The sequence below is a fragment of the Ceratosolen solmsi genome, unplaced genomic scaffold, assembly GCF_000503995.2.
Source record: "Ceratosolen solmsi marchali unplaced genomic scaffold, CerSol_1.0 scaffold47, whole genome shotgun sequence".
Taxonomy (NCBI): domain Eukaryota; kingdom Metazoa; phylum Arthropoda; class Insecta; order Hymenoptera; family Agaonidae; genus Ceratosolen; species Ceratosolen solmsi.
The window spans coordinates 6,993,855-7,127,652 of NW_011948419.1; the positions used below are offsets into that span (position 1 = coordinate 6,993,855).

The following is a 133,798-nucleotide window of genomic DNA, read 5'->3' on the forward strand; positions in this document are numbered from 1 at the left end:
ATACTATATGGTTTCATGTACATCTATAAAGAATTTGAAAATTTCCAGCAATTGCTAATATCGATGTACCTAACATAATGATTTCTCATAATATACAAATACTACTTCAAAATAAATTTATTATATTCTGTTTTATATCTGACCCAAATAAAAATATTAAAATGATATTTATCTTTTCATTCATAATTTAAAGATTCTAAATTACTACAAAATTATAAATTGAACTAATAATGGGTAAAAAATATGTACATAAATATTAAAAATATAAGAATAAATTAAACTTATAGTTTGAATTTAAATAATAATTAAACAAGTAAAAATAAATATTTGAAGACAACATAAAAAATCTAGTTTATAAGTACAAAATATTCGATATATATTTTATTATTAAACTGTGAGTTTATTTAAGAAATAAAATTGAATGAATGTAAATAAAAATAAATATAACGTGCATTGTAAAATACATTTCATTTACTTAGGTATATATTAAATTACATACTTTACAAGTAAATTATATATAAAATATAATAGGAAAAACTATAAATTTACTTAATCGCCCATTTTGTAAAATTTTAAAAATAACTGCATCTATTACTAATTTTAAAAATTTTATAAAATTGAGTAATAATTATATATAGTAATTTATGCCTTATTAAAATAAAAATAATTTAAATAAAGTATAATGGAAATATCTTAAATTATAAAATATTTTTTAAGAACATTGTTAACTCTATTAAGTCATTAGGTAATTTTAAATATTTGGATATATAATTTAAATCAATTATTTCTAAAAAAAGAAAAGATTAAACATTTAGTTTTAAATATAATTAGAAATATAATTTGATCATACACTATGACAGACATTTTATAATAAGGGATAGCAAAATAGTGTTAATAAGAAAAATAGAGTGAAAATTCTGAGTTAAAAAACTGCCCAAATTATTAACACTTTTCAAGCATACATATACATTAATTTCAATAAATATTCAAAATACATATAAATATCAACATGATAACAAATTAAATTTATTTTTAACACCATCATAATTTAATAAACGTTTTTAGTATTGAAAAACAGTAGAGTGTTAACACGATTGCTTTCGTTAAGACAATAAATAAAATCTTTATACAACTCGGTAAAATAGATAGTTCGTTATTCCTCATGGGCCTTAGAAGGCCTTGAATGTCATTAAATTATCTACATAGGATAAGCATTAACGTAGTGTCAAAATAGATGTCGATAACATTCTATATACGTGATTCTATCAGAACAGTAAACTCATGATTGAATAAGTTAAAAGAGGATAAATAAATACCAAGAGAAACAAAAAAATAAATAAATTGAGTATAATAAAAATATATAATGTTTAACGTCAATTTTCGAGCAAATTTGATAATTTTTATATATTTAACTAAAATAAAAGTAACAGTATATAAAAATATTTAAAATTTTTAAAGAAACTTTTAAATAAACATTTCTCTTATGGTATATTTAAGATTATAATTCAGTACTGTTTTAATTAATTACAAAAAAATCTATTTATTGTAAATAAGTTGAAATTTATAAAAAAAATAAATTAAATATCATCTTGGTTTTAATTTATAATAACATATATTTTTAAATAAAAAGTACTGCTATATGTATAAATAAAATTATAATATGTAAATTATAATTTAAATAATAACAGTGTAGAAAATAGTTTAAAGTAAAAATTTTAATATAAAGTAATAATAATATAACAAATGACTTTCGTAAGATTTGAAAAATTTAAAAATACTTTAAAGTTTTCTCTCGAAAAAATAGTCATTAAATTATTTGTATCTTTAAAATATGAAATTGCTAGATTATTTTCATATTCACATTATTTTTAAATAATAACTTTAACATTATATAACACTGCAAATAATATCTAAAATAAGATTCAAGATGAAAATAAATTTTATATTAACTCAGTAAATAATAGATAAAAAAAGTTTCATTATAAAATTGAAAATTATAGATCTCAATTTAGAAATGTACAATAAGGTTCTAAAAATATCTCATTATAGCATTGCTATAATTTAAATATTCAAATTTGCGTGAGTAATTTTTAAATTTGCACATTTTGTAAATTATGTAAAGAAAATGTTTTATTAACTTATGCAAACAGCCATATGGACATAAAATAAAATGAGAAGGTATGTTGACAAAAAATTTCTGTGAATCGAAATATAATTTACTAATTAAAATTGACAAACATTTTACTTGATAGCTTAATGTACGTTTCTACATTAGAAGTTGGCATAACCTGCGTACTTCTAATGTAAAAAATATATAGATATTTGATATATATACGACTATTATTTAAAATAAAAATTAATAGTCAGCAATTAAGCAAATCAATAATATTTATTATTTTATTCTAACTTTAAATAATACTATTTTAATACTATAAAAAAAATTTAATGTAAATATGTATAAATATCCAGATAAACACGTAAATTAACCTATTTATATATGTAAATGTATTTTAGACTTGTTTATATTATAATTGTATTAATCTATATATATGTAGTATACAAAAATAGATGAATGCATACAATTTCATTACTTGTAGCTAAAATTTTACATCCTTTAAATAAAGTTGATATTTCCGAATATTTTATTCGTCCGGGCAGGATTCAGATATATGTAGATACATTCAGATACGATGTAAAAATCTCTATTTACTTCATTTTTAACTAACATCATTTTTAAGCACTTGATTTGTAAGTACTCAGAATATTTCGAGTATTCAGAAATGAATAGTTCCGAGAAGAATACATGAAGCCGCACATCACTTGAGGGCAAATACATAACACTCTAAATGTTAGGGGTCAAGGAATTCCAATCTCTGATAATATAGTTGGTAGTGTTTGAACGATTTACGGTATCCGCCGTGTGGTGAGAGATGAGCCAGTAATTAACTATTTTAAATTTTCCAGCTGCCTTCTGCATATAGGGATAAAATCAATAAATCGTCTAATCGTAAAATTAAATAATTTTGTTGCTCTATGAAATTGTATATTAACTTAAAAGATTTAACTGTACTTTTTTTTAATTGTCGTTATAGTTTTCAAAATATATTACTTAAAAAAATCTTAATTAAATTATTTTATTATAAACAATTAATCAACAAAATTGTTTTACGAAAATATTATTTTCTAAATTATTTATTTTTCACGGCTAACATCGGAAATTGTTTTACTTATCATTTCAACTATTCGTACATAAATGACAAAGATTCTTACATAAAAGACAAATCTTGAAGAAAAAAACTGATTTGATGATGACAGACTTACTGAATTGATGACAGAATTGAATACGGAATCTACAATAAAATTTTTTACTCTTTTAGCCTTACTTTTAGATAAAAAAGAAATATACAAGAAATCTTTTCATTTTGATAAAAAATGAAAGGTAATTCATTTATACTTACTTATTTTGTGATAATGTTGCTGTTGTCTAATAAATGTATATAATTATTACATAATCTTTTCTATGTGTAATATAAATCGAAAATAATTAATCGACTTTATTCATTATAAATAAGTAAATAAAAAAGTAAACTTAATGTTAGTAATTCAAATTATAAATAATTTTTGTATAATATTTTCTGATTTTAATCACATTTTATATAGAATGTAAAAATAGAAACCACTTAATAAAAATACCAAATTCAAATCTCTTTAGTTGATAAACTTTCGCTACAACAGTTCTAGAATGACATAAAAGTCATCTATTGTTCAAATTTTAATATCTATAGGTATTATGATTGAAAATAAAAAAGCACAAATATGCGTTCGCGAAATTCACGTATAACTTCCTGCTATCCTTTATCGAAAACAAATAAACAATTCTAACGATGAAACATAATTTGAAATAATTTACCATATAAAGATCTTATACACTCAAATATATAAATTATTTTGTATAACTATCTATAATAATACATTGCGAATAATTCATTTTACTTAAATTTTTCTTTTAATACTAATTAAGCTATCAATAAATTGAATTTGATCTCTTAGGAATGCAATGAAATTTATTTCAAAATTTAGGCGATGCTTACCGGGTAATTCCATAATTCAAAATTGCCGTTTTTAGTACGGATATTTTGTGAAAATGACGAAAAATTTTTTTAATAATAACAGTTGATAATATGATATAATTTCATAGTATTTCTCATTATAATAAAAAAATTAGTTTGGAGCAACATGATAGAAAAGTAAAACCCAAGACACACGGCTCACACCCCGATCGAACACACAGGCATAAACCTCGATAAAATGAAACTGCAAGGGCGGACTTTTAAAATTAAAAAGAAAAGGAGCAGCTGGCTCACATTCAGAGAGAAAAAGCAAGAAAGAAGTTGGACAAGGGAGTGGAAAACTAGTTTTGGATTAATAACGGTAACATGTTGCCCATATATAATACATATATTCACAGCCGCGCTATAAGAAATAGAAAAAAATAAAGGAAGACAAAGAGCTAGTAAGCCTCATTAGAGACTCGTTATTCATGCGTTATAATAATTATTATTTATTTTACTTATATAAATTTATGTACCTTTTTAATATATTGTTAAATAATAAATCCTTCTCGCAAACCATTTTATTTGCTGCAAAATTTGTTTCAATTGTCGCCGAAACGGAAGCATTTGTACTCACTTTGACTTCAAATTATGAAATTAACAAATGTAATATTTTTAAATGATATACCACTTGAGTTAAAAACACTTGACTATTCCTCAACAAAATCAACAACAAATAAAAAATTAATGAAAAGCTATAAGAAGTTACATAGTGTTAAAGAAAAACTGACTTTCTGCGCAATATATCTGATATTGGCTTCGCATCAATAAAATATTATTATAAATCACAAGAAATCCTTTCGTCCCACGTATAATGAGTTATATTTTAAATATACTTTTATTATTTCCATGATTAATAAAAAAAGAAATAATCACCGTGTAAATATTGTAAATGAAATGAAATATATATTAAAAATATTTTAAACTGGATTCATTTTTTGTAGATTAAATCATTGTTATAATATAAAATATTACAAATAAAATATAAAAAATATAACGGACTTTTAAATTTGATAATAGAGCAGTACTATACTTTTGTAATCAAATGTTCAGAACATCATTTGTTATAGTATTTACCATAGATAATGAATTTATAATTGTTACAATTATTTTTTATATGGGTATACATACGTAAATGATTTTTTACAAAAATAAAAACTGAAAAATTGAATATTTGATAATAAATTGCAAATTTCTTTTTATATGTATTTTTATATATTTTATGGAATTTGTTTCATATGAATTTTATATAATTAATATTTGATACATTAATATAATATATATATATATATATATAATTAATTAGATACTTAATAAAATTATTGAAAAATTATATTTTTCATATATAATATGTAATATACTTTTATGATTAAATGATTAACTTTTATATAAATTTATATCACAATATAAATCTCATTTTACTGATACTTTTATAAAAGCTTTATTAATTTTAAACAGTATAATAGTGGATTAATCTTCTGTTTTTATAATCATATATTTCAAAGCTACGCTAACATTAGTTGTGTAATTAGGCTTTTGCTTTTCATTTCACGTACATAATTATATTTTGTAGAATTAATATGTATTTGAAAAGCAATTATACGTTTAAAAGCTATTGTAGTTCTATTACATTTTCCATGAAAACATCAAATTTACTAACAGATAATTTGAGAAAATGTTGAGAAACTCATATAGGTAGCATTTAATATCGATGACAATATATAAATTCAATCCTTACAATTAACGTAAACTAAAATTAATGAGTGAGTAATTACGTTATGTATCAACTATCATTCGTGTTTTAAATTAAATTTTTCAAACTTTAATTCAAGAAGGATAGTAATACTTCTACGAATTTCGATAATATTATTGTCAAATGAAAACTTAGATCAAAGAAACTCGAATGCAATATCCTACACAAATTAATTACGAAAGAAAAATGTTGTTTCATCAATACTTTTGATATTGCATGTAAAAAATTCTTTTGATGTTTCATGATGAAATTTATTGAACTTTATTTTCAATTCGATTCAATATTTTTAAGTTTATTTTCTATTGTTTATTGCAGTGAGAGGTTCTTCAGTAAATTTGGAAATGTATTTATGTACTATGTAAATTTTAAGTAAATTTATACTACCTATAATTATTTGTAAAATACAAAATATTTTCAAATAAAAAATTTTCTACAAAATATCGAAAATACAAAGTTCTGAATTATGTTCACATTAATATTAAATTAATAACATAAATATTAAATATATATTAACATCATAAATTACCCTTGAATAAGCAGCATTAAAAATTCTAACTTTAACGTTATATTGCGGTTTTAATAATGTACAATGATGTTAAAATGTAATATTATTAATTCTCTTGCGCTTCAAATTTCAGAGAAATATAGATAATTATTTTTACTTAAATTATTAATATATAAATATATAATAATATATAATGTATTATTATATAAACTACTAGTTTTCAAAAAAATGTATGTAAAAAATTTATTATTAAAAATTGTTTTAATAAAATGTTTAAAATATTTACAAATTACAAAAGCACGAGTGTATGTACTAATATTAGACAAATTGTATTTAACCCACTTTTTTATTTAATAATAAAAAAAAAGTACTAAAACTAATGAAAGTTAATAATAAAAGACTGTTTAATACAAACTTTCTTATAAAAGTTGAGCTAGATGAAAAGACTTTTTTAATATTTTATTTAATATTTATTTTTTCCTTTGTTACTATCTTATTTTTATAAATCACTAGTACATGTTTTCTATTTATATATTTTACTTAATAATTTACTTTCATTTTTATTAAAAAATGAATTATATGCTCTTAAACTATCGTTATATTTGCATATCCTATAATAATTAATCAAGAAAATATTAGTTAAACTATGTTATTATGTAAGTAAATTTATGTTTATATATTTTCTCTGGAAATATAAGTTTCCTTTATACAATTTATATAAAAAGTCTTATGTATAATACGTTTTATAAATAAATATATTGTAATTACTTTAAAATAGATTTAAAAAAAAAAATAAAAATAATGATGTTATAATTTATTTGTTTTATTCAATGAAATACACTATGAGGAAATTGTTTAACGTTTCAAGGATTTTTATTAAATTAAATAAATCAATACTCAATGTCTAAAAATAATATGTTATCGTGGTGCAAAGATTTTAATAGTACGTGATTTAATATTACAATTGATATCCAAGGATGTATACATTTTCATAAATAGATTATACATAAATACATTGATACATAGTACAATAGACTTCATAAAAAATTTGATTTGCATTGTATACTAAACGGAAACATGTTTTAAGAAATCATGTAACATGATATATATATATATAAAATATATATATACCAGCTATTATATCTTATAAAAGTCAATACCTACATAAATTTTATAATGTACTATAATATTTTAACAAATTGAAATAAATCTACCACATTTTATGTTTAAAATTAAATTCATTACTTTATGTTTATATAACTACTATTAGATGAATATTAAATTAATAAAAGAATTATTTATTTTTAAATATAGTTTAAGGGATATTAAATATATTTATAAATATATATATATATATATATATATATTTATTATTCTTCTAATTATAAATACAAGTATAAGTCGAATTAAATATGTTTCGCTTACATATTTTCTTAAAAAAATTAATTACCGTTAAATTTCTCTAGGAAAGTAACTATGTCGAATTGAGCTAAATACTCAAAAAGAATAAAACTAATAACGTCATAAGTTATTTGTGTATTTATGTAATTAATATTTATAAAATTTTAAATTTTCTTTTAATTCGAAAATAAATACAGTGCTTATAATATTAAAATAATTTATAATATATAAATTAAATATTTTAATTAATATATAAAAGTATAGTATGTATACTATTAAGGTAATTTATAATATATTAATATTGAAAGAACTTGATGAAATATTTTAACTATTATAGAATAAAGTTTACATTTAACAAATTTTATACTTATTAGTGAAAAAATTCAATAAAATTTTATTATATTCTTCGATAGCTAAACACGTTATAAACTCAAACTCTACAAATATAAAATATTCCAAGATATATTTGATAAGATTAAATACTATATAACATGTAAACATTAAATTATATTTCGTTTTATAAACAAAAGTAATACTCTATTCTCACACCTCACATATAAAATATTTGTTTATACTTTCTCTGTTTTTTATCGTATTCATAAAGGCAGCTTAAACATCCTTTGCGGAAGTAAATCTTTTCTACCACTGCCTATTACATATTCCCTTATGCCCACATATCTTATCACTTTTCAATAAGCAATGGAACGAAACTGAAAGGGGACGGATAAAAGAAAATCAAAAGCGGGTAAATGATATTCATTGAAAATCTTGTGAAGGGAGCAATGGGGCCATGAATGCTAGTAGTACATTGATTCTGGAAGACATCCAAGGAATAAGAACAGGCAAGCCTTTGTGTAATGACGACAATCAGGAAAAAAGAACGTGTTTCTCTACATTTGTTTACTTTGTAATATATTGTTTATTTTTTTTAAATTATATATCAGAGACTCATTAAAATAAATTATTCAAGTTGTAACTTGAATTAATTGAAAAAGTATAAAAGTAATAAGTTCTCAAAGTATAAACTTAAGTAAATATTGATTAAAAATATTAAGTTATTAATTGAATTTAGAATTCTAAAAGATTTATTTTCAAAAGACATATGTAATAAACAAATTACAATTCAAAATCAAGCTGAGATTTACCTTATCTATCAAAAGTAGATAATTCATTATTCACTATGGAATGAAAGTTTGTGAGATGTTACTAGTTTTATATTGATGTATATGACATTATACAGGCATCATTATTTACAATGTGATTACAATGTGAGAACGAAGGAAAAGCGAATGAATAAAGTTTCCAATTTAATTCATCAAAAAAGTGAAAGATATTTAGTATAACTTTCATTCGAGTAAAGTCCATGCCATTTTCCAAGGTTGTGGGTTTCCACGGAAATGAATATTCCATTCCAATTTTTTCATCATTTGCTTTTAAAATACAGTTTCTTATATAAATTAATTTTTTTTATATTTGTTTCTAATTAATTTATGAAAATTAATTTTTTATATATTTATATATTTTATATATTTTATATATTTATATATTTATTAAGTATAGCAAAACTACTTTGGAAATAAATTTTATAGAAAAATAAATAATTTTATAATATTATTAATAAATTAATGAAGCTAGTAATTTACTGAACTTTATTATGCATCTCATAATTAAAGAAATATATCATACCGAATCGAGAAGTATCATTAAATTTTATTGGAATTCCATTCATTCTGAGTGAAGTAACGCCTCTATAACAAAAAATTCCTTCTGTTAGATTTCACATATCAATATTGACCTGTCTTAATAATTTTAAAGAATTCCAAGCATTGACCACAGCTAAGATAATTATTTCATTTATAGCTACAGTTATAACAACTAAACTTATATCTAAGGCAACTACCATTTCACATTAACATTAGAAAATTATTTAGAGAATATCTAGAAATTGAAATTTAATTTCATATCATACACTATAATGTATAACAGCAAATAAAATTCAAATAATTCATCTTCATAATAAACGTATGCGTATAGAATGAAATTCTTGTTATATACTGTTTCAGCTGTAAGAAATGTTTGATAATGATATTTCGAAGATATTTTGAATATTAAATTTCATTGAATATAATTAGTCCTTATGAGCGTGCTTTTATTATAATGAAGGTGATCTTTATTAATGTACCTATAAAATGATACTTTATTCGCTTAACTACAATAGTTCATATTATATTTTCATTATAATTTTAATATATACTGCATGTTCAGATAGAATATTTCAGTGGTTATTCAAGTGGTAAATTTCATTTAGAATACTATTAAATAAAAAATATCCATAACATAAACAATAATTCATTGTGAAATATGAGGATTTGTAAAGAAATTTCATTTTTAAGAATTTAGTTATAATAACTTTGTAAATACGTAGTTTAATTATAATCAATAACTTTTAATATTTATGTAAAATTATTTGTGTATTTATTATATAAGAATTAAAATTTTATTATATTGCAGTTGACTTTTTATAGATTTTATTATTGAATAGTCTAATGAGCAATACAATTTAATGTATGATCACATACGCCTGTGCATTTGTATACTTTATATATAAATATATAATATATTGTATAATAAAATTATTAATTTGATTTTTTGTCGATTTGTCTGGAACTATAAACATAAAATTGACAGTAAAAATAAGAGAACAACCAAGAAACTGGAAAAATAAATAATTAGGATGAATTAATGATTATGAAAAAATTTTGATGATGAAAAAATTAATGATGATGAAAAAATTTTCTTAAATGATTAAGAAAATATTATTAAAATCTATTACTTTATATATTATGCATAAATTATTTATTAAAATAACCGCTTTAATTTTTGTGCTCACTTGAATAAGATTTAGAATTTTCTACAATTTAGAAAAATATTTGCAGATTGTATGTAAGTATAAATTTAAAGATAGTAAGTGTAATCGTTGTATAAACATAATTTGTATTTGCTTATGAAATTAATAATTTATATACAAGTTTACAAGGAGTGTAGTTTAATTATAAAGTCAATACTAAAATAGGATAAACAAGAAAGTCTTATTCCCTATAACACTTAAAATGAAGATGAAAACCCGAAATTACCAAAATTACAAACTGTAATATATGTGATGTTTTTGGTTAACATAAATAACGAACTAAAAACACGTCGACAGCAACATTGATAACTAATTTGAAAATAATAACTTTACTTATTAAACTTTTTAATGTCCTGTTATGGCATGTAAATGTAATCTTGTCTAATGATTTTTTTAAAGATATTGGTTTTGTCATGTCCTAAACGTATAATGCAGATGTACCAGCGTAATATAGTACTTCTAAATGCTGATAAATTCATAATAAACAATTTATACATTTAAGATCATAGCTACCTAGAAGCGTACTTATTTTATTTTTAAATGTAATATTTTCTTTATCTTTTTAATTGATACATTATACGTCTTATCTCCTTAATTAAATTATTAATTTTTTAAAACTATTTAGATGATTCATAGTTGTTTTATAAGTTTTATTTGTAGAGTGATTAAACATAGCAATATAATTTAATCATTAACAAATATTATTATTAAATCTTCATATAAAAAATAAATTTATAAAATAATGAAAATTTTGTCTATTAAGTTCAAGCATTATTTTAATAGGGACTTTTAAAAATTTGAAAATTAAAATGAATTTTAATGATTTACTAATTATCATATGAGTATTCACTTAAAAAAATTTATTTATAAAAAAAATATATAACAATTATCACATACGTGAATTCAGAATTTTATTAATAATATTATACATAATTGTCACATTTAATTTTAAATAAAAAATTTTTTTTAAATTATTGATTTTTAATGTTTAACAACACTATTAACTTTAAGCAAAGTCTCTATAAATGAATCAGTTTTTCAATTATAATCTAATCTATAACTATATTGCAAAGATAGTAATTTTACATTTAAATGAGAAAGCACGGTGATCAATATTTCAAAGATACCACGAAAGTAATTATTAATTAAATGAGTAATATTCAAAGCTATTGAAACCTTAATGAATTAATTAAGATGTAAATTATCTTTAGATGTGAAATACTTAAAAACTAAGTCAATTAATTTTAATTATATAATTTTAAATAAACTAATTTGACTAAAGCAATATTATTATAATTTAAATTAATATTATTAATATATTTAATAATTATTAATATAATTCAAATTAAAAAATATTATTTAAATTACAATTTAAATAAACTAATTTGACTAAAGCAATATAATTATAATTCAAATCCATACATCAGTGTATCCATATATCATTGTATCCATATATCATTGTATCCATATATCAGTGTATTTTTTCTTGCTATTTTCATTATTTAATATTTTGTTATTGAAATATACATCAAACAAAATCAATATGATATTTGATTTTACAAACTCATTTCATAGTTAAAATTTCTAATTTAATCTCATTATATTTGATTTTACAAAATTTACTTTTTTTTTGTATTAAAATTTTATACTGTTGATAAAGTAACTTATTTATTATTTCTTAGCTTAAAACGTTTAAACATAGAAAATAAGCAAATTTATCATCTTTTAAAGTTTCATTCTTAAAAAATAAAAGTCTGAAAATTGATTTCAATGCAAGTATTATTTTACTTATATTAATGTTTATAAAAAAAACTTCTTATTTATAACGTAGGAAAAAGTGATATGTTTCATTTCATTATGAAATATGAAAATTATTAAATAATAGAGATCATTGATTTTATACACATATAGAATTAATTAATTAATTAATTCTGTAGACTGCTTTTTTTATTTTTAACAAAACAATTTTAGCTGATAAACATGTTTCCGTTTAATTATTAAGATTATTTTATTTAATTACTGAAATAATTTGTTACATTAAAATGTAAAACGAGTGCAATAAAAATTTATTCAATAATCAAGTATGCAATATTTTTAATATTATAGGACGAATTGAAAAAAATGTAGAGCCATAGAAAATGCGGCTCGTCTTACCTTTTCACAAACACTGTTTTCTACGAATTGACTAAATTTTTTCTTTATTTTTTGTATTCAATAGTCATCAGTTCAATGGACTAGTCTCGTTACAACGAAGAATTCACGAGCGCAATAATGGTGAACGTCTTAAAGTTACTAAAGACTCCTACTTTGTCAATATCAAAAACCTTCTATTAGACTTTCTCAATGTGCTCTCTCTCTCTCTCTCTCTCTCTCTCTTTCTATCTATCTATCTATCTATCTATCTATTTATCTGCCTAGCTCTCTCTGTCTTTTACTATATTTATCTAAACCTCTTCTCCGTATCTAAGTGCCTCTATACGGCTATTTATACATTTTTCCATTTGCTGTTCATCATTTAATATTTCCATGATTATATTTTCACGTCATTAGCAGAATATCTGTCAGTGCTTATCAAGTATACTTATGTTTTTACTTCTCAGCTTATTATCAAAAAGTATTTTCTAATATGTGATTATTTAAACAAAATTGAAAAAAATGTAATACGATATTTTATAATAAAAAAAAATTGTTTAATCTTAAGAAATATTAATATATTATTGTTGATTTTTTATGCTTTTTACAATTCAAAAATTTGTTTCCTATAGGGATTCTTGATAATTCAAAATTAAAATCTGATATTTTGCATAAATATCGAAATCAAATTAAAAGATTAGCTTTATTAAATCAGCAATCGATTTGTTATTATAATCCAAATAAAATAAAAAATATTCTTATTGAACACTTATTTTATTACTATTATTTTTTTTTTATTTTCAAGCTTATAATATTACTTTTTTATTTTCATCTATAATTATATTTTTACTTTATTTTGTTCGACAAACCATTTTATAAACTATTTTATACATACTTTACTTTTCAATAATACGTAGGATTCGTAGAAAATGAACTTGATAAGCTATACCCAATGGCACTTTTAGTCTAACAATATTTATAGATAACAATGAAAATCAATATAAATTTAAAGCATATAATTTTTAATATTCGAAAAATTTCATATATAAAGGTTTCATTTTAAATAGTCGAATTATTAATTTATATTATTATTATTAATACTTTATACAATTAATTTCTATCCAAACTATTAACAAATTAACATTGTATATTATCTAAATATATTATTCATTTAGATAAACTCTCTGTATTTGCACGCGTGTGTGCAATTGAGATATAACGAGAGATGTAATGAATAATTTGATATTATGATATACAAAATTAGCAAACATTATCAGCGTGTTATTTAAATCATTCTAAAATTTATTTTTTATTTTTTATATGTATACTTTCTAATCGATATTTGCATTATATATATATAAATATACTTATATAAACATATATAAATATATATTTTTCTTCATAACTAAGGAAAAATATATAAGTTCAACATTATTGATTGTAGAATATATCTAAAAATTGTATCCTAAATATAATTAATATTTGAATCAAATATAATTCAAATATAATTCCATATATTTTCAATTCATAAGAATGAATATTATAAAAAATATAATTCTTTGTTAAATACCTTGATTTCAGCTGAAAATTAAAAATGAATTATATCTAATAAAATTCTTGTAATCTCTATTAAAATATTTCGTCATATGAATATTATCAAAAACAAAATATGTGATTATACAATAAAAAATACTATATAGGATTAGAAAATTCGATTATTTTCAGTACAAATTTTTAATCATAAAAAATATCATTGTTGAAACATAATTAATAAATTATATTATGTAGTTTAGCAGCCTTGCTATCGAAAATTTAAATCTTACATAAAAAAAGAAAATAGTAAAAGAGGTAATGAAATAGAAAAAACAAGAATCTTTTGAAATATATCAAAATTCGCAGAAAAAAAGGAAAAGCAGAGATATCAAGATTTTTATGAAAAATCGATTTAGAAGGTCTCCTACGTGAATGTGAACAATTGACGCGCTGATAACTTTTCCCATAAATTTTTGTATTCGCAATTTGAATCGCAAAAACTTTTGATATTTTATAAGTACAAATCGGAAATAGCATGCACATTATTACATTATTTATCCTAAAATTAAAAAATAACGTTGAACCAAATCACATTGACATGTATTATTGCCATTTTAGGACAGAATTATAAAGTATAGGAAAATAAAATAAGCAAGTTTTCTACTTTCTTTAAGATATAAATTTTAATTAATTTCAAGATTTTATTATAAATTTCCTAAAAATTACAGTAATATTTTTATTTTTAACACTATTATAAATTTATCAAATTATCCATTTCACCATAAAAATAATAAGTACGTTTCTTAATCGATTCGATTTTCAACGTATTAATAGTACAGATATATTTGTAGTGTATAGAGAAGGTGAAATTATTTAGTTGTTTGATGAATAAAAAAGATATTGGTGTCCTGATTACACATTTATTTTCTATGCTATATATTGTTAATATTGGATAGCGTACATTCTATGGAATTTGTTCTGCATTCATGTCACCATGTCTCTTCAATCTTCCTATTTCTAATTCTCTAAATAAGTCTTTATTCACTATTCTATTTTCATTCTTTCTCGTATCAATAAAAACTGTATATTTGATAAAAAAATCTTAGAACATTATTAATGTAATTAAGTAATAAAATTATATTCAAAATGAAAATAAATTAGTTAAATATAATTATTAAATTAAATATAAATAAACCTTTATTCACTGTAATTAGACCTTTTTTAAATCATTTAAGTATACATTAGTGCTTATAGACAAATCTATGGATAAAATTTTATTATTTAATGAGAATTCATTTACAATTACCGAGGGAGTTATTTTTTTTAACGCATTCGAGATATTAGTAGAAATAGGTTATCTTGGAATTTTATATACACTTTACAATAGTTTTAAGACTTTGATTTGGAGAAAGCTATATTTCTAACAATAATTAAATTTTAATAATTTAATACAGTACTCAAAAGAAAATAAGTTTAAAAATTTGATTTCTAATTGAACAGAATGTAAAATCATAATAGAAATTTTACTAATAAATATTTTGCATTTATATCTTTATTGTTATTAAATTCTTTCGTTATGCTTTAATAATTATAAAAATATTGTGATAAACGAATATATAATAAAGTATAAGAAATAAAATAATTATAGAATATAATATGAATTATCTTCATTTGAGCATTAATACTTACACGCGTGCATATATATAATATATATATATTTGTTGAATAATGATAATAATAATAAGTTCTATTATCAATATGATTGCATGCAGAAAACGATAGTGAGGAACTAAAATAAAAGCTAATAAAAGAACTGAACGAGAAAAGAAAACAAAAGTGTAGAAAATAAAACACAAAAGCTTAAAGTATTAAATTGTAAAGAAAAAAGTATTATAAAAACAGTTTAATAATGAGAGAATGTATATAATAGAATTTATTTGCTGTTTTTAAATTTTTATTAGAATAGTGATAAAAACAACAAAAAAAACATCATAATTCAATTTTTCCTTATAAATAATCAACCATTAATAAAAGTCTTTATTAATCGTCAATGCAATAAATGTTACTGCATCATATTAAGTATTTTTGAAATACACTAAAAAATATTTTTCAAGCTTTTTGTACTTTTAAATATGTAACTATAATCAGTTGTTGATTAATCAAGTAATCTTAGAATAGTACTTTCTGCGATGTGATTGCAGTAATTATTTAAAAGCGTAACAACTTTTTATTTGTACTCTTAAATAAATAACGAGAAAAAAAATATATAACACTATGAGAAATAATTTTTTGAAATTATTTATTCCAGAAATCCATTTAAAATACTAATCATATAGTATTGAGAAACATCTTTTCAGTAATATCTATTAATATATTCTCAAAGAAATTATTCGATTGTTAATTTTGTTATGCGAACAATCTCTCTCTCTCTCTCTCTCTCTTTCTGGCTCTCTCTTTCTCTCCCCTCGCTCTTTCTACATATATAATTACATTCATATTTTATGTTTTACACAAGATAAACAATTTTTATGATTTATAAAAAATCGAACTTTTCATAAATAATGTCAAAAGTATTTGTTTTGCATATCTGTTAGATACTTGCTTCAAGTGTCAAGTATTAAAATGGCGCCCATAAAAAAATTGATCATATATGTGGTATGTTCACATATGTGGTATGTTCATACATGTGGTGCAATAGTAGTTAGGTATACTCAACTTTCCGGCACAGATGTACTTCAGTCACTCGTGCAGTTTTTTCGAAACTAATTCGCACGAAAGGCGCATTTGACCTATTTCACGCAATGTGTTACTTTTTCTCTGTTTTGTAAGGAAAGCTTGAAGAACAGACGCCATCATTTTTATGTTTTATATTTTTTATTTGCTTGTGGTATATTTTTATTTAGCTATGCTTGGCAGCATAAGTAATTGTCAATTTTACAATTAAAATGTAAACTATAATGTTGTGCTTTTTTTAAGACTTTTATAATTTAACGCGAAATGTATTCAAACATTTAACTATGTAAAATTTTCCTTATATCGTATAAAATAAAGAACATTTCATTTTTTTTCAGTTTATGCACAGTAATTAATAACTAAAAATTTGTATAAGTTCTTTAATATATTTGTTTTCATTATATTCATATTTAAAACTTTCAATTTTTTCATTTAGTCTAGATCGATCTATTCTGTATAAAATTTGTATTTTCAAAAGAAAAACTAAACTTACTGTTCGGCATATTATAAAAGAAAATTCTGTCTACGGTGATTAATTAAATTAAATTCCGTTACTTTCTTAATTAGCTTAGTTTAAGAAGATATTTCTTGAAATATTAATAAGTTTCTTTCTGATTATTATTAAGAGTACATTTATAAAAATATTCAAAGCACTCACCATTATTTAAAATAATAAAAATATGTTATAATAGTATTATTGATTGAAATATTTTCTGTTAAATAAATAAGTAATATTTTTTATAAATGAAATAAAAATATATTGTAAACTATACAGATAAATAGAAAGGTATTTATAGTCTTAAAACTCAAATTTATTGAAAGATTCAAAATAAATTTCAAAAAATGAAAAATATTATTTTGCATTTTCGTCATTGGAATGTATTAAAAACTTTATAAAATCATTAATAAATTAAAATGAACTAATAAGAAAAAAAATTAGTTATGTCGTATTTATCTATTATTTCATTGTTAGACTAATACAAGTTCTCAAGCAATAATATTTAATTGAAAGCTATCGCCGTTTTCCACAATGAAGTAGGTTACCATCAAGAGAATTTCTCGTTATCTACTTCATTAAATCTTTTCAAAAATTTTTATATTGAGAAGCTTTTTTAAAATTTTCAGATTCAATTAGAAATTTGTCAGGAAACTATTTTATATTAAAATACCTATTCCTTAACGTAATAAACGTTATAAATATAAAAAACATAGTTATATATTTACATTTGCACTTATTTATCAATCAGTTATACAACAAAAATAATAATTAATGGAAATTTTGAACATTTGACTTTTAGCTTCGCATAAGCATATCTGATTAAACTACTTTCTTATTTTATGGTGCAGTGTCAAATTGAAATAAACGAGCTAGAAGAAGAAAGCTTAAATAGAAGGGGGTATAAGCGAGGAGGGAATAACTGGATAAAGAGAAGGTTTACAGGAGATATATGAAAATTTATAGAGGTTGGTTGAGTCACACTCAGTACGGAAATATTCCAGACTAACACGTCCATCTAAATACTAAGATAAAAATGGATCGAGCGAGCAAAAGAAAGGATTGTATGTATGAAATACTTAGTTTAGTGAGCTCAGGATTGTCTTTTCCCTACCGACGAATTCCGTGCATAGATAGATCAGCGATGCGCACATGCACATACAACTCCTATAAGCGTATACGTAAAGTCGACATCGTGTAATTCCGTCTAAGTTGCATGAATTTGAATAACGTGTATGCATAGGTAAGAAGGAAGTATGTTGTACGTGTTTAGCTTGGCGAAATTATACGTATATATATGTGTATGGAAGAATGTGGATATACGTGGTATATAGATAACATGCATTGAAAGTTAAAATAAAAAAAAAATATTTATTATGAATCATTACACATGCATTTTTCTAGAGTATATCAATGGTTTTTCGTAGAAAAAAACTCGGATGCGCTTTTATATGTACTTAAATTCTTGTGCATTTATTACTGATAGCTTAAGTCTCCAGAATTGAAATGATTAATTTTAATTGCTGTATTTTAAAAATATTTTTTTATTTACACGTATATTTAATTGTCGAAGCTAATTAGTTTTTAGAATTTTTATACTACTCCATTCTGATAGTAAATCATGAGTATTCCTTTTTATGTAATATTTCAAAATCTTTTCCCACATTTTGCGTATGCCCGTACGTATGAAAATATATAGCATTAGATATTCACAATAAATTTACAACTATGAAGATACTATAAGTAATATTTCACTGCTAAGAATAGTTTGATTCTTCTACCAAAATAAGTGTGAGTATTGCAGGCATAAAGTAACGTAACAATCATCGTACTTTAAATTAAATATCAATTATAATCACTGATATCTTATAAACTGTTTATTCAGAATACATATATATATAATATAATAAAATGTAATGTTATACTTAAGCTAAAAATTTTATATAACTATTTTGGTTTTATTTTTATTGTTAATTCTTAATATAATTCCAATAATATAAAATAATAATATAAAATTACATTAAAATTATATTAAAATTTTTGAAATGAAGCAAAATTTCGAGATTGAAGTTCAAATTTTCAATAACTTTTTATTTCACGTAATAACAAGAATTAAATCTAATAAGAAAATATACTTATAAAAATAATATAATTCATAATATAAAATAATAATATAGCAGAATATTTATTATTATAATATTTGTTAGAACATTGATTATTTTTCCAATTTATTATTATCTATAATAAAAATAGGCAAGGCAATACAACTAAAAATAATAAGCACAATATATTCCAAGTATTCTTAATTATAATTTTTAAAGTAAATATACCTCGGTATATATAAAATCTAACATTATAATATTTTTACAAAAAGGGATTAAAAAATGTAACCCAAAGCAAAGAAAAATAATTGGAATCATCAAGTCCTTTAATAAACCACGGATTGTGGACAATACCAAAAAGATAATTAGATAAAAGTCACGATTTAACTATGTCGACTTAAGCGTAAATTTAATTTTAACGTTTCACTTTATATAGAAAAAAAGTTATCGTCCATTATTATTATCTTATACTACACAATTTAATTGAAATTAAAATTCATAAATAAAACAAATAAAATTATAATATTATTTGTTTATATATTTGTCATATACGTATGGTAATTCTTTAAGTGCATATTCACGTTTACGCACGTTGTTCTCTCCCATGGATGTAGCCTTGTCTCCGCTAGCGCTAATACATAAATATATATATATATATATATATATATATATATACATGCATATATGTAAATGAATCAATATTCATCATTTAAAAAATATTTAAAAAACTAATTTATTTAGTTGAATATTTTAAATAATTGCGTATGGTATAAGAAATAATTTTAATAATAATTGTGGGAAAAAGAATATTATGAAAATTCAAAATAACAAATACAAATACTATGTTTTAAACATTATAAGATTGATATAAAATTTATTTTCGTTTGTAATATACTTTTTGTTCATAGTCGTTCTTAAAAGTATAGAAATTTAATATACTTTTAAATATAGATTTATAAAAAATCATACATAAATAGTTTAATACTTAATGTGTGATATTAATATAGTGAATAAATCTATTATAAATATTTTTAAAAATATTTACAAAAGAAAAACATAGGATATATTTAGTTTACATGGATTGAAAAAATGAAAAAATATCAAATAGAAGATAAAATATTTTTGTTCTGTACATAATTACGTTAATTAAAATTATCTAATTATAATTATAAATGAAAATAAAAAAGGAATATACAAAAATTACCAGCGAAAGCATGTAACGAAAAATTTTTGTAAGTGACAAAAACTCAAGATAAAAGCTCCACCTAAAGTAATAGTTGACAGAAATAGATTATTACTTTACATATTTAATGAGTTCCATGAAAAACATCGATATCTTCCATTAACGAGGAAATAAGCGATAAAAATCTTTATACCACTTATAAAATGAAAAATATTTAGAATGAGGGCTATAATTATTCGAGGAATTTTTAAGAAAATTCCATAAGAATACAATGATCTATAATCATTTCAACTTATTGAAATACAATAAAAGTGTGTTTTACCCGTTTCAATCTATTATCTATATTATTGTAGCGTAATCAGTACCTTATTGCAATATATATATATATATATACATATATATACGAAAATTCCGGCAATCTTGTCTGTCTTTGAGCCTATCAAAAATTATATAAATAATAACTTAGCTCTTAATTTAATTTAATTAATCAGCCGTTACGTCAATTTTTAAGCCAGATTGATTATATATATATATATATGTATATCTTGGGATATGGTTATCAATTCAACCATTTTCTTAGTCTCCACCTACCAAAAGCCGCTATTTATGTGTATATGAACTGCCTCTTCCTGGGCTAGTAGGTCAATGGGTATGACCTTCATTGCCAATTCCTACACATGTGGTAGAAACACGCGATACGAAGAGCTGCTCTTTGCTTAATTGCGGTTGCGCATTTCCGATATTTCTCATACCGTAGCACATAAAATCATATAATCTATTTGTAGAGTATGATAAATATCATCCGACAATATTCGTCACCATCGAAGCAAGAAAATCTACTGGCCACCTCATCTTATTCTACTTATCATCCAAAATTTATCGTTATGATTAGAATATATAAAAGTAAAATTTTTAATATATTACCACGGCTAAAAATGTTTGTCACTAAACAGTAAAACTTATCTATTAAAAATTTCTTTTGTATTAAATAATTTAGCAAATTTTAATTATTTTTTTTTTGTTTACTTTTTATTATGTAAATGTTGCACGTATTATTTTCTTATATATTTCATCCAAAATATTATGTCATGCTCGTGAAAATATTATCATTTATTTTGAATGTTTCTAGATTGACCCACAGAAAACTCAAAGATTTGCAATAATGAAGAGTCAAGCATTAAGTGATAGTTTTCACTTAACATCTTTTACAGTATGTTATACAAATTATCATACTGTGTTATAAAATGACTATAAAGTGTTATTTGTTTAATATTATTTGTAAATTTATAAAAAACCATATTTTATACACTAACAATAACATTAAATAATATAATAATTACATAATTTTTTTTTAAAGACTTATTAAACATTATTATATTTTTTCATTAGAAATATAAATTTATAATAAAAATATTAATCATTAATTTGATTTAAAATGCTAATTAAAAAAAAATCAATATTTTATATAATACCTAATTATTTTACAAAAAATTACAGCATGATTTGAAAATAGTTTATTTTCATACGGAAAAATTTTTTATTATAATTTAAGTAACCTTGTGCATAAACAATGTATTTAAAAATCTAAAATCTAAACGAAAATGATATTTTCGTTTTTAATAAAGTTTTAATTTATTAATTTCTGAAATTTTTACTTTGAAATCAGCATTGCATTAAACATTTGTACGAGCTTTCTCATTTAAATGATAATTAATATGTATTAAATATTATTACTGAAATACGATACCCGTATTGTAAATTAAATTCCTAAAATTATAGAGAACTTTGTTAAGCAAATATGTATTGTATTGAAAATTTCTTGAAATACAACGTGTAAAATGCATAAATATATTCAGAAAAATAGAGTGCTTTAAAATAGTATTATATATTTATATCTTCTCAGGTCTCATTATTATAAATAAAAGATATAATGCATAAATACAATGGAGTATACTGGCGTATGGAATATATAGGCGTATCCTAATTATAGGATATACCAGTCTAGACATAAAAGTTCCACAAATAGAGATTATATAAATATCGTCACACATTTAAGTACATATAATGTAAAAGCACTAGAACGATAGTGAATTAAAATCGTCCATAAATGCATAATAATCACAAACTTAAGCTGGAACATTGGAATTTTCCAAATAGACTGAAGGTACTTAAAAATCAATAGAGAAGTTACAATAAGAAATAAGTAGAAGATGAGCAAACATTAAAACGAAAAACGGTTCTTTTTTCTTTTTCGATTTGGCCTTGATATTTTACTTGATCTTTTTCGGCACGATATATTTTACCAATTCCGTAAAAAACGACTAACTATTACAAATACGAGTAGAAATATGTTTGATATGGATTGAGATATTTGGCCACTTGACCTTCGGTGCCCGAGTTGAAGTGACCGTATTGCTATTTATCCATTCGCCTAGCAAATAAGACATATCGATAAATAAAATTATGAACATATTTACTATATTTCCATATATACAACTTTATCATTCTCTCCCCTCGCCTCTTTGTCTATGCTTTTCCCTATATCTTCTCTTCCTATTTTCTCTTTCAAGTATTTTTTAATAGCAATATGAGTAATAGTAATATAATGTAAATAGTAAGGATAATATAAATAGTCAAGTAATCGAGTTTGAATTTTCTAAGCAATTTAATGATTATTCAAAGTCTCGCGATAAATCAGTATCGCCAGTAATATAAAATTTCCTTGAAATGCACAGAGGGACGGCGTAATAGTGGATATTTACAAAAATATTAATAACCTAAATTTAAATAATGTTTTAAAATCTATTAAATAAAAAAACATACTTGATCATCTAAATTGATGCAAATTCTTAGATATACAATATAACGCGAAATATAAATTAATTCGATAGATTACAGAATATTATAATTAGCGACAATTTTTAATGAAGAATTGAGTAGACACTATTATAAATAAGAAATTATTTTTCCCAATTTTAATAACAGATTAAGTCAACAAATATTTTTTATGTTTTTGATTGAATAATTTTGTAATTCTTTTAAATACATATGATACGATTAATCACCGCCAACGGAATCGATGAGGCTGTATTACTGCAATCCAACGCAAACTCGTTAAGAACAAATGCAAAACTAAGCATTCAAAATTAAAGCTGCGCTCCCCCAGTGTAATTAGAACTTTTTTATTAAAATAATACTAAATAAACGAAGAAAAATAAATGTTGTTTCTGTGTATATTACAAATTACATATTGATGTAATTTTAAATCAATTTTAGAACACTCATTTTTATCAAAATAAATTTATTAAATTATTTTATTAAAATTTCTTGATTTATAAAATTTATTTATTCCTACATTATTAAATTTCTTATGTATTATTCATGGTGATTTTCACTATTTTTTAAACATTCATAAGGAATATATTAAATTAAATATACAAATATATAAAATTTGAATATAATTACTAAAAAAATATTCTGTTATTGTTAAAAAAATTATATCTGTTATTTTTACTTATAAATTATGTTTATTGTACCTTTTGTCACATTCGCACAAAATTTAACTATTTAATTTACTTATCGGTTGCAAGAATAATTTACTTTTAAAATATTTAGATAGATTTTTTAGAACTATTTACAATTTCTGTTTAAAATAATAGAATTATCGTATCAATAAAAAATAACTTTTTTATGTTGATTTTTGAACAAATGAATTTTTTTATATTGATTTTTGAACAAATGAATTTTTTTATATTGATTATTGAATAAATGAAGTATAATTTGAAAGCATTATTGAATTACGAATACCAAAATAACCTATATTTTCTTCACCTTGTACTAACAAGGGCCGATATTGATGAGTTGAACTCGTATAACTAGACTATTTTTGTTAGTTTTCCAAGGAAGAAGAGTACAAACTTAGATAGATGGAAATTCATTATATTTTTTATGGCATGTGTCACTCTCCATTTGAAATTTCATTCATTTATTAAAATTGTAATTATTACTAAAAAAATGTAAGCGATAATAAAAGAAATATTAGATGTTTAAAATTTTCAATATTAATCATTAAATAACTCTTATTCTTTATTCAGTACTTTGTAATTCAATAATAATTATATGGATTTTATTGACTATCTTACTACTAGTAAAAATAATAATATTATGATTAAAGTGCTTTCAAACAGAATATCAATTAGATGTATTAGTTTGTAAATTCAATTCTTGAATTTAAAGAATTATAATTTAATTAATCTAATTTTAAAAAATCCTAAAATTCTATAAAAATCAATTTTATGATTACTATTATTGGAATTATAGAATGTCAAATCGGATCTTTTAATTAAATTCTGTAAACTTTGAGTAAATTAAAATTTATTCAAAGACGTGAAAATATGAAAAACTAAATAACAATCTATTACTAAATCAATACAAATAAACTAAATTGTACCAAGCATTTTGTAAACTAATAATAAGGGGGGGAGGGGCGAAAATAATAAGAAAACAATTGTTTTATTTATGAATCAGCAACAGAATTCTAGTTTTATCGATTCAACGCTCATGCAAATACACGGTGGCAAGAAATTTGTACTTACATTGCTCTATTTTTTATAACATTTATACTCATGAATATTTTAATGATAACTCGCAAAATGATGACTCCCTTTTGTTGACATTTATTCCTTGCAAGCAGTATGTAGAGTCATAAATATTGATAATTGCATGTATCCACGTATATCCAGTACTCAATATATCGTAAAAGCATTGCTCCTTTTCAGCAATTAAACCGAGCTTTGTCACCACAAACTGTTTGCATTTTTATCCCTGTAAGTACAAAGCTTTACATATATGTCCATTGTTACTTTATACTTGATAGGTTTCTATTACAAGAGTGTAATAATTGATAATTGACGCGTCACTTAAATGCCTATTTTATTTGACAATTTTAATGAAACGTGGTGATGTTCAAGTTGGCATACGCTTTTATTCTCAAGTACTGACTAGATATCGGTGATAACTTATTAAAGTTAGTGTATGAATTCAATGGCTTTTGCATCTAATACTTATTCTACTATAGTAAAAATCTTTGAAATGTTAAAAAGACAAAAACTTTAAATTACTATAAATAAATTTTGGATATATATATATTGGCCGTATAATTCAGAATCATAAAATACTGATCGTACTGATAAGATTTTATGATTATTGCCGTGACTAAAATTTAGTAAAACTCTTATAATATTTATACTTTTATAATAAAATATAATAAAGTAAATATTATAATATTAATTTACAATACTTTCTAATTAATATTTACCGTTACTTATAAATTATTTTGACATAAGTTACAGAATGTCTTTTATATATATACGCAATATATATACATATACATATATATATATACAGAATATATATACATATACATATATATATATACAGAATATATATACATATACATATATATATATATACAGAATATATATATATATATTATATACAGAAACTTATATATATACACAGAAATCATACGTCGCATAATATATGTAATTATTTTGTTACGGAAAAGTAATGTAAACAATTTAAATATTTATCCTTAATGTTAATTAATATTAAAGATTTATATAAATACGAGACGACGATTCTATAGCAATGTTCTTTTATTTGACGTTTATATTTCTGTAAAGACATACAGAATAGCTTTGTTAAAAAGTATAAGAATTTATAACAAAGAATTAATAATCTTTGGTCTCAGTATCTATCAACATTGAGTACTTTAGTAGCTGTATTATAATCATTTCAACTTATGTTGTAGAACTTTGTAATACTGCAAATTGAATGATAAAATTATTTTATTTTTAGATAAAAATAATTTTTTATTAATTTTTATAAATTGTGATCTTCCTCTTTTTAAATATTTGATTTTAATATTATTTATTCTATTTAATTTTTAAAATTATTATATTATATTTTGTGTTTGTTGGATTAACATCACAATTTTTATGGATAAAAAATACTATTATGCTTTCAATTAAATGAATTAAAAAAAATAAATAAATTTAAAAATAAAATTATTTATTTCAATTATCAATTATTAAGTATTCATTTTCTCTTCACTTATTAGTAGTTACATTATTGGTAGTAGATCCATTACTAACAAATTACATAAAAATGTATTTATTCGTCATGTATATATTATATAAATACATAAAATATATAATAATTTGCATTTACATTGTTATACTACTACATTATAAAAAGATCGGTTATATAAACATATATAAACATTGTATACCTGTATGTATAGTATGGACTTAATTCTAATTTTCATATTAATGTGTAATTCTTGACATTGATTTATATTTAAATCTATATTTTATAAATATATTATAAGATTTTTTCATCATTTTCTTTCTTATCTTGTTTCAGTGAGATTTCAAAACAAATAATGAATTTATTTATTGCTTTTAACTATTTTACTGATAATTACTTTGATTCACCATTAATTGAGTTAATAATTTTTATTTAAAAATCTTTTATAATAATCAGCTTATTATATATATATATATATATATATATATATTTGTCTTTTCTTTTCTTTATTTATTTTTATGAAAAAAATAACCGAAAATATAATTTCACCAAATTTCTACTTAACAACTTTTTTCACATAAAACAATTACCTTGAACTTACACTTTAAATAAATGTGAATATATATTATGCATATAATCTAATATTTGCAGATAATATAATGTGATTGTCGATATCGTTTAAAGTCAATAAACATAATATCAAAACTAGTTGTCAATATGTATTCGTCACTTTTAAATAAACATTTGTATAAGAAAGTATTAATAAGGTATAAAATAATATTAATATTAAATAAAAATAATTTTGAATTAATACAACATTTATTAATTATATGAAAAGGACTTCATTTAAATTTATAATATTTTAAATATTTTATAATTATCTTCGGAAATTAAAGGAATATTTAAAAAGTAAACAGTTTAATTATTATGGTAAAATTATTTGTAATCGAAATGCATATTTAATATTTTATTAATAATTTATTTAAATAGGAATTAAAATTAATTCGTAATTTTTTTACTAAAATATTTACACTATTTTGGTATATTAATAATAATAGTTTTCTTTATTACGAGGCAACAAATTTCTTGAGCCAGACAGTAATAATAAACTTTTTACAGAGATCCTATATACTTTATTTAAGATAATAGAATTATAATCCACTATTTTTAAATTCTAAATTAATAAGACAAAAATATTCTTAAATTATTACATTTCATTAATATATATATTTATATTTGTTTGATTTATAATTATAGTAATTAATAGCAATTTTTCATACATTTAATTTTAAAATCGTTAATGATACAATTGTACTATGATTAATAGTATAAAGTGATTGAATATGATGATTTAATATTCTTCATTATATTGTTAATCAAAATTGATGATATGAAAATTGTTGATTTACATCTGTATATTTTATAAAAAAATAATTGTTTATTGTAAATTATTTAATAAAATTCAAATATTTTTTGTTTAATTTGTAATCATATTTTGGATCAAATTATATTTAAGAAACTAATCAAAAGAATTTATTCATAATTCATGAACCTTAATTAATTATAATAGAAATCAAGTTTTTTATAATATTTTTAAATAATGAAAGTGAAATTTATATTTATATAAAAAAATCTTATCTGTTAAGATATATACTGCGTATAAAAAAGTAATGCGCAAGAATTTTTTATTCTTAGAAATAGTTCAAGTATTAAATAGTGTGCAAATTTATTAGATATCTATTTATATTTCATAAAAATTATTATTTTTTCTTTTCATACTGTTCAGGATTGAACTACCTATCAAAAAAAATTTATTGTCTGTTATAATACGATTCTGATACATTATATTTAGATTAAAGCGCAATATTTAAATTATACGTTACGAAAAATTCACTAGAAATTTAAGCCGCATACTTTGTCCGCATAGCGACAAAAGAATCTCCTCGAACGTACTAAAGCTTGCTTCCAGAGAATTCTCCAGAGCCCCCAAGAATTTACAACACTAAATGTACGCAATCGTATATACGAAGCAACGAATGGAGAAGGAAATCAGTCTTGTTGAATAAATCAAGTGAAATTAGTGTCAGTCATATCAGTGAAAGTTGAACTCATGTGAGGGAATCCGTGCAATGTATATTCATTTGTTTATATTGATTATTCTATTATTGCTGGCCAGCTACCGGTGCGTCCTCCGCAACGTGATGATAGTCAGACTGCATTGAGGACGACAACATAGACTGGCATTTCCAGCAAATTTATAGTATACATGTAGTATATATACTACATGTACTTTTCGCGGCCCACGTCTACACTATCGGTTAGGCCCTTGCAACTTGATTCTTATCAGACCGCTAAATAGGGCGCCGATACTGACTAGTGGTCCCCACAAAATCATTACTGTGGCACTGCGATTATTTTATCGGTCACGCCGCAACGAGTTGGTTCTGATCAAACCACAAAGGACGGCGTCGACAATCCGTAATAGTCCCCACTACCTTCACGAGTCGAATCTTGCTCAGTAAAATCTATCGCCGATTCAAATGCCTAAGCAGTCGCGAGCCGGACAATGCTCAGTACAATTCTAGCGCCGATTCAAGCGACTAGGCATTCACGAGCCGAACAACGAGCCTCTAATTTTATCACCGAATCGAACGTCAAGTATTCGCGAGCCGAACAACGCGCCGTAAAACTGATTACCATCAAGGAAGTCGCAAGCCCAACGGGGCTGTCCGAAAAGTCATGGTCGAATCTAATGTTTAATGATTCTCGAACTGGAGAGACTCCTTTAATTTAGGGACTAAAGCACGTGCCCAGTACTCCCAATTTACCTTTTTAGACTTGCACTCCCAGATGACGTTCCAACTTAATGGCTAACTGCCTAATTACTGCAAACTCAACAATTCTCACTACAATCAGTAACACCAACATCACTGTAACAACTGCTTAAATAAAGATCACGAAAAGCAATTGTGTTTACTTTGAATTAATGCATTAATCTTTCACTCATACCCCCCCCCCCATCACCATTAAACCGATGGTACGGTCTAATCCATCCACTGTGATCTGTGATCAGACTAGTGGCTGGAATTTCAAACACATATATTAAAAAATATATTTTTATACATTTAGTTAAATTATATAGCATTATTGTGCTTAAAGGTAACTTCATTTAACTCTGTAGGGACCTTCTTTAAACATATATTAATCGAAAATTCTAAATATAACTTTTGTCCACAATAATTTTTTTTAAATACTACAAAATTACTAAATTTTGAATTGTGTATTACAATCATTTACGTCTACGCTGAACTAAGTATTATAACGTTAAGCCTTTCGACTCCAAGAATTTCATCCGATACAGCAAAATTGTTTTTTGAGTTGCTTATACAAAATAACATATTTTATTTAAAAAATCTTTTCAAAAAATGTGAAAACAAACTGAATTTGTAGCCAAAAATCAAATAAGGTATCGTGTAAACAATCCGAAGTTAATATATATATCCGTTAATATATCCAATAATATTAACCTGTATTGATAAATATATACATTTGCGCATGTACATATGTAATTATGAAACAGAACATTAAATGATACTCTAATGAAAGTAAACCGTGATTGTATTGTTACTATGGCCATCGATATTGAATAAATTGCGATAACCGTACATATCTTTTCATTATTAAATTTAACTTCAAGGTATATTAAGAATCAACATTATCCTCTATTCACCTTTCGAATCGTATTTTTCATTGTCCAAGACCATTTGCGAGGTCAAATAAAACTGCTATTTCGAGAGTTTTATCCCCGTTCCAGTCCTCTACTGTAACTTTTACGGCTCAATTCACGACTACGATCTCCTGCACATCTCGCCTAGTTATATATCTACACTGGTGAAAAAGCGCGAAAAATCTCACAACTGACATATACAGCAAGTATAAAAACTTGAACCGGCCATCGTTAAAGATATAATCAGTCCACTTCCGATATATATTTTAACTATGTTTACGTAACGCTTCCCAACCTGCACGTAGACGATCAATATTTGTGTGTTTGTGTGTATGCGTGCGTATGTGTGTATTTGCTACTATCACAATAATACTATTTATTTTTTAATAATGGTTAATCATAATAGTAAATCAATAATTTTTAATATTTTTACTCTAACGAGTAATGAAAATATACAAATTGTATTTTAGATATAGTCAAAATTTTATTACAAATCTGTGGAAAAAGAATTCATCGATATAGTTTGAAAAATATCCAAGGAAAACAAAATAAAGCTCTGAGGAAGGATAAAGGACAAAATCCAGCACAGTTATTTGAATAAAAAGTTGGCATGATTGAAAAGATTTATTAAGATAATGACCAATTTTAAAGATTCAATTAGATAAATGTTTCTAATTTGAATATATCGGATACATAATTTTTTATTGCAAGCAAAAACTTATACTTTTGAGAATTTATTTTATAAGAAAAGTTTTAATAGTACATTTCAACTGATATTTGATAAATTATGCTTCTAATTTTAATACATAGTACATAATAATTATTATTTTCTATTGATTGTAGATACATAATGTTTTTCAATATTCTAATATTAATAATTAACTTACTTCACAATAGAAAATACAGTTTGTTAAAGTTATAATTATAAAATCTTAAATGAGATATAGAAATATGAGTTCATTATTATGTTAAAAGACATGCTTTATTAATTCAACATTTATATTTTAAAAGCTTTATGTTAATTAATTTAAAATTTCTTAGAAATAAATATGAAACATAATTCTAATATGAAATTAAAATAAAATTTTTTAATATATTTAACAATATAGATAGATATTTTTATATTACCCTTCGAATTAACTGTATATTTCTTAATACATTTGAATTCATTCACAGTCATTGGTAATGAAAAAAAAGGCATCGAATAGAGTTTAAAAAATTTATTTTCTCATAATCTCATAATCTCTATAATTTCTCATGATTTTATCGGCATCATTTATCCAAAATTTTCTGCTGTTTAAGGTCGTGATTTTTTTATTTTCCGCATTTTTGAATACAGATTCTTTTCATTCTACTTTCATATTTCTTATCATTAAAAAAAATTATAATTATATGCAGAAAACTTTTTCAACTATTTGAATTTTCTTTAAATCAATACATAAATAGATTATAAATAAGTGGAATAAACAAATAATTTAATTAATTATATTAATTTTTTCATCTTTTAAGTATTCAAAAATATTTTTTATCTTTAATAAAGAAATTAGTATATACATTTTTTTTATTATTTTATATATTTTCGTATTTACAAAATTTTTTCTCTTGTAAATAAACACTTAGTAATTTATACGTAAGAATTTTCAAAGAGGTGCAATGAAAAGTGAAAATAAGGATGTTGGGTTCTTTTATATATATCTTATTATTGTAATAAAAACACTGCAATTAATAAAAATAGTAAAATATATCTTTATCATAAAAATGTATCTTACGTGCTTTCTTCGATTTTCTATCTTCGGGATATTATGAAGTTCTATTATACAAAAACAGTTGAACCGAGTCCGAAACAATATTCAATAGCAAGATTTGAAATTTTCATTATCGAAGTTTTCATTATTTTAAAATATTTCATTTTCTTATTTCTAATACACTAAATTAAAACATATTAAATAGTGATATAATAATTATAATATTATAATATAATAATTTTATTATTATGTGATTATTAAGTATCTTACATTATTTAGTACATTGTACAACTTATCAAAATCAATTCTTAAACCTTGGGAAAAAAATCATCACCATAATAATTATTTCACAAAACTAACCTTAAATAATATGTAAATATAAAATAGAAAATTAATTTTTCTAAATTATTATATTTGAATGTTGCATTCGAAAAGTAATTAAACTAGAAAATATATAACCTATTATAATATTACTTTACTTGCGAATATTTTGAAAAATAATTTATTTTATGCATTCTAATAATTTAATAATTAATGCTATTAACTCGCGATTGAATACGTGTTTGAAAATTAAAAAATTAATGAATCATCTATGCATATTTTATTAAATAATTTAATTGAATGATCTAATTCATTGACTACGGAAACCATAAAGAAAGTTTAAATAAAAATGACTTGCTTGGTAAAGTGAATTATTTTTTTAGTACTTATAAGCTCATTCTCGCTAATAGAAAATTAACAATATTAACAATGAAATAGAAATTCACTTAGTATGTTCAGCTAAATCCGCATAATAAAATCGATCACTATTTAATGAACGATAATCGTGGCTTTATGTTCCAGGATCCAGAATTATGCATCTCGCTAGGCATGAGTCTGCAGTACCTCCGGATCTCGGTGGTCTGCTGGTTGGCAGCGATGTGTCATCACCTATACGCGACCGTCGCGTCAATTCCCAACCGCGACGACCCTCCGACTTACTTGAAATACAGTGTATTTGCCTGGGGCGCACCCCTTCTCAGCCTTGGTAGCGCCACGCTTCTACAGATGCACGAAACTAATAACATCTGGAAAGTCGATGATCTTATGCCCTTAAATTGCTGGTAACCTAGAGTCTTATAAACGATGGGTGTTGTAGTGTAACGCTCGAATGGAAATATGGCGAAATTTTTGGAAATATTTTTTAAAAAATTATAATTTCTAATAGTGCGAGAGTACTTCACAGAGTTATTTTACTTTTTTGGATAATAATGAGAAACAAAATCTTTTTTCAATTTATTACGGCACTTAAATGTTGTTAAAAATTAGTTTAATATGTATTTATCGATAAAAAATAAAAAATCAATTATTGCAGTTTTGGAAAAATACTTTTATTTTCATTTTCATTTTGCTATACAGCTTAAAACATTAAACAAAAAATATAACAGAAGCCATGATAATTACGACGCATTTATTTTCATATTTTTAATTTATTTTCATTTATACAAAACCTGTGCAAAACCCATTATATTTATTGATGCAATTACCTTGGCATTCGGGATAAATAATACGTATATGTATTTATACTCTTATAATAACGAGAAGTTGATTAAAATTTTAATGTATAGTTTCTTATTAATATTTTATAAAAATTATAAATTAATAATTATCTGTCTTTATTTTATATAAAATATATCCGCTAACTCGAAAAATCTTTAACTGTATTTTTATTACGAAGAGTGACAACTACACACAATTGTTCCTCGTCTCGTCAATTACTGTGCCCCTTTTCAACAAGCTTGCAATCTTAACTTCACGTGTTTTAAGCACATCAAAAGGTGAGATCTAAGATTGCTTCGCACTATTCAATAAAAAATAACTAACGTTGATTACTTTATAACTTTAGTATTTGTAACGAAAATATTTTATTGAAAAATGTTGAATAATATAATTTAATAATATAAATGGTAATAAATAATAATAATAATAATAATAATAAAGTAACAGTTACAATTAATTATTTAGGTAACCTATTTTTTGAAAAATCAGCAAAGATTAATTATGAGAAAATTCTTTATTTCAAGTAAATAATTATATTTTGGCAAGTATCTGTAAATACCTTGAAAATATATTTATATTTTAAAAAACATATGAAATACAAAAAACACTGTGCATAAAGTATACAGAACCCAATAAGTGAATTGTGTAACTGTTATAATCGTCAGTAATTGATCGAAGAATTCCTCTTTATTTTAATTAATATTTTAAGCTTTTTCTTTTAATTGTTACCAAAGATATGTAATATAAAAGAATAAAATAAAAATTAATTACTTCCAAAAAATATTATACAATATAATGTAGAGATCGTATCAAAATAAGTAAAAAAGAATCCTAGATTCTATAAAAAATGTTTAGCTATTTTTATATTGTAACATTTTAATGATTGTAAATTATCTTAATTAAATTAAATTAATATGAAAAATGATTAATATGAAAATAAAATGAAAATTAATATGAAACTACTGACATTTTAATTTTTAATAAAAAAAAGTTAATACTACCTATGCTTTCATGTAAAAATTTTGTGCAAAGTAATTTAACTGTGCATATCAAATTTTAAAATTTTAATAAAGAAAGTTCTAAAGCATAAATATCCAAATTATTTTTCTACGGTTATTTTTACAAAACATCAAAGGGCTGTATTCAAAAGATTGATTAAATTATTAAAAAGTATATTTATTATTCTAAATAGATAAAAAGCTCATATTATTTTGTATTAATGTACAGGATTTTCACAATTTCAAAGAGTATAATTAAAATTTTTTATTTTATATATTTATTTAATTATTCTTTTTTGTAAAATTAATATTACTTTGCCATAAATTAATTTAATATAGATTAATTTTAAAATTATTTTAAAATCAGTTCAGTATATAGTTTTTTTTATGATGTTAATTCTATTAATTACGATATAGAAAGTTATTAGCTGTAATATAAATTTCAAATTAATAAAATCATATTTGATTCATTCCATATTATTTTCAAAACTTCAATTACTAAAATAAGATTTACTTTATAATGAGAGACTTCTGTTACGCAATAACTTTTTGGTACAAAATTAAGCTTTTATTTCCAGTGAAACGAGTTATTTATTAATATGTGAAACTTAATAATTTATGAAATCCTGGATACATTCAATTTTAAAATATAAAAATATAAATATTATGAAATTATTAAAAAAATTTGTTTTTAATATTTTTCAGATTTGAAATAAAATTGTAATTAAATATACTTTGTATAATTCAACTTGTGTTGTGAATATATTCACATAGCAAGAATTTTAAACCACATTAGTCTGAATAACTTAATCAGATATTATTTTAAGCTGACCGCATTAATTAATTGAAATTGTCATTGTTCAAAGTAAGTAATTTAAAAAGAACCTTATCTAATACAAATAGAATAATAATTGTTTTAATAATACTAATTTTTCGCATATTAATAAATAAATATCATACGCATGTGTGCAGTTTTATATTTTATTTACGTAATTAATTGGATACATGATTGGAATATAGGTAGATCATAGTGGAAGAATATGTAATTTGACTGATTTTAACTTGACAATAATGAAAACGTGAACATGTGATTTCTCTATAACTGCATGATTTGTAAACAAGTTACTCAACCTATACATAATGCACCGCAAGTATGACGATGATTAGTAATAAGTTCGTATCTTATAAAATATCAAATCTATCATTCTGTAATTTATTTAAAAATATATTAATTTCCATTTTACTTCCAAAATCTATTTCATTCCCTTTTTTAGTAACTTCTTAAGATAATACCTGCATCTCTGTAATATCTAGTTTTCTTATACAATTTTTTACTTTTGTTATTTTTATTACTTATATATTATTATATAAGTAAGGTACTATATACTCCTAAGGTACTATATATACTCCTCATAAATTTTTCTTAATTGCCCATTTTTTATTACTTTTTATAAATTGGAGCATACAAAAATAAATACCAATATCATTTATACAATAGTCTTAATTATTTTTCAATAATAGTTTGATCATGAATAATAAAAGACACTTAGATATTATTATTAATTAATGTGATGATATTGATGTTTAATTATTATTTCTTTAACAAAAAATACGACATACATCAATTTTAAACATTTTCAGCCACTCTTTATAATTACAAATTTATAATTACAACTTTTTTCAAGTTTTATTATAACGTTAATAAATTTTTTATACAATAAACTTTATATAAGAAAATTATTTTGCTTCTTCAATGATTTGAAAATATTTTGTACATTAAAACATTTTACTGAAAATAGCTTTTTCATTTTCAAAAATACAAGAAAATAATTAATTGTCTAAGTTCATCAGTTATTATGGTAAATAGTTTAATCTTTGCTGTTACTCATTCATTAATTTTCTTAATAAATAAAATTGTTAAAATGAATAATTAAAGTCATTTATTAAGTCAAGAAATGTAAAAGTAATGAATACTAGATATTATATTTAATTTATATATTGATTTTTATAAATGAAAACCATATATAAATAAATAAATGTCAAAACTAATTTTAGCACAAATTTTCATATAAATAATAATATAGTAGTAATAATTAAAAAATTTTCAAGTATTATTACAAGAGTATTATACTACAATATAATATTATCATATGAAAAGATTATTGGTCGATCAGAGTAATACATTGATGAAATTCTCATAGAACCCAAAATAAATAGATTTTTAAAAATAAAATGTTACTTTATATTTTTACCTACAAACTTGTTTTGTAATGGAATTCGGGTAGCTATCGATAAATCCAATTTGAAACTTTTACCATTTTCGACGGAGACTCCTATTTCGAAGGAATTTGTCTTTCGATTCTCTTCTGTATTCGATAGGTTTCGTCTCTACTTTTCAATCTTTTGTCGTGTATAACTTCTAAAGATCGTACTTTTTTTAATCTTATTGAGAAGTTTCACTATATTCATACTTTTCATTCATTTTCTGTCTTCTATTTAGTTTTTTTAAGTTTATTTGACCTATGAATTACTATGTGGAAGATATCAACGGTACGAGTACAGGCAACAAATAAACGTAGCCGATATAAATTATGAATGTATATAATTCCGAGAAGATATTAATAAAAATATTAATATATAAAATAAATGTAAAGATTTAACGTATTATTAACTAACGTAATATAGAACTGATAAAAAATATATATAATTGCTAAAGCGACAAAATGTTATTACATTACTTTAGTATACTGAATTTAACTTCTATCTTACTTATATCTTATCCATATCGAATGCAATAAATAAATAATGTATAATAATAATTACAATCATTGAATGAATAATAGACAGATAAAGTATTCTAAAATGTTATAATTATTATTATATTCATATTTACTGTGCGATTTGCAGTATCATCAGTCCGATATTTTTATGGAAATTTTTTTAAATTTTTTACCAAGTTTCTGAACTTTAAGTGGAAACAAATAATCGAAATAATAGAAAAATGACTAAAAGCTTTTAAGATACATTACTAGTATTCATTTTTTCGCTTTATACTTCTTTACTCTTTTCAGATTTTATATTTGATTCCTGAAAAAAGTATCTTTACTATAACAGTACAAAAATTACACCTAACTGTTTGTGAATATTTCAACTGTAAACCCCGAAGAGAGAGGGAGAAGGAGAGGGAGAGGGAGAGAGAGAGAGAGAGAGAGAGAGAGAGAGAGAATGAGAGAATAATTCTAACGTAAACATTATAAAATATGTAACTTAATATGAACTTTAAATAAGTTTTAAAAAATTACTCGATTTAACTAATAACTTAAAAATGTTTTAACTAAAAATGTGTGCATTGATTTGGCCAAATTTTTAAATGTAATCTTGCTTATATTCACTAACTTAATGTATATTTTTACTGAATATATATTATCAAGCACAAATGTATAACGCATACTTTAAATTTAGATTTTTCTAACTTATTGATTCTAGTAAAATGAGAACATAGTTCAGACATTATTTCAAAATTGCAACATGAGAATATTTTAAAGGAAAAACTGTACGTTAAATAATAAAAATTAAATTTTTAAATTAAATATTTAACTATTCTTATAATAAATAAACATATATTTTTATATAAGTCTGTGAATTTAAAAATCACTAAATGAAAATACTCTTAGTATGATGAAACATTTACAATCAAAAAGCAAAATACAGAAAAATTTCAATCAACTAGTTGAAAAAGATTCTGATTGAATCTTGTTATACAATGTAAATGAATTTCTTTTCATACTCCTTTTAGTTTCATTAAATTAAGCAGTGCCTTGATTGACAAAAAGAAAATTAAATCAAATACTGCAGGAGATATTGATCAAATTTGGAAAGATTTTCTGTAAATTTAATAATTAAATACAATTAATAAAATTTGTAATCATAAAAAATATTCATTTAGATTTACTTATAGTAACATTATAGTTATTTTTAAATATATATACTTAAAAATCTTTATGAAATGACTATACTACTATAATAAATTTCCCTACCATTTTCTTCTACTCATACTTATTTATTAAATATATAAAAAAAATATTTCTTAATAAATACTTAATGTTTATTAATATAAAAGTATGAAACTAAATGTAATAAATTTTGAAATTAAACTCATAATGCAAAAATGTAAAACTTGTAAAAATAAAAATAACATTTATGTAAATAAATTTCCAATTTGACATAATAATAAATGTACAGAATAATACTGTACAAAATAAGTCACAATAAATTTTAAATTCATATAATAGAATCAGTATTTATTTTTCACAACTAAATATATTTATGAAACAAAGTTACAGTAATTTTTTATATAATAGAATATGCAAAACCGATATTGTACACTCGCATTCATATAAAAATTACGATATTATACTTATCAATGTGTTAAAAGCTCATACATACTATAATATTTAAAAGCAGTTATTCAAAGTACTAACGAATTTAAAAAAATGATAGAAAATATGTCATGTTTATTTTCCAAAGTAGCAATTGAAACTGCATTATTTAATGCCAATATTTGTAAAAATTGATATGTTCTCTGAATATCTGAAAATTTTCAGTTACCAATACACCTCATTCTCTTTATCATCGATAACAAGCAAAACTTCTTTATAAATGTAAATGGTGACTCAAAAGTAGTTTACTTTTAGCAATTTTACAATGATCATTAAAATTTAATGTACACATAAAAGAAAGTTTATATGAAAAATATTAATATAATAAACAAGTTAAAACTGAAATAATATATTCTTGTAATGCAAGTTTCAGAACATATAAACTTCTATATTGATAATAAGATTTAAAAATAACAACTTAATTAAGTATGAAAGATGAAAAATAGATATGTTTGTTTTTTCTAATTTTTTCAAAATTAGATATGTTTATAATAATTAATTGAATTATCATATAAAAAAATATTAATTATAAATAAAAAATACCATAATTATACCATTTTAATTAACGCAACAATACTTTTCAAACAGTATTTATACGGTACTGGTGATAAAATATATATTTACTGATAACTAAAATAAATCTCTCCTTTCAATAGTCTAATAAAAAAAAATAATTTAAGTCATATAAGCATACATTGGGCAGTACTTTCATAGTTAAATATTTACGCAAAATTTTTCCTTGGTTACTTAATTAATATATATTAATAGTACTTGAAAGCTGATGGAAATTGGCTTACGTGTTTTTGAAAAATGAATGGTACATAGTATAAACTAAGTAGTATTTCCTTTAATACTTTATATTACTATTTTTTAAATCAGTAGGCTCTTAATAATACTGAAACAAATATATTCAATTGATACACTAATATAAAATAAATAATTGCGAAAATGAAAACATAAAAAAGAAGATTTTGGATTTATGAATTATATTATGAAAATATTAATCTATAATAATAATAATAAATAATACAAATTAAATAAGCTAATTTAAATCTAAATGTCTTTAATTATAACAATATATTAAAAATCTTGAAGCTCAATCAAATATTCAAAAATACGTTTATTTTCAAAATAACTTAATTGATCAACAATTATTTTATGACAATCAATGAAAATAATAATTTACTATTATTGCTTATCATTGGATGAAATAATTAAGTGCGCGTTATTTTTATACTAAAATAAGTTCTAGTTATAACACCTAATTCATTTTATCTTTGCCTGAATAATAATATTTTTATATTGTACATTTAAGAATCTGCATGAAATATTGTCTTTTAGTCAAATAATAATATGAATAGTATAGCAAATAAAGATCATTTTTATTTAAAATATTTTAAATGAATATTTATATGAATAAAATAAACACATACTTCGTACGCAAGTGAACATTAAAATTGTATTTGAATATTAAACAAATTTGATTCGACATGATTCTTATATATATTTCAAGACTATAATTTTTAACTTAAATGAACACTTTTGTACCTCATAACCAAGTATCAACATTTATAAAATAACTAAATAATTATTATACGTATAAGTGAAAATTTGTGATAAATATGTTGGGACAACCATACACTTAATATGTTTTTATATTCCCATCATCTATTTCTTGTGCCAAAGAGCTTGTAAAATCACAAATCTTTTTATTTTCTGTCAGGTTCCTGGGGGCCAAGGCAACCGTATACGCTTTCGGTATACCAGTAATAATGTTGCTCTTCTCATCAGGCTATTATCTGCTTAAAGCAGCCATCGTAGCCAGGTAAGTAGCCACCAAAAGTTCTCGCTTCTTTATACCTCTCTCGGTCAAAGGCCATATACTCCTTTAACGTGTATTAGGCTTTGCCCAGACATCCGCTCCTCTCACCTGCATAATTCCAAACAAGCTCACCGAAATCCTTTAACATTTGTCCGAAAAACGAAAAATATAGATACACATGCAGTATGCAACTGGAAATAAAGCAGCGAGAGAAAATGAAGAGGAGGCGAGCGCTACAGCTTATGCTCTTCTTAAAAGTGAGCCTTATCATCGGGTTAGTGGCCGGATGTGGGGTTGCCTCGCGGGTTTGGAAGGTGCCGTTCTTGTGGGCAGTCTTCTGCACTGGACATTCGCTCCAGGTTAGCTTGCTCTCTAATTCAATATTATTATTATTCAGAATTAAGGGCTATACAAAGAAGGCTATTCTTGGATGTAGTTCAATAGTCAATCGCTGATTTCGCATAAATATTAATTTTTTAATTATCCGTTGACAATTAAAATTTACAAATGTAGAAATTAATAAGCTATAGATTTAAGGCCGCTCGGAAATTTATATAGATTTATATTTAACTACTATTTAATACAAATAATCTTTAAAATTTTTTTACTACCATTAAATGATTAAGTATAAATATGCATATATATGCTACACTATTTTATTCTTAATAGTAATTTTTTTAAATAAAAATCTTTGAAATTATAAATTTTAATTATATTAATGATGCTCTTTAAAATTAATGCATACACTTGGCTTTTCAATAATTTCTAATTCAAATTTTACTGACGATAAGTTAGCAACAATCACCACAAAAATATCTATGTGTCATTGAATAAATAAATTTTATACGTAACATATAAAACAAAGAAATTCTATAAACTAAGCCGATTGAACGAGATTTATCATTATATTGTGGATTGAATAATGATCATGACTTGTTCATCAATCAACACTCTATCATCCTTTCGCGAAAGTGTAAAAGCAATAATGAGTTCAGAGTAAATCATTCGACTAGCCACCAAGCCCGATCTAAACTATTTTTATCCATAATATTTGATCTTTACTTTTTGCAATAATTATTTTATGATGCAACTTCATTTAAAAATAATTTTATTATTTTGTATTTCCCTGTTTTGGGTATGTTAAAATAAATTATTTATGAATATCATCCTTCGCTTGTAAATCGCCATATTAAAGGAATATAGGTGTAACTCTAACGTATCTATTGGCCTACTGGAAAATTAGGATTTATCAATTAAAAATTATATTTTATTTATAAATTGTAATAGAATATTTATCAATCAAACTATTCGAAAACTAAATGTTAAACATTTTTAGAAATAAAATATTAATTGTTTATTAAAAATTATGAATTTTAATTGAATATAATTATTATTATAAATAAAAATCTTATAAATATTTTGCACAGTTTATTTCAGTGTGAAAATTCATTTTTTTATTATTTTTCATTATAATTAACGTAAATTACATTTCACATCGTCAGAATTATGTATTTATTTTTAATATTTCAAGTCATTGAAAAGACAATATACATAATACGATATATTTTCATTCACTAGATTTTTGAATTTCTTAAATATTAAATTTACCTCTACAGGGTCTTGCTGTTGCTTTATCAGTTGCCTGTAATTGCAGAGTATTGAAGATCTATTCTAGAAAATCCCATAAGCAACCAAAACATCAGGTAATTTTCATTTTAGTTTATTCTTTTTATTATATTAAAAAATTTTCTCTTGGACACTGAATATTTAAATAAAAATCTATAAACTATATTAAATAATTTATGAATACTTTTTATTTATGAATATTTATGAATATTTAAAATAGTATTAACATACTTTATGAAACATAATTTTTTAAATATAATATTTAAAATATTATATGGATATTATAATAATTATTTAAAATATCTGTATGAAATTGTTTTACAGATAGCAAAATCATCGAGTATGCAATTACTTGCTCCAGCACCTGATCCAGTTTAAATAACATCAGTGAATGAAAACACAAATTTTCAAACATCCACTCAGAAGAACAGTATAATAAGTTATTATTTTATGTAATTTATTTTCAGGAAACTATTCAATACTGTTTTAACAATCTTCTTATATATTCTTATATCCTGACTGCTAAACGAATTCTGTTCTTTAAACATTAATTCGTTAATCATATTACTAACTAAGAATATCTACGACATTATAAAAACTAATTATGTCTTTAAAATTAACATGGTTTAGAAAACCTTATGACAATTTTATACGATCCTGTAAAATTTACTCAACTATTTCATTCTTTTATTATTTTATTATCAGGCATATTTTCGTTTATACGTACATTTATACGCACATTTAGTGTATATTTTAAGTAAGAAAGACTAACAAAATCATATCAAAATAATGAACTCTGTTATTATTAGAATTTGATTATAAAAATATTTTATAATATTTTATTTGTAAAAAAACAGTTTATTAGTACTATATAGACGTGAAATGCTTTTATAAGATCAAATATTTTTTCCAAATAAGCAATGGGACACAATCAAGATATCAAACCTATTCAAGCAAATCACGTTATGTTAAACATTGTAAATAATGCTTGAATATTTCATCGAATATAAATTATTTAAATTGTTTGTTTAAATTAACAACAATAGAAATATATGCTTTCAAACAATATTATAAATTCGTAAAAATTACTAATAAACATTTCTACGTGAAAGAATAATTTTTTACAATGTTCCTATAAAGTTATAATGTAAGTATATAATAAATACTTACATTTGAACGATTAGGCAGTATTTTGAAAAGTTGCCATTTCAATAAACACTAAATACGTTGTTAAAAGAATTGTAATGCTACTCGTTAATTTTAAAAAATGTTAACTATTCAACTATTATGTCTGCAACATTATAATACATAAGATGATATTTATATAATATATATATGCTTATATATATATATATATATATATATATATATATATATATAATATATAGATATAATACATAAGATACGTCTTCAAATATTAATGTAATATTTTTTTTTATCTATTTAATATAAGATGTATAAAGTACACCTTCATTGATTTATATTAAAAATCTAAACACGACAAATGAGCAGTAAAAGATATTGCAATTTTAAATATTATTGAAAAAATAACAAGTAACTTTCATATTTAAGGAGCGTAATTATGTAAAATAAAGTAATATTAATAAGTGTTCGAGTGCAAGAACAGCAAAAAATAAATGATCGAACATGAATAAATTTATATTTTGTAGATTATATGTCTGATGGTTTTAATGATTTATTAAATTCAAAATGTTATCAATTTTCTAAATGAAAATGAAAGATAAAAGTATTGTATATAAACAAAGTATGTATCTTGGTAAACATATCAATAAACAGTATAATAAAATTTTTATAGTTTTTATTTTTAAATTCATTTACAATTAAATGTAATACAATAAAAATATTCTATTACACACTTTGTAAACAGATATGTATTCGAAATGTCATAAAATCACATTATAATTTCTGAATAAATCTTCTTGACCATATTTTTCATTTAGTAATATTACTCTTATAAGACTATACGAGTTTACATTATAACACCATATAGATTTCATGTTATTCATTTATAAATATTTTTAAAATAATTCATTTCTTGATGAATTAACATTAATCCTTATGATTTTTTATAAAAACAAATTATATAATATAAATACTTAAACTGTTGTTTATAAATTAATCTATAGTATTGCTTTTTAATGTCACATTATTATTAAAAAATAACTGTTTATTAAATCGAGTTAATTTGAAATTATTTTGAATGTTATGTTTTATCGTATTCAATATCTTATTTTATATGATTTATTGTTATATGAGATTAAGGAATAATTCATTTTTTAGAAAAAAGCCAATTATTTACCAATTATAGTCTTGTTAATTATTCAAATGACATCTCTTTACAGATAAAATTAATATAATTAAAATATATAATTTATTAAATATGTATAATTTAATATAATAAATTTAAATTCTATAATAAATCATGCTTTATTTGACTTAAAAACATATTTTTATTTCTACACAGCATTCTAGAGAACTCTATAATTTATTCTAAATACGTTATTGTATTATCATTTTTCTCATTTTATCATATTCTGCAAGTATTTTTTAATATTGGTAAAAATAAAAAAGTATAATGAGTAATCAACATTATATGAAATACAGTAAAAAATTATAAGTAACATAACTTTTCATGAATATCAATGATGTAAGAATAATAAAAACACATCAAATTTATGTATTTTTACACCTTTCTAAATGCATTCTTAGATAATCAGTTGATTTATATTGATAATCTATTAACACTTTCTCTATGATTATATATATATATATATATATATATATATATTTATAATATTTAAGACGTTATCTATTAATATATATTAATTATTAACTGTTAGTTTTAAATTACATTTGAGTTAGAAGGTTATCGATTTTATCTTTAAAAAAAATTACAGCTTTTATGCACAGAATAACAAATTTTTTTATAAAATATATATATAATATAGAAAAAATATATGTAAAATTAAAGAAATGCATAAAAACTTATTGTTTATTAAAGTTTCTGCGTTCTATCTCATCTATTTTTTCATTAGTGTCTGTTGGATATAGAAAGAAATAATAATGAAAGTAAATGTATAATTTAGATTTAAAAAATTTTTTATTAACTAAATGCACTTTATTAAATTCATTAAAAATATAAAATTTATAAATAAAAGTGTTAAAAGTCTATTGATAATATAAGTTTATAATGATAGTATAAGTTTATAATTACCTATAATGTAGATATCCGATTTTTGTTAAAATGATAATTATAAACATTCATTATAGGTTTTAATATCATACATGTACAAAATAAGTAATTCATAATAAATTTTTAGATTTAATTTTTAAAAACTCAAAATTCCTTTTTTTAAAAATATTGTAACTTCGAAATTCAGTGTAAATAATTAATTTAATATTGATAGAAATTCGTAAATCTTTTTTTCTCAATTTATGTAACATTAAAATTTTTAAAATACCAATTTACTTTGTAGAATACATTCATTTTTTAATGACTTATTCTTATAAATAAATGACAGGTAGTTAACAATTTAGTATTCTTATTTATTAATTATTATTTATTATTTATTATTTATTAATAAACTATTCAAACGTAAATTTAAATATGAATATAATGAATACAACTAAAAATACTTTATTAAGCTAAAAATTTATATTATTAATGAATTTGAAATTGATTACAAAAGTCCATATATAAATTGAAATATTACATTAAATATCTATGAGACTTGATTATTTTTAAAACCAACATTTTAGAAAGTTCTTTCTTAATACGTATGTTTAATTTAAATTAAATTTAGCTTCAATCTTTAATTCTTTAATATTTAAGAACATTATACTGAATTAAAAGTTCACCAATTTTATATTTCAAATCTCCAATTAAATTAGAAAAAATCTTTTAAATCATAAAAAATAACTACGAATATTAACATTTTCGATGAATGTATGTAAAATAAAAATATAATTATAATAATGTAGAATTAAATTAAATAATAAACAAATTTATAATAAATAAAATTAGAAAAATATATACAAAATGCAATTGAAATACTAATTGATATCTATCGAGCTACTTACATTAATTAATTTTGTTTTTGTTAATAAATTAATATATTTATTAAATTAACTATCTTTATTAAATAATTTATGAAAAACAATTGTCAATTATTATCTTTCAAAAATCAAGCAAAGCATCTGCTGGATGATATAGACTAATCTAAATAGTACTTCAATCTTGACAGTTTACAGATATCATCTATGTATATACTAAATATACATACTATTTGTTTGATCCTTTAGATTAATATAGTTCCATCATGGAATTAATTATGCAGCTTACAATGTATAACACTACTAAGCAAAATTAACTTTTAAACTAAATTAACTTTTTTCTATAGCATTAAACGTATCTCAAATTTTATTATCATTATTCAAATCGTTGTGAAAAATGAGATTTCTTCTCACCCAATCGAATCACATCAAATCATCTACCAGTTCGAAAAATCGCACATTTTTCTCGCACAATCTCTACTTTCCCCTTTAGAGCTCAATTCCTTTTCTGTCTTATCTAGAAATTACTCCGCTCACGTTTTTCATATCTCAATCATATAAACCTTCTGTATCCTTAATTTCTTATATATCGTAATTATTGTTTTATGTCAGTAAAAAGCCTTAGACCTCATCAATTTCAATGTTTAACATTAGCGTATAAAGCATTATAAAATTTCAGTAAATAAAGTTTGACTTTATAATTAAATACAAGTTTGGTTTTAAGTTGTAAATGTTTGGTTTTAAAATGTAAATTCTTCGATTATAATTTTAAAATTTAATTTTCTAAAATATTATTATTAGTATACAGAAGTACTATTAGAGATGAAAAAATATTTTGGTTAACTTTGTCATTGTATTTTGAGTATATGTGAAATTAATAAAAAGTGTGGATAATAAAAGATGTACATAATAGAAGAAAATTAAATTTGCAATAATATAAGTGTAATTATTAAATTATTTATATAATATATGTATACAAATAATACGTTTTTCAATAAAAATTATTATAAATAAAATAATAAAATTAAGTTAATTATATAATACCAATGAATATATTAACAATATTCCCCTTTATGTATTATGTAGTTATTGTAGTTAATGTAGTTGTGTAGTAGTTACTTGTTAAATTATTTTTATATTAAAATTTAAAGCAACTTGTTATAATTATTTTTAAAAATTGATAAACTTAATATTAGTTCACCAAATCAAATCATAGACAATATTTTAATATATAATCTTAGCTTTAATAGATATTCATAAGTTATATAAAAACGAATTTTGCTAAACACATTGTCAAATCTAATTAAGATTCGTAAAAATTATAATATAAAGAAAGGCTTCAATATGTTATATTACTGAATTATTTATTTTTGTATGAATATCTAATTATAATAATTTAATCATTAATTAATTAATTATTTTTTAATAAATTAAAATATCTTTTAGAATAAATAAAAATATATGCTAGATGATAATAGACGTCGGATTTATCATTAAGAATAATAAAAATTGTTAATTCTAAAAAAATTTTAATTTGAACTAAAATAATCATAATTGATACAAACAAATATATTATAAAATATTAAATTTGAGCATCAAACAAAATCTATTTTGATGTAAAAAATTCATTACGAATATATATTTTCTTAAATTATTGAATTTTATTTTTGCCATTTATTCATAAATGAGATATTTAATTTTTTATAATATACATTTATAATATACATTTTTATTTTTATAATATTTATAAATACTATTACTGTACGATTCAAAATAATTTTAGTTACGTCTAATATATAATTCACGTCCTAATTTTAATTAGTATATACAAATGCTTAATAAATTGATTTTTCTAATTATTTTTTTTTTAAGATTTTCACACAAAAATAAACCATGTTATTATAATTGCATAAACTCGTATATTTTATGTAAAAAAATGCTTACCGAAAATTACAATTGCATTATTTAATTAAATTTATACACATATATTAATTACAACTTATTAAAATATCTTTATTTTTAAAAATAAATAATATATTTATTATTTATATAATATATATATATAATAAATATATACTTATGTATTTGTACATAAATTATATAAATTCTGTTAATACTACTAATACAAATTATCAAACAAATATTTATTTATCATATTATAGAAATTTGAAAACAGTGAAGACTTCTGATATCAGTTTGTGTTCGGATTAACTGTTAATGATTATTTATTTATATAAATTCACTCAATTTTAATATATACAAAAGTAATATTGAATATATATTCTAAAGATGCAATATAAAATAATAATAAAGATATGTTAAAACCTCTTTCAAGATGGATTTTGAATTTTTTTGATGCAATAAAATTATTTTTAAGAGTTTAATAATGTTTACAAAAATTCCTAATATTTTTTTTATTTATCCCGTTCAAATTAAATTTTAGAATTTGTCAAATTTTTAGTCTTTTCGTCAATTCTTAATCATTTCAAATAGTGAATTTCGCTGAACAATTTTTTACCAGAAAGCTTATAAATAAAATGCAAATTCCATTTTAATAATTGAGTTATTATTCAAATACATTAGAATAATTGATTTGAGTTTCAAAAGCAAATATAAGATCTAAAAAAAGAATAAAATGATGAAAAAATATAATGAATTGCGCAAAATATGTCAGAGTCGAGAAGTAATAGCGTTGATTACCCCGAGCTGTAGGTAAGAGATAGATGTAAAATTTTATCTGTACTTACACAGTACCATAAGTTTTGAACTCGTACATGCAAGACAGATAAAAGAAAATAAAAAAAACCGTAGAAAGAGACAAGAAATCCCGAACATTTTGATAAAGGTACGAAAGTCAGTGAACAATACATGTATCTGCTTCTCAAACTTTATTTCCACATTTTTGCCCTAAAAAATTTACCTTTCATTTTATGATACCATTCGCACTTTTGTAAACTTCACTAACTCCATAATTTGTTTCTATTGATCTTCATAATGCGGTGAAACGGAATTATGAAATCAATATTGGCTCGTGCAAATAATAGATTTGAATGAAAAATTGAATTATTTAAATTGATGTCAATTATTTTTAATACTGTATGAACTTTACAAGTAAATATTTATATTTAATTAAGTATTTATAATTACGTAATTCGTAATGATATAATGAGTGTAAATCTATCTATATTTTTTGATAATCGAACTCACGTAAGTAATAATTTGAACATGAATTTATTGTATTATGGGTCATGAATAATAAGTGGAATAAGTGGTAAATAAAAATAAATTTTACTTGGATCAGCAATTAGAAACTAAAAGAAGATCTTCGGCAGTTTCCTTAAAAATTGACAAAGTAAGACTTGTAACATATATAGTCGCGTTTTTAATTAACAAACACGAAATTAACGAAGCTCTATTTGCAGGTGTACTTATCACATGTTACACATTTATTTACTTTCTATATACGAGATTCCACGCAATGTTTAAAGATTCATATCAACGCCATTATATTTTTTTCCATACACTTTTATACATAAATGAAACATTACCATCCATGTAAATTAATTACTATCATATTCAGTGCTATGTTAATTATTAGAAATCCATCGTATTTGTACAATTATCAAATAAATATAATTGGCTAGCTATCATTTATTATATATAATTGCATGAAAAAATTATAGGGATAATTTATAATGAATAGTAGATAACATATTATAATATATTTTTATAATAAAAATTAAATTTTTTTATCCGAAAATGAAAGAATATCTTTATTGTAAAAATTTATTTCATAGGAATTAATAGAATACGTAATTATTTTTTTAAAAGTTAAGAAATATTATTGTCATAAATCTTAAAAAGAAGTTAAAAATAAGATAATAGTATATAAAATAGTACAAATCTATGTCATGTAATTTAAGTAGCACTCGATTGGCCTATAAAACGGCAAATAAAGATTGAGAGTTTATACACACACGCGCGCGCGCGCGCACACACACACATACACATACACATACATATATATATATGTTAAAGGGATTGTACTGCCTTATATGAAAAATGCATCATGCACGTCTGCTTACGTCTGCGTCAACCTCAACAATTGACAATAGCACACTATAAATCTCTCACTATCGGAAAAAATCGCTTCAATTCCATTTCACTTAAAATATCTAATGAAAGTAGGACGAATTCAAAGTAAAATAAAAAATGTTCTAACATCAACTACCAGAATTTCTGGTACTCCTATCCATATCTCTACAATCTTTGTCGATTCAAGTTGATGTGTTGAAAAATTAGTTCATTAATCTACATTTCCATTTTATTCATTAGGATATTATAAATAATAATATAATATTTTATATACATCTTATATAAGTAAAAATATATATTTTTATATATGAAAGAGAATGAAGTCAATCTTCACATGCCACTGTATTTTTTACCAAACTTAAGTTTGTTCTTACATTGTATTTGTATATCGTATTGCATGATTATATAAATTACATAAATAAAAATGATAAATTATATTCATTTTATCATTATGCATATACAAACATTTTAATAATTTAACCAATTTGTATTCCATTTAATGAAAAACATATTATTTGATAATCATAAACGCTTCTTTTTTATAAAAATTCATTATTAGAATTTAATTAAATTATATTAAAACAATTTCTATGTATCATTTTTACTACATTGATTTGTAACGAATTCCTATGTATTGTAATGTAGACCATGTTAAAGTTAACCATGTTAAAGTCATACAGTAGACCATGTTATAGTAGACACATTAAAAATTTCTAATCAATTAAAAGGAGTCATAAAATGCAAAATTTAAAAAATAGATACAATATTTTTTCTATTCATGCTCTTGATAATAGAAATATTTTATGCGCGTATTTATTTTGGTGCTTTCTTCCATAATAATAACTAATTAGTAAATTGTTATATAATATATTTATAAGATCATTATTTTTCATTTCATCCCTATATGGTATGATATACTCTTTCATAACACATTTACTATTCTTAACAAATGTTACAAGTGCGCAACAAATATTTTTATTTTGTTAAAAGTTTTTTTACTTAATTTTTTTTGCATTCATTAAATTTAATATTAAAAGTTGTTTATTTATTAATCTTGTTTTTAATAGCTAAATGAAAAATATGTAATATTGCAATATTTTAATTTTAATTTATACTTATTAACGTTGTTTTTAATGTTTTAATCTAAATTACGTTACAGATACGGTTTGAAAGTATTTATTGTATTTATTAATACAATTAGCAATAATAGATAATTAATAGTTATAAGCAAGAATTACTCCATATATAGTATTAGAATTGTAGATAGGTAAATATTTTTTAAAATATATAATTTTAAATAGAATTAGTTTCATCTAGCGATTTTGATTTATTATAATAATAAGGTAATAACGACTGGATCCGTGATGCTGAGCAATCAACGAAATTTTGAATCAGAACACAAGATATTTCACTATATAAAAAATGATCAGATATAAATAATAATTATAATTCTACCAAAAATTACATAAATATTTTTATAATTCTTAAAATTTACTAAAATAACCGAATATATCTGTATTAATCTATTTTAATACTTATAATAATATGACGTTAACTTCCAAAAGTTCATGGTTAACAATTATTGTCATATAAATAATATTTACCATTTAGATCACCTAAGTGTAATTTCAGTTTAACAACAGGTATAAGCAGAATTTTATATTAATGTGTTATGACTACATTTTAAAGGGCCATAACATATTACATGATAAGTTACCACTACTCATTAGAATGTTCGTTACTCTAACTCAGGGTATGAATTCTTTATACATATTGGATTTGTATTTTAAATGGTTACTCACTATAAAGCATATAAAAACAAAAAGATCCATAAAACGACCCAATTTTTCGTAAAATTTAAAAATGAATTATTTCAGCATACTGAAAGATTTCAATATACTGAAAGGATTAGAAAATGAAAGAGCATATAAATAAAAGCATGAAACTATTTAATGAAGTTTTTTTTACTTGCAACTATTTTTTCTATATACTGAAATTTAAATTAAAAAAATATACAAATATTTTTCTTAAAACAATATTGTTCTTATATTAAAAATTAAGAATCTTAGATATCTGTAAACAATTAATAATAAATCATACTTATTCAGAAAATGAAGCGAGGAAAAATAACAAAATAAAACGTCACAGTCGAGTAAACCCGTTGTAAGGCAGTAGAAAAACCAGATTTCAATCAGGCAAATTACATGTGCTCAAATAATTAAAAAGCAAAGAACACTTGCCTTTATTTAATGGTAATATAATAACTATTCTATATTATTTACATAATTTATGACATTAACTGTGAAACTTATGTGAACAGCAATTAAAGGACTTCAAATTTCAATTTTCTCGAGTTCCTATATCCATTTGCAAACGTTGTATAATAAGGTTATTTTAATATATTTAATGTATTTAATGTATTTAATGTGTGATTTGAAACTTATTTAATATATTATTGGATATTGCTAATGTGTATCACTTATAAAAAAAAAAGAAATAAATAATTTTAACGTTTAAAAAGATAAATGACTTTCATTTGCACCAAATGAAGAAAGTATGATTCTATCCAAACAAAAGAAATTATTTCTAAAATACATGTCTTGTATAATATATATCATAATCGTATAATATATGTATGAATACTAAAAATATCATAGTTTTAAAAAAAGTAATAATAATTCTGAGCAAAGAAAAGCAATCAAAAAGAATTTTAAATCTCAAATGTACTAGTGCTATAATATCTAGTGTTTTAATAAGTTTGTAACTCCCTATATTAAATATTTCACAATATATTTTACATTTAAAATTTTCATATATTTAACAATATAACATTGTATTCCATGAAGAATTGTTTGTATGAATTGAAGGACGTGCTTCTAAACACACGTTCTCCAATATTTTTATAGTAAATGTCTAATTTTACAACAAAAAATATGTGCAATTAAATTAATTATTATATATCTGATGTTATTAACAATAAAAAATTGTATACAATTTTACATAACTTTATAATATTTATTTATTACAGTTTTATTTATTTGTCACTAATTATTTTAATTGAAAATAGTTTTTTTAGATAGGGTAAAATAATTCTTTTCATTGCACATATTTTTTGTTGTAAAATTAGACATTTACTATAAAAATATTGGAGAACGTGTGTAAACAGAAAAAATTGTATGTTCACAAACTTTTTTCTATAATTTATTTAATAGGTGTATCTCAAGTATTTGTATTATTAATTTCTTATCAAGTGCAGAAAATAATACTATTTAACCAAAAACTAGTTATAAACTACTAGTAATATGGTCCATGATATTACTTATATATTGATACAATACATATTTATATATATATTACTATAGATATAAGTATAGAAAATTAGTAAGGAATGATAAGTTTAAAATAAATTAAGTATAAATTTTCACATTAATAACGAGTATACTATTTAAAGAAACATTATCACTACTTTGAAAATGATTTTGAAAATTGCCTATAATTATTAAAATAATATATTATATATTTATCATTTGGTATTAACTTTTTAATGGTTTTATTGCTCATGAATAATCTTTTATAATTAACGAATTTCGTGTCAATACCCTTTTTAATTATACTTCTATCAATATACATATACTACTTTAAAGTAATAAAAATATTTCTCTTAACACTATAAAATTTAACTAATGAGTATATAATAAAATACCAATATAATAATATAATATTTGATGTACAGCAATAGAAAGAAAGTGAGATATAAGTTTGCTATAAAATTCTATACATAAATATAGATGCCTATATGTCTAAAAGTTCTAGTCTATTCTTATAGTCTATTGCTTGAAAGATAAGTCATATATCCCTATATAAACATTAGAAAAGTATTAGATTATATATGATTATAGAAAGATAAATATTATAATTTGATTAAGATAAAATGTTTTTTAATAAAAATTAAACACTTCAAATTATTTATTAAAAAAAAATGTCGTAAGTACAGAAAATGTATTTTTAAAATTGTAATAAAACAATATCTTACTCACATGATTTATATATATATATAACTCTAAAAATGAAGTTTTGAAAAACTTGATAAAAAAATTTTATTTTTTTTTAATGCACGATGGTCATAATTAATTTTGTTTAAAATTGATGAAGTATAAATGTTAATAGACTCGGAAATAATATTAACCAAAAAAAATGAAACCACTTATAAAGATGTAGACTTACAATGTTGATTTACAGTACTATATGAAATATTTCAAGTAAATATATAATTATATTTTATTTCATTATTTAGATTCACTAAACTTTTTTCCACAAACATGAAAGTCTATGGTAATTAATTATTTATTAAATATTCCATCGCACTTTAAGATTAGTATGTCATTCTTAAGAAATTTCCTATTTTATTAATAAAAAAGAACACCTTGAGAAATATAATTTTATTTATAATTATAATTATCTATATAGTTTAATCTTTTAATTATAATTGTAACAATAAAAAATTAATTAAAAATAGAATTACTATAAAATTATTGTTCTAAAATGAATAATAAGAGTAATTTACTTAATATCCTTACAATTAATAGTTGCAAATAGTTATCATTGAAATTAATATATAATTATAAAAATTATCTTAATTCTTCGATTAAATATATTTTATATAATAATAAAAAATTGTAACAAAAATTTTTAATTAAAAAAGATGACATTTTTTCTAATAATTAATAAATTTACCTATATAATTTTACATAAATCCTTATTTATTTTCATTTAAATTTTTATTTTAACAATTCAAAGATTAAAAAATAAAATGTTATATTATTTAACAAATAATTTATCTTAACAAAATGTATTTGAATGTTATTATACATACTATTGTCTTCAATTGTTCTCATATGAAAGATATAATATTTAAATGAAATTTTTATTCGTAAATCATAGAAATAATTCATCTATTAATTGTCATAAAAATTAATATATGTTTATTATGAAACATTTACTAAAATAACTTAATATATAAAGAACAACATTTGCTTAGCAATTACTATTAGAAAAATTTATACATTAATATTGATTGTCACATTTGCTGGGGAGAAACTTTTTTCTTTAGAATGGAATAAAAAATTAAAATGAATTCGCATATAAATTTGTAATAGCATTTCTTTTATTTATTTCCATTTTCTATTTTATCTACTATACAAAAGATTTCTATTAAATGAAACATTTATTGTATTAACAAAAATCTGTAAGATAATATAATATATAAAATAAGTTTTGACAAAGATATTAAAGAATTATAAAATATTCAATCTTTTATAAAAATTCATTTCAATTTTCATCAATTCAATTTTTATTTTAATTATAAAATTTATCAACTTTATTAAAAAAAAGAATATTATAATATAATGGATTTTAAAATGTACACGACATTTCTGAACACAATTGTCATATTAATATTACAATCGTATTTGCTTGATATTTTATTAACATTATTTAGGGATATTCAATTATAATAAACTATTATTTTACTTATATAAAAATACAAAAATATATTAAAAGCTCTAAAATATAAAATTGATATTTTATATTCAGGAAAAACATCAATTTAATATTATTAAAATATTTATTTTTCAACATTATCAAGAAGATTAGTAAGTTATTCTAAATTGTTTGTATCTATGAAATGTGAATGTATACCGAAGTATATAGTGTTCTTCCCATTTAATTATTGAAACACTATTTAGCATTTCTCACAAACGTGCTGACCTTGCACTCCTAGGAAGGAACTTCGAGTTGAAAGTACTCCGATAACTACTTGGGGGTGGTTAATAACTATTCAAACTGAAATGTGACTGGTATTTTCAATACAAGGTTAACCAGATAATTTAAAAAGAAATTGTTTAATCACTTCAATTACTGTGTGTAGAATCTTAAATCAATATAAATATACTAAGATTAATGGCATATACAAAATAATAAAATTTAATTAAAAAAATTAAATAAATCCAAAAAATTTACATTATGTACACATTATGTAAATATTATGTAACGATACGTTTCATGTAAATAATTAAAAAAAATTTAATTATCTAAAGAACTTTGTTTGAAACAAAAAATTCTTGAAAGAATTTTTAAATAAATATAAAAAAAAATTATTATTTACAGTAATTATAGCAAATAAAAAAAATTATTGTAAAAATAATAATAAAAAGCTAAAACAGTATTTTTTTATGAAATTTTTATGAAATAAGAAATAATATACTATTACATTAAGTTTTTGAAATTTAGAGAAAACATTTGTATAAATTTTTTTGTATTCATATACATTCATGTACATAATTCTTTACTCATTTTAGTGAAATCATAAAAATAAATATAAATGTTAGCATTCCTTACTATCTCTATTTTATTTAAAGTTTTAGAATAATATAATCATGGCAATGGAGCCTATCCGTAGGTGCATTTCAAATATATGTATATTCAAGTAAACAATATGTACATCTACATAATTATATCAAAACTCATTAAATGTATATAGGTATTATTAAATTTAATATATAAGTAAATGTGATTAATATCTTGTTAATATAAAATATTATACATGTGTATAATATTCACGATATTGATGGTCATAACTGAGTATCTATCAACTACCGAATACAGCAATATACAATCGCGTGATTTCTAATAATTTCTGGAATGTATAAAAGGTTGATAATTATACTCAATATACATGCACACTGCAGATGTTTCAATTATTACAAATGAGAGCAATTATAAGCTATGAGAAGTGTAAGATACTGTTCAGAAATGAGAATTTCATACAGAGTAATCAGTCAATTGGTTTTTAGTTATAGCAATCAATAGGCTATGAGTTATTGTTAGTTTCAAGCACGAATTCACGATGGTTCAAAGTTATGCATGATATGAGCTATGTTCTAATCCCTAGATTTATCTCAATAAATCCTGGATTTATGTATAATTAATTACACAGTCATTACGTAATTAATTTTTTTCACATAAAACATATGAAAATAAATTTGATATTCTTAATATAACGAAAATATTAAAATGTATGATTTATACAAAATGTAAACCTAATTTTTAAATCCAAACAATTTATTCAATTATCTTATAAAATTATTCTTATATTTTTCAATTATCTTAATAATGCTCATATTAATTGTTCATAAAAATAAACAAAATTTATTTTTGATTTAGTCTTTTATAACATTTGTGAAAATTATTGAAATGCTAAACTTATTCCCCAAAATTTTAAATCTTTTACATTGGAACAACATGGAGTTTTTAAATTTTAATTCAATTTTGAATTTCATTGTTCATTCGTTTCATTAATTTTTAGAGTTTATTTAACACTTTTTAAAAAAACTTAAATAAAAGTTCAATTAATAATTACTCATGTAAAAATATTTACATAAATACAATGGCCTTAAAATCATTTGTAATCTTTAAATAATACAAACTACTGTGTGTTTCAAAATAAAATATTGTTACAATACTACAATATATTTCATGTATAAAAGTTATATTGATTTGAATTGGTAATGAATTACTATTATACTACTTACTACATTAGAAATATAAAAATGAAGAAAAGGAATTGATGACAATGATGACAAAAGAAATATTGAAATTCGTGATAATCTAATTGATTGCGATAACACTATTTCTTACATTTTTAACATTATCCAAAGTTCAAATTGATCTAATTGCATTCATCTAATGACTAATATCGTCTTCCACCAAAATATTGTAACATGATGTTTATACTAGTGTATTCAACAGCCTACACAAGAAAATATATTAATCAATAAAAAATCGCTAATTACTCAAATAGTTAAGTAAGAGTTGATTACACGTATTAAAATTAATTTCAATAAAATAATCCATTATAGTAACGAGAAATAGAAAAAGGTAAGCAAAATGAAAACATTTTGTAACGTTTATATTTTACTCTGTAATATTTATATCATCGACATTTCTAATTTTCTTTTGTTCGATATGTTACATTAAATTTAAAAAAATAAATTATATTTTTTTAAATTATATAAATTTATATTATATTCTATATTTCTATTCTATAAATGAACTGATTTTGTTTTATTAATAATTCAAACATTAATTAAGAAGACAATTGTTTGAAATCATACAATATAACATACATTTATTAAAATATATTTCGTTAAATAAAATTGAATTAAAAATTATTAATTTTATTTAATCGTATATTTGATTTGTAAATTTATTAATTAAAACATGTTGATATTTGTAAAATTATTCCTATTTTATTTTCGAATAATGTATGATTGTTATAATAACAACTCAATTTTCAATCTTATTTGAAATACAATTTTATAAATACTCTCAATAACTCCTAAAATTTTTGTTTTATTTTCTTCTGAAACAATCGTTCATAATTAATCTTAAGTCATCAACTCTTTTAGAACTTGTCGATTTTATAAGAAAAAATTAAAATGAGAATTTAGTTATATAGAATAAAAATATTATATATTATATTATATAAGTAGATCATTGTTTTGATTGAATATAATGAATTTTAAGTAATTACCATCAAATATCCGATTCTAAATTAAAATAAAATCTAAAATTAAATTTCAATAATATAGCAAAAATAGTTTTTAGAATATAATATCTTACCATGACATGATATTTGCATGTTGTGTAAACAATACTACGGATTACCAATAATAGCAAAAATGTAAAACATTAAGAAACGGTATTCTTCTCTCTCTCTCTCTCTCTCTCTCTCTCTCTTTCTGATTTCAGATACATATCTAAGACACATTAGACTTTATTAAAATTAAAAAAATTTATCCGTTTATGTTTCTATTTTTTAACGTTTTAAAAATTTGTAATACAGAGTTGGCAATTAAATATTTTTACGAACAATAATACAAATAATTGAAATTCTTCGTAAAGTAACTATAAAATAAAATAAATGTATTCTATATTTAAATGAAACTGTACTAACGGATTTCTAAATAATTGTATTATAAATTTTGTTGCTTTTATTACAATAATATAAATTTGTTTTGACAAAATTTTACATAATGCTTTTATTATTAGTGAAAGCTGAATTAATTATATCTTATGATAAGTAACTATTTTATTCAATCTTAATACTGTATACGAAATTTATTTTATGTAGTGGTTCATTAAAGTAAACTATTAATAATATTATATAACATTTCATATTCATACTATTACAGAATTTCTGATATGTATAATATTATATATTCCATCAATTGCACTATAAATTTTTCAAAATGAAATTACTTCATAGTAGTAATTTAACTTTCAAGTTAACAATAGTTTATAGAAAATTGGCAATATATTTCGTTTTGCTATAACGCTATACTGTGAAAATACCTTTAAATGTACACAAGCATAAGCGTATTCAATACACATTCTTCATTACACTTTAACACTAAAACATGAGAAGGATTATGAAAATAAATTACTCTGCCTATACATTTAGAAAATCTACTCCACCATAGAACTATTTAATAAAACGCCTACTAATACAGTAAAGTGGATCCATATATTTGAAATTATATATCAAAAACTCATATAATATCAATACTTATTTGTATGGATACTTATTTTTATTATTTTTCATAGAAACTTTTATGGTAAAAGAAAATTTTTTACTTAAAATACTTATTATTATTTTAGTTGAATCTGATAATAATTAAATATTTCTTCAGAATATCATGTATTTGATAGTTTGGTTTTGACTTTGCCAACCTTCAACTTTTTAAATTAAATAAAAAAAGTTAAATAGGCTTTTATCAGTTTTACAAACAAATTCTATTGAACATCTTGTATAAATTCAAATCATTTCGATATCAATATGCAAATTACTGTCATCAAGCAAACTTTTAAAAGCACCATTTATAGTAAAAGTACTCAGCTTATTGCATAAGTCGAAAGAAAAATGTAAACGTATAAAGTTTTATAATATAAGTTCAGCAAAAAAGAATACCTTAATTAATCGTGAAAACTTCTCTGATACTAAATCGGAAGATTTTATTTTTTAAATTATTTATGAACTGCTATATACTTATTCAATAATTTCATAATATACTTTCTTATTTGCAATAACATAACCTTATTAAAAAGTTATCTGATCAATTTAAAAATACTTCGTATTTTTAATAATGCCATATCTGACATCATAGCGAAATGTTAATAATTTTATTCCAAATTCATATTCTTTATTTTAATAACAGGAAATATATTTATATTTTAACTATATTTATTTGTATTTGTATAATAATATATTATAATATACGTACATATAAGAATATAAATGATTTATATCAAATTTTTCGTTTATTTATAATTTAATCCAATCTCAAAAAAACTCATAAACCTACGATACAATCTATTTATATAATATTAGTAATTCAATATTCTAAAACACTTGCTTAATAAGAAATGAAGTTATTATTTTTATTTTGTTTTTGTATAAAGATACATGCCAGAAGCTTATAGTAATATTTAAATTAATATACATATAAGAATCATTATTATGTTTCATCTTCTGAAACATTAGTATCATATTTTATTTCTATTTCAAACAAGATTTTTAACAGCACTGCATTTTTTTATGTAAAGAGCGCATATTGTGGAATAATTTTAATACAAATAATATACATTAACATTACTAAATTGATTTACTAATATATCTTTTAAAATAAATATTATAAAAATTATCATATAGCTACATCGATAAGTTAAAATGAATAAGTAATATAAATTTAAAATCTACATTGTAAAACATATTTTTTGTGAATTTTGATATTTTAAAATCTTACTATTCAAAGAAATGAATGAAATATTTTAGAAACCAATACACCGTTTAAATTAAGATTTATTTATATTTATATAAGATTTTCGATGAAAACTAAAAAATTATCATTTAATTAACAATAATTTTATAAATAAAAACATGGTTTTAGAAGTTTTACTGTTAGCTTCTAAATTTTAAGAACTCGATCTTCAATAAATTTTATTATACAATTGAATAATGAGTAATGTTCAAGGATATTCAAATTTTTTAATCACCATTCTGCTTTCCTTTGATCTAACTAAAATATAGTTCAAATACCGATCCGTGAAATAGATTTAAAATAAATTCGAGTCTTTGTGAATTCTACTTTACATTATTTGATTGAATTAGTGATTCAAATGCAAGTCACCGATGCTAATGTGTAAAAATACAATATGTAATAATCGCGATACAAAAATAGTAGACATTTTTTCGCGTATTACGCGTATCGGTCTGACTAATATTTGTGACACGCTACCCCCCCCCCCCCCAATTCACCAACTCTCATGCTCTATATTGTTTTCTTTCAAAATTGACATATATTCAGTATAATTGTTAAAAAATATAACATTAGCTGTATAGCAAATAACAATTTTTGTACGATTGCAAATAAATTTTACTCTACTTAATTATATATTCATATTATTGTTATGGTAATTAATAATGTTTTCACTTTCATTTTCACTAATTATAAACACTGTTTTCACTTATAATTTTTAACATATTTATATTTATACAAATATAATAAATGTTTAAATATCCCCAAATTCACTTGATCCTACAGAAGTTGTTTTGAAATTGTATTGAACGTTTGCACAACATTTTGTAGCAAACGTTTTTGTAAAAAAAGGAATCAATAAACGTCCCCGAATATTGAAAGACCCTATAAATAAAGCCAGTGCTCAAGCGTCAAACAGACAATGTAGCTCAAGCATACGCGTTCAAGTGCACGAAGAAAAGTACTTTACACTCTTTTCATCTTGCAACAGCCTAAGAAGGAAAGAAAGTAAGGGAACTCAGTGCAACTTACTTAAACTATTGAAAAGAAAGTAAAACTTCTCAGTGCAATATTCTATATATTGATTTAGAGTAGTAGAAAAAAGAAGATCGATAATTTTTCTACGTTCTTGTGGGAAAGCTATAAAATTTCCTTAAACTTTTTGTTTATCTTTCTTCTTTATCTTTTTATCCCCTTCTAACCCCCCTCCATGAATCTACTTCTTCCTTTAATCTGTTTATATTTATTTTTTTTATTTCTACATATTTTTATTTACTATCGTTTATCTTTCCTTTATAAAAACTGCAGTTAATAAAATATTCTTATTAATATTCGAATATTTATGAATTCTATCTACATTCAAATATTAAGGTTAAAATTTAGAGAAATATATAGAATAGTGATTTTGGAAATTATCTCAAAGGCTTCCATTTATAAATGTTACGTTTATGGCATTAAATATTCTTCGTAGTTCTTTTAATTTAAAGTCCCCATTTTTGTTTTCAAATTTTCCTATTATTCAGCTTATTTATTTATTTTCATTTTAAAACAATAAATACTACAATATGATTTAATGTGCTAGTTTTATTATTCATTTTTATTAATCTGAATAATAATATATATTTATTTTGATAAAAAAAAACTCAATACATTTTGTGATAAGGTTTAGTACTTAAATAACGGGAGAAGTTCTGTTTTAGAATTAACATGCTTCACAGTTTATTAAAACTTTCCATTTTATATTTTGGTATTTTTTTAATTTACAAAGATAAATTATCAAAATTTTCGTTTAACAGAAGATGAATCCTTTATATTTCAAAGTAATAACAAAAATTATTATTCACTATGTCGTATTATAAATCATAATTCAATATTTTATTAATTTATATTCTAATATTTTTTTAGTCATTTAGTCCACAAAATTCTAATAAATTTAGTTTTAGTATCTAATTCTATATTTCTTCTAAAATAGCAAATTAAATTGAAAATTTCAATAGAATTAAATCTCTAATATATTGTCATAAATTGATACTACGATTAAGTATAAAGCTGAAGTATAAAATAATGAAAATTACACTATTTATTGTCTTCATAAGAATAAACATTTATCAATTAACAAATTTAGTATTTTTTGAAAAGTAAACAATAAGAAAATATTTTGTAATGGTGGGATTATTGAAACGATGACGTTATATTTTTATGTGCTCTAGTAGATTTTTAGTATGCGAATAAAAAATTATATAATCAAACAAATAAAATAAAATTTTATAACAAGAATTATTTTTGAAAGTTACAAAATAGTATGTAGATTCAACAACTTTAAAGTTACGAGTAATAATGATTGGAAAAAGATAAAAGTTTCTTCAATAAATATGACTGGAATTTAATTACTTATTTATTAACAGTAAACTTACATGGATCCTATCTTTAACATAAATTAATTTTTTTTTATTAAAGTTAATTAAATCAAATTATTTATGAATAGCGAAAGTGCTAATTATTTATTTCTTAAATAAGTAGTCTGTATAGATAATGTAAATAAAATTCATTTAATTAATTTATAGAAAAAGGATAATTAAATAAAGATTAATGTAATGATGTTGAATATAATAAAAATAAAAATTTCTCATTGCATAAATTATGAAAAAAGAATTGATACGAATACATATTTATATTTATGTTAATTACTATTATATTATATGTTTTGTAATAAATTCCTATATTTAAAATTATATATATTCTACTTCTATTATATAAATATTAAATATCCTAATAAACATTCTATTACAACAAAATTGTATATGGCATACACATATATTGTACTTTAATATACGTAACACTTAATACAGAATATAAATATAATTATGAAATGATGCAATATATTAAATGATTAAATTAAAATATTTTTAGATGTATGAATAAAAGGAATTTTAAAGAAATAGTCCATTGATAAATTTTCAGAGAATGTTATTTTAGGAATAAATTAAAATATGGTTGTGTTATATAAAATATTTCTGCATCCAAAGGGAAATAAATTATTAGCATATTATAATATATAATAATGTAAGAAATCTCAAGATAATAAAATAATAACAAAGTATAATTATTATAAAATAATTTAGTTATAATTAAAATGTAATATATTAAACAATCGCTAAGCAAAAATATAAAATAATCTAGTGACTTACAATTATATTGTTTCATATGGAAATAATTGCCTGTTAATTAATCTAATAGCTAAAATATTATTAAGAAATACTAAACGCGAAAGAATATATAATAATATACGTAAATGATTCTCTCAACCAGAGGAAATAATAATTAATATGAAAATAAAACAAAAATTGAACTTTACAAGGAAAAAACATCAAAATAATTAAAAAAAGCAATCGAAAAAGAAGTATAAAAAAACAGAAGAAGTATGTATTCAGATAAATGAAATTGGTTGTGACGACCAAAAAATGACCCAATAAATAATAGCAACTGTACTAGGTCTAGATTCCTTGCAAACAATTCATTGTATATGTAGAATATTGACGATTCGACAATAAATAGGCAATAAATATATCGCATCATTTTTGTATGTATTTACATTTTTAATTCAAACTCACCTTAATGTTCTGGATGCTTGATGGCTCAAGTTATACTAATGAATGTTCAAATCCATTAGCCGACTGCACATATTAGTATATAAATGCTATGTTAATATAAGTAAAATTGTATTTTATGCACAACCATTATGTATAATAAAATACAATAATATATATAAGTAATTCCACAAAATTATAATACACAAGTTATTACAATTATTGAACCGGGTGATTTCCAAATTTGATTTAATAAAATAAAATTTGTTGAAAATATGTTAGAGTAAGTCTTTCTTTCTATCTGTCTATCTGTCTGTGTGTCTGTCTGTCTGTCTCTCTCTTTCTCTCTCTTTCGCTCTTTTTCATTCTCTCGCTTAAAAACAATATAATTTAACTAGATATACATAACTTCAAATTGAACATAAAATATAACAATTTAAATTAAAATTTTCCATGATACTGATTTTAAATTAGATTTACTGAAAAATATAATATAAATAATTCAATTTTCTATATTTTTCTAAAGATAAAAATAACTAAATTTAAAAAGTAAACATTATAAAAAATAAAGTAAAAAATAAACATATATATAATTTTTGAAAAATTACTATAAAATATAAAAATAAAAATAATGTCTTCTTGAGAAAACTAATTGATATATATTAATATAAATGAATGGAGTATTAAACTAATTAAAACATACTTGTATATAACTGTAATCAAACAATATGGTTAACTAATTTTATAAATCATATAGGTATACATTTTTGATAATATTTACTTTATGTGATATGTTATAATGTAAAGGAAATAAATCAGTTTTAGCCATTTATTATTTATTTTTAATGTAACAATAATTATAACACTTTTATAATATGAAACAACCGTATTAAATAATTATTATATCTTTAATTTTTTTTAACTAAAAATGATTTTTCTATAATTTAAACCAAAAACTTGGATTTTGGAATATATAAAAAACTAATTGAATTATCATATTTATTATATAGAAATTATACAATTATAAAAAAAATTATTGTTTTTTAAAATACTATACTTAATAATAAAAAATTTAGAGCTATAATTTATTATTGTAATGATTTGTAAAATTGTAAAAAAACAACAATAAAATTACGGCTTTAGATTACAAATAGTTAATATGCATTTTGGATACAAGTATTTTTTTGATAAAATCAATTTTTCAGCATGTTCTCTTATACCATTTTCATCTAAAATATAAACCATAGTCTTGATTAATTTATAAATGTACTAATTAAATTATTATTAATAATATAAAGTAACATAATATATACAATTACCATATATTTTCTTATGTAAAATATCACCATGTATTCGTTGAAAAATATATTTATAATCAAATGCGTTTGGAATATAAATACTTAAATAATATTTTTGGATAATGGGTTTCAAAATATCAAAGGTTAATCGACCTATTCCATTGCATTTTAAATTTTGTAATAAAACTTTATTAGCCTGATATTGATAATTTATACCATTTGAATATTTATCTATAGCTTCAAAATTTTTAATATTGTAATTATAATGTTGACTGACAGACTCACTCATTTTTATATTACAATATTCTTCATTTTTTAAAAAGTTATTAACACTAATTTCAGTTTTCTTATTTTTAACTTTAATGTTATTAACTCTACCTCTGTTATCTACATTATAACCATCAATCATATCATTATTTACGGCATTCGATTGTATTAAATTATTATTAACACGTGAAGATTTTTCAGTTAAATTGTTTTCTAAAATTTTAAATAACTTTAATGGATTAGTTGTATTTTCTTTTGTTTTCATTGTAGAATCACTATTCTTGATTTCGAGTTTTATAGGTAAACATGTATTTAATTCAAAAGATAAAGGTAGTTCACTTGCTATTGAATAATTTATATTTTCTTTTATAGCGTTAGCTGTATGTAATATTTTCTTATCTTCGCTTCTTAAAAGATCACATAATTTATTTTCTCGGGTACATTTCTCAAATCCTAAAATCTGTAATAGAGTCAATAATATTAAACCTTAATTACTTTAAATTACTACTTTAAACACGATTGGCAATTGTATTAAAATTTTAACTGACAAGTTCTGTTATCATATGCTTATATTCAAAAATCAATTTAGAATTGCAAAAAATATTGTATTCTACATGGCCTGCAATATTATTGACATTTTCTTCTAATAAACATTTTATTCGTCTGCGGCAAACCTTAAAATTATTCCATAAAGATGACTTCAACTTAAAATAAAAATATTCTCGCAGCTATAAACGTATAACATTTTTATTATCAATATTGTCAATTGTTTTCAAATAAAGATAAAATCAATTATACGATACTTGAATAGTTAATTCTTTAACTTTTACATTAATAATGCTCGCATCAATTATATAATTATTAGATTTATTTTGAATATTATTTGTGATCTGAAACGATTATTAATAAACTTTTTATATGAAACAAATTATTGTTGATATAGAACTTACCATATTATCTTCATCGATTTGACCATTTATAAAGTTGTTTTCTTTTAAGATTTTTATCCTATTTTCCACATATTTTCTATTATCTTCCATTTTTTACTTTCAATAAATTATTATAATTGAACTAATTAAAAAATAAATAATCTAAAATAAATTTCAGCATTAAACAACTGTATTTATTGATAAGCATATAATGCTTAAATTATATATATCTTATATTACAGCATCTTACAATTTTATTCAATATTATCTAAGAACTTACAAAATTAATTACTTAATTACGTCAATGATGTTTAAAAATTAGTCATTTAAAATTTTGATCATTATTCCTTAATTAAACATTAAATAATTAATATATCAAATATGATTTTCATTCGATTATCATTGGAAATAATTGATACCTTGAAGTTTGCGAATCATATAATAAATAAATGTTAACTTTATATAAAAAAGGCTTTAATTATAATAATTTTATAATTATATATAAATAATATAATATTATAATATTATATATATATATATATATATATATATATATATATATATATATATGTATATATATATATATATGTATATACATATTTACTTTATTAATTTATGTATATATTACAATCATAAATTAAAATCACAAACAATATAGTTTGCTATAAAAGTAATTGAAGGTGAAAAGATTAAATTTAAATAACATAAACGAAAGACATAATACATCAACAAATTGTAAGTAAAATTTTTAATATTTAATAGACAAGTGTTAAAGAGAAACCGAATTCATAAATTATTTTAATAATATGCAATATGATATTGCTATAGATGTAAACCATTATCAATCACATAATTGTAATATTAATTCTAATGTTTATCAGCTCACAAAATATAACATATAATAAATCAATGATTGTATACTACATAGAATTATATTTTTCAATAAACAATAGCATGTATATGTATCTTCGCTGACGTACTAATTATATGAAAGTGGTATGTTCAAAACTTCTATAAATATAACCGACACTTACAAAAATTTATATTATTAAAGACGTTTATGTTTCTTTTAAAAATATATACAATTAATATGTATACAATGAAATGAGATTTATTACAGTCTATATGTTTTATAATTAACAAGAATATAATTTTTATATTAATTAATTGTAACAATAGAATTTTGAAATTAGCCCAGAATATTTATATACAAGACATGTTCAATCATTTAATGCATATTGTAACTTCATATATTTAAATATTAATTTTTAATATAAATTGAAATAATAGATTCAATTAAAGTAATAAGAACTTAATTCACATTTTTATTAAATTACTAATACGCAAAATATAGAATATTTCTCTACTTATGCGATTGTGAAATCATCAATAATACCACATAAACCCATAAAATAAATTTAATAAATCATTGCACAATCAGTAATTAAAAAAAGTAAGAGTACTAGTTTATTACTTTCTTCATAATTTTATTAAATGCACGACCAATAAGTCTATCTTTATTAAAGTCGAACTATGTCGGTAATGTCAGAATTCAGAACGTAGATAATATTCATCTGTTCTATACAACTATGAAAACGGGCGCTGTATATAGTAACAATTGAATATTATCTCGATTTAAGCCACATCATCGGTGGTGATTGTATTTGCTCATAAGTCTATTCGAATTATTTAGTAAGGCTAGTAGTAGCAATGTTTAGTCAATCCTATTGAATTTTTATATTATATTTTGTAAAAATTGTTTCGCAATATGATAACAAGCAAAAGTAATTATTAATAGAAAATCTTGAATTTCATGCAACCAAAATGAATAATTTATAAAATTGAAGATGCGCTTTTGAAATTCAACTTTATAGTGTTTATTTGTTCCTTTTGTTATATATAAAATATAAATGTATCATTCAATTGAATTTAAAGATTGTAAACAGCTAAATATTGTTTATATTATTTTTATAACATAGTATATTTCAATCGAGCGCCAATACCTTTGAAAAAAATGCAATCACAATTTTTAAATATATCGATAAAAAAAATTGATTTTATTGTAAATAACATACCATATTAAATTATTGAAAAATAAATTTTCATTACAAAATATTTGTGAATTATTTCGTAAATTTATTATAAAGAGTGTATCCTAATAAAGTAATTTTTATTAGAGAATGAAATAATACCTAATTGAAGTAATAGCATTAAAATTTTTCCAAAACATAAAGGCCATTTTATTTGAAATTTTCTTTACCATAAAGAACATGATAAGATTTCATTCATATACTTATGCAAATATTTGTTGATTTGTTAATTTTCATTTAAATAAATATTTTTAATTACAAAGTACAAAAAACATTTTTCATAATAAAAACTTATAAATGACTCTTCTTAAAAAACCCCTCTTTTAAAACCTAAGTTTTACAGATATTGTGAATTTAAAAACTTTTATAACCACAAATGATTATTCGAATTTACAGGTTAATACTTACTTCTTCATAATTATTAATTCGAAATATTAAATACATGATAGGATCAACAAAAATATTTTATAATTTTTTACTCGATATTAAAAAGTTTATTATTTAATGCTCTGTGGTATATTATTTAAAATGTAACCTTAAAACATTTTCTCTTTACTTTTTCAAATATCCCAAGTGTTAAAACGTACGCTTATAAAACTGTATATTTAAATTGTTATTGGCTTAGTGAATTGAAACTGAATTAGTTACCTCTGGAATACCTAGATTTTGTTACTAATCTATGAAACCATTCTATCAATCTTCATTATCTTACAACTATAAAGCAACCCTATCCAATATTTACGAGATATAGTACGACTTACATGTTAATATCTATCTCCTAATTTCATTTGGTTGTACATGCGTATAATCTTTCTTACCGTGACTGACCTACTTACCTAACCACTAGAGTATTAATCGCCTTTGTGTGTGCGTCTGTGTATGAAAATCCATTATCAAGTACGCTATGCAATTTTTTCATGTGCGAATAAAATGACAAACTGCAAGTTAGAATAATTTCTAATAAAGGCAAATAGTATTGCGACCTCTCCCGAGGAATTTATGAATTATTTAGCCTTTGCCGGCAATTGAAATATAACGTGTATTTATATTTATTTAAATTTCCTACTTACCAACAATTGATTAACCAGACACTCGAGGAATACTACATCATTTAAATCTACTAATAATAGCCCATGAGAATAATTTACTATTTTAACTTAAATATTAAAATAAATTACTAAATTTTAAAGTAATCTTTTGTATTTTGACAAACGTTATTTTACATATAAATTTACAAACTTCTGTTACATATTTTATTTTAAATCATGATATATATTTACTTATTTTCTAGAAACCGACTTGTTAGGAAATGTATAAAAATGAATTTCTAACGGAACACTTCAATATAGAAATTTGAAATATTCGATAGTTAATATATTATACTTATACATAAAACAAATTAATTATAATTATTAATAATTATTGATTAAAAAAAGAAGAAAATGATATAACGTTTTGAACATTTAGTATTCGTAAATTTTTTAATTAAAAAATATAGAAATGAATTAATCAAAAATACATGAATTCCTTAGTCGTAAACATATCAATGTATATGATTTTTATTTTGTTGATTTTATTTTATTTATTTTATCGACAAATTTTATTGATCGAAGCAATTTTAGTACAAAATTAAAAATCAAACATGTTTCCTTCTTTATATAATCTTCAGCTTTATCGAGTCGACTTTTCTACAATAGAAATAGAAGTTGTACAAACAAAACAGCTGTATAATAAGATACAGCCTGTTTTATAAATATATATAACTTTGACGAGGCTTATCAAATGATGCTAAGTCCCAATAAGGGCTACACAATAAATTTACTAAAAATTTTATGAGAACCAATCATAAAATATAAGATAGTCGTGTAGCACGATGTATATGTACTGCCAAAGTTTTATAAATTTGAAATGCGCAGGTATTTTTTTGTCTTTCATCTTCGTAATCACATTAAATACGAACTCTATGCGTATAGCTGTGACCTTACTTTAGATTTATTAATTCAGTTACTTTGAAAATTTCTTTTATACTTTACTTGTTTTCTCTAATTTTCATAATAATTGAATATGACAAATTCTAACATACTTTTGTAAATGATTCGCGTTCTTTTTAATCTTTTTAAAACGCTTATCTCATTTGGTTCAAAGAAATGGAAAATTTTCTCTCATTTCACATTTGCAAGACAAATGGCGTTTTATAATTACTTTCTTTATACATATACATATTTATATTTAATATTGTTCATATAATATTAATTAATTAATAATTATTTAACTAAGTCTGTAATTACAGCTAAAAACCGCACCCAACGAGACACTGACACTCATCATTTATTATTTAACTTCATTAATAAAAAATAATGGATACACACCTGTTTTGTACTCGCAACTCGCTAAATTCAGCTCTTCGATTAGCGATTATTGTTTCTTATATTTCCTTTGATTACTTTTTACCTTTTAACAATTGTAAAACATTATGTTTATAGAAATAACATGTTTTAGCAGTCAACATTTATATTTTTGAAATACTAAAAATAATTCGAAATTCATTCTAATCAAGAAAGCAAGAGTCTTTCAAAATGAATATAATTGTTATTCAAATATTATAAAATATACCGTATTACAAAATAGTGGAACATGACACTGTAGACTATAAAAGCATATAACCAATAAATGGCCAAGCACAACCACAATATATTTTCAATATATAATAATTTTACTTTTCCGAAAAATACATTTTCTAATAAGTAAAAACAATTAAAATATAATATGGAAATCATATAAAAATCATTCAATATATAAAATATTTCTGATAAATAATGTTTGAAACATTTATAAGAATTATAAAAATACAAGTATATAGCTTTCAAAGTAGACTTGTAAATAATTATAATCTTGAAAAATTTAATTAATTCAATTATTATTTTCAGGACAAAATTACTGTTTTAGATATTGTTATTCATGAAAACAGTCAAAATTCTCTAATTATACAGGAGAAATTATTGATATAAATAAATCCTTGTTTTTATTTTTATTTGTTTTTTTTTATTGCACAGACACATTGCAATTAATGATTTATTGTAAAATAAGATTTCCTTATAAAAAGAAATCAAATAAACTGACTTGTTATGTTAACGTGAAACTAATAAAATACTTTTTACTGAATGGATAAGCATATTAAAAATTTATTTAATTCAATAGTTAGAATGTTTGGAAGAAACTATTTCTGTTCAGTAACATCCTGATAGTTATAAATTCTAGTTTTATACAAAGCCCTATATAATTAAGTCAAATAAATTTTAATTAAATAATTCTTTGTTACACTCTCACATATAAGTGTTTTTCAAACATAAAAAGTCAAGTAAATTCTATTTCTCAATTTATACTTTCATTCTTAAAACGCTCAAGTATTACTTCAAATAATATTTTTTAATAATATAAACGAGTGTAACTTAAAATTTAATTCCATTATTTACAATGATTATATACTTTTGCTAAAATGAGATTTTACCACATTATAACATAAATTTATAACATGTATTATGCATGAAAAATGATTAAATGCTTTTGAAAGAAATGTACAAGTTTTTAAAAATATCTTTAAGAAAAATCTATCTCAGCTTCATTAAGAAAACTTAATTTATATTCAAAATTTTGTATTCTTATTTAACTTTTTTAAAAATAAGAACACTTATTTGGTTAATCAAAGGGGGTTTCCTTGGAAGCATTTAATTATATCATAAACTTTTCATCAGTTGGTGTCTCATTAAGTGTGGATTTTCTTAAAAATGTATATCAATCATACAAGTTATCTGTACACTCACAACCACTCAGATACACAATAATATTAACATATTTAATATTGGACCAATTTAAAAATCAAATACATAAATAAAAAAAACAAAAAACGAAAAAAAATAGAAAAAACAAAAATAATGAAATGTGGCGCAGTTTTATGACTCTTCTTATGCTCATATATTGTGATGTTTTTAATGTCAATATCCATTGAGGTTACATATAATTATTAAACCTCACCTTTTACCATTTTCGCATAATCATCGAATATTTTATAAAATATAATATATATAATATAATATAATAATAATATTAATAATAATAGTAATTATATAAGTAATGATATACACATTCAAAATTTGAATTTTTAAGTAACACCAACGCAGCGCAGTAGAAAAGGAGCGAATATGCAAATTAAACCAAGGATAAATCTGCAATTTCAAAATTTTCATTCTTGCATACTAAGATTACAGGAGAAAGTGATACATAACCTTTTTTTAAATCTTATTATTATTATCATATATTCCACTTCCATTCAGTCGTTATTTATGTAAGTAAAAAGAATTACAGTAAAACTTTCTCTATGAATGAGTCAATCGTAGCCACTTCCATACCAGATCTGTATATCGCAGACACCTCGAGGCTATCCCTAATTCTCAGCTCTGATTTGAAAATAGCCTCCATTCTCCCTTTCCCTCTATATTTTAAGTCCATATTAAATATATTTTACAATAATATTATCATTGTACATGAACAACATATGCTCTACAATTCAATATCCCTCGTCACAATAACTAATCAGCGCATCTCGGCAATTATTAATAATATAATTTTCAAACACTGCACACCAAATATCTTATAACTGTATTGACGACACAGCTTGAGTTGTCTTTTGTGTTCTCGCACTGAATATTACTATAAAATTAACTTCGGGTGTACTTTGACTTTAAATGGAAAAAAAGTTGGAAACACTAAATTAAAATTTCATAAAATCAATTCTGTAGTTTTATAAGTTTACTATTTTTCTCTTATAAATATATAACTCATTCCTCTAATATACTCCTCTATAATCAAATTAAATTCACATTTATACACTCGTAAATCTACAAAATTGATTTAAAAATTCGATTCGATTGAAATTTTTGTTGTCCTTATTTTTAATCATTTATATGATACAAAAATTAATAGATGATTTATGAAAGAAACAGATTCTTTTAAAGGCGCCTTTCTCATCTAAATTTATAGTAAAAATAAATAAAATAAATACTGTTCAGAATAAAAAATTAAAAATATTACTCAAGCATGTTTTTTATATTTACTTTGTAAATAAAATACATGTACTTAATAACTCATCTGCTAATTTAAGTTTCATAGATACTAAACGAAATTAAGATGTGATGCGTACAAAACTTATTTTTATAAATAAAATTACTTTAGAATTCAAGTTTTATCCTTCATTAAATCTCTAAAAAATATTTTTATTCTAGTTAATTTATACGACGATCGTAAATTGAGGAACGTCGAAAGCATATTTATCTTCCTTCATTCCAGTGCAAGCGAAGTTCGAATGTGATGCGCTGATTAGCCAGATAATTAACAAGTTGATGTCGATTAATTAAAATGGACGAGAGAACAAGATCGGTAATCCCGACGTGTGCTTCCCCCTGAAACCTGCTGTAAATAAAATAATTAATTATCTCACACGTTCAAACATATGTAACAGATTATAGGGTTAAAACTTCTTTATAAACAGTTCGTTGATCAATTCACAAACTTACTATAATTTGTCATTGACTATTTATAAATGATTATTTAGAGTAAAATATAATAGATGGTATATTATAAAGTAATATATACCCCAAGCCATTCCATATTTAATTTATATAACAGAAAATGTTATCATTTCATATATTTTACAAAATATAAATTAAATGTTTTCTAACAGCTAATTAAGTATATCCAATTTTGATTTAAATTTTTATATTACTTTATAAATAAATTAATTTTTTAATTTACTATATTGTTGAATTGTAAAGAAAAATATTTATAATTAATATGTAAAGCATTTTTAATTTTAATATATATATTGTTCCAATTTATTAACATCTAATACTTAACCTAAATTTAAAAATAGGTAAATTGCTTTAATATAATAGTATAATATTAATTAAAAACTAAAAGCAAAGCACGCGAGTACTTCCTACGTAAAGTATTAAAAAATTGACTTACGTGGGATGTGATGCGCTCAGCTAAGATTATATTATTCTTTTTGCTCATCAGCTACTGACGTATTACTGGCATTGGTGGTATTGGTTTTTTCGACAGCCACGGCATTCGGTGCTTCCGATACTGATGCATCCGTTGTTCCTTTACTCGACGCTTCCGTCGTATTTTCTGAATTGGCCTTGGCTACTTCATCCTTGCTCACCGCTGTCGCTACGGATTCTTCCACTGCGTTTTTCTTTGACTCTACGGAATTACTATTGTTTTCCAATTCTTCGGAAACGTTATCATTTTTGACAGTTCCATTGTTTCCGTCCGTCTGAATTTCTTTCTTCGACTCCTCTTTACTGCAATTAAAATAACCAATTATAAAATTTTTTATATTTGTATTATTATATTTGTACAGAAATTGTATAATTTATGTATTGAATAATGCTAAATTACTTTACATAATAATCATATGAACAAATTTTAATTTTTTTAAAAATTCGAAAAAAAAACAATAAATGATAAATCTCGAGTTACAAATTTATTAAAAATAAAAGTAAATTACATTAAAAGCTTTCGTGAACTTGAAATGATAAATACAACAATATTAATAATTAGATAATTTTAAAACACGTAAACCTTAATTTAATAATTAAAACAAATATTTGAGTTTAACATTCATTTGTATATAAATGAAATTAATATTCTACAATTTACATGCTAAATATTAATTAGATTGTTTAATTTTTATTGTTAGAAAAATTACATTTTATACTAATTAAAATTTCTTTAAAAATTCTTTACATAACTTCTGTGACTTATATTTTATTATACTAGCATGTGGTTGTCAAAAAATTATGTTTCTTCACATAAAAATAATAACTTCGAACAATTTTTATAAAATGCTCAATTTTAACTTACGTTTTATGCAACAAATACTTTCAAAAGGGTACAATGATATATACATATTATGGTTGTTTCACCATTATACTTTTACTAAACAAACAAGTATTAAGCAATAACAAAATCATAGTGTAAATGTTACGTATACAAACACAAGCTAGTAGCCGAAAACCGACAATCGACACAATCAATCCGAACAAGATATTGTGAGTTTTCGAAGATAGACTGAAGGCAAAGTACCTGTCCTTATCATTCACAGCAGGTTTAGTGCCGTCCTTCTCGTCGGGGCCCTCATCCACATCCATTTTTGACTCCTCATCTTTGTCGTTGTTGGCCTTGTTGTTAGACGCAGCAGCGTTCTCCTCATCGTTTTCATTACTCTTCTTAGGGCGCCCCCGACCCCGACCGCCACCAGTGCGTGGCTCACGTTTTTCCTTCTTCGGGGGCGATGGGGCTGGTGTCGAGACGACGCCTCGCGCTGAGCTGCGCGTGCGCCTTCTGCCCTCGATCTCACCAACACTTGAATTCAGACCCTGCAACAAGTCGCCAAGATTAGTCAAGGATCTTATGCTTTAGAATAAATATATATCCATTGAAAGCCATTTTCTTTTTTAGATCTTTAATGAGAAGATATAAGATGACTTAAATAATGACTAATCAATTTTATAATGTAAAATAATAATAATAATTATTGGTGATATTTTAAAAGGATCGATACGAATGTTTATATAACTATAATAAGAATAAAGCATTAAATAATTTGGTTTCATTACTTTCCTTCTATTATCAATCACTAATAAGACAAATCTTTCAACGCTTTTATATGCAAATCGAACATAAAAACTGAAATAATTATCCACATTGTTTTTTTCTCTAATATATAACAAATTTTCATCTAAAAATAAAATTAATATTACATGGTAAAATAATAAACAAAATGTTTCCAACATTATTGTTACTGATAAAGTATTATAAATTATGTATCACACATGATTGAAAACACTGACATGTCCTTGCAAATTTGTTGGACCGAAAAATTTCGCCTCTTTTAAGGGCTTCCAAAGTCTTCGATTTACTCCCGTAACATAGTACTGTGAACGATACCATCCATCCTCTATATAACTTGTAAATATAACAACAACAAAAATAATAATAAACCACAAAAAAACAATAACAATATTAAAAACTACAATCTTGAAATTAAATCAATTAAAGCCAGCAATTGAGATTTTTATGTAACAATAAAATTGTTAGATAAAACATTGCTTTGAAAAAGCTGTTCAAGAGTGCCCCAATCACACTAGATGTATTTTTTTAATTCTTATTAATTATATAATATAAAAATTATTTATATTTTTATAATTAATAAAAATATTTAACAAGATATATATATATATATATATATATATATATATATATATATAATGTAGACATATAAATAACCTAAAGAAAAGCAATATTTTATTTGTAATAAAATTTAGAAATTCGGTTTAAGAAATCAAAACACATTTTTTTTCTTTTACATCCAAGATTATTATGTATTTCCAAGATTCATTTATACACGGGAAAGACTATTATATTATATTATTATGATAGAAGTTTAGTTTGTACATCTTGTAGAATATTAATCATTCAAATGTGCATACTATTAAACTATTTTTTAAGTAACTGGTATTTGGTACTATTATAATGAAAAGATTAATATTTTTATATAATTGTCCTTGAAATGTAATATAGCGGTATTTGAGATATAACAGAATTCGAATTAAGTTCACAATAACTTTTTTTCAGTAAAAAAGAAATATTTTCCAAGTCGAAAAGTATACAATTTTCTTATTTTTGAATGAAAATTGGCCCGGATTCCCAACATTTTGCATCGCTCGCTTGATTTTCTTTGGAGTGCGCATGCGTGGCATGTAGGATATAAAGGCACTCAAGTGGAGTGCTCGAGGATCAACCTAAGAAGGAAACACTTTCAAAGAAACAGGAACGAGCCAAGAAGCAGCAAAAACGTCTTGATTCCTATTGTGTATTGCGTTTTCTGCTTCACAATCCACCTATAGCTATGCGCGGGAGGACATTCTACGACAATCAAAGACGATGGGGATGGCGAGAACACCAGGATGACGCGAGGGCAGGAGGGGGAAGGGGCAAAAACTCGACGCGTATCAAAAGGCGTTCGAGGAGGATTCAGTCCTTTTACTTCTGCTCCTGCTTCTTTCTCGGCTTTTATACATCTGAGTGTTAACAGGCCACAGGGCCGAACCGCCAAAAGTCGTTCGAAAGTTAATTCCCATTTGTGATGAAGTCGCCCCCCCCCCCGTTTTATGCGGTATTTGAAAATCACTACGATATTAAAAATCGTTTTAGCCTTCACACATCTTACATTATCACATAAACTAACGAAATAAGGAACATTTTTTTATAAAACCACAAACCCAATATTTGACCCATTGATTTATTATGATTTTGTTATAATCGATTGTATTTAATTTTTATAATACATAGACTCTGTATTTTTCCTTCCATTATCCGAAGAATAATATTTTTAAAAAAAATTTTAATACATACATTATTTATTTACACTCATCTATCAAACATCTGTTACCCTAATTTTCAATAATTTTAACTGATATATTATAACAATATATGGTAAAGCCCATTATTTAATGTATAAAATAATTTATCTTACATAATTATATTGCAAAATAGCATAAACGTAATTTAAATGCTTCGATAATAAATGAAATTATTCATGCAATTTATACAAAATTGGCGTTTTCATTGAAAATTATACAAGTAAAAAAATTAATTACCTTCAGTATAACATCAGCTTCTTGAGCCGTTTTTTCTAATGTTGAAAGCCTTTTCGTACCACTTCGTTTACTTTTAGCCACGGGTTGCTTTTCCTCTGGCGATTCCTCCTTAAAAAATAAAAAAAACATACATCCGATCAGCGATTTTTTTTAAGTAAGATAAATGTATAGACATAAAATAACAAAAAGGAAAATAATAAAAGTAATAGAAACCTTATGTGTATTGTATTTAAAGTTTCAAAATTTTATCCTTCAACTATACTAAAGCTAAATAAAGCAATATATTATAAATATTTAAACAATACTTCATAGATTTATAATTACCAATTAATTTGTTATTTAAAATCATTTACAAGTTTTTCAACTTTACTATGTATAAAAATCATTCAAATATAATTAAAATCGTACAAATATTCACTTACAACAATTGTAAAACTAATATTTGGATAATCATTTTTAAAACAGATAAAAAATAATGAGCACATGGTTAAAAATCTTATTAAATACTATATTTAAAACTTAACAAATCTAATGTTAAACACTCTTGTAAATAATATTTTAAATTCATATCTTTACATCTTACCTACCTATGTATTATTGAATTAGTTAAGATTTTTATATTCCACATTTTAGAGATTCTTTGATTATTATACACTTTCGGCTTCTATTATAGTATCGAATAGATCGATATTAGAAGGTGAAGAAGGTGATACGAATTAATACCGTTAAATTCGTAAATTAACTTTTAGAAATATAACATTTAACATTCGTAGTAGCTCTTGGTTTTTTTATTTTAAATTTTACATTACTTAATTTACTTAGTTTGAAATTTAAAAGCTTTACTATGCAATAAAATTTATGTTGAATCGTATTAATATAAACACGACCATGTGGATAAAAAATGCTTCCTATTAATAATATACACAAGGTGATAAAAGATTTCTTCAATTTTGTAATCTAAGCGATCTTCTAAATGCTATGTTCAATTAAATAAATTAACAATAAACTACTCTTTTAATGAAATTCAATTTTTCAGTTTATAATGTACATAAATGACTTTATGTACTGAAATACACTTTATGTATTCTTAAAAAAGAAAATAAAAATTATTCAAAAGTACAAAAAAAACCTGATTAAAATATACAAACTGATTTCATTGATTAGCCCTTTAACAAATTATTTTTAGTTAGAACATAGATTTTTTTTTTATCTGTAATGAATATGAAATTGTACACGTAACGGTACAAGGCACGTTGTTCGAATAATCATTTATGTAAACATATAAAACAAGAAATGGAAATTCGCTTATTCATAAAAGTTGATTATTCCCTTCGCATTATATCAGCTGCATGAGTAAATCGAATGGACATCGAAAAGACTACAGCGCGGCACGTCTTATTAAAAATAAGGAGCCAACAATGCTTGTGCTAAGGAAGGGAAAAAAGTGGCGGGAAACGCCACGCTACCATATGACATTATATGGTATACACCCCCCTCCCCACAAAACCGTCATTTTATTCTGACATGCATGAAAGAATAAAAGTTTCATCTTACTAGGCAAATTACACACCGTTTAAGAGAACTAACACCCTTTGGTAGCGAGTGAGTCTGTAATACTATACTTTGAATTTTAATCTTTTGAAACAAAAGATTTTTTCTTTGCTTAATATAATGTATACAAAGCATTAGTTTCATCGAATTTTTTAAATGTGTTGCTCATAATGCTTAATTGTGTCCTGTATGTGAATATCTGATGCGTTTCTTCGATTAGACGATCAAAATCAAGATGTTCAACAGCAAAACAATAATAAAAATATTAATAGTTCGTGACTGTTTTAATCTATTATCAATATGCATACAAGAGCCCACGGTTGCCGTTTCAGAAAATATAAATAAAAAGTAGGTAGAATTACGCATCATATGTATTTGTCATTTTTACTAAGACGAAAATTAAAATTTGTCTTCTGAAAAGATAATAATTGCGTAACACTGCGGAAAATCGAAAATATATAAGTTAAATTAAATTGAATAAATTTTTTAATTAATCTTCACGTTGAATATATTATTAAGTATTCATGTTATTTGATAATACAAAAATTGAAATTAATAATTTGAAAGAATGTTATCGATAAAACAACGATAATATAAGATATTAATTAAAAAATTTTAATACAAAATTACTACAAAGATAAATAAAAATAATTGACGATGTTTGCGAATTTAGAATATCAAGGTAAAAAATGTAGATACATATATATATATCCATTGTGAACACTATTAAAATTAATAAAAAAAATAATATGTAAACGATTACATAATTTTAATTCTAATTTAAACTAAACTAATATAACACTATAAAAATAATAATAACAATACTTATTTTAAAATGGCATATCAATTGAAAAGAGAAATAATATCAATATACTAATGAATGATAGATACGGACTACTGTCATGCAAAGAATGAAGTGAATGGCAATAGCTCCGATAAAAAATGCAGCGTCAGCAAACATTTACACGCTGTCATTGCAATAAACGCAAAAAACGATATATTTAATAATAGAATAACAAAATGCTGATAAAACGACAAATGAGTGAAAATGGCAAGAAGCAAAACGCTAAAAGACAAGAATTGCTTTTCTTATGGAGGCATGTCTTAAAATAATCAATCTCCAAAATAAACAGGCAATAAATTATTAGCTTTTAGGCACAGCCCGCCAGTTGATGATAAAAAGCCTCATTTTTAAAAGCTACAATCGAACGAAGATTCAAGAAGAAAATGTAAAGAAGGGAAAAAGAAAGAGTCGGTGTAGCGTTATCAGACAAGTGCGCGAAGGGAGAGCCAAATGCGAGTGACGCCGCCACGCTACATCATTCAAATACCTCAGGAGAAGAAGAGAAACGCGGCCTGATGCCCGGCACCTCTATACTTGTACGATACCAATATACGTGCGCGGCGCACAGAAGCCCGCCCAAAATGTGCAATGAGCGAGAGAACCAAGCGAAGCGCGCACTCGTCCCGGCGATAGCTTCTGATCGCCTTCTACGGAAGACACATCGCAGCCTCGCATCGATCAAAATCAACGCGCCGGCGATGACAGTACCAACTCCGCAATTAGTGTTTCTATGTAATAATCAAACGATTCATCGTGGCCGCATGCCAATTTTTCGAGCAAACGCAGCTCGATAAGATTATTGCTCATAAGAGAAAAGGAAGTACTACGGCGGCAATTGGGAAAAGCGGAACTGGAGAGAAGAATTCGTGCTTTTCGATTTTCCCGCCATTTTTCGGGGAAAAGGACGTACGCAGCGACGTAAACGTACGCGTCACTTTCGTACCTTACGCGAGTTAGCTGAGCATAGGAGAGAAAGTGAGAAAGAAAGGAGGGGCTAAAGCAAGGAAAGGGGATCTCGTGCCAGTGAATTTGTCACTGAGCATTACAAGAGACGGGTTCGGCGGCGGCTAAGGGGAAGGATAGAAAAGGGAGGGCGAATGGAAAACCTGAGAAAGGCGACTCGTTACAGGCCACTAGGGTGGAAATGCAATGGCTGCATCCAGCTAATAACGTCATTGGATGGTGTTATAGCGAAAGCTGAAACACGGGGGTAAAGCATTGCGGCGTTAGTACAATCGTGTTAATGACAATTACTTACCACTCAGCGGATCTTTATCAATTTTTATTGCCACCGACACTATGTGTAAAGAACGAAAGTACCGATTGCGCCAGCCGGTGTCGCGCAAATTAAGAGCGCGGGTTAGGATTTGAAAGAGGGGTAAGAACAATGAGAGAAAGAGAAAACGGGCATGAAGGGCGATGGGGAGGAGGGGGGGGGTCGAAAACAAAAAATAAGCGAAAGAGCGCGAGTACTGAAATGTCCCTATAGCGAAATTACGAATAAAATGTGTAAACGATATGTTACGCTACCCTTTATTCGTAAATAATCGGAAGTAAGCTACGCGCGCAGCTCGTTATGTGGATTTTCACGCTTGACTCGAACTACATAAACACATGTTTAGGAACGTACGACCGGATATCCCACGAGCATAATAAAAAAAAACAACATCCGCCATCTTTAGCAAACGTACGACGGGAGCGAAGGACAAACGGCGGCGCAACTGGAGGCTTTGAAAGTAGCTCCGAGGAGAGACAATAGTGTTTCATCGACCTTTTAACCCCTAAAAGCAGAGGAAACCCGACTGCGAATAACAATAATGGTCGTTATTGGGATCGTTCTTGGTGTAACCTATTTCAAAAGCGAGGAGGCGAGTAAAACAGAAAGCGCGGTCACACATGCAGAAAAGCCGCCGCCGCCGCCGCCGCCGCCGCCGCCGTCGCCGCCGCTGCCGCTGTCGCTCGACAAGAGCTCAACCGAAAACAAGCATGAGAACTCGGCTTGCGACTCCCGTGCATGTGCATATGCGCGTGTTACGTTGCACGCGAATAGGAGCACTAACCCCGGAGATGAAAAAAACATAGCCTCGTCGAGATCATCCTTCGACTGGGACTCACCTTGACCGCGTCGTCGACGCTGTTCTCGCTCTTGCTCTCCACCTTGATGTCGGACATGGTGCCGGGCTCCCGTTAAGCGCAGACTCGTTAAGACAGGTTCGACCCTCCTCTTCCTCTTCGTCGTCGTCGTCGTGGTCGTGGTCGTCGTCGTGATCGTGATCGTAATCGTTATCGTCGTTGTCGACGTCCACCACTTCCTCCCTCGGCGTGCTGCTTCACCACTCTCCGGCAAACACTAGAATCACTCTTTTTTACCCGCGCGCGCGCGCGCGCCGCTCTGATAGGAAGAGACACAGAAAGAGAGAGAGAGTGCGCTCGCGCGCGTGCCGTAGTACCGTGTCGGCTATCCTGACGCACAACCGAAGAAGAATTATGAGAATGACTTAAGATGCCCTAATTATCAAGTTCGACAACCCGTTCCTTTTGCAACAAGCTCTCACGTGTGGCTGAAGAGGTCAATCGGACTCCCGATCGTTCTGCGCGGGCCCCGGCAGCTCGTCGGCACCAAGCACACACACTGTTTATACGGCGAGGTGCAAAGATGGCGGCTAGCGTGGGTCACGTGATGGGCCCTGGAGAGGCGCGCACACGCCGCCGACACCGCTACCGTCACCACCACCACCACCATCATTACCACCATCACCATCACCCCCACCACCACCGCCGTCTCCATCATCATCACCATCTCGGCCGTTGAAGCCGCCCTGACGTGCGCGAGCCCGAAGAAAAGGATGGAAGAGGGACAACGATGATGACGCGGCGGGAACTCGCCCCGCTCCTCGTCACACCGGCGGTCCGATACAAATGCGAGTTAAGAAAAACGCGCGTGACGATACCACGCTGAACTCGAGTTGCGTTGCATCGCGTTATGTTGCTTTGCCATACATTTGTCTACCGCGAATTTTCTTTCCATTTAAACAATCGCCACTTTAAAAACGAGCGCGTCAATTCCACTAGCTGAATATGTACGTCTTCGTGTGTCTCTTCCTCGAACGATTGTCATCCATCCACGTGTACTTTAAAATATTGGATTAATTTTGTATCTATCAAATCGTTCGACCACGAGTAATAAAATTGAAATCTTTATTTGTATTACTTTTTTCAGAACTAGTTAAATTTCTCTAGAAAACCCTTGGAATAGATAAAATAATTTTTCTTCAAATGCAATTTGTTGATTGCCAATCAACCCTCGTCAATATTTCCACTTGTAAATAGTAATTTTAAATTAACGATATATAATCTATATGTTTTAATGCCTAAATGAATCACATTTTTAACATTTTATTAAATTTTAGACTTATTTAATTTAAACATTATAATTTTCTTTTACTTTTAAGCACTCGTTTTTAATATTATAAAAGTGAAAATATTTCATATATATATAAAATATATATATATAAATATACATATAAAATTAATATATATCGTATGATTTCATAATAATAAAAGACGCTCTTTAATACATTTTATATTTAATAATATATTATCTAAACAAAAATTTTCGTTTTAGCAATTTAGACTAAAGGACAATTTATACACTTTTTTTTAAATTATGGATGTTCTGTATTCTGTACTTGTTTCATACATAAAAAACAATTCTAACAATTCATTTTCACAATTGGTTTGTGCCATAATCATTATAATATTAATATAAAGTAAAATTAATTAATACATAACTTTTTCTGATTTCTTGAAATTAATTTGTGTAGATAATACTTTAATCAATAATAATATTAAGTATTTAATAATTTAATTATTGAATCTAGTTTTTAAGAAAACGAATATAAATAATTTATTAAAACAATGAATGTTTATGAATAAATTTTATTATAATTTATGAAATCTCTTATTACTTTCAATACCGTGTCAGGTCTGTATCAGATTATACATTTATTTATTTCTATAGCAAAATAATAAAGATGAAGCAATTATTTTTTCTATACAAATTTATGTATTTTAAGTATACTGTAGCTTAGCCTCATAGATATTATTTTACATAAAAATTTAAAAACGAAACTGATAACAATTTAATATAAGATATTTGTTACAGTAAACAATACTTATAATATATGTGTACAGTAATAAAATAAATAGCTTAGAAATTATAATAATATAATTTAATAATGACAGGTATTCTTATTATTAATTTTGAAATTTTTATTTTAAGCTTATCTTTTCTAAATTAAACTAATATATTCTTTTAAATATTCTGTATAATGGATAATTAGCGAATAAAAAAACGAATATTAACTTTTAATATTTTATTACAATTTGTAATGTATTTTAAAATATGTAAATTTCGAGCTATATAACTTACATGTTATTATCTCATTTTTAACATAATTTATAAAAATTATATTTTAAATTAAAATTATACTGAATAATAAAAACTCTGTCCTTACACAAATAGCTATTGTTGTACTTTTATGTTCTAACTTTTAATTTAATGGTGAAAAAATTAAATTTTAAAGAAAATGACATCTTATAGATCTAGTAAATATTGTAAAGTATAAGTAGCAGATTGGCGTATTACTTGACCGCATCCATAAAAATTTTCAATAAAAAATATGCACACAAGAAATATGTAAATATTAATATAAATATATGTGGAAATTTTTAAATATATATTTCCATGTTATTCCAAAAATTATATTTCCATTAATCTTTGATATTTTTGATATTAATTATTGTATATACTAATCTGAAAACCAATAAAATTACTTAATTGTAATTATACTTATAAACATAGAAGAATTAGAGTTCCTAGAAAATTTTAAATATTTATCCAGCATCAAATATGAAATATCAAAGTTTATTAAAAGACTCGAAAAAATTGCATGGTTATTTTGATTTTAAAGTACTTTCATTGAAAAATACTTCAAATAAACTTTATTATAATTACCCAAAATATTTTTGTGAAAAGAATATTGTATTTTAATACTATGTGCAGTACTTGTATTTGTCATCTGCAATTATTAAAATACTGTTAAATGAAAATTAAAAAATTCTCAATATTGTAAAACATTGTGTAATATGATTAAAAAAATTGTTTAACGTAAACATTCTAAAGTATTATTTATGGAAAATCAGTATTAGAATTATTTGATAGATGTGATTAAATTAAATTATTGACCCTTAATGTTTCATATTAAAGAATATTTTATCTCTTCATTTTTCCTAAAATAGAGTTTTCACACGTGTATTAAAAATAAATTAACATTATTAATCTTACAAATTTTTATATATTATATATTATAAATTATTATATATTATCATACTCTGTTGATAAGTCCAAATGAATGACTTGTACAATCTTAAATATAATCTTACATTAATTAAAATTCGAATGTATAAATGCATAACTTAAAAATATGATTCATTATCGTTGCAATATTATGTTACGTATTATTTTTAAATCTATTTTTTAACATATTATTAAATATTAAATTGTCTTTAATATTAAATATTAAATTACTGACAATTTTTTTTTCAAAATACAGAAATAAAGTTAATTTTCATTGTAAAAATATCACTGTTAAGTATTTGATTATTAAATATAGAGTGACTACTAATTTATATAGTATACTCTTCAAGTTTTGTAAGAAAATTTAAACAATTCTTATTAAATAATTTATAATAAGAAAATACAACTTCATTCGGATTGCCGATATCAATACATTAGAAATCAATATAAATTCATATCTATTTATTCTGATGAATATTTGTATTTTTTAAATTTATAGTTTGGTTTTATATTTTAGTATTCTTGTTCTGGAAACGTGAAAAGATTTCATTTTTTTGTAAAAAGACTCTTTAATATTTTCTATTTATTCTTATCATTTTCTAATGAAATAGTATGAATGAAATATATATACGTGCGTGTGTTTCAGTATAATTTAATATTTTACTAATATTATTTGATAAATATATATGTAAAACTAATTATAACCAATTACCTATTTCTATTACAGGAGTTATTTTACTTCTATTGACAGATAAATGTAACAGAATAATTTTGTAATTGAATATTCTAAATTTAATGAATAATTTACCTAATAGTTTTTGTAGAATAATTGTTTCTATAGATTTCATAATTTTTTCATTGATTCATTAAAAACTTTAAAGTAATTTCTTTGTATATATATTTAATTTCATTAATAAATATAATAATTGAAAAAAACTATGTTTAAAATTGTTTTAATTTATTTTTATATTGATTTGATAATTTGTATGTTCTTGAATCTTTTCATTTATATACATTTTACTGTAAATACTGCTTTATATGTAATTATGAACATTTATTTAATATTTTATTTTTCAGATTTATGATCATTTATAATTTCTATGTTTAATAAAATAAAAAATGCAATCCGTTAAAAATAATACATTAAAATTATTATTTTTGTCACATTACTGTCTCATTATTAACTGTATTTATTTTATTTTGACTTTTGATACCTAGTAAAATCTCTTTAATAAGTAACATTGATCGTGAATTTAAATCTGTTTGCAAGCAAATTGATGAACTTGACCTTTGTATTGACAAAACTCGATGGTGTTCTTTGATCATTGTATATTCAAATTTTCATTATAAAATATTCGATTTTGTTCAGTTCAAATATCGAAAATTTCCAGGAAACGTCGTTAATTTAATGTACAACTTAACTATCAGAATATAAAGAGATAATAGGAAATATGTTTTAGTTTAAAATCACGGAATCCTTACAACTTATTAAAACTGCCTTTTTCTTGCAAAAGTATATAATAGAACAAACAATTTTAGGTATCTATAACTGAATTAAAAATGACCTATAAAATAAATTTATTCCCATTATAGTTATAACGGATAGCTTGACAACAATAAGATAAGGTTATGAAAATGAGTCGATAAAATAATTTTCTGTTTGTCTTTTAGTGTAATTATAATTTTTCTAAATGAAAAATCTATACATTCTGACTTCCCCAAGATGGATTTTGATTGAATTTAGTCAAGTGCGTATTACACATAAAACCTTTTTAAATTCTTACATGTAAAATACGTGATACATAGCCCAATAGTATATTTACCTTAAAAAAAATGCATGTTTTTTCCAAACATCTATTTCAATTAATAAAACATAAATTACTTTGAATATAATTCCATTCGCATAATTGTATTTTTTTTGCAACATTATGCTAATTCATTAAAAAAAAACATGTATTTTCCGTAAGATGTTAATAGTTTTAGCTGTTTTGTTTTATATAGAATTTTTTGCGACAACAGTATTAATATTATTTTAATAATTGTATTATTTATATACAATGATGATAATATCTCATATAGCTTTAACTTATTGCTTTATTGAAGTTATATCAATGTAGTGCTTTCAATTTTAAATGGATATCATGTTATTAAAACTCGTTGTTATTAAACTAACAAACTATGTTGTTATTAAAACTCGTATGAATATGTACACTCAAAAGGCTATATAAAAATCGATATATACCCTTATTTTTATAAAGATGCTCAATTCTAAGAGAGGGCGTTATATGTATGTATACGTTTGCACATAAGTTAAATTAACAATACAAGCAATAGGAGTGAAAATACGAAATAAAATTAAATGTAAATATGTTACAGATAAAAATGTATAAATTTCTACATTTCTTTTTAGGTAATTTTAAGTAATTTATAACATGCGCTATATTTTTATTAATTTAAAAATATTTATGAATATTCCAAATTAATTTCGAATACAAAAATTTTTATAAATTAATGAACAAGGATTATTAATGTTTTTTTATCTAAAATCTTTTCTAATATGAAATTATTAAAATTACTACCGTTTAATTAATCGAAAATTAATCAAAATTGCAATCAACTAACTGAAAATTAAATGATAAATACTAAATTTTAAATATATTGTTTTATCTGAAATAAATATCTATAATTCAAATGTCAAATCGAATTTATTTTAGACTTTTTGTAAATATATATTTCATTTTATATGATTATTCATTTTTATATAAATCAGTCTTATCGATATTGTAATAAATATATTAAATATTATTATGTATAGTTATTAGAATGTATTATTATTATGTATTGCTAATTTAATTATGTACGATTTATTTTTATTTTTCATAAAAAACAAAACAATTTTTAATTACTTTTATATGATTATAGATTATAATTTTTTAGTTATTCTATTTATATAGAATGTTTGAATCAATTTATAATTTTTATTAAATAACTTAATATTTAGTTTATAAATAAACTTATTAAAAATGTGAGGAATTATATCTAATTTATAGAATAATATCATATCTATAAACTTTATATCTTTTACATGTGAAAATTGCAAAATAGTTACTTTATTTTACATTTATTTAAAACTTCATTATTTAAAATATGTCGTCTATTTTTATTAACTATCGATTTATACTTTGAAGGCACATATACTAAAAAGATTACAATTTAATTAAACATTAGTGTCATTACATTTTATTTTATTAAAATTTTTAAAAGTTTATATTATTCAAAAGGTTAATTACGAAGCTACTTTTTTGATAGATTTATAATAATCAAATATATATTACAATTACTCAGTAATCTTCATTCTTAATGTGTTGGCATACGTCTAAACCAGAATCTTGCTCTGAAATCATCACTGCAGGTTAAAAATGCTGGTGCAACTGGAGAATGCACAATCATTCTTACTGGACCATTATGACCTAACGATAATAGTTGTTTTCTTGATGCATTTCTAGAATTCCATGCACATAATGATGTAGTTGCTTCATCAGGAAACATTACATAATCTTCTGTATGGTTAAATATAGCTTGAGTTTTATGTTCTTGTTTACCTACAGAATTTGAAATGTAAATAAATATTTGCTTATTATCTTAAAAGAAATTATTTTTAATCTATTGAAATATATATTTGTCAAATGAAAATTAATAACAATGTTCAAATACCTGTTGTTCCAGCTCCGGTATAAGCAATTAAACATCTACTTGTTGATAATTCCCAAAGTTTAATCAATGAATCTTTTCCTGATGAAAGTAAATACTGAAATAAAAAATATTATAAATATCTTTATTAATATTATGATACTATGATATAACTATTAATATTTATATTTACTTTTCCATTTCTTGTGAAAGTAACGGAACAAACTTGATAACCATCATGTGCTTTAACAAATGTATTTATACATCTATTAGAAACTCCATCCCATAATTTAATACTTCCGTCTTTACTAGCGGATGCATAAGTTTTTGCATCAGGTGAGTATTTTATACTAGTAATACCGCTAGTGTGTTGATGATTTGGAAGACTGCATACAAAACATTGTGCCGTATTTACATCATAAAGTCTCACAACTGAGTGATTTGTTCCCACTATTAAATAATCACCAGTAGGATGAAAAGATAAACATCTTATTTGATCTGAATCTGTTATTGTGCGAAATGCTTTTTTAACACTGGCTTTACTAAAATCAAACAATTTCACAGAAAAGTCTCTACTTCCAGACACTAAGATAGGTTCTCTTGGATGAAATTCTAAACATGTTACTTCTTCTAAGTGATCATATAAGGTTCTAATTACAGGATGCCCACCAGATTGATCACCTGGTGTTACTTCATCAGGTGCTGATTTAGCCAACATTCTATCAACGTCAAGAATTTTAATGGAAGCATCAACAGATCCAGTTGCTATCAATTGACCATCTGCAGAAAATGCACCTGCTCTACAGTTTCCTTTATGAGAAGTCACATATGCAGTTTCATACTGAGCTGGTTCGGGAGCTTGTGTTTGTGCTTCTGTTTCAAATTCTAAATCTAATCCTGGTCCTAAAGTATTTTCAACTGATGTAAATGATGAAATATGGTTGTTTTCTTTTTTAGATCTATCTGGTTCATGTGCCATACCAATTAGCATGAGGTGCAATAATCGATCTGAAGGAGGGCAAGGAGGTTCTGCTTGTGTTAAATTTGATAATTGCACTGCTAGTGTTTGGTGACCATCATAAAATAATTGACTAAAAATGTAAATTATATGATTAAAATAATGTTATTCTAATTTTTAAACATATATAATTCATAAGTTTATATAAATCAATAAAATTCTATTTATTGTAATTTTGTAAGTTTCTTTTTATATATAACTTTTCATTTTTTATTTTTGTAAATTAGATACACATATACAAATATTATAATATTATAATATAATATTATAATATATAGTTTTTCAATTTATAAAATTTAACAATCTGTATAATTTTACTTTCATTTTATCTTAATTTAAAATGAATTTTATATTCCAAAAAAAAAACCCATTGATAATTAATAATAAAATTTAAACAAGAATTCACAACCAGAAACAAGCGATTGAATACATTAATGATTGCCATTGTATTTGAATGATTTTAAAATTTAATAATAACAGCTTTTAATTAATTATTGTTTACTTTTAAGCGTTTAAATATTCATTAAACTAATGTGATTAGAGTTATAGCAAACCAAATTAACGATTTAAAATGAAAATAACATTCATATAAATTATTAAAAGATTTCTACATATTAATTATTACAAATTAAACTTAAAAAATGTTAATAATTGATATTCATAATTGAATCATTTGGATATATAAATTTGTCAAACAAATCGGAGTTGTGATAATAACCTTATCATAAGCCTATAAAGTAATTCTCTACTTTTTATTATATTTTTTGTATCAGCTTCTGAATCCTTCATGGTATGGTTATTGACTGTTCCAGATGAGGACTGAATGTTGACAATTTAATGTACTTGTCTTTAGATTAAAATGAACTTTTTAATCACTAACAATCCCTCTCAGTTGGAACTATCAATAATATGAATTCAATAAAAATAAATTGGTTAATAGATATAAATGACAAATCTATAATGTTTATTTTTCCCTGTTTTGATTTTTCTAATAAAAATTAAATTAAATGTCCATTCAAAAATTCAAATGTCTATATTTATTTAATTTACTCATATTTTATTTTATTTGATAACTTGTTCACAGTTTATATTATTATATTGTAGTACAATACTAATATATAAAGGTTTTTATATTTTTTATAATATAAGCTATAGCCTAACCCAAAAATCATATATATATGTACAAAATACGCATGCGCATAATGTTCATACTTATTAAATATGAATTACTAGATATTAAATATTCATAAAATTACAAATAATTTTATTTTATTTATTTTATTGTCAAATATTAATTACAGTTACTGTTTTCTTAATAACATTCTCTACTAAATGTTCAATACGCATGCGCAAATGCAATTTAAGATAATGTATACAAATACTTTATAATTTTTTTCATTTGAATTCATTCATTACAACAAAAATTAAATTTGTATTTTATTTCGATCTCAAATAAGTTTGTCGTCTTTTTTATTTTATTATCTTAAGAAATTAATAATACTTCCGATAATAATAAAACAAGGTTCAATTTTTTTTTCTAATTTTGTATTATTTTTAATTTTTTTTTGTCTTATTAAAACATACATTAAGAGTTTAAACTTTGTAATATATTAAAGTGATAAACCTTCTAATACTGTTATTGAAATAATAAAAGTAGAACAATTTCAACATCTATATCTACATTCTATTAACTGTCTAGATCTCTATTATTATTATTTCTATATTTGTAATATTTTTAACTTACAAAACTGTACAATAAAGCATTTCCTTTGTTATCAATGATTTATTTTTAATACAAAATATATATATAATATTGAATGGTTAAATTTCAGATAATTTATATTTTATAGCCAATAATAAATACAAATGTAGGTAGCGCCAATGTCAATGGTTTCGCGCGCTTTTGTACCACGTGTTTATAAGTTTGATGTATACTATATATAAATATATCGTATTCTAAATATAATAAATATTTGTTTTTCAGTAAAATTTTAGAAAAGATATAAATGTTAGCAAAAAAATGGAGAGTCCAACAATGGAAGAAACATGTAGTAACGACAGTAACTTGAATAATGAAGACGTATCTACGGAATACAACGAAGATCCAGATTTCCAAAAGGAACATGAACTTGATGAAGCTGAAGCTCTACAAGATGAGGAACCAAAAATTAAATTAACAAAGTTACCAATTGGTAGGATTCGAACAATTGTTAAAACAGATCCTGATATTAATTTCATTAATCAAGAAGCAATTTTTTTAATAACTAAAGCTACGGTAAGAATTGGTTAGAAATGTATGTGTATATATAGACATAATATTTATTTTTAAAATAAAAATGTTTTTTAATTTGTATTAATTGGAACTAGTAGATTTAAGGCTCAGGCAATCAAGATAAATAAACTGATATTATATTTAAAGTTTTTAAAATAATAATAAATTTGAACAAATATTGTACTATTAAAATTACAAATTTGAATAAACAAGTTAGATGAAATAATTCGTTTGTATAATTTTATATTAATTATAATTCATTATGAATTCTTTAATAATGAATTTATATACATATAAGTAGTCATATTATTTTAGAATAGATTGTGTAAATAAACAATGAAGATAGAAACCTTAAAAATGAGTTTTTTAATTATAATTTTTAACTAATGAAACATAAAATTATCAAAAATATAAATATCTTAGTATTTTATATTTCTTTATATATATAAATTTATACTTATTATTTCAGGAATTATTTATTGACTCTTTAGCTAAAGAATCTTACAAATACACATATCAATCCAAAAAGAAAACTTTACAAAAACATGATGTTCAAAGTGCAATTGATAATGTGGATGCTCTTATGTTTTTAGATGGAATATGAAGAATATCCATTTCAATATTGTTATTTTGGATTATTAATAAATTTAACTGTAATTAAATTTTCAAATTCTCTTTAATTATTTACTAATAAAGTACTATACATTCCAACAGTAAATCAAAGTTTATAGTAATGAGTATTGATTGGGAGATATTTATAAATAAGTAAATAAATTTTAGTTCTGCACATAGTTTATTAGAATGTTATGCATATTGCTCATTAAAATTTTTTAAAGGAGCAAAAAAAAAACAAATCAGTCTTACTTCACATCGATCAAGTAATTTGATCAAACCAGTCGATGCTGTTATAAGAATATCATCTAGAATGTGTTTGACATTAATATTCACTTACGTACTTTATGGACAAGTATAGAGTAATGAAAAAATAAATGTCGATTTAAATATTATTAAAAGTGTAGCAAGCACACTCGTTTGTAACACAGTTAATATATTTTAATGCAATGTATCTTAAGTAATTAAGATATTATTAATGACAATTTATAATTTTTCAAATAGTTACATTATATTAATTAAACAATGAATATCATAAATAATTATCTTTAATAAGTTTAGAATTATATTAAAGATTTAAATTTTTTTAGATTCAACTGATATAGTTATACAAACAAATTTTGTATTTATTTCGACTAAATTTTTTACGTTTTTGCAATTAATTAAACACTTAGATAAAGTTTCTTTTTATATAAAATGTTACGTTTCATTAAACTTTTGAGGTGTATGAAAAAACCAATAAAAATATAATATTTATAATAGCAAACTTCTTTTCAATTACAGAAATTCACCTTTTAAATTTTTTACATTATCGCAGGCAATTATACATCATACATTATATCAAAGAAAATAATTGTTTACATCCATAATAATTTAACAATAAAATATTATAAATGTCTATACATTTATTTGTAGTATCTTTAGTCAAGAACAAGCAAAAATAATATTTAATTTAGTAATTGTTTAGAAAAGTGAGATTTCAATTGTTAGACATATGCATTAAATAACATAATGACATAAGTATCCATTGAAAAATGATTGAATCACCTTTGTTTACTTCTTACGCTTGGTTTTACGTCGTCGATTATCACCTCTCATTGCATTAGATTCACTTGTATTCGATGTACCAGTTTTACTGTGATTATATAAATTATTTAAGAAGTCTTCAAATTCTGCTTTACCACTAAAATATAATGGAATTAAACGCTTATAATTACAAATAGCTTGTATTTTTAATATAGAATCGTATCATTTAAATGTATAAATGAATATTCTTAGATATATCCGACATTCTTTATCAATCTATTCAATAATAATTATTTTTTCTTCTATTGTTTGAATTAATTACTATGTAAATTAGAAATCAATTTGTTTAATAATGCATTTTTTACAAATCTAATCATAAATACCTAGTATTGGAATCCGATTGTTTCTTTTTACTGTTACTAGAGGTATGTGGTGGTGGCCGCTGACCCAAAACAATCCTATACTGGACAGTATGAGTGTTAGCTTTTAGGTGTTTTAAGTTACCAGCTTGACAAGCAGCCCAGTCTGTTACATCATACACAGCTCCTTCCATACAAGCATAATAATGCCAAAGAAACCCCATAACTCGAGATTCTGCCCAAATATCACCCTGAAAAATGTTATAGCTATTAATATTTGATTAATTTTTTCATCTGAAAATCAAATTTAAATATTAATTTTTTTTGCAAATATTAACTCATTTTGAATTTTTATTTTTACAAAATTTAATTATGTATTGATTAGAAACAAATATAATTAAATTCTTTTACTTCTTTAGCGCTATGCCGTATTTTACATTGAGCACAAAACCGTGCTGCAAAACATGGTCGTTGAGTAGGAATTCGTTTATGCCTCATTCCACAATTTGTACATCGTATTGTATTAGCAGCTTGTTCCATTTTTCTTTGTAATTGAGAAAGCAAGTCACTCAAGTCACCCCAAGCAGCTTCAACTTGTCTCGTTTGATCAAAAGCTTGTCTTCGTTCCTAAAACAATATTAATATAAATGAATATTCTTAATTTGCTTTAAAAATAATTAAAATTGTAAATAAATCTCACTGGTTCGCCTATAATGTCAAATGCATGAACTAAAATTTTAAAAGCTTCTTCTGCACCAAGTTGATTATTTTTATCAGGATGAACCAAAAATGCTTGCCTTTTGTAATACTTTTTTATGTCATCATCAGTACATGTTGGTGTTACTCCTAATATACTATAAGGATCTTTTCCTTTGCAGGCTAGTAATCTTTTCATTGCTTCTTCTCCAGTACTAGGTAAAGATATATTAGTTTCTAATCCTTCTCTTATCCAAGTTGCACCATCTTCTTTTTCTTCATTATTTGATTTCAGTGTTCGCCAAAAGGCAAACCGACTATTTCCAAACCAAATATCAATTTGTTTGCCAATAATATTAAAAAAACGAATTTTTGAAAATGTTGATACTGTATATAGCCAAGTGTACTTTAAGTAAAGAATAATATGATACCATACACATTTTCCACTGAAAATGAATAAAGATATATTTAATTTATATAGAATAAAAAAATAAACATTTATAAAAATATTTTCATAAAAAACTCACAGTTGAATTACAAGATTTGTACTCATGCTAATAATATCTGAAATTAAATGTAAAAACCAAAGAAATATTTTTAATCCTACTTTACTCCAACGATTGAAATATTTATGAACAGTTTTATACACGTCTTTAAAAGTAGTATCTTTAATTTCCCTTTTACGATTTCTTTGACATTTTTTAATTTGTTGTGATTTTTCAGTTTGAAAATGCTTTACGCCCTTTTCTTTTATTAATTTTTTATCCTCTTTAACTTTATTTACTTGTTGATTTTTTTCAATTTTATCGGTATAGACAGTTTGATTGAAATTACTAGTTATATTTAAATTATTATTTATCTGAATTGGACGTTTTTGTAAGTTAGTTACAGTTTTAGTACTATTATTTTGAAACTTTGAATTATTCAATGATTCTGTTTTATCATTCTTTTTAGAGGTTTTAAAGCTTTTTTTTTTATCAAAATTATCAGATCTATCAAATATTATGTCTGGAGATTCTGTTGGTGAACCAAGATTGTCTAATGATACCCAACGTCTAGATAAATTAGCATTAAGTTTCTCTGACACTTTTTTCGGCAATTGAATTTTTGGAGAACCATGTTCATCACTACCAGATGAGTTTTGTCTTTTTAAAACTATGGGTTTCGCTTTATTTTTTGAGTTTTTATTTATAATTTTTTTTGTTGTATTTTCTTGCTTTGGTTTAGACAAAGCAGTTATTAAAGGAGATGGAGGAGTTGGAACTGATTTTGTTAAAACATCAGAGTATGATGGTCGCATAGGTTTAACTTCGGCTACCATTCTTGGTTTTTTTTTAGGTATCTCTTCTACTTCTTTTATTTCAGATGGTATAGAAGTAACATTGGGATATCCACCAAAGGGGCTGTATGTTCCTGACTGATTTGGCAACCAATTGCCTACAAGATTATCTATCAACTGTTTTCCATTAGAATTTTGAGTTTGTGAAGTAGAGGAATGTGGAACCTGGTATTAATAAAAATACTTGTAAACTGCATTAATTAAACAAGTAAGATATATTTTACTAGCAGATAGTTTATAATATAATTTCACATTTATTCAATATTTGTTTAGCTTTAACTAAATAGAATTCAGATAAAATAAATTACAATTCTTATTAACATGCTATACTTAATACAAAACAAAGCTGTTAATGGATATTTAAATTTAATAATATCAAACTTAATTAATAATTTATATAAATTATAATAATATTATAATTATAATTATTGTATGTTCAAATAATTGTTAAATTTTAATGTTAATTATAAAATACAATAATGTTTTCTAACCTGTAATTGTTGATTATTAAAAAGTCCATATTCTTGATCTATTATACTTTGATTATTATTATAAGATGTTATATTACCAAGTTGGCATTGTTCACTCATTATTTGAGAAGCATTTCCATATATAACATTAATAAAATTACCACCACCAACATCTATTGTTCCAATTAAATCATTATTTTCATTTATACCCAAGTGATTTACTGTTTGTGGTGGAAAATAAATATGATCTGTGGTTGTCGAAGGCTCATATTGTGGTACATCTTGCATGTAAAGTGGTGATGTTATTGGATTTATAGGTTGAATATTCGATGAATTAGAATGCATAGCTGTATTGGCCATGTAATGTTGTACTTGACTAGGACTATACTCAGCCCAATTATTAGATTGAGTTTGTTGATTTGAAACTCCAAATTGAACATAATGTCCAGCAGAATTTTCTAAATCTGCAGTCATGGCTTCGATAATTTTATCTAATGACATTCGTTTATACTCTGATGGTGAATGTTGCTGATCTGCCATTTTTATAAAAATACCTATTTTTAAACAAAAAAGGATCGTATATTTATAAAATATTTTACATACTATTTATTATAAATTAATATATTTAAATTATTATATTTGCATAATGAATTATATTAAAACATAAACTTTTTAGTATGCATTATATTTATTATAATTTATGTATAGATTATTATATACAATTTTATTATCTAACTATTGACGGGTTAGATGAATTTTATTATAAAATAAAAATTTAATATCCAACCAAACATTTACAAAAATCGTATAAAATTTTGATTACAAAATATTTGAGATAATTTTAGATATTTTATTCACAACTACTTTGGAAAAGTATCCAGATGCGAAAATAACCACATTCTATTTTTGATACAATACAGGCAAAAACTATATTTAACAAACAATATTTGGTACCAATGTAAGCAATTAATGTAGCAAATGATTTCGAAATTACTTTATTCCTAAACAATATCTGAAAAGTTTTGTAATAACATAACCTAAATTATGGTTTGATTCTATTGGTGCAATTTTGTTTTACAAAAATTATCTTTTGTAAAATAAAATTAAAATATTTAAAAAAATTCATTCATTACCTTCAATATCAGCATCAAAGCCGTCGAATTAAGAATGTCACATAGAAAAATAGCGATGAATGCGTTGAATGCGATTACACGAAAAAATATACAGGAACGCACGAGCATTGGTGTTATGTAGGTACGTATGTTGCGCACGCATTCATATGCTAGTGTACGTGTTAGCCACTTATGCATTAGCATATGCGTGAATCCACCTAACGCAACACATGTTCAATATTCGCCATTCACCTAACCCATTGGAGGATAAAACTGCTGGAAGAAGGGGAAATCAACAACAAATGCTAAACTAGTTTAGCTGTTGCAAGCACTTATAAATATATAGTGAACCTTATAAGGGATCGGTGGACATTTAAAATGCTAATTTAGGCAAAAGCAATCATTTCTAAGTTTTACTGATTTACTATGATGGAAATGATGGTTCATTTAACTATAAAATATAGTTTTTAAAGTGTTTGTATTTAAAGTGAATATATTAATTTTCAATAAACAATTGAAGGTAATTAATTTGAAAAAAGTGAATAATATCGGTAATCAGTAAAAAAACAAAAATTAATTATAACATTTAACGTACATTTAAATGAAACCATAATAAAGTTTATATTTTAATCAACAAAAATGATAAGATTTTGAATTCATCTTATGTAATTTCAGGGTTATATATTTACGTCAATTTACTTACTCAATTTTGCTAATGATTTAAACATTCAAAATAAAAAGTATTTTAAATTATTGTTCGAATTAATAAAAATATTCTTGCTATTTAATTGTTATTCCTAGTTCAATTACAATAAAATTTTAATAAAGTTCTTTGACTTTAAAATATTGTTAAAAAATTATACGTAAATATACGAAATTCATAATAAATATTTTAGTCATGTTTCATATAAATTTTTTTGATAATATATAATTTCATAATATTCTTACAAAAGTTTGAGTATTTATCATTTACACTTAGATAATAAATATTAATAATACGTTGTGATGATACAGTTATATTTTTAATTATTGTAAATTGCGTATAGTTTAAATAGTTGTAAAAATTGTAAATAAAATTTTTGCTTTAAATGTATTCAACAAAAAATTCATAAATATTCAAAAGAAATTAATCATTCGTGTTATACTTCTTGTATTTCACAAAAAATTTTCTTTTAACATACTTTACTGCTTTGTACAAAATACGACATATTTTAAATTATAAACATATAAAATATTAGTTATATAAAAAGAAAAGAGCACGTTTAACGAAGTTTGTTTTTTGTTTACCGAAAAAAAATATAGTTAAAAAATGTTAACATGAATTAAAACGCTACAGATCATTTTAGAGATTTCATTTAACTTTTATATCTTCAAGGATTGTCAAAAAAATACATATATAAGATAAAAAGACAATTGTATATAAAATTTATTCAAAATAAAATATAAAAGTTACTTATTCCAATTTAATCTGTAATAAATTTCTTTATATATAAAATTATGAAATAAATACAGTTACGAAGAATAAATAAAATATAAAAATTATTTTCTATAAATGCAAAAGATTATAAATTATAGTCATTATAAATTGTGGTCTTTTATTTAATTATTTGAAATCTATTAGTTTAAATTAAATTATATTTTCGATCAAATTTTTTTATAAGATTATGTAGTAAATATGTAATTTATATTTATATCAAATAGCCGTAAATGAAATAATAAAATTTGAACATGAATTTTAATCCTATATATTATAAAAGTATATCTATATCTAATCATATAGTTATAAAAGTATAGCTATAATGAATAATTGAGAATCAGTGGGAAATAATGAACAATTTCTGATTTCATAACAAATGTACTTCTTTTTAGAACGTGCGTCTTATATTTGTCAGCAAATTTACTAATGTTATTTACTTTAGTCTAAGTATTATTTTGATTGTAATTAGTTATTCTCAATTAGATATCTTTATTTAAATACAGCATACTATTGTACACTGAAATTTACAAATTATCTGGTAATTTGAAAATTTATATATTTAATTTACGATTTAGTAATAATTAAAATGAAAATAAAAAACGTAATTTTTTATATTAAAAATAAAGTAAAGAAGTTTGAATATGATCAGTACAAATTAAAATATATAATAAATAAAATAAATCAAAATATATAATATTAAAATATATATAATTATCGAAGTTATACGCCTAAAAAATTTTAAATCAATATTCGTATGGAAATCCTAAAGAATAATTCAAACAATCATTAAAATTGAATTAAATTTACCCTAATATATATTTATTTTACTAGTATTAGTAGAATTGCAGATACAAATAAAAATAAAGGCAGACAAATTAAAACTTTAAATTAAAAGACAGAAATAATGATTATTTTGAGTTTGAAAAATTCTATATCATAGATTGTAAATATTGCATTGTAAAAATTATGAAACAGCAAAAGATCTCTTAACAAAATAAAAATAAATTCTACTATAACAAGAAGCATAAAACATTAAGACATGATACAATCATATTTATGCTTAAAAAAATATATAAAAATGTTACAATTATAAACAAAAATTAAAATTTATGCGGCAGACACAAGTATACATTGAATAATGAAAACTTTCTGGGCCGTTATACGATACGATAATAAAATTTGAAATGAAAGTGGTCACTTAGAATTAAACAAAACGGTTTATCTATAATCAGTAGTTGAAATAACCCAGTTTGAAAGACGTATTGATTAATATTAACGAAGTAAGTAATAGCAAAACTTGATTATTGAACTAACAAGTTAATTAAATATAACAATCATATTTGAAGCATTTTCATTTTTTAATTGGGACAATAAATTATATTTAAAATCGTTTGAGAGTCATGCCATTTTAATTTTTTTATTTCATTATTTATAACATAACTATTACAAAAAATAAAATATAATTTATAAGAAAATTTTGATATAAAAATTCATGTAGTACTGCAATAGTTGTCTTTCTCAGTTATCAAATTATTCTTTATTGAATGTATCAATTACTTCATTCAATTTTTTTAGTACAATTGCTTGTATATTTCTCTAAATATTAACTATCGATATAAATTTGAATTATAATGTATCCATCATACTGAATTTTAATATACATTAATCTTGAAATTCTTTTTTTATTATTACAATAACAATTGTTTAATGAATTATAATTATAGTATCTATGAAATGAATCATTGAATAATGAAACGTCCTTTTTCGAAATATACATTTTATATACATTAAATGATCATTTTTAAATATGATTTATTTATTCAATCATATATAAAATAATGAGCCATAAATAAAAAATTATGTATAACTTGTAGATTAAATCACGTTTTCATTATAATTGTTATAAAGCATAAACTACTGTAAACTTTGTAATTTAAATTTATTAAAAATGAGTGTATAGAGTAATATACTAAAATTATAAGTCAGCAATAAATAAAAAATAGCTTAGCAGCTTTGATTATCACTTTCGCTAACTTTTAACTGCGTGATTATGTAAACTATTAATAAGAAATAAGAATTCACATAATCAAATCAGTCCTTTAGATTTATTCAATTTGGTTAGTACGTTTCTTGTCTGTAAAAACATACTTTAAAAATATTTTTAACTGCTGCTAGATGGATAAGGAAGCATAATTTACTGCTCTAATAATATTATATATATATAGAATGTGAATAACTTTATGATTATTATCCAAAATTTATTTTTAACTATAATTTATTGCTTATGCTAGAAAATGGTCTACACATTAAATATGAATGATTCTTCGATATAGTTACAAAATATTATTTTTCTTTATTTAATATAAAAGTTTTATAATATTTTAATATAAAACATTTATGATTTATTATAATTTGTTTATAATTATAGAAATCTCTTTGCAGCTTCTATCTTACTAAAACTAATGTATTTTAAATAAATTTAAGTTATGTAAAAATTCATATCTACTTAAAGTTCAAAAATAGTATTGATATATTTTCCAACTGTAGATTAATAATATTAATCAAAATGTTTATTACAAAATATTCGAAATTTTATAAAGAATATATTATCTGATTAAATTATAATCTGTTTAAAAATAACTATTACTTTATTTATTATAATTTTTTAATAATGATCAAACATTTTATCTTTAACGTTGTACAGCCTAAAATTTCTGCAAATTATTATTATAAAAATAAACATTTTATCAGTATGTTGAACTTTATATGATAATATAATTAATAATTATTAATTCATTGATAAAATACATTAACGAAATTTATAGTATACTATATTTTAACAAATACACATTGCTCAATAAATACAGCATATAATAAATAGAATAATAATAAACAAGTTATAAATGTATAAAATATATTATATCGAAACATTTAACAAAAATGCGCCAAAATATATTATCGAGTTATTAAAACATGCTGCTATCGAATGTTTAGTACGACATATATCAATCTAAGTCATGTATTCGGATACACATACATTAATACATGTGTATAACAAATTCTTCGTTCAACAATAAATATTAGCTTCACCAAACTGAACATTTTTTGGTAGGATTCATAGAGGAATCGCTGGGACAGTTGAAGTCCCTAGAGAACTCGGCCATATTTGATAAGGGCCCAATGACACGAAACTCACCGGGACTGTGCACATCCACAATAACCCGACCTTTAAGAGCTTCGGGTCTATATTTATTGCACCATATACTAGCGGAACTAATCCAAAACATTTGCTGAGAAGTGTAGTGAAGTCCAGGTAATCGAGGCTCTGGTCCATTGCGCCCTTCCCATTCGTTATATGCGAAGTAAGCCTCTTTTATGCCACCATTGTCTGCAATGTTTTCACCTTGTGTATTTACACCGTTTATCTATAACAAAAGCTAATAAACTTTTGTTTTGCATTTATAACTTTTAACATTTAAGAAATAAGTTTCGATATATTTAAACTTGATCGGTTATCTTGCATTTAAATATTTTCAAAATTAAGTTTATTTTTTTAAAAAGTATATTATTTTAGAAAACTACTTTGAATTTTATATACAGACTGTAGTAATTCTTTGGAGATTATCCACATTTTTAATATATTCTACACTATTTCACTATAGCTTATTTCGATATTCTCAAAACAATAAATAATCACGAATGTATATATTAACAAACTAGCTATTTACAATCTTATAATAAAATTATCTAATACGTAAAATATTAAAAATTAATATTGATAATCAAATAATGAGTTATGTAAATTTGATACACCGAAAATGTATCATAATTATTGTCATAATATTAAGAACAACTTCTAATAAAACAAACATTGAGAATAAAATCTTAAAATAGCTGAAGTATTTTGATATAATATACATTTCATAAATCTTTATAAAGAGAATTGTAAATATTGAAAAAATTTGAATTGAGTGTTATCAATATTATAATTTTTACTACTAAATGATAAAATGATTTTTTTATACTTACTATTTATGATACATATAATTGTGAATAAAAATAGATTAACATTAAATGATAAACTATATAATTGTTATAATTTACATTTGGTATTTCAGTAATAGATGCAAGAAAAACAAAAATCTTAAATTACATTGGAATAGAAATTTATGAGTACAATTATTACCCATTTTTGTAATATTTAATTTATTATAAATTAAACATTTTATTTACTGTATTTACTATATTATTATATAATTGTATCAGTTAAAACATAATTTGATAGAGCATACTCGTTAATCACGTGCGATATACGACTAAGCTATAGGTACTAATTAAATATAATTTTAGATTAAATATTCTCGAGAATTAGAAAAATACAATGTAGTTTTGTAGAAATTTCAATATAATGAAATGAGCGGTTTTATGTCAAAAAAATCATATTTGGAAATATCTCAAAACCATAGTTATAAAATTTGAAAGTGAACTTACTTTAAGATTAATTTCTTTAACTGTATAATTACTATATTGATCGACAATACATTGAGCTCGTTGTAAATACTTTTCTTTCGTTTCCGGCTCCCACCATTCAAATAAATTTCCATTCTTATCAAATTGTCGACCTTCATCATCAAAACCATGAGTTATTTCATGACCCATAATATAACCAATAGCACCATAATTTAAATATTTCGGCCTATCTTGTGCAAACAAATGTCCTTGCAAGATTCCAACAGGAAATTCTAAAAATATAAATCATATATCATAATAATAAATTTTATCATTATATTATTATATAATATTTCAAATTGAATTTTGTAACTAATTAAAAAAATTCATATCTATATCATCTATGCAATGAAAAATGTGATAAATATAAAAATCAAGTTTTGAACTAATTAATTTCATATATTTAATCGAATATACTTTTTCACATATTAAGTACGTATATTTATAAATGAAGAGAAATATTATGTAAAAGAATTTTCAAAAATCTCAAATGTAGACTACAAGTTCTTTAATATTCATTTTAATTTTAATATTTTATTATAAAACTAAAAAAAAATTTTTATATTGCCTTTAGGCACATATGAATTTTCTCTTAAGGTATTGATTAATAATTAACAATTAATATAAACGCTAAATAAGCAATTATTGAATTTATACTATGTATAATAGATATTTTTATATTTACTTTTAGAAACATGTAAATGGTAAAAATACCAGAATAAACTTACGAATACTATTTTCGGTGGGGTCATAAAAGGCATTAACAATTGCCGATCGGCCGTGAGAAATCCAATTCGTCTTATTAACAGGATCGTTAAATTTTTCAAATACATAAGCCGCGTTAAAAAGATTTAAGCTCAGTTGACTTTTGAAATAACTTTCAGGATATATTTTTAACAATTTATAGAATTCGTCGAGTTTATCGTTGTCAAGAAATTCACTTGGATATGCAATATGCTGTACAATCCAATCGAGCTTTTCCAGAGCTGAAGTTTTCGTTTTTTTATCTATCCAGGAAGCCTTTAATAATATTTAAATTAAAGAATTTTTAATTATTTAAAAAATTGTACATAGCTTTCAATAGTTTAATAGCGTTAATAGTTTAATAAGTCAAAATATATAAATCTAATAATGTAAAGAAAAAATTTTAAAGGCGGGAGGGAAATGAAGGGAAGAAAGAGAGAGATAGATCACCATTTGTAAGGATACTAAGGTTTTACGATTCGTAGGCTTTAGAAAGTTTTAAGTAGAAAGAAGGAATAAATATATCTCACTCCCACCTGCATGACTATGCTCTTGAAGCTTTTGCGTATATTCCTGATAATGTCGATGGTACTTGCTTTAAAGCTTTCATTGAAGTCGCGTCTGACGTAGAGGGCCCCGGCAGCAATGAAGAGACTTTCTGATGCTTCGGAAATGCACTCCTTCCATCGGGGCTCTCTTTTGCTCATGCCTGTGAGCGCAGCTTCCAGCTCCAAGGCGATGTCCTGGACGCGCTTCCCGAGGAAGGAAGCAGAGCTGCTCGCTACGCGCCAGAATACATAGTTAGCGAGAACGCGCTTAGGGGTCTTTTTGATCAGTTGTATGAACTCCTCTAAGAAACTCGGCACGACGACGTTTACCAGTTCATCTAGCTCGACGCGTGAGTGTGGCGCTAGAAGGGTGTTACTGTAGTCCAGCCAGTCGATACCCGGATACTTGACCTCGACCTCTCTTAGGCTCATTACGTTATTCATCTTCTCTATATCACGGCGCTTATAGTTTGGAAGGCAGATCTGAAATTGAAGATGTATACCGTACAAATGAGGTCGTGAGCTTTTGATTTTACCATAATATATTATTATTCAATAATAATTAAATAACTTAATAATTACATTTATAATGATCTACTTATAGACGTGCCATATTTAGATGTTAATTTGACAAATTATATAAATACTATTAATTAAATGTTGATTCTATGCCAATCATTTGAGAAAGTAAGCATATAACAACGGCAACAGGAGAGGGTATGTAAAATAAAGTAGTAATGTAAAATAAAAATTTTGTAGAAATAAAGTAATATATTTTTATTTCAATTTCGTTTAATATTCTTAATATCCCATTAATGTATTTGAATAACCAAATTAATTTCAATATAGAATTCCGAAACTTGTATTTCAGCTATATTTAATAATATAAATATTGTAGTATTGCATACGTTTGTTTTTATTAAAACAAGTTCGTTTTGACTTTCATAAGTATATATGACAACCATACGGTTTTACTCATATGTACATACATCAGTAATTTCTATACTATTGTCCTTCTATCCACTATTTCTAAACGAGAAAATTCCAAATTGCGAAATTGATCTTTCTTTTATTATAAAACTATATTACAAGATTTCATTATAGAGAGTAGTATGCATTAATTAAATCTGTTTGTAAATTAGACTGAACCATTTTCATAATCTAATATAAGAACAAGAATATATTTTAACACCAAATTTTAATTACACATATATACAATTTAACATATTATAATTAATTATCTACTACGATTAGTTAAAAATGTAATTATTCTAAGAATAGATATTATAATAAATATATGGTTTAATTAAAATATGAATTTCTTAAAAATTTGAGTTTCATTTTTAGGTCCTGTGACCATATTACATTTTCTATTCAAAAATTTGAAATACAATAGGTAATAATGTCTAATATATAAATTGATGTTTGTACCAAGGGATTTATATTTAATTATTACTTTATAAGATGTCGATAATTTTTTATTGACTATAATATCGTTTTACCTGTGCAAGATTAATTTCGAATTGTAGAGACTCCCTGAGTTCTTTTTTTGCTTGTATACGATTCATTCCAAATATTTCTGCGAAGTCGACCATGAATTTAAAATACGCTTGAACAATTTTTTCATCTATACCTTTTGCTAAATATTCTTGGTAAATACCTAGTGTAGCTTGATCTAACTGCAAAGAAGATCACGTAAAAAACATTAATATATATATATATATATATATATATATATATATATATATTCGATATCAAATCAAGTAAATCTAGTAGTAGAATATTTTTCTACAAATTGATGCACATTAGTAATGAAAACGATAATAAAAATGATTGAATATAAGGCCTCTATAATTTTTATATGTTTTTAATAGTAAAAAGGCAACTGCATAATGTAATTTATAATTCTACAATATTACAAATTATTACAATGTAGACAAATATTGTATTTATTTAATTTTTATATATTTCAAATTGATTTTATTAATTTTAAGATGAAAAAACGTAAGCAATACTTTATTTTTTATTTAAAAAATAATTACTATTTTATGTTTCTTATGAAATACTCATAATTTAATATTTTCAAAATTTTTTGTATTGAATTTTTAATATTCTTGATTAAAAAATTTGAATGCGTAAGTTTTCTTTTATTACGAAGATAAAACCAAATAATTTTTGGTTCCTTTAAAAGTATATTTTAATAGTATGCATAAAACATATTAAACTTTTTTTAAATTAATTTAATGTAAATAAGCAACGTAACTTTTTCATTAAATCATTTATTATCATTAAGTTGTTAAAAGTATGAGACTTACATTGATAATCTTTTTGCTATTATTTTTTACATTAATTTCAATATTGAAAGATACAAAATAATTGTATGATAAACCCATACTACGTAATTGGAAGATAGATTTTTTCCAATCAAAATTTGTTTCATCCCATGAATTGCCAATCAAAACAGGCCAATCTCCGAGTTTTTTTAAAATATTACGAAATTCATTATAGCTATTTTTTTCTATTTGCACTGAAATAAAAACCTAAAAATCTATTATCTATTATATATTATCTATACACTATAAAATCTATAACTATACTGGCTATATATAGTCAGTAGATTCAATAAATCATAATAGTATAAAATTGTAATAAAATTACCTGTATTCATACAAGTTTTATAATAAGATTGAAGCAATTTAAATGCTCTAGGATTATTTTCTGTGATCCTCTCTTGTATACTATTCCTCAACTTTTCGTGAAGTTTATCATCAATTATGGAAAATGTATCAACTTTAAACTTGTCGTCCGGAATAATTGTGTGTTTAATAAAATTACCGCAAACAAATCTATAAAAGTCGTCGCAGGGCTTGACAGATAAATCCATGTAACTCAAAATAGTAGAAGCTGTATGTGTTATAAATTTATAAATTTAAATCAAACTAAAAACTTCTTAATAATTAATTTTAAAAAATGTTTAAATAAATAATATATAAATATCGGAAAATACCTAAATAAATAAATTTTCTTAAAAGGATTGGGAACAAGAAAGAATTCAATTTTTTGTATTACTTTTAAAAATAGTTTTGATTTTTGTAATATGAATAGTATATATATATATATAACAATGCACATAATAATATGGTTTTTTAATTATAGTATTGTGTATTAATTATAAGATTATAATTATAACATTATGTTTTAATTATAATATGTATATATTGGCTATTTAGTTACTTACTTATATATTTATATTATACAATTACAAAAGATACGTAATATATATTATAAATTTAATTTTATATAAATAAATAATTAATTTATCAATATATATTACTTTAATATATTAACATATATTTTCATATAATAAAAATGATATCAAGGTAATAATGACAGATGCTTCTTATAATATATAATATAATAATAAAAAATACTCCAACCGTAATGTAACTATTAAATGCATATTCATAAATATATTTTAAATTAAAAAAAATTAATATTAAATTTATTGACTTTTCGAAATAAATCTTCCACCAACATGAATGATTTATTGTTCTATTAATTAATTACAAAATAAATTTAATATATTAAATATCTTTACTAACCTGCACGAATACATTCTGATGTTTCACAAATATTATTAGAGATTGCAGGTCCTTTTTCAAGGTTTGTTTCTGTCGCTGATTTCACATACTCAGTTAATTTTATAAAGAAAAAAAAAATTGTTTGCAACATTCTATTATTTTTTGTTATAAAAAATAAAATATATTCTTAATAAAAACTTGTTTTTTATAGAAAAATAAATAAAAACGTATTGTTACCATTATTATTTTATAAAAATATTGTTATAAAAATTATTATTGAATTACTAATTTATAAAATAAGGAATATAAGTATTATTAAGTGATATAAGTATGATAAGAAATTCAGTCGGATAATTTTAAGAAAAAATTTATAGTATACAAGTTTAATGTAAATATATACATTTTAAATAAAACCATTTAAAATATTAAAAAATTTATTTAATAATTATCGAATAATGTGATATTTTTCATCTTTGATTATAAAAATATATATTTATTATCAAAAAGTTGTAATATTATTATAGACAAACAATAATTATGAAAATATTGCATTTTATTCATAACTGTATATGCGTTGCATAAAAAATTTTATGACAACTGTATATTGTGTGATTTGATAAGATTGCTCTGAATTTTTTTATTAATTAAGATACATAGCTCTAATCAGTGTCTAAAAATATAAACATATATCGTAATAATCAAGTGCGTATGTTTATTGTATTGAAACAAAATAATTAAATACTGACTTGTGTAATTAATTCATATATAAACTAACTTCAATATAATAGTTACAAAAAATATTATGTAACTTCAGTATAAATAATCCAATTTTTAATTTGTTAACTACTAAATCCTGTTTGAAAATATGCTTTCAGTTAATTATAAAAAGAATTTTATCAAAGAATGAAAAAATTTAATTTTAGAAATATATAAACGTTGATAAATTAAACTTTAGTAAAAATGTTAAATAAATATAGTTACTACTGATTGAATCAGCTTATTCTAGAATTTAATTATAATAATTATAATTATACTTATTAATTATAATCATTAATTAATTGACAATATTCAATTAATTATTTGTTTGATGTAAAATAAGTTTTTTTTATAATATATTCATAATATATTAATTCATGAAAACCAAACTAAGCTAAAAATAAACGATGTAAAATATTATTTAATCGTTAACAAATGCCAATAAAAAAAATATATATAATATTGAGTTGTGTAAAATGCGAATCTTGTAAAATTAATAAGTATACGAATAAGTTTGATACTTTTAAAAATTAATTAAAATATATTTTATTATTACCAATACTTAAACCAGTTAGACATGTAAAGTTGATTAGGATTCTTAAAATGGTTAATTCGATTAAGGTAGCTCCAAACCTCCGGTTCCTTTTCGGTTGCCTCAATATACTTGTAACAACAGTTAATATAACGTGATTTGTATATGTCAGATTTATAATTTGATGAAGCTTAATTTAATTATTTAAAAGCATGCCATTTCATTTTTATGTATAGTGGTATAAGATAAGTAATAGTTAATACATTAACGTAGTATTTGTAATATGAACTAAAATACTAACAATAGTATAATGTTCATAAATATATAAATATTATATATATATATTTTAAACGATGTAACAAATAATATTAAAATTCATCTTTACAACTATCTTAATAATAAAAATATAAAAAATGAAGAATAACATTTTTTCTGTAAAATTTAATGCACAGCATGAATTTAAATATTGAAAAAATTGATAATATACACTGAACGGTTTTTGAACTTAAACATTAATGTATAAAAGCAGCGAGTTAGTTAATTGAGAAACAACGAATAATTTACTCATTTGACGTGGGGATCGTCATTTTTGTAATTATCTCGATACGTTACTTCAATACTTCCTTATAAGAAATGTTAATTTAGAAAAAAATGTATAAAAATTGAATATGTATTGTAAACATATTGATTTGATGTGTCGACGAATAATGATCTGTGAAAAATAGACGAGTCTGTAGGAAATCTGGAGCCGCTGTTAGAGCGCGTGTGTGCAAAGTTTGAACTGATGAGACTGGAACCCAGGAATTGGTGCTAAGGCTATGTGCTATTGAATAATACCACACTCTTTTCTTCTCTTTCCATCGCTACATACGCTTGCCTCCCATTCGATTATCTTTTTACCGCTATATAACCACATACCTATCGCAATTCAGATATATATTAACGATTTCTTCCCTGATCGGTGCGTACGTTTCCTTTTTGCTCTCCCACTCTTTAATTTTCATTCCCACGCACTCATGTCACACTATATGATGGTATGTTAATTATATCACTGCAAGATCCGTGATATTTACTACACTTACAAGAAAAATTAAGAGAAAATTTAACATAAACGTTTTGAATAGCAACTCCATTACATAAGGCGTAAACTGCAAAGCAGCAGTATTTTAAATACTTTTAATAAAAGCATTATTTAGTTACTTACATAAATGCATTAGAAAATATTGGATTGCACACTCATATTATTAGTAGTTCGTAAATCATCAACATTTAAATGCAGCGTAACACTCGTTAGTCTATATTGGAAGATTGAATTTGCAAGATTTATTAACGTGATCAGTGAAATAGAATTTTGTGTCTACCATAAATAAAACTTTTTTTGTTTTCTTCATTTATCATCATCTTGTATTTGCTTACACTAAAAGATGTATTTAAATCTCAAATCATCGTTAAATGCACTATCTTCTCAAATCTTAATTGCACTAATTTACTTAAGTTTTTAGTATTTTTAGATCTATATAAACAATATTACTTTCTATTTAATCAGAAAATTTAGTTTCGTTTATAAGTAAATTTAATAAATCGGTACAAATTACAATAGTTCATAATTGTTTAAAAATTGAAATTGTTGGGATTTATTCAAAACTTTACAAAAATGTGAAACAAACCCCGCTTACAATAAATTAGACATTTATTTTTTAAATCAAACATGTTCTGAAATTCAAATTGTTAACAATTGTTAATTAGATAAAACTTTATTTCAATATTTATTAGCTATTTATTATCTTTGCATTTAAAGAATTTCATATAAAATATAAAATCATACTAAAAAATTTAGGTAAAATTGATTAGATTCAACTGAACCATATACTTTGCGATACATAAGAGCAATTAAAATTAAGTTATAAGTTTAAATCCATAAATATCATATGTAATTGCTTTTCAATCACAAAATGCGTATATCAATCAGTATTAATTGATTCTAATGGAATACTTCGAGTGAGGTAACAATGTTTCGTTGGTATTTTCTTAAGAAATGAAAATGTTAATGTCACCATCTAATGTATACATCTAATTAAATGGATTAATTATAAATCACAGTTATTTAAATATTTTCTATCATTTTGAAAACATAATTTTTTTTTATTAGAATAGGGAAAGTTCATTACATAATAATTCACAGGATAATTATATTTATAAAGAATTATATTATTAATCCTCAAATTAGTGGTTTATATATTACGAAAAATATATATTTTAAAGTTTAATTTATTCAATATTAATTGTCATTTAATTAAAGTTCTTGTACTTAGTTTTAATAGCTCGATATAATACAATATTGAAAATAATGTTTTCATTTAAATTTATTATCTTCCAGTCAGTACTACTAAATTGTTAAATGTATTAGTCAAATATCTTACAATTTTAAATAAGAAAACATAATTCTTAATGATTTAATTACTTATATAAAATCTGCTTTCATATTATTTGTTTTGTTCTGTCTTGTTTAATGAATTCTCGGTTTGTTTTTTGAAGAGTAATGTATAAATAATTGTAAAGAAAAAATTTAATATTATATTATTAGTTCATTGTAGTCATAAATTATATTAATTCTTAATTAAATTTAATTAAAAAATATATGTCTGCAGAATTGTGGGATTAAAATTTCACTAATAATGTTTAACCAAAAACTTTGATAAATAATTCTAAAATTCTCATTTTAAATATTAAAGATATAATTTTATTATACATTGAAGAATAAATATCATTTAATACATTTTTTTTAATCCATTGTTCCACATTAGTACAAATTTATGAACAATTCAATGTACCATTATAAATTTCTTATTCATGCCTTTGAATTAAGCCATTTATTACATATGATAATTGAATAATTATTTTAATCTAAGTTACTCAGCATATTATTGGCATCCTAGAATAAGCAACATGATTCATAAGAGTTCTAAAATATTTAAATTTTCCATTTTAAATTTTCAAATCTATTAAGATAGACTTAGTACGATAAATCTAATTGAAGCAATTAAAAAAACATGGTTTAATGAAACAGACTACTAATATATATTTTTATTATCGCACAAGAACAAAAATTTAATATAAAATTTGAAGAAAACCCAATAGTAGAAAGATTAAAAATTTTTTCTAAAAAGTATTTTCATTTTACAGAAAATTTTATTTTTATTGATCGATATTATTTTTATAATATATAATACGCCTATGAGAAAATAAACATGTAAATACACTTGTAATGTTGTTCATATCTTTCGAAAATGTTAAAGTAAATGCAGATCTTGTAGTTGCCTACATCTTTTCTAAAAAGGATATGAATTATCATAAAAGAGCAAATGTTTAGAAAGAAATAATACTAAAAATATCGATGAAAGTGTCTACTTATCTCTTTACTTCTTTTTCCCTAATAAATAATTAAATTTTTAATAACGAATTTCGTTATAAATATAATTTATAAAATATAATTACATTTTATGATGATTTATAATGCATTAATAATGCAATAAAAATATTTAAAATATTAATATAAATTTTGAAATTTATTCTTTTCATATAATTGGTATTTTTATAGAATAGTTAGAGTTAGTTATAAGAAATATTCGACAATAAATATAGAATAACAATCAAAAGCTTAAGCAATTTTCAATAAAATGTTTAAGATTTTAAATGAATTTACAAAAATCAATTGAATTTTTGAATATCATAAAATTTCTAAAGTGTTATTAAAGTTATAAATATTTTATTATTAATATTTAAAAATTACAAGCCCAAATTTAAAGATATTACAATTTATATCACTAATGCTTAAATATTGCAGATATTATCATCAAAAGGTTTGAAAAATTTGGTATGCATGAAATTAATTTTTCTTTTACTTGTATTTTGATTATATTAAAATAAATTACAATGGGAGAAAAGTACTAGCAGTACTAATTTTTTCTTTTAGTAAAACATTATTATTTATGATTTTTATCTATCAAGAGAAAAGCTAGTATTTACAAATGTGTAATATTATTTCTTTATAATAAAAAAATGTGAACAATATATTGCTTTTATAGAAGTATTACATTATATATATATATATATATGTATATGTAGATATGTATATGTATGTATATGTGTATATATATGTATGTATATATATATGTATATATGTATAAATATATATATCTTCTTTAAAATACCTTGTATAAATTAATTTATTATTAGGTATGTCAGCATCTATTAACTAATAGTATGCTTAATTTGCTTTGTCATGTATAATTAATGTAAGTAAATAATTTAATAATTTTCAACATATGCAGCAATGTGTTTTTTTATGTTTGATGTTTGTTTTTTGTGTTTTCTCAAAAGTGTTTGAAAAGTATATATATATATAACAGTATTTAATCGGATGCAAATAACAATTTTATATCTATACAATAAATATCAACTTCAATCCGCAATGAAAAGAGATGGAATTATAATTAATCTTCGTAATATTGCTGAATATATTAAAAGTGTTTCTTGAATTAGTTGTTATAACTTTGATATTGAAATTTGAAATGAAAAATTAAAGTATTTATTACATAAAGTTTTATATAATTTTGAATATAATATTCATTTTTAACTTGAGAATTTAATGTTTAACAATACTTTATATAAATTTATAATTTTGAGTCAAAGTGATTATTTAGTTCTTTTGACATATTAATTTACATAAGATATGTTAAACAATAAATAAAAAATATGTATTTCCTTTTAAGCTTTCAAAGTTTCATTACGGATACTCCATTTCTATTTTTTCTTTCTAAATTTCATTTCTTTCTAAAAATTTTATTTCTAAAACTTGGATTCATAAACGTATCTATTATTTCTATTGATATTTTCTATTTTAAATTATATGATAAATAGGGAAAAATTAATTATTTGATTTAATAATTGTACAATTAATTAGTTCGTATATAATCAATTCTAATTTATTTACTGTATTTTAGAATATTCATACAAATTTTACATTCTCTTAAAATAATTGTATATAATTTCTCTTAATAATATTTTATCTATATCTCTCAATAATAATTATGTAATATTATAACAGTTTTGGAAATAAAAGAAGACTTTAGATTCAATTTCTTTGCCTTAATCTGAAAGTAAAGAGTAAAAATAAGTAAAAACAAATTTTCATCAAATATCATCTTTGCAGATTGTATATTTTATTTAAATACATTTTCAAAATGATTTGAAAATTAAAAGAAATAAAAAATTAATGTAGATCAAGATAGAGATTAATAGGTATAATTATAATTTTTGAGTATTTTATTATTAAATAATCGAAATATTTAACATTTTGATTATGTTGACATAGCAAGTCATTTATATATTATTTATCTAAATATATGTGTGTATCAGTTTTAGACTTAATTAATAATTATAAAAATTTCGTCAACATTTTAAAAATTAGAAATTTTATGCAAAACAAAAATTCTGAAGATGAATAACATTTTTTATATAAAGATATAAAAAATATTTTTCCGCTTTTTCTCTTTTCCACTATATTAATCGACATAATTTTTCTATTATATATTATATGTTCTATTATATGTTCTTTTACGTACTTTTTTAAAATATATTTATTAATTTAAAAATCTATTAAAATATATTTGTGATGATTTATTTACTAGAGGGAGGAGGGAAACAGACGGAGAGGGTGAGAACAAAAAAGTAATTGTATTCCAATAAATAATTAAGAATATATTTGCACCATAATAATATTACGCAAAATATAATATAATGTTTAATCGTTCGTATTCAGAGCTACTGCAATCAAATATATTAATTATTTTAAGTACTTGTTTAAGTAAAATATGTAAAATATATTGATATTTATTTTATAGATACTGGAAAAAATATTGCAAATATAAGTTATAATATATTAAAAAGGTTGTACGGTACTAATTGCATACAAAAATTTTATTAGGAATATAAAAGAATAAAAAATTATATACTAATAATTTTGTAATTGTTCATCAGGATAAATTATTGTTTGTATGATTTATAATTTATATATTTTTTTCATTATTTAGATATATAGATTTGTAAAAAATAGGTTTGTATAGAAGGGGAAAGAATGTATAGCAAGATTAGGATTTTAACAGTTTATAAGCATACTATCAAATTTTCAATTTATTTTAAGACTTGGATTCGTAAAATTGAAATGTAATGAATCGGTTACTTCAAATGTGCAACAATCTTTTTACATTCCAAGAGAACAATTTTTCCTCTACATTTACAACTTGAATTTTATGACACGATTATTTTTATGCTCGCAAAAGAAATCTGAATATATTACTACAATTTTGATCACAGTATGATACTCAAACAGCCTGTAAATTCGCTAATGGATTATTTAATACAGATAAGTCTATAAATATTTTTAGTATAAAATTTATTATACTATCAAATTATCAAAAATATACTGAAATTTTGGCTTTGTTTTTTTATAACAAATAATTATTTAGAAAATCAGTATTTCCTTATGTATAAATCCTACTGTTCAAGCGAAGCATTTATAAAATTTAAAATGTAGAATTTTGCATAAAAATAAAAAAATAATAATTTATTAGAATAATTTTCTGACGATTAATTAATCATATCCTTAATAATTTGGTTGCTTCTAGTAATTGCATAATAAATTATTCCTTGTATTCGACATAATAAAATTATATTTCTCATTTTATAAAATTTTACTCATTTATGAATCGAATAAATAGAAATTCATCAACATTGAAAACTACTTTTAATTGTTATTTAATCTTGAATAGATATCAAATGTGTAGCGTAGATTCAAACTACAGATAATTTACCGGCAACACTATGCGTACGTATGCATGTAATGAATTTATCGGTACTTCTCAGGTAACAAACTTAAAGTAATACATAAAAGACAAAGAGAAAGAAAGAGAGCGAGCGAGAGAGAGAGAGAGAGAGAGAGAGAGAGAGAGGAGAGCGAAATAGTAGAATACTGAAGAGACTGCAATAATGATTCATTATTATCTATCTCAACGGTGATATCTCTGCCATTGTTATAAAGAGTAACTGGTAATAAAAAATGACACGAGTGCAAGAATAAATAAAAAATTTTATTTAATTTTTAAAAACATATTTCGAGAAAATGCAATCAGTTTTAGTGATGCTAAGGGACTGCGCTACCATGATAATTAGCATATAAAAAATTTGCTAAAATTTATATATGTAAGTTCAATTAAATTATGTTTAAATATAAAGTTAATATAAGTTAATTAGTTATATGTTATACTTTATGTGTGTAAATAACTCATAGTTTCAATAGTGATTTAAAAATAAAGAATTACTTTAAATATAAATTTGCAAAATTTAAAATGGTTGAAAAATTATATATTACTCGAAAGATTAATATATAATAAATGTGTAATAAATAATAAATAATAAATATAGTATATATAATTTACTTAATAATAAGAATAAATGAAAATAATTCAATTTTATATTTCGGTTATTTAGTTTGCACGTTATTATGAAATAAATATAAGTTTTAATTTTTACACCGTCACATAAAAATTTATGTTCTGTATAAAATATATATTATAAACGTACAATTAATAACAGCATATATTTAAATAATTTACTAGATACTAGTTTTTGTATTTTTAACTAATTAAACAGAGAGTGAAAGTATAGACAATTTTTTACTTAATATGGAAATTATCAAAAAAAAATTTACATTTGCAATGTTTTATGATTATAAATAGCATGAAAAATTATTAAATTATATAATTCAACATGTGTGGTAAACTGATCGCACGATCTGTGGTAACTAGGTTTTTATGACTCGAGTTCGACGTTCTATAAAATATGTTGTCAAAAAAATCAATAAAATACGACTAATCATCATGAGTCTATACGAAGTCTATAATGAAGTGCATAAAGTACTGTGAAGAATTTAATACATCACATTTTTAAGAAATATAAAACTATTTAAATAATATTGAAAGACAATGATAAACAATTTTATTTTAAAAATTCAATAAAAAAAAATTAATTTATGAATGATATTTAACGTCTTGCTATTTTTTATATTTCCAATAATTTGGTTCCATTACAATATAACAGGTTTATAATTTTATTTTGCAGTATATATTATAAAATTTCTTTTAATTACATAATTTTATAAAAATTATATAGAATATTATAAATATCTCATAACTTTCAAATGTTAATATTTGGAGTATTTGTAAGCAAACAGGTAAAACGTTTTGCTAAAAAGGTATTAATTTTAAATAGTTTTATACTTCTTTACATTTTTAACTACTTATAACTACTTATTTATTTATAACTACTTATATATCATTACTAATTTTATATAGTATATTTTTATGTAAATATACGACCAATAAAAATCTACTATTAGTTACTATTCATTTTTATGAACAATATTTTAAATATAAAATTAAATAATTTTGAAATTCTACATTTATGTTGCTGACAATATTAAAATATGTATAATATTTAAATAATGTAGAAAATAAAGATATAAATATATAGTAAAATACAAAATAATAAGAATAATATACAATGTTAATGACAGAGCATAGAAATTTATATATTATAATGGCTTAATTTTCTAGTTATTCAGAAAGAATTAATATTCGTTCTGATTTACATTATGTCACTAAATATTTCTTCGAATAAAATTACCAAAAGAGTTTTATAATTCAAAAAAATATTCAATTAAACTTATTTATAGAATCTATTAAAAATAGAATTTCTAGTTAATACAATTTTTCAAATCAATTATTTTATTTTTGGACATTCTATATTATCTTATAATTTATCCTAGTTTAACTTTGATACATATGCAGTCTTCAAAATTCAAAATTTATATACCTTACCGCCTTCAACTTAATTATAAATATATTAATCATTTCTTGAGATAATTTTTCGGTAGAAATGTATCAGAAATATTTCTTTTAATATAAAATTTACAAGTATATATAAAAATTGAAAATTATAATTTGTCTACTGAAACAATTTCCCTTATTTTTAACAAATAAAATTTATTAAGTAATAAAAATATTATATATGTATGTATGTACGTAGGTATATGTATACATATCATTATACCTTTTATGCAGAATGAAATATTAGTTTTTGGGAATCACGTAAAAGTTATCTATATATTTTGTATAGATATTTTAGGTACATTTTAATTATGAAGCGCGATATCTTAATTAAATCAGAAAATCACATTAATACACATTAATCTTTATTTTTATTCGTGATGATTCACACTCCTAATAATTTATTTTGTTTTGTTATTTAAATACATCAATTTAAAGTAATGTGTTATATCGTTTAATATAAATATAAAATACTTCGATTATCAATATTTTTATTCTTATTTAATATATTTTATTCAGTGCTATAAAAATATCATCTAAAATTATACATTAATAATTTAGCTATAGAATATATTTTGTAATAATTAATCTATTTTGGTGAAATTAATTTAGTGAAAAAAGTGCAGTAATATTGATCTAACGTGACAAAAAATATTACTAGAAAAGTAAGTTATTTGATATTATACATTTAAATATCATTATTGACACTTTTGTTTAGTTATATTGTCATTTTTACTTAGATTAAGTTAATTTTTATAAATATGATAAAAAAATCTATTTGAATATACTTTTATAATAATAAGTTATAGAAATTAATAAAAATCATTTCTTTATCAAGTTCATAATGATTTTGTATTCTTTCATAATTTTAAACAAAGTAATAATTAATGAGAATTTATTCAAACAAATTTGCGTTGAATGATTTAGAAAATAATAAGTAACTGACAAATTGATAAATGCATAAATTAAACACTTACAAATCAATAAATATATAAATATAAGCATATTATAATCCGTAAGAAATCGTAAATTAAACTACTTTCTAAAGTAAGTTATATAAAAAGAAAATAAGAATAACACACATATCTTTTCAGACTGCTTTTATGATTCTTATGCATGTCTGTATTTACCATCATGAGTACGTATTAATTTTTGTTACTAATTATAGAAGTTTTGCCGTTTTATTGTTAATTAATCTTAAAGCTTTTAATGTACACGTATGTACAGCGTAAGACTCATAAAATTTAATCACTAATTCCCGAATGTCAAATTGTATTTTTTATAAGAATTGCAGTTTGAACTTTTATTTGATTAATTACTAATTAAATATCAAATAAATACGTTTATGAAATTTACTATTATTGAAAATCAGAATAAATATCTTTGGAATGTATTCTCAAATTCTATATTTAGCATTGAATATTCAATCGTTATATATGTTGCAAATAATTAAATTCTGATAATAAATTTTTTCTTTTCGGTATATAAATGTTATATAAACATATTGAAAGTTAACAAAATATGAAATTCTTTTGGCTTATATTGTAGTTTGTAACACTGCCATAAATAATTATTCAACATTCCATATGAAATAATATAATAATTTTCATTTTGTGCCCCTCTTTCAACTGTTTTATAAAATGTACGATTAATTTTCATAATTCTAATGTTAAAAATGATCATTAAAAGTAAATAAGTTATACAAAAATTAATTTTTGTATTAATTTTTTAATAGAAAATATTGTTGAATTTTAAAGGAATTCATGAAATTGCATTGCAGAAATAAAATTATTTATTAGTTTGAAAATAAAAAATTTATATTATAATACGATTTGAAAATTGTATCGTTTTTGTTCTCTGGATTATTGTTTGTTTTACTCTAATATTTTTATATGTCATTTTTTAGAAATCTATAGTACATTAATTAATAAATTAATCTACCTTCTATTAATATGTTTATATATAAAGTTGTTTTTAAAGTTTAAATGCAATACAAAAAAAACAACTTACTTTGTCTAAATTTTTTTATTATAATTAGTTCAAGAAATTAATAATAACAAAAATAAGAAATTTATCGATATAACTGCACATCCAAAAGCGATGAAAATTTATTATCTGTTTGTAATTAACCATTAATTTTACTTATATCTGTTTAAGATTTTCTTACTAATTTTTCATTGATAATTATATATTGTGAATTTAATATTTCATTATATTTATTTACTTTATTAACTAATTATAATAACTTTATATTAAATATACGTTGAAGACAATAAATTAAAAGGCGTTTTTACTAAAATTTCGATTAAATAAATGTTTTTTCTTAATAATCTAATAGATTTAAATTATTGTTGCTGTGCAAACCTTAGCAAGAATTACGTAAAATAAATAAATTTATTATAGTATTTAAAGTAATAATTATGCATTCGCATATTTTTATGGATAGATGTATGATTCCTTATAGTGAATATACGAATTAGCGAAATTTTCAATTTTTTATTAATATTTTAATTATAATTTATATATATGAAACATTTTTTTTAGATTATTTTACAGAAGTGAAAAATAAATTTTGTAAAGTATTTTATAATATTACATTAATCATTACAATATCGCAGTGCTATTTATGTAGTATTACTTAGAAATAAAGCTGCATTGCAGATATACAAAAAATAACGTTAGATAGAAGTATTCACAATTTTCACAGTTTCTAAATTGAAATAGAAACATAATAAACATTGCATTCCATATTATAGGTATTTAAATAAATTGAATTTCGATAACAGTATATAAATTCTTTATTTCCCATTAGGGCAATTAAAATAGACGTGCATTGAATATATTTTACATATGTAATAATTTTCTATTCCACATACAAAATTAACACACAAAAGGAAAAACAAATTTTTCAAACATTATCTAAACCAATCATTTGAAGGAAGTATAATAAAATTATGAAAATTAAATTTACTTCAAGAAATAAATATAAATTAAATTAAAACAATAAGATGAAAAGTATGTCCATGAAAGTTTAAGAAGAGTACTTGTTACAGAATATTGCTTATTCGAAACATTTCCAGTATCTCTGAAAGTGTCACATATACATAAATAAATCGGAAGTTTTTCCAGAAGAAATTCTAAATAATTTTATTATTATTTCCAACAAATTGTTTATTTTGAAAGATTGAGATAAATTTTTGTCTTCTAAAAATGTTAATGATTTTAAAAACGTTCGATTTACAACCTAGAAAGATAAAAAAGCCACTATTTTGATACGGAAGCATTCAATAAATAAAGAAATAAATAGAAATTAATGAAAGTTTTTTTTTCAAAAAATTAGTAGAAACACAAGTATAAACAGAATAATACAAATATGTCAAGAGAAACATTATATAAGGATTTCTAAAAGAAAAGTAGATAGGGCAGAAATATTGAATGAACTAAATATTATTTAATGTATATTAGATAAATATAGAAAAAAAATTTTAATAGATATATTAGAATAGAAAGATATATAACTGTTAATTTATAGAAAAGAAATTTCAGAAATGCTAAAGATCATGTAAGATAATTGTAAAAAAGAAAAAGAACTTCAATATAACAAATTTAATTAATAATTAAAAAAGATGAATAAATTGAAAAATACAGAATCAAAGGATATGAAAAAATATAATAAAATAAAAGAATGAAAATGAAAATGAAAATAACGAGGTAGTAATTGACATAAAAACTGCAAGAAGCGATTATAAGAGAAACTTGAAAAAAGATACATTATACGAATAAGTAAAAAAATAGAATACATTAAGTAAATATTATAATTGAATTTTGTAACACAATATTTAATAATAAATATTAATTATTAAAGGAGAATTAATAGCAAACATGAATATAAAATTATTGCATAGAATTTTATAATATACAGTACAACTATCTACTAGAAACAGATAAAAAAAGCATAAAAAAAAATTACGAACAAAAGGAAAGGAAAAAAATAGAAAAATTTTGATAAAAAAATTCTAGATAAAAAATACAATAATTGAGAAAATAATTTAAAAAATCAATAGTTCCAAATACTACAAAAGAATACTGTAAAAAGCGGAGAACAATGAATTGTATATTGTATAATCTATGAAAGTACAATATAAAAAATGTATAAAAGATAAATATATGTCAAGAGGCAGAGGTAAAAGAAAAGACAAAATACATCCTGGAAACAAAAGGATATGAATTGAAGATTATCAAATATGTTAAAAGAGAATAATATAATATGAAGGCGTTAACAAATTAAAAGCAAAAAATGATAACAAAAATGTAAAATGAACAAAATAAAAAAGGAAAAGATAAAATCAAATTAAAATTTAATAAGATAAAAAAATTATATCAAGAAATTTTTTATAAAAACAAATACCGTACTAAAGTGAAAAATGTTTTGGTAATCATAATAAAATAAGATACAAACTAAATAATATAATTTAACTAATATTTTAAAAATAATGTTTTAAAATTTTATTTCATTTTTATATAAATTATATTTCACACTAGGCACACTACAAAATAATAAAAACATAGTACCTAAATACTTAATACTATAATAACAATTAATAATTCGATCATTCAGACGACAAAAATTAATTTTGTTGTTAATTTTTTTTGTATAGATAACATAACAATTTTTTATCATGTTTCTACAGTATAGAGAATTTGTGTAACTAATAAGCGAATGATAAGATTTGTAAATCGAAATTGTGAAATAAATATGAGCACAACACCACTGCACGACCTCGGCTTTACGTTTTATTTCAGCTGATTTCTTATGTATTCCATAAGTATCATTCACATAATTCCTCGTTTTTTCAGTTTTCTTCTTGTAATCTATCACAAAATTTTTAAAAGTATTCTATATATTTATCTACAAAACTTAATTTTTTATAAGTTTTAATTTTCATGTTCGAACTAACTAAAAATAACGTTAAATTTAATATATTATTTAATCAATTTGAATAGTCTTAAAATTCAAGCAATTTTTAATATTTTATTAAATTAATTATTAATTATAATTTATAAAATAGAATTAACGATTAAAGAGAAATAAAAATTCTATTGTGATAATATAACGACATTATAAATAACTTGTAAAGAGTTAAAAAATCATACTTTAAGAGAAATAGATTAAATTTTTTATTATTATTTTATTTTATCTACGATAATATAATAATGAAAGGTTTTAAAAAGTTTTAAGACATATTTTGTTATTACACAAATATATTTACATATATATTAATAATTTAATTTAAAATAGGAAATAATTTTTCACCATTAAAAATGATACATATATGAAATTTATGTATTATGTAAAATTATCATATACTTATTTATATTTCAAAATTTTTCGTTTACAAAAATTTTACCGTTGAAGGTTAATAAATTCATGAAAATATACGTATATGATTTTTAAGGTAGCTAATAGTTCAATAATAAATATTTATTAATTATCTGTTACATTTAATAATCTTTATGAAAATATTTAAAAAATGTATTAAATATAAGTGAAAGTCTATATTATTGGTCCATATTTATAAATTAGAACATAAAATAATCTAATATAATTTTAAGGAATATTTCAAATTTGATGAAGATTTAAAACAAAATTTTTCATGAAAAGCAATTTTATATGTATTTTATTCTTCTAACACAATATGTACGTATATTCTTAAATATCTTATAAACATTTTAATATTTAGAAATAAACTATAGAGTTTTATTCGATAGAAAAAGATATAATTTTAAATTTAAACAATGTAAGATAAAATATTCAACAATTATTTCCGGGTATTCAGTAAAAGTATTTTCATTTCATAATAAGAAATTCTATTTACATATATTTATAAAATAATAGTAGTTGAAGAAAAACACTTAAATTTTTTTAATCATGTTCTTGAAAAAGTTAGTTGAAAATGATTGTCATTCGAAAAAAAAGAAATGATTGTCATTCGAAAAAAAAGAAATGATTATACAATCATCGTATTATATTACATGTATATATATTAATTTATTGTGCAGGATATGGATCAACATTTATAGAATGATTTTATGAAAATCGAAAAAAGTTAAACATCATTTAAATTCCTTTAAATACTTTTTAATTAAAAACTTAACAAGAATGAATAAATTATACATATATTATTGATATTATTTTATTATTCTAGTATTTCAATTTATAATATTTAATGATCTAATATTTAAAGATTTGCTTGGATACAAAATTATTACAATTCATTAAATAATGAAATTTTAAGATTTTGACTCAAATTTTTAGTTAAAATATTATAATGGTTTTTTCAAAGAAAAAAGTTCAAATATAAATTAATATTATCTATTTAATACATTTACATTACCATGAAATATCATGCTGCTTCTAGTAAATTAAAAATAAACACTTAAGAAATATATCAATTAATTTACGATATAGATTCAGTGTTAAAATGGACTCAAATAAATCTAAAAAATGTTTTGACTTTAAAAAATGGCAAGTGATTATTGTACCAAAAAGGTTATTAAAGCTGATCTATTAGGTTAAATTTAAAGTATACATATCTAATCTTAAATGGTATGAAATCAATAAATAATAATGAACATATTAATTTATTTTTAATGAACAAATACTATTATATATTATATATTATATGTATAAACAATAAAGGCATAAGCAATAATATAATGAGCAATATATTGCTTATTATATTACAACTATGAGTATTAATTAAGTAATTTAAAAATGTATTCTGATTATATTAAAAATATAACATATGTAATTCTTATTTACAAATATTAATTTTTAATTAAAACATTGTGTTAAATTTTTTACTTTTCTATTAATTAACTATTCAAAAATAAAGATAAGAATTTAAATGACAATTTATGAAACACAAGATTTAATTACAGAGGCAGGGGCATACAGCCATTAAGAATAAGTATGCATTAGATATTCAAACGCATGTCATCATGGTCTTATAATATATTGACGATGTACACAATATTGACAATACGTTGGTGGTATATATAATGTCTAAGTCAATGCTCTTATTTTGAATGAATATTTTATAACTAAACTTCAGCTACGCAAATAAATATGCTAGTCATATTGTACTGTTGAGAGATAAATGAAATAGATACGTAAACCTAATTTGTCTTTTTATTCTAATTAAAAAAAGTTAAATACCTCGAATTGCTTTGACTGCATAGTAAGATGAATGTATACTGAAAAAAAAATATATAAATATTTTCGATATAATATAAAATATATAAGAACTTTGTCATAACCATAATATATATTTTCCTAGGAGGTATATGTTAAATCAGCCAAGTACATGTACATGTTTCATTCAATCCCAACTGAAAGTTCTTAAAAGATTTTCTATGATTTACAAAATGCAAAATGCGAAGAGATGAAAAAGATCATAAAAATATTTTTAATGTATCAAAAAATATGTTTTAATTATCTAAATTTGAAAATTTGAAAAGCAAAAATTAAAAAAATTCAATTTCAAACAAATATTTAATAATTTATAGTATATTTCTGTTAAAATAAATGAATAATAAAAAAACAGAAAAGACAGAATTTTATAATAAACAATCATAATTATGCAGAATTATACAAAAATCTGAAGGTCAAAATAAAAGAAAAAATGTTTATTTTATAGAATTTCATAATGTATTATATAATTGCAGTCCATAAAAATATATTTTTAAATTAAAACACTAATTCAATTATCTTTAAATTCATAAATTTAAAGCATAAATTCAAACAATCAATTTATATTAATTCAACATAAGTAAAAAAATATTTTTACCAAACACGTTACATAACTATTTAATTTCATAACAGATAATTCATTAAAATTCTCTTAACTCTCACATTAACACAAAAATGTACACAATTAGACCTAACATAATTTTGTTAAATTTAATAATTTTGTAACATTATAATTTCCAAAATTTAATTAATTATTAATTGTCATATTTATCGAAGAAAATTTAGACAAATCAATTACTTTTTGCGTCTTAATATAATATAAATATTATTGAGAAAATAAGTAGAACAGAAACAAATAAGTTAAAAGTTGGTCCTTGTGATTAAAGATATTAATTTTTCAAGTATGGAAATGTATATAATATTTAAAAAATAATTACCGTGTAATTATTTATACAATTAAATAAATGTAATAATTATCCGAACAAAAATTAAATTAATATTTTCCCAAAAAACTGCTATTAATAAAGTCTATAACAAATATCGCGAGAGACATAATTTTATACAGTTATCGGGTGTTAATACAAATATATTGTTAATAAAAATTTTATGTTAAAGTTGAATATTATAAATTTAATTAGAAGTTCAACAATTGCACAAGAAGAATTGTATTTACTAGTATAATATACAGTTTTTATATACTGCCTAGCACTTAACATAATAATTGCATAAATTTTACATTTATATATTTTTAATTTAACATGTATTTATTATAAATAAAAAGAATTCAATAAAAAATATTATAAAATCAAAAAAATTTTAAAATAAAGTGATATTTAAAAAGAATAAATTAAAGCTATTATCGTGTAAATTAATAACTTATATTAGTATTTTGGAAAAAAGAGAGTGTATAAGTAAAATTCATATCTTTCAGAATTAAATGGGTAAATATTAACTATGAGTAATTTTAATGTTTAATTAAAGTTATATATAACTAATGCAGTAATTTAAATGAACGTAAATAAATAAATATATTAGAACATATTTTAAGGAAAAAAATATAACAAAACAAAAATAATTATATAACATACAAAATTAATATTCTAGACAAAAAATATATCATCTATTACACACAAAAATATAGACGTTAATAATTTTTAGTTTGAGATATGAGCATATCAATATTTAATGTATTTAAATCATTGATATTTTGCATTTTACAGATTTTTTATAATTATTCAGCTTTAGATGTAGATAGTACATGAATATCCCAGAAAATATATTCATAATATAAAATAAATATAAAAATAAGACACATAGAAGGCAGTATAATGAATTATTTAATATGTATAAAATATAATTGTATTTTAATATTTTAATATTATATTATAACATTATAATATCATAATACTATAATAATAAAAATACTATAATATAATTAGACAATTTTTAAAAATCCAATACAAAAGTAAAGTTAATAAAAATGATAAAATTAATAAAATTATAAAATAGCAAAATGATTTGTATACATAGCCATTTTAAATGTACATGCATCCAATAATTTTAAATTAATAAAGTTAATATATATATTTTTAAATATCTAGATAATGATTTAATATATTATTAACAACGTTAAATAAATAGTGGCTATATTTACTTTGGAAACTTACCATAAATTCAATTTCACAAACTCTTACGTCACATTGACCGAAACAATTTTGCTGTTTAAGGTTGCTATTCTGAGCCAATAGTATTTAGTTTTAAAATATAAAATATTTTATTTATTTAACAGTTTAAAAAAATTTATAGAATAATACTTTAAACTTATAATTTACATTATAATAAATATAAAGCCATCTGTAAATATTTTTAATATTCCTTGAATCTTTATTTAATTCAAATAAATTTTGTATTATATATAATAAATTGAATTAATATATAACATGATATAAGGCTTTAATAATTTTATTTTGTACTTGAAAAGATGATCCTTCCATTTGAAAAAAAATATTTAAAATTTTTTTAAAACAAATACTAATAAATATATACACAATAATTTGTTAAAGGGTTAATAAAATAATATAATAACAAATCGGAAATTTTTTTATTTTATCCGTACAATAATATTGGTAATAATTATTTGTCGATGGTCGGTTAATGCATAGGAATTAACATTTTAATATCTTACTCTGATTTAAATATAAATATTGTAATTATGGGTTTTTCACCTTCAATTAATTTACCTTCTATAATTAATAAGCGCTATAATAATGAGTATAAAAATATCAATAAATCGTTAAAAACTGAAAAATTCTATTTGTGTTTTGATACATACTAATGAAGTCATTTCCTACAGGGTTTAAATCCTTTAGATTGAAAAAATATAATTTTTTGTAATTTAATTAACGGAATTATATTAATGATGATATTTATAATTATATTTAATTTTCAATTACTGTTTTTGTAATTTTATTAATTATTTTTATATCACTTTAAGGTATATCATGTTTTTATCTTATATTGATAATTTAGTATTTTATAGTTAAAATAATAAATTTAACATTTTTACAACAATATTGGTTGGAATATGGCTGGAAGTGCATTATTTAAAATATGAAACTGTCAGTTAAAAAATCATTTTATAAATATCATTCAAAATGTTATATTATATTTATTTGAAGCTTCAAAATATAAAAAAGATTTAAACTATGAAATTAATTTTTAATATTTAATAGCTTAAGAAAATAAAAATTAATAGAATTCACATTATCAATGCTAGAAATTATCCCTTTCTTTTTGTTATTTTTTTCTGTAGAGCGTCTGGAGACACATATTATTTTGTCAGATTATTTTTCTGTTTTTTTTTTATTTTTAGTCCTTTATTTTTCATTTAAAATGGAGATTTTAGTTTTATAATTAATATATCTATAGTTTAAGGTAAAATCCAACTCATCAGTAATACGATTAATAGAAAGAAATAAATGTTAAATGAAATTTGACACAGAACTATTGAAACGAGGAAGTTGGTTTTAAAAAGTTTCAGACTAAACTTTTGTTAACTGAGCAATCGCGATTTCATGCTCGATTCACTGATGATAATTAAATTACGCGAGCGATGGTGGGCGAGACATGTAATTAAAATAGGAAGTAACAAAATAGCAGATAGAATAGAAGTAAATCAGGATGCATTGAAATAAAGAATGATAAAATACGCTGAGAAAATTAAATGCGAAGGAGAAAAGTATTATTCTTACGTTGAATGAGGATGAGCTTTCTTTAAATCATTAAGTATATAGTATGTTGAATGTTTAAGCAGATATAACTCGTCGAATGAAATATAGTTTGAAAAAACAATTGTTTATAGCAGGCAGTTTAATGCATCTAGATAATAATATTTTATCAATGTTTATGGTAAAATTTTAAAGATAAATTATTGATTTATTTTCAAAACTTGTTTAATAAATAAGATTATTTTTACTTTATCGAATAACAAATCTTTGAATATGGCGAACACTTTGCCAACCCACCTTTGTAATATTATCGCTTTATCGCGCGAATTACAATATATAAACTACTGCTGCATGCATATATCTTGCATTCATTAAAAAAAATCAATGTATACGAGTAACGTGGACTCAATGAAAATTTTGAGATTATTTTTAAGTTAGCGAAGGATTTCAAAGGGATAAGCCTAGTTTAATAGCTAAATAGCAATAGTGTACGAGGTTGCCATCATAAATTGAATAGTAGTTTTTAGCATGAAAGACGTGCAATGAAAGAATTGCTCTATTATCTTTATTTAGCAATTATCGAATTGGATTGTTGGTCGTTGAAACGGGTGTTTAGCAAGCTGTATAGATAAATGTAACGGCTGAATTATTAACACGCGCTCGATAAGGGCTGACAAAATGACATGATACTTGACAATTAGATGACTCGAAGTGGGCCGGCCTAATGGACTGAACATTAAAATCGCACATTATCTCGTAAAGACAACATTTGTCAAAGCTTCCAAAACGAGTGGCGAGCAACAGGGTATTCTCATATTTTTAACAGTACCGAGTTTTCAGAATCAGCTACGCAGATTCTTTCTGGGGCAAGCATCATTGAGTCTTAGCAATCGCAAATCTTGCGGTTCTGTAAGTTCTTTGTTAATCGTAAAGTAAGTGGGGTGGATGCGCGCGCGCAAAAACAGAATAAAATGTATGACGCAGTATCGGCGGCATCGACGTCGACATTACGAATGACGAATCGGACGACTCGGAAAAGTTGGACTGCACGGAGCACTGGTCAGGGGTCGGAATGATGGGTGGTTCTTCGTCGATTTAGCTTAGTTTATCTTCTGGTCGGGTGTGCTCTTTGCGTGCCGATTCCCCGTTCGAAGCACCAAAGAATCGTAAAGCCGACAACTGACGCAAGGTTACATCATTCGCCTTGAAACTTGCGTGGGCCGTAGCGGGATGCTACCACGCTCGTGCCGTCGTTCGCTCATTACAACCTTTTCGTCCGTGGAGCGAGGAGCACGACTGCGACAGCTGCTCCTGCTCCTAATCCTACAAGAAGTTGATTTTCTTGCCAATTCGTGATATATCAGTATTAAGTGAAGTGTCGTTGCCGATCGATTATGAAGAGGTACTCCTACCATCTATTTATGTTTTCTTTTACTTCTCTCTTTCATTTGGCTAACTCGTCACATTGCGCACACGCGGCTCTGATCATAACTATTTTTTGCGACAATGACCTTGCTGGGTTACGTGGATACACAGCGATATGTGTTCTGTGCACATGCCTGCTCGCACCTGCGCTGCTCCTGCGCGAACTCATGCA

General features: G+C 22.7%; 8 protein-coding genes across 8 annotated transcripts in view; 3 read left to right on the top strand and 5 right to left on the bottom strand.

The window, feature by feature from the left end:
- Nucleotides 1-43,276, top strand: part of LOC105360626 (cadherin EGF LAG seven-pass G-type receptor 1) — a 106,663-nt gene extending 63,387 nt beyond the window's left edge. The window contains exons 3-7 of the mRNA XM_011497581.1: nucleotides 33,265-33,524; nucleotides 41,121-41,222; nucleotides 41,392-41,578; nucleotides 42,836-42,922; nucleotides 43,170-43,276. Coding sequence (XP_011495883.1) covers nucleotides 33,265-33,524; nucleotides 41,121-41,222; nucleotides 41,392-41,578; nucleotides 42,836-42,922; nucleotides 43,170-43,223 — 690 coding nt within the window. The 3' untranslated portion in view covers nucleotides 43,224-43,276. The remainder of the gene's footprint in view (nucleotides 1-33,264; nucleotides 33,525-41,120; nucleotides 41,223-41,391; nucleotides 41,579-42,835; nucleotides 42,923-43,169) is intronic.
- A 32,811-nt stretch (nucleotides 43,277-76,087) lies between these two features.
- LOC105360628 (cylicin-2) lies at nucleotides 76,088-84,716 on the bottom strand. The gene is made up of 4 exons (XM_011497582.1): nucleotides 84,292-84,716; nucleotides 79,782-79,889; nucleotides 77,206-77,498; nucleotides 76,088-76,421 (listed from the first exon to the last, which is right to left on the bottom strand). Exons 1-4 carry the CDS (start codon nucleotides 84,346-84,348, stop codon nucleotides 76,112-76,114), a joined length of 768 nt encoding a protein of 255 aa, XP_011495884.1. The 5' UTR covers nucleotides 84,349-84,716; the 3' UTR covers nucleotides 76,088-76,111.
- Nucleotides 84,717-90,691: 5,975 nt separating this feature from the next.
- CstF50 (cleavage stimulation factor subunit 1 Cst50) lies at nucleotides 90,692-93,209 on the bottom strand. Its single transcript, XM_011497583.1, has 4 exons — nucleotides 92,962-93,209; nucleotides 91,419-92,316; nucleotides 91,250-91,343; nucleotides 90,692-91,137 (listed from the first exon to the last, which is right to left on the bottom strand). The coding sequence occupies exons 1-4, from the start codon at nucleotides 93,030-93,032 to the stop codon at nucleotides 90,893-90,895; spliced, it is 1,308 nt and encodes a 435-aa protein (XP_011495885.1). The 5' UTR covers nucleotides 93,033-93,209; the 3' UTR covers nucleotides 90,692-90,892.
- A 935-nt stretch (nucleotides 93,210-94,144) lies between these two features.
- PolE4 (DNA polymerase epsilon subunit 4) lies at nucleotides 94,145-95,185 on the top strand. The gene is made up of 2 exons (XM_011497584.1): nucleotides 94,145-94,518; nucleotides 94,985-95,185. Exons 1-2 carry the CDS (start codon nucleotides 94,264-94,266, stop codon nucleotides 95,117-95,119), a joined length of 390 nt encoding a protein of 129 aa, XP_011495886.1. The 5' UTR covers nucleotides 94,145-94,263; the 3' UTR covers nucleotides 95,120-95,185.
- Nucleotides 95,186-95,852: 667 nt separating this feature from the next.
- Nucleotides 95,853-100,253, bottom strand: LOC105360631 (dnaJ homolog dnj-5). The gene is made up of 7 exons (XM_011497586.1): nucleotides 100,151-100,253; nucleotides 99,039-99,571; nucleotides 97,736-98,712; nucleotides 97,213-97,654; nucleotides 96,924-97,139; nucleotides 96,537-96,763; nucleotides 95,853-96,310 (listed from the first exon to the last, which is right to left on the bottom strand). Exons 2-7 carry the CDS (start codon nucleotides 99,555-99,557, stop codon nucleotides 96,181-96,183), a joined length of 2,511 nt encoding a protein of 836 aa, XP_011495888.1. The 5' UTR covers nucleotides 99,558-99,571; nucleotides 100,151-100,253; the 3' UTR covers nucleotides 95,853-96,180.
- Nucleotides 100,254-104,573: 4,320 nt separating this feature from the next.
- Nucleotides 104,574-105,022, bottom strand: LOC105360825 (neprilysin-like; the record flags this gene model as incomplete). Its single annotated transcript, XM_011497825.1, has 1 exon — nucleotides 104,574-105,022. A coding segment is annotated over one exon (330 nt), but the record flags the coding sequence as incomplete, so codon positions are not given.
- Nucleotides 104,948-107,850, bottom strand: LOC105360632 (neprilysin-1-like). Its single transcript, XM_011497587.1, has 4 exons — nucleotides 107,396-107,850; nucleotides 106,844-107,135; nucleotides 106,098-106,348; nucleotides 104,948-105,043 (listed from the first exon to the last, which is right to left on the bottom strand). The coding sequence occupies exons 1-4, from the start codon at nucleotides 107,837-107,839 to the stop codon at nucleotides 105,032-105,034; spliced, it is 999 nt and encodes a 332-aa protein (XP_011495889.1). The 5' UTR covers nucleotides 107,840-107,850; the 3' UTR covers nucleotides 104,948-105,031.
- A 25,300-nt stretch (nucleotides 107,851-133,150) lies between these two features.
- LOC105360633 (putative glutathione-specific gamma-glutamylcyclotransferase 2) overlaps nucleotides 133,151-133,798 on the top strand; it is a 2,471-nt gene continuing 1,823 nt past the window's right edge. Inside the window, exon 1 of the mRNA XM_011497588.1 lies at nucleotides 133,151-133,603. Coding sequence (XP_011495890.1) covers nucleotides 133,596-133,603 — 8 coding nt within the window. The 5' untranslated portion in view covers nucleotides 133,151-133,595. The remainder of the gene's footprint in view (nucleotides 133,604-133,798) is intronic.

Coding starts and splice junctions, on each gene's coding strand:
- LOC105360628 (XM_011497582.1), bottom strand. CDS start 84,348: ATGTCCGACATCAAGGTGGAGAGCAAGAGCGAGAACAGCGTCGACGAC. Junction 77,499..79,781: donor AAGCTGATGTTATACTGAAG/GTAATTAATTTT, acceptor GACTTGTTGCAG/GGTCTGAATTCAAGTGTTGG. Junction 76,422..77,205: donor GCTGTGAATGATAAGGACAG/GTACTTTGCCTT, acceptor TTTTAATTGCAG/TAAAGAGGAGTCGAAGAAAG.
- CstF50 (XM_011497583.1), bottom strand. CDS start 93,032: ATGAAGGATTCAGAAGCTGATACAAAAAATATAATAAAAAGTAGAGAA. Junction 91,344..91,418: donor CTTTCACAAGAAATGGAAAA/GTAAATATAAAT, acceptor TTTTTATTTCAG/TATTTACTTTCATCAGGAAA. Junction 91,138..91,249: donor TACCGGAGCTGGAACAACAG/GTATTTGAACAT, acceptor CAAATTCTGTAG/GTAAACAAGAACATAAAACT.
- PolE4 (XM_011497584.1), top strand. CDS start 94,264: ATGGAGAGTCCAACAATGGAAGAAACATGTAGTAACGACAGTAACTTG. Junction 94,519..94,984: donor TTTTAATAACTAAAGCTACG/GTAAGAATTGGT, acceptor TTATTATTTCAG/GAATTATTTATTGACTCTTT.
- LOC105360631 (XM_011497586.1), bottom strand. CDS start 99,557: ATGGCAGATCAGCAACATTCACCATCAGAGTATAAACGAATGTCATTA. Junction 97,655..97,735: donor ACAAATCTTGTAATTCAACT/GTGAGTTTTTTA, acceptor ATTCATTTTCAG/TGGAAAATGTGTATGGTATC. Junction 96,764..96,923: donor TACGGCATAGCGCTAAAGAA/GTAAAAGAATTT, acceptor AACATTTTTCAG/GGTGATATTTGGGCAGAATC.
- LOC105360632 (XM_011497587.1), bottom strand. CDS start 107,839: ATGAGCCTAAGAGAGGTCGAGGTCAAGTATCCGGGTATCGACTGGCTG. Junction 107,136..107,395: donor TCAAGAGCATAGTCATGCAG/GTGGGAGTGAGA, acceptor ATATTATTAAAG/GCTTCCTGGATAGATAAAAA. Junction 106,349..106,843: donor CCCCACCGAAAATAGTATTC/GTAAGTTTATTC, acceptor TTATATTTTTAG/AATTTCCTGTTGGAATCTTG.